General features: G+C 43.5%; 2 protein-coding genes and 1 non-coding gene across 4 annotated transcripts; 1 reads left to right on the forward strand and 2 right to left on the reverse strand.

Moving 5' to 3' along the window:
* Positions 1-3,066: 3,066 nt before the first annotated feature.
* Positions 3,067-3,230, reverse strand: LOC121179958. Its single transcript, XR_005893902.1, has one exon. It is a non-coding gene; the product is annotated as a U1 spliceosomal RNA (small nuclear RNA).
* Positions 3,231-13,892: 10,662 nt separating this feature from the next.
* rspo4 (R-spondin 4) lies at positions 13,893-39,014 on the forward strand. 2 transcript variants are annotated; one of them, XM_041034460.1, is made up of 6 exons: positions 13,893-14,247; positions 20,791-20,979; positions 21,871-22,008; positions 23,870-24,064; positions 26,734-26,823; positions 37,615-37,746. In XM_041034460.1, the coding sequence occupies exons 1-5, from the start codon at positions 14,163-14,165 to the stop codon at positions 26,814-26,816; spliced, it is 690 nt and encodes a 229-aa protein (XP_040890394.1). In that variant the 5' UTR covers positions 13,893-14,162; the 3' UTR covers positions 26,817-26,823; positions 37,615-37,746. The 2 variants fall into 2 exon arrangements, with proteins under 2 accessions (XP_040890394.1, XP_040890393.1); XM_041034459.1 differs by lacking the exon at positions 26,734-26,823 and having other exon boundaries at positions 37,615-39,014.
* Positions 39,015-39,960: 946 nt separating this feature from the next.
* Positions 39,961-121,034, reverse strand: chd6 (chromodomain helicase DNA binding protein 6). The gene is made up of 45 exons (XM_041033022.1): positions 120,935-121,034; positions 105,433-105,482; positions 87,143-87,779; positions 85,456-85,588; positions 80,281-80,434; positions 79,546-79,695; positions 77,137-77,202; positions 76,939-77,000; positions 74,741-74,858; positions 73,826-73,912; positions 73,549-73,686; positions 71,716-71,837; positions 70,199-70,442; positions 69,232-69,408; positions 68,984-69,127; positions 68,582-68,680; positions 67,710-67,866; positions 67,085-67,295; positions 66,773-66,968; positions 65,756-65,920; positions 65,397-65,576; positions 65,030-65,140; positions 63,969-64,171; positions 63,404-63,484; positions 63,047-63,165; positions 62,531-62,690; positions 61,773-61,862; positions 61,323-61,426; positions 61,018-61,147; positions 58,539-58,617; positions 57,613-57,670; positions 56,659-57,031; positions 56,292-56,500; positions 55,534-55,631; positions 54,048-54,881; positions 53,427-53,681; positions 52,480-52,807; positions 50,760-52,280; positions 50,464-50,615; positions 50,013-50,276; positions 48,455-49,096; positions 48,015-48,254; positions 47,744-47,884; positions 47,389-47,493; positions 39,961-47,127 (listed from the first exon to the last, which is right to left on the reverse strand). Exons 2-45 carry the CDS (start codon positions 105,460-105,462, stop codon positions 45,871-45,873), a joined length of 10,824 nt encoding a protein of 3,607 aa, XP_040888956.1. The 5' UTR covers positions 105,463-105,482; positions 120,935-121,034; the 3' UTR covers positions 39,961-45,870.
* Between the last annotated feature and the right edge of the window lie 862 nt (positions 121,035-121,896).

Raw genomic sequence — 121,896 nt, forward strand, 5'->3', positions numbered from 1 at the left:
AGCTTCAAAACCATCTGTTCTACATAATGACATGAATAATGAAATTGTTGAAAAGTGATGTAAAGTGGTACTGTACCTGTGATTTGGAATAAACAGACTGGTGGTACGGTCGTCATCATCATCATCATCATCATCATCAGAGTTTTAGCTGAAATGGAGACAAAGATCTTTCACTTTTATCTTCTTCACATAACATGATGAAACTAACTCTTCTAATTTGGAGTCTGAATCACGATTAAAAACCTCTGGATGAGGATCTTTCTCTGAACTGAACCAGATTATTTCTTGAACTAATGTGACACCAGGTTGCAAATTAAGATGGAATAGTTTGAAAGTCGTACTCAGTGTTATGAAATAAAGGGGAAATTGATGTCAGTGTACAAAAATCAGCAGATTACAGCTGAGGTTGGGTTCAAACCATTGTTCCACTCGATGGTGTGGAGCTCCTCTGGCATTACCACTTTGTCACAAAAATACTAAAATAAAAATATTAAAATACTAAAAGGCAAACTGAAAAACCCTGCACTGACAAATCTCAGTGAACTCATTCACCAACTGAAAAAATATTAGAATCGTCTTTGTAGGTGAAAATTACAATGTTAAACAACAGAAGACCCAAGAAAAACCTGCCACAGAGACGTGATGAGCCCAAAACATGAACATTATACCAATGAGAACAAAAGGACAAAGAGAAAGAGAGAGAGAGAAGAGGGAAGAAAAGGAATCAGCTGCACATAATAAGTGGATAAAGTAGAAGAAGAGAGTGATGAAGGGAGACAGACAGAAAAACAGCCTGAGAAACAGAAAATAAGAGACAGGCATCAAGAAAAGGAGAAAGAGACAGAGAGCGATAAGATCAGAGCCAGATGGCAGAGACAGTAAAATCAAGGACTGAGAGATGGAGAGAGACGGAGAGAGACAAAGAGAGACGGAGATGGAGAGAGAAAGCAGTGACACATGGGATAGAATGTATGTTTTTAAGCTGTGTGTGTTTAAGGAAGGTGTAATTGAATCAAATAGATTTACACTGCAACATATGCTGCACCTGCAGAGTGTGTGTGTGCGTACGTGCGTGCGTGTGTGTTTGTGTGTGCTCAGCAGGAATGTTACTGGCCAGCATTGCTTACAAATAAAATGTCAACTTTTTATGCTTAGAAATCAAAGCGTGTTTATATGAACATTACATGATTTCATTAGTTTCCAAGCGGCAGTTCTGCAGCACCTTGTGTCCAACCAGGTTGCTGTTACAACCACCATCTCACTGAAGAGCCTCCGTGGGGTGTTATGGCATTCATACAACACCTGGGTACCACCTGATAGGTTCTTTTCAAAGCAGTATACACACCAAAGAGTATTTAAAAAGAAAGTTGGGGAACAAACTTCATGGTCGCACTACAGAAGCTGAAACTGAGAACTGTCAGCGAGAGTTTGAACACAACTGCAAACCAAATGCTCACGATATATTATGTCACATTACGTCGTCAAACCTACTGTTGTGATGTCTTTCCAACCCTGTGGGTTGGTTTTCTAGGAAATGTAATTGTCGACTGGGTTATGTTCAGAGGCAAAGTGTTTTTTTTTTACAACATTCATTCACAGCAGCAGAGTCACCCGGACGTGGCTGGGGTGAACAGCAAAGTTCACGACTTTGCAAAGCAGCTGTAATTTTTTCCCTGTCCCTCAGCTGATATATGTTAAGTGTCTCATCAACAAGTAATTAACATGATGAGCATGACGTCTGCAGTTAAATGAAAAGTTATGTTAAAGAGGTAAAATACTGAGTCTGCACACTAACACGGCTGTTTCAGCATCAGGATACCATGTTAAATACCAGAAGGTTTCATATAATATCTGCACTGTACTACACATAGGAATTACAATACACAGTCTTCACAGTCTAATTACAGTATCTCTTATGTGGACCTTTGAAAACTCCCCTGCGTTTGATACTCGTCGTTCAGGGCGGCATCATTGTTGTGGCCTTAGTCACTACAGAAAACGCCTTCATGGTTGTTTAGATTATACTACGTGCTACAGTGCAAAACTAATTAGCTCAATCATTTCTCTTTAAAATAACTCATAAATTTCTTGGGCACCTGCTGCCGTATTAACACCTGATGGCTGAACGTCTGCAGCAGCTGCAAGTGTTGCTCTTGTGCAGCCGTAAGCAAAGGAACAGCTACACGTCGCTGCACTCCCGCTGCTGAAATGATTGCATCAAGCTTGTTTGTTTTTTCCAGCCTCAGAACAACATGCAGTTCCTTTCTTCATCTCTTGCTCTTGTCATGAAACCTGTGTGGAGAATGTTGCGTGATGCCCCTTTATTGCCCACTGAGATGATTGAGTCAAGCTTGTTTTGTCGACACAAGAGGAATCTGGGCTGGGAGACTCCATGGGAGCTCCGCTTCCCATCCAGCACAATCTGAGTCACCCCACCAAGAAACTGATTTGTTCCATACATTTCTAACCAGTAAATAGCATGTTTTTATTGGTCCATTTGGATAATGAAAGGATGGCTGGTACGTCGGTTTGTAGTTTGGTAGGCTGCTCCTAAACGTGGCATTCAGCGGATGCCGTTATCCAAAGCGCCCTTCAGTGCCATGACAGCATGAATTTTATGGAAAATTCCATTTTTTTTTTTGAAGCTGTTCTCCAGTTTTGGTTATCATTACTATCATGATATCATTTTACTTTTACTGCTTTATCACGTTAACTGCTGCGGGCTGGTGATGTGGCAGTGCTGAACCCAACAGGGCTCCACGGGAGCACCAGTGATCAGACAATCAGACAGGTTGTAAACAAACTTCCAGGCCAACCATAATGTCTAAACCACTTACTTAGAGGCAACACGTGTAAGTCTGCGCGTTTACAGCACACACATGTAAGTCTGTATGTTTACAACACACACGCCTGGTAATGACTTCCAAACCAATTTAATCTACGTTAAATGTGTAGGAAACCAATAAGAAGGGGGCAGATTAGCTGCACATAACTAGGACATTTCAAAGCCGCACTCTTAACTTGCTGCACCATGGCTGCCACAAAAAAAAAACAAAAAAAAAAAATCAGGGGAGAGCGCAAACGCAGTCCCCCACTGCCAGAAATTATGCAATGGAGATTCCCACATTTGGGGAATTCGCAGAGGTCAGCACAGCCGGAGTGTAATGGCCGAGCCTCACCCTGGGTGAACCACCTTCTTGATCGTGGTATCTCCCCTGCCAGGTGAGGCCTGCATTCAACACAGAGCTGGAGATGGGAGCGCCTTCACAGTTTGAACCCGCTCCCCCTCATGTGTGGTCTTTGCGTAGCAAAAAATTAATGTTCATTAAAGGCAGATTAAAGTAAAAATTGCTTATAGTATTAGCTTTTTTTAAACTTGCAATAAATCTGAGGCTTTGGTGTCACGTCCCCTATCACGCTTCCCTTAGAGATCAGGATATTGTCATGAGCCATGTAACGTTCATGTCCTGTCGGCGTTACCGTCACCAGTTAGTAAATACTGATCCTGTCAAAATCCAGCTCTTAATTACGACTGGAAAACTCAAATTTCTGTGAAAGCTTCAGGATATTAAACCTTGCACTAAATAAGACCTCAGTGCCTGAGAGTGAAACAAATCTGAGTGACTCACACTTTGGCTTTGCCATCGTCTTCTCATCCTGCCCAGGTTTGACGAGTTATATGTTCATACTTGCCCTTGACCGACCTGTTGTTTTTATACTTTTGAGCTGTCTGCTGGCTTCAACATATCATACCATTTCCTTCTAATATATGGGCTTAACAAGGTGTTCTCGGCACCGAGGTGTTCACTGATTATCACACCATTCTCGGTAAACTCCAGCCAAAACCCCCGTGGGTCAGCTGTTTCTGAGATGCTGAAATTGGTGCATCTGGCCTTAATAAGCCAAACACATTTTCTATTGAATTAAACATTTTGTTCGTTTTTAACTTGGTGGAATGTTTGGTAAATTTCTCTGCATGCGAATATACTGTTTATTTAAGCGCTTCAGTGGGCCCGCTATTTGTGTGTGTGTGATCTCCTTTGCCTCCAAATAAAACGGACATACTTTATATCAGTCCATATTCCTGCTTTGGGGGGGTCCCCGTTCCTTTCATTGCCTGCCATTACTCTGCAGAGCCCATTAGGAAGAACTGAGCACCTGTCAGTTTCAGCTCTTTTGCATTTGTCTTTTATCTGTGGACATCAAGGCGGGAAATAAACAGCCGACTTTTCTCCAGGCTGTATCTGTTTCAAAGGTTCGAGTGATGGACGAGCTTTTCTGAGATGGGGTGTCTTTTCCACTCCAGAGTGTGCATATGTGTGTGTGTGTGTGCATGTGTGTGTGCGTGTGTGTGTGTGTGTGTGTGTTCACATGTGTTTATATTTAAATTTTTATTTCTGTATGTTAACTTTAGCCCGTTTCTTTATGCTTATTATTCTGGGGCCATTACGTCATGTCTTTGTGCTTCAGTATTGGAGCAGTGACATCTCTATTTGAGTGTAAAGCTGTAGGTTTTAAAAACATACAGTAAAAGCCAAGCTTGTCCACAGGACAAAATATATGTGCAGAGGATCATGTCTATATTCTGTATGTTCACAGACTTGATTCGTTAGTTTGGTTCATATAAACATGTTTTAATTCTTTTAACTTTAAACTTTCATTAAACAAAATATTCCAAACGGAACTGATTTGATCTGATGAGCGACTCAGAGCCAGTTTTCAGTACCTGACACTTTGAAATTTGATGCTATGGTCACATTTTGGTTTGCACCAGTGAGGTTCCACACAGGTCTCAGTTTTAATGCATCTTACATTACAAACCAACATGTTTGTCTTGTCCATAATAACAAATTGTTTGTGTTTTTGTTTGTTTTGATGCTTTACTTGTCACTTATCAATCAACAGGGTCATTTACATTAAACCAGAACCGCCATCTTTCCTGAACCAAAGAGATTTTGTTGCCTGAACCACAGACAGGACTCAGGATAGTTGTGCAATATGCACCGTTGCCCATAAAGTTGGAATAATTTTGTTTTCAGGCACATTCCTCTTTTTATTCCTATTTATACACATCAGTAATCGCACTGGAAGAGACTGATCAATAAAGTTTTGAGAAGATATACACTTTATCTATCAAGAATAAATCACATTGTCACAATCATTTCATGAGAACAGGTAAAATATATTTTATTCTAACTTTATGGGCAACAGTGTAGATACACCCACCATCCACCACAACCTCCTCCTGGCGACGCTGACATTAATAAACATAGTTCTTCATTCATTCAAAAAATATGTTGCCTCTCAACGTAATCCAGCCAGTGATTACGTTTCCTAGAAAACGTATTTGGCGCTGCCGTTTATTTGTATAGAAACATAATTTGTGGCAGACAGCTCTGCCTGAACGATTGACCTGGATTTACCTCTGAGTGCCCACAGGTAGGAAACACAGCAGAGCAGCAGCAGCCCTCCGTGTGGAGGCGAAGCTTCTGCGTGCTTCTCGTACCGCAACAGGAAATGACCATAGTGTTCAAACTCTCCTTGAAGCTCCTGATAGGAAGAGCTTGGGGGCGGGGACAATCCAGGACCAGATATCAGACATGTCCAGGCGTTTATCTGATGTTGGCTGTAAAAACAAAAAGGCATATGAAAGTGTGGTTAATTTTAGTTAGTTTATTTAATTTTATTTAGTGCTTTAAATCCAATTACAGGGCTGTTACATGTACATGAAGCACTGAGCATGTCAGATTTGTGTTGTGTACATATGTCTGTGTGTGTGTGTGTGTACCTGTGAGTGCGTACATTTTTTTGTACTTGACCAGATACGTTGGGAAAACAGTCAGGAGTCGAGGTGTCAGAGATATGATGTGCAGATAAACTTGCGATACCATGGCGTGCCACTAAACAGCCTATAACTCAACACACACACACACACACACACACACACACACACACACACACACACCCTGAGCATCTGTTGCACATTTACCTTGTGGTCATGGCCTTGTGGAGCCTCCTTGCTTCTCTTCTCTCTCCTTTGCGGGATGGCTTTTCCAGTCTCTCTCTCTCTCTCTCACTCTTTTCCTCTGTCCTTCTGTTTTCCAAACAACAGCCTTCATTCTCTTTTCTCACTCTCTTCTTCTCTTCATCAGCTGTCTGTTGTTTCCTCTCTCTATTGTTCCCCTGCTTCCTGTCCTTCATACCTTCAAACCACAGGCAAAGCAGATTAGAGAGGCCTTTATGTTCTAGTAGAGTGTCTTCTTACAAATCTATCAAAGCAGGAAACACCACAGAGGCAATTCAGTGGACATGAAGAATGTTTTTGAACTTACTTAAACAAATTCATCTGCAATATGTCATATGTTCATAGTTTCAATCCCTTATATCCAATTAAGGCAAATGTTGTTGCCACAGCATACAGTGATATTTTAGACCGCGATGTGCTTCCAGCTCTGTGTGCATGGTTTGGGTAAGGCCACTTCCTGTTTCAACATGACAATGACACTGTGCACAAACAAAGAGATGTTTTGTCGTGTTTCTAATATTTTGTGTGCCTTATTTATGTTGTGTGTTTGCGTAGACTAAACATTTAGAAGACCTCTCAGTGGAACACAACACAGTTCATGCAAACTACTGCATCCAGAACGGCCATGGAGCTGAGTCAGCACCTCAGGCGTACCAGATTAATGGAAAACTCAGTGTATGCATGTTCCTGAAACAGTAGGTATGTACGTCGTCAAGAGGAAGGTAGCCAACGTATGAATACTGTTCTCTGTACAGCCTGCAAGCTGTAGCTCTACATGTATGGATATGATAAATCCAAAGATGATGACAAACAGATGTAAACGTACCCACCATATAAAATCCAACACTGCAATGTCAGTCAAAATGAACTGTCCTCTATCTCTCATTCTTGTGTTTGTTGTTTAATGTTGTGATGTGACAATGCAGCTTAGCCACACTTAAATGATAAATAAATAGATAAAACACAAAGGAATTTAGATCAGCTTTGTTCAGGGAAGACTCAGAACTGGTTGCAGTGTAAACATGGAGTCATGAACCATGTGGAGCTACAGTACTCTCCGTATTATTATTTACTTTCTTTCTCATAAAGTTTTTTTTTTTTTTATCCTTGCCTTATATTTTCAATATTCTGCACACAAACTGCATCAAAGAGGACCGAAGACAAACCACGACGGTGGACACATTCCAAACCTCCACAGCAGCTCTTTATCTGATCGAAGATTAGAGCCACAAAAACGCACGCTCAGTCGGTTTCACATATATGCTCACTTACACACACACACACACACACACGCACGCCTGCAAGCAAACTCTACGTGACCTTGCCTTTGAATTCCCCTTCTGTGGCTGGTTCCATTCATCTACCCACTGTGAGGGAGCACGATAAATTCAATAACCAGAGACCAGTGTGTGATGGGATCACACCACACCACACGCGACGCCCGTCGACATGTTGATGTCCCGACCCACGAGTGCTCAGTCATGACTATATTAGTCCAGACGGACGGATAGACATGTTAACACCCGCCAAAGTACTCAAAAGATGACACACACATACACACACACAAAGACGCACAAGGTGAAAACAACACCAGCCGTGTCTCGACCGGTAAAATCCTGGAGAACAGTTGCATCCATCATTTTGTTTGATGGTGAGAACTGAAGTCACTTTACTGATCCTCTATTTTGACGAACTATTGAACTATACATTTACTCTGGAAAGTGCACACAGCAAGCACTTTATTAGGAACACCTATACACCTGCCTATTCAAGCAATTGTCCAAACAGCCAATCATAGGGCAGCAGTGCAATAAATCAAATCCTGCAGACGCAGGTCAGAGGCTTCAGATCATGTTCACATCAAACATCAGAATGTGGAATAAGTGTCTGGGAGCTCGCAGCACTCAGTGGTGAGGGAGAGATCACTCTACAAGGATGAGTGTTTGTGTTCCCTGAAGCATAATAAACATTTGTGGGATTGGTTTAAAATTTATCACAAATGATAACGTGCTAATAAACATGATAAATGTGTAAAGCATTGGCTTAGCTGTGTTTTTCGGTTGCACATACAGAGCAGGAACGCACATACGCATACAAACAAACGAAAGAACTGCATGTTTTCTAAATGAAAGGATGGAGGGACCTCGGGCCCCTGCAGCCAACACTGGTGGCTGACTTCTGGTCAAATACCACTACAGTGAGGAAAATGCTTGGTCCTCCAGGGCCCCCCCCCACCGACCAAATCAGCCACCGTCTATGTGTATCTGTGAAGTTAAGTGTGTGCTAACGATGTGTTTAGAGGCGTTCTGTCAGCAGCTGGTTGAGTTTGCGTCTGTAGGCTAAATAAATGTCTGTCAGTCAATAAAGAAACAGCAGTTTGGCAGTTTAATAACCTGCTTCAGTTACTATGATGAAAGAGTTTGTTCGCTCAGTTGCGGCGAACCTGCAGCTTCCAACAGGATGATAGATCTGTGTTAGACCCATGAGAGACTGAGTTAACACAGAGATTAGAAGAAAAACATTTCCTTCAACATGCACAAGTGCAGATCAAACGTTGAGTAATTTGAGTTTAGTGGCTGCAGGTTAGATGAAGTTTCTCTGCTGATCATTCCTGCTCGAAAGAGAAGCTGTGAGGAGCAACAGAATTTCCACTCTGTTATTTTGGAGATGGCTTTTCTTTTCACTGAAAGTTTGAAATGCGTGCAATGAAGCATTTCTGTAGCTCAAATACTGCTTTTCTTTTCGATGAGCGTGCAGGCCCTTTTATGGTCGTTCACCTAATTGTTTTTTGGACTCTAATCCCCTGAACTCCGCATACTTCACTGAGTTGTTTATATGGTTTTTTGAGTTCACTCCTCTATAAAAACATATTTTTTCCATTATCGAACGACATTCCTGTTTTTTAAAATTATGGGGAGATGCACAGCAGTGCCTACCAACAACAGGCATGTAGCAGTGATGTGGAACCAAACCGTACATTGTGAATAAATCATTTTAATGACAAAGAAGGAGTGACATGCAATAAAAAATAATTTCTAATATAGATGTAGCTAGTACGGCTCTCTAACTTTGCTTTATGTGCATGGTACGCCTGTATTTGCTCCCGCAGTCTTTCACCTTAAGCCTTGAGGATCAGCGAAGTCTGTTTTCAAATCATGTTAATGCATAAGCAAGCTAACGGCGCCAAGTCATTTCAAAATCTGGTGTCATTTTGTGTTAACGTGTGTTCTCTTGAGTGTCTGCGTTATACATGGACGTGTTTGTAAACCTCTGCCTGTACAAACAACCAGATATTTGCACAGACCCTCATAAAAATGGACTGATGCTGAAAATTATGTCGGCCCGACCCTCAGAGACAAGCAGATATGGAAAACATAAATTACACTTGCCACAGCTGAAGCTAAATCTGCTGGCCAGCTACGATTATATAAAACCTCCCGACACTGGGAGGAACCGTCCGATGACGTAAACCCTGTAAACCTGAAGCAGCAGCTTCAGAATATCATCAGCTTCTTTTCCAGGTCTTTGTGTTTGTGCATATAAAAGATAACTCTCACTCAATCTTCCTCTGAACGTGCTCAGATCAGCCAGCTCTCAAAGAAAAGCCTGAACTCACCGTCCGCAGTACCAGAAAGACAGAGGCCGCAAGCTCCGGATGCCAATAAGACCTCTACTTACTTAATGTCTCTCTTGTTCTACTTTCCCCACAGGCCACAGTTTACTCTGTCCAACCCCATGAAAAGTCTGTGGCCGCAGAACATTCACATAACTGGAATTACTGCCTCGTGGTTCTTTGCCTCTGCCAACACGTCAAGTTTCACTTTATAACCATGTCTGTCCAGACTCTTATAATATATGAAGCGAAGGATTTAATAAAACGTATTAAATGTATTTTGTCATTTTGTCATGTTTCTTGAGTAATGGACAAAAATGTCTTTTGTGAGATCACAGTGACCTTGACCTTTGACCTCTGACCTCTGAATTCTAACCAGCTCATCCTTGAGTCCGAGTTTGTGCCTCATTTAAAGAAATTCCTTCCAGGCGTTCCTGGTGTGTCACGTCCAGAGGAATCAGATGGACACGGCGTCACAGTGAACTTGACCTTTGACCACCAAAATCTAATCCGTTCAACATAACGCCTTTCAGCCACAGAGGCATAAAAATTAGAACCAGGCTTAAAGTGGAAGCCCGACAGCCAGTGGAGGGATCCCATTACTGTTAAACGTGTGGCGAGGGAAACATTAAAACCGAGCATCTCGATTGAGTCGTCTCTGCCGGGACTGAAGGAAAACAAAAGCCTCTTCTGCAGAATGGGAACTTTTGTTTTTACCATTTCAGCTGACTGTGTTTTCCAAAGGCATCTTGGTTTGACATTTAGTTAGGCTAAAGGATAAACGCATGTGGCATGAAAACATAGAGATGACCAATATTACAGTTAATAAGTCTTCACATCAGCACCATGAAAAACAGTCTGCTGCATTCTTGGCTAGAGCAGATCCCGAACCGCCAAGACACATGAATTATTAGGATATGTTTCCCTCTACTTCTGATTTCAATCAGCTAAAACTAAAAATATGACTTTAGCATTCAAAAGATACAAAACAGCCTCAGCATCAAAAAACACAGCAACAGAATCAGTGACATGAAACCTTGAAATTACAATTTCAGTGCTGGAAGTTGACGTAGTCCTTAAAGGTAAATATTTTACCGTACTGCCACTGGTTGGTCACTGCCATGTTAGGCTTGTAGCTGGTGCTCTCACCCTTATCATCTTACAACCTGCAGCAGGATTTAGTGTCTTGCTCAAAGGCACCTCCGAGGCTGACCCATTAACTGCTGCACAGATCAAACCTGCCACCCTGTCTTTACGGGTTCTCTCTGCTCGTTAGCCCACCATGTCTGCTGGGGAACATGAGGTTGCCATTCAGCAGCAGTGTGCATGCAATATGTCAGGCATGTGGACACACTGCACTGGTAAAGTTTGCAGTTCATCAGAGGATACTTCAGTTTCAGGACCGGAACAGACCCGGGATCACTTCCTGTTACTGACAACCTGAAACACGGCGTTAGCAGCACGTCTTAGTTTATCTTATAACGACTTTTTATCTGAGTCAGTTTTTAGTACAGATAAAATAACTATAGTAGGTCATTTAATTCACGATTACAATGAAGTGGATTTATTATAAATGAACCCGCTCACTGTTCTAATCACACCCTCGATTACTGACATGGAACAAAAATCAAACATGATTGACTGATGACTGATTGATCTTAGTTCTGTGTTTGACTCCATCAGTCACAGGATTCGTTGGCTTTCTCTCTATAACACTGTGAGATTCTGACCTTACTCTGTAAAGTGCCTTGAAATAGTGTATTTGAGGCTAAATAAATAAAGTGAAAATAACTTTGAATAAGTTCCTGGAAAAATACTAAAAGCTTTTGCAAGCATCCTCTGAGTTTATAAAAACATAATGAAGAGATTTGGCGTAACTGTTCTTCCACTGGTGCCACCCAGAGAACCCAAAAGCTTCCTCAAAGCCATTTCACTTTTTAGAGTGTACCAAAAAATGGCAAAGTTTTTCTCGAGTACATAAAACTCCGTCTTTGATCCGGTAATGAAGGGTGCAGTGAGTCAGTCAGTAAATCAGTTTTAGTTTAGAAGAAAATTAGTCTAAATAGAGACATGACATCGAACAATAAAGTTGTCCTAAATAAAGGGGATAAAGAGACAGGACAAACAAAAGAGAGGATAACATGCAACAAAGGTTGTGAGTCAAAGTCAAAGCCACAACATTGTGACCACATGGTGTGCTTTTTTGGCCTGCGGAGCAAATACAATGAAATATTCATAATGTATATATGTTTAAACTGAAAGAGCATTTTATTACGTTATGTTTTGTGAAACTTGTCCACATCTGAGAATAAAATGATTCAGTCAGATTTTGTTGTAGTTTTAGTTAAAAAAACAAAAAGACTTTGATCTTATTTTGCCGTTTATGTTTTCGATGCAGTGTTTGAATATAAAAGTGAGGATTTACAGATTTCACTGTTGTAACTGGGTAAGAGATGTTGCTTGTTAATTGAAAACAAATAATAAAATAATTTTCCTATTTCCTACGAAACGTTTACTTTCTTTTCAGAGGACATGAGTTACCCAACTCTGTCTTCCAGAAAATATGTTAAAAATAAATTTTAAAAGGCAAATACATTTTGAAAGAGACATGATGCCAACTGGAGTATTTTTTTTTTTTATCTAAACAAAAAAAGGGCTTATTGTAAATTAATGTTTGTTGTAAAAAAAAAAGTTGTAAAATTTTGTGAAAACATTTCAGCAAAAAATTGTAAAAACATTTTATTTTATTTCCTTTAACATCCACTTTCTGCAATAAGACCAACGATAAAAACTTTTTTTATACTAATACTTTCAGCCTCTCACAGCTCTTGTTTAAGGTCAGGGAAAGATGGTGGTTTTGGTTAAATATTGTAATAATGAAAGTGATTTAAAGGACATGACACGACATGTTTACTTTATGAGCATTTAACCGCAGTGAGGACCTTACCCTGACTCTCAATCAAAGAGCTTCTGTTGACTAAACCTAAACCACACGCTGGAGACAGGATACAAACATCAGGCTCCAGTGTCGAAGTTTTTTCTTTTGTGGTAGAAAAATGTAACTCTGATACGCTACAAAAAATGTTGCCAGGAAGTAATTACGTTTCCCTGCAAAATGCAATTGAGAAAACAAATTAGTTGTATATAAATGTCATTCTGAGGAGGCAGGGTTGGATTCACGATGCTGTCGACTGTTGTGTATCGTACAAGTTTCAGTTCGGTTCAGATATAATTCATAGATGAAATGACTACATGGGCATACATACATAATGCACTGCATTAAACACACATCAAGGTACTTGATCACACTAATTGATCACATTAATTGAGTCATTAGTGTAACTGTTATAACAGGAAGCGTTCTGTAACACTGATTTACTTTTCTCTTTCACAGTAACAGTGAGGTTGGCTCTTCTGCAGGTGTTACTGACTGAGCGCTGGCTCTGAAATAAAACTTCCAAAACCTTCACAACACTCGGGGGAGATAAGGAGAAGCAGGTTTCTTTGACTATCAGGCAGAAGCGTCCCTCGTTGTGTGCATCTTGTGTGAAGCTGGACAAATTCTAAAAAGCTGGACAGATGTTTGTATGTTTGAGAAGAGGTTTGGATGGTTCATCTAATATACTTTATCTTACCAGTTAATGGCCTAACACCAGGTTTATGATCAACCAAAGACATGGATTTGCTTTTGCTCTTCGTCTCAAACGTATAAATCGCAGACTCCTTACGTACCCGACTCGTTACCCAAACAGGCAAAACTAATCAACTGCAAAAACATGGTAGGTTGTAATCAGATTTTAAAATCTCAGCTATGTGGGTCTCCAGCTGTTTTTTTCCTTTCAGGGTGGTCAAATTAAGTTTATTGACTGCCCACGTTTAATAGGATTGCCACAGAAAACAAAGCTGCCTAGTTCAGGAAAAAAAAAGTAAACAAGAATAATAAAAAAGAAGAGGCTGAACAACAATAGATAGAGCTGGGAGGAGGGAGCTTAAGATCAAACTGAAAATATGGAACCACTTAGGCCCAGAGAGCTCACCCTATAAAGGGTTAAAGATGGCTACGGGATAAGTGGAGCTCGTTTATCGCAAATTTGACAGTGGTAGTTAAATGGTGAGTTTTCCCTCCAAGCTGCCAGTCTGAGGAAGCAGGCGAGGCTCTCTGCTCTCCTCACCTCTGCTGTCTCTGACTCTCCTGTGCTCTCCTTCTGTTGTTTATGGCCGCCTGTCTCCTCATCTTAGCCCTAAATCTTCTGCGTGAAACAGGACAAAGGAGAAGTGGATTTTCTCTTCTGTCTCTCCTCTCTTCTCTCACTTTAACACTCATCGTGCTTTGGGCCTCTGAGATTATCTTGTCCACTTCATCTCCATCCACCCCTTCAGCTTTTAAAACCCCTGGCTTTGCCCTTGTCCCTTCTTGTCTCTTTCTGTCCCTCACTGTGGAACTAAATCTTCAACCTGACACCCCTGGAGTCCTTGCAGATGTCCGCAGCCTGGCGCTGAAGCGGGCGCTTGCCAGCAGCCCAGATGCATTTACGACTCTTTGCCATTGTGATGTCCTTGCTATGTGAAGTGATCAGGATGGGATCTGGTGTCATGCAGAAGCAAAGTGGTGAGTACACAGCACAAAGAGTTTTTTGGGGTTGCACCTTTAAAATGATCATTTCTGCTGTTTCTGAGACGATTTTCCACGATTTATATGAGAGCAAAACAAAAAGTGACTGGATTCTGTGCACGAAACAAACAGAAAGCAGGGAGGCTTCTCTGTCAGGGTGAAATATCAATACCACGGTGACACGGCGTCACATTTAGAAAATGTTTAGGTGAAACTAGAACTGCCAAATTTCCAGATTCTGTCGTGTACCACAGACAGACAGCAGCTGTTTTTAAAATTAAACAGAAGTTGATGTTCTTGCTACTGATTCAACAGTTATTTTCATTTCATTTGATAATAAAAGTGAAAAAACTGGTTTCTCACGACAGGTTATCTCTTCACTTTATGCCACATTATTAGAGGATTTAAAAATTGAAAATATTAGGGGGAAAAAAACAGTATCAGTGTTCGTGTATTCGATTTAATCCAGAATAATTGACTTGCTTTAAGAAGAAACATATTCGTTTATGACATCCAGCAGCTGCTTTCCACACTGAGGATGTAATAATGTACGTTTCATGACAGCTTTTCCTTCCATTGCTCTAAATCCAGAAAGCAAACATTTTCACATTACTCTGCAGAACATGTTGAGTGCGGATCATCAACAAATCTTTGTCACATTTTGTTTCCCCCGCTGTGTTTTTCTCTGTTCGTGCGTCTCACGGAATCAGTGAATGAACCGTCATGTCGCTCCTTGTTAAGCTCTGCACCAGCAGACACTCTACAGCGGTGGGAAATCCTCCTCAGAGCCAGATTTGTGGCTAAGAAATCTTTATAAAATCCTTCTGAAAACCCTGAAGTCCTGGCCACAGGCACACAGGTATGTGGTGACCCTCACACCCACCGCTGTCTGGCATTTCCTCAGGAATTTGGGACTAATAGAGAGGAATCTGGTCTCATTTACACCCTCATTTCGGCTTCCAGTCTCTCCCTCTCTGCCCCTGCGTGCCTACCAGAGGTGAGGTGTTAGACAATGATTAGAAGGGCTGCATGAAGCCATCAGGTGCCACTGACTCTCACTCAACATAATGGCTTGTGACAGCAAGATTGTGCTGTTTCAAATAAAGCAGGTTCAAGTCAGACTGAGAAAGACTGAGGAAGAATAAATGTGACGCGTCTTTAAAAAGTGGTGCCAGCAAACTAAGCGTATCCATCATAAAGACCAGACATCTACTGTAAAAAATTCAAATTACAGCAATCGTACAAAATGACAGCTAAGTCTACACCTGTGTGTAAATCCTAGAATAAACCCTTCTATATTCAACATGTCTTGTATGTCACACCACACTATAAACAACTGACTGAAATCCTTCCCATGAATGAAACAGAGGCAACGCAGCCAACTGAGACAAGTTTCAAAGAACTGAACAAACATTAAAAGAATATATGAGCCACACAAACTCTGAGAGACCTGGACTGAGACATGTGATGCTAATGGATCAGAGCAGCTCGACGTTAGATACCGGTGTTTAGGTCTGAAAGGTCAAACGCTGGTTGTGGGCGCGACAGGTTGACCCGCTGTCAGAATTCATCGCTTCACACCAGAGAGATTTATGTTGTTTTATTCCCCCCACCACTCGTTTCTTCCCTCTCCTTCGTTTACCCTTTACTCCTGCCACACACACCCCCCTCCCCCCTTCCCGAACTCTCCACCCTTTCACTCTCTGCCGCATCTGGACTTGGTTCATTTAGCTGCTGAAACACACACTCAACTAAAAAGGTTCCTGTTTCGGAGCAGGAAGGTTGAACCAGAAGTCAGGAGGTCGAAGTCATTGTTACGTCCATTAGTACTTTCTGTGTGATTTAACCATTTTTTCTGAAGTCATATTCTGTCAACTGATTCTCAATAATCACTGGTTATGTTTGGTGTTTAATGCTGTGACATCCTGCATTCAAGGCACCAACAGCGAATCCTTGTCTGTTCAGCTCTGACGTGTGCATTTGCACCACCTGTTTCACTGCGTGGTTTTTCCTTCGGCACTTTCACACACACTGACTCTTCAGTACATTATCAGTGTGCTGAAGAGCGAAATGTGCCGTTAAAGGAATCTGCACTTCGAACCATCAACAGTGTCGTTCTGACCAGTGGGTGAATTTTATTCACAGTCAAACCAAATCGTTTCAGCACGAAGCTTTCATCAGAGCATGCGTGACAACAGTGAGACACCATCATGTAATCACATGTCAACGAAAACCAGTGCACCTGCACACCTGCAAGAAGATCTGGACTAACTGCTGACGGACTGGGAAACGACACAGAGCAGCTGTCATTAGACAGTGCAGAGAGGAGTGTCTGAATAAAACTGACGCTCACAGAGACGCTCACAGAGACGCTCACAGAGACGCTCAGAGAGACGCTCACAGAGACGCTCACAGAGACGCTCAGAGAGACGCTCAGAGAGACACTCACAGAGACGCTCACAGAGACGCTCACAGAGACGCTCACAGAGACGCTCACAGAGACGCTCAGAGAGACGCTCAGAGAGACACTCACAGAGACGCTCACAGAGACGCTCACAGAGACGCTCATAGAGACAATCACAGAGACGTATGTGGGGAAAAAACGGGGTATGACAATCAGCATAGGTCCTCTGACAGAGCAGAACCAGGTCCTCTGAAGTCTTCACCATTAGACCTGCAAATCTGGACTGTTAAGGTTTGGTGTCACAGACTCAACCAGAGAGAGTATGAAGACGCAGCATAAGCTGCTCTAACATTCACTCTCTGCCAGTTTCAGAAATCACGTGCTGAAAAACAGGCTGATTAGCAGCATATCTGAAACCCAGCTGCTCTCAATTGTCTGGACGTCCACACGTGTGTCATCAGGGACCGCACAGCTTGTGTTATTGTAACACGTCGCCTCACCTGGCACGTTTTCCTTCTTAATGTACACGTTATGGTGCGATGTGGGTATCTTGGCTCCTGCTATAGAAGCAGTGGCTGCTGCGAGTTACTGGAAAAACACCCTAAAACAGAATTTACGGAGAGAAATCCCTCCTGAACTCATCTTCACCTTCACCTTTCTGATCCTTTTGGGTGATCCTGGAATTCACCCAACTTCAGCCTTTTACATAACTTCTTATATTTCCTTCAGTCTCCTAACTTGGTGACATGTTCATCAAACATCTGAAAATATTGTGTAATAAGACCTTATTGCTTCTGTTCCATCTTTGTTAAATGATATTCTCACCTTTCTTATGTAAATTCAGTTTTAGGGTAGAAGTCTCTTTTACTCACTGGCATGTTTCCCTGAAACCCCAACAGAGCTTGTTACACCTGGTGCTTATTAAAAACCCAGTGCAATCCCATGCAAGGTCGGAGGTCACCGTTTTACGCTACCTAAACCTGCCGCTCCTCTAAAAGTCCCCTTAAGCCTGCAGATCGATAGCACATGTGCAGAGAACTGTTTTTCAGACTGTGGGTCGAGGCCTCAAAGTGAGGTCCCAGAGCTCAGTGAAATGGGTCCCGGGGTTATTCTGCTCTGTTCTTCTCTGCACTCGCCTCCTCTTTGCCTTCCCGTCTCTATTCTTGATTGGTAGTAACTTTGCTGAGCTGCGATCACTTGAAAACAAATCCTGACCATATGCAAGTTCAGAGGTCAAGGGTCGTGGTTAAGCAATGCAAAGAGCAGCCTAATGGGATAATCCTTTAAAATACGAGTCCTTTAGTGTGACAGAACTCTGCATCTTCTGGATTTCTGGAACCATTGTTTGGTTTCGTCTCCATCTTTGATGCTTTGTGCTGCAACGCATCATTGCACAGATAGGATCATTGTTCCAGCAGTGAAGCAGATTAGACCGTGATGGCCTCCATGTGTTTGCTGTCAGTAACATTTCTGAAAAGGTTCTGAAGGTATGTCCCAAAACACGTTTCAGCTCCTTCATAGTTTACATTTCTAGACTTAATATGTCATAATTGGCCGACAAGGACTGTCCAAGTTCAAAGGCTCCTTCAAATGCAGCGAGAGCTGCAGCTTGCTTTGGTCAGAATTCGTCCTTTGTAGCTCTCCCTTTCCCATAATCCTCTGCACATACATCGAGTATGACGTATTTGTATGATTCAACTCTAAGTCTAGAGACATGGCTGTTGTTGTGCCACTTGGCATCTGACAAGCTCATCTACAGCTTAGAGTCCACTGAAGGTGGATGTTTAAAAGCAGCTAAAACATGTAGACTGCTGCTAATTTTTTCTCAAGGAGGTATAAAATCTGCACAGCATATTCTCTATGTGGAGGAAGATATTTTTTACTATTAAACAAACCTCTGCCACACTTTGCCAAACCCTGAAGCAAGACATTTACCTCAGGAAAGGATCGGGAGTGCCCGTCATCAGGTTCGGTCTCTGGGTGACCTTGCTTGGTTGCGGGCACAGCTTCATGGGCCACGTCATCCTGAGGATCCGTCTTTAAAATGAGTCTGTGGCTTCAGATTCCACTCTGGTGTTTCTGTAATGCAGTAACGCAACTGTGTCATTCAATCGCACACTCCGGTAAAAATCATCCACTCATTCCTCATCCAGTCACATCATTCAAACCACACAGTGGAATGTTACAGTAGTGAGTCCAGTGAATTACAGCCTGATTGTCTACTTCAGCTTATTTCCTATGTTTGCCAGAATGACTCTGGAAAACTTCATGTGCAGTTGGGGAGTGGGAGCAGTACGTAGATGAATTCCTTGGGAAAGAGCTCTGAGAACAAGCGTTTGCTCTTTATTGAAAGCTGATGCTTGTTTTTTTTCATTTGATAAATTATAAATTCACGCCCAGGAGCTCTCTGAAAAACGTCTCTGTGCCAGCGAGCTGCTAACCTGGACTCACGGGGGTTAAGTGTTTGGTTAAAGCTTTTTCAGCACTGGTTGTTGTCAAAGTGCAGCGTATTTTTCCATCAGGTTTCCCCTCGATGACATGATGCTTCCTGCACAGTCTGCAGGGTCGTTGGCACGGCAGCTTACAGCGGCAGCAGACCGTTTCTCTGTATTTACCTCTGTATTTACTTACACTCTGCAGTGCAGGTGAATTTGTGAGGAGAAAAAAATGCAGATGTGTCTCAGTCCTCTTTACGACAGGACACTCCTGTAGGATTCGTTAGCTCCTACGTCAGTTAACACAAAATCAAACACAATCCATGATCTTCTCTTTAGTATCTGATGCATCTGGCCAATCTCAAAACTTTCCTCTGATGTTGGACTTAAACACAGAGGCAGAGAGACCACGGTCCAGTGACTAACCACGCACCATCACACACACACATACCTTTTTTAATGGATCATCATCCTCTGCCTCTGATAAATGGCAGCTGTTCTAAATGCTGTTAGTATCAAAAGTTATTTTTCATTTCACAGATGGAGTCAGGTTGCGTGAACTGTGACCTTTAATGACCTCTGTTGGTGACCTGATTAAATGCAGCCCATTTTTCAAGCATAAACCTCTGTTACACACACACACACACACACACACACACTTACTTACCTACAGACACAATCCACGAGGACGCCAGCAGTCAGCCACAGGTGCTTTGAGAGGCTCAGACTCTACGATTGTTCAGACTCACGCACGGTCTCGGCCTGTCCTTCACCTCCTCAGCAGATTCAGTCCATCTTTCCACCCTTCTTTGCTTCATTCCATCCGTCTTTCCATCCCACCTTGCCCGTCTTTCCGTATCCCTCCTTATCCCCGTTGGATTGGAAGCATTCCTCCTTGGTCTGTCGAGTCTTGTGTGTATCAGGGAGCAGACATCTCCGCTCGCTGTTATAATATAATAAGACTTACTTTGGCTTAGACGTGAGCCCGACTGTGATGCTACCGAGACATGTGAAATCTATCATCAGATCGCTGCGTTAACCTGGTCAGCACTGAACACACTTTGTGTGCCACAAGGAAAAAAAGCGTGTGTATGTGTCATAAATGAATGAAGAAACACAAACAGGCTACATGCTGACACGTAAGGTAAAGAAGCTGAAAACAGTGACTCCACCGTCCAATATCTGTCCAATATCCGTCCAAACACTGAGCCAATAAGCTTTAACATCACAAAATCAAGATAATACTTCCACATCAACACCTTCTGAATGAAGTGAAACTTATACATTTCAAAATGATCTCTATATATAATCATAAATTACGTCATTAAAAAAAACTCTGCTTCTTATGCTTCTGTACATTAGGGGGCTGAATAATTCACTTCAGGTCATTTAAGATCTGATTTGGATTTTACTGTCTTGAATGTCCACAGAGAAACAAGCTGTCCGATCTGTTCAAGTTTTAAAAGTTAAAGGTGAGCTACACTCTGGGTTCATGTGAGCGTCTTCCTGCCTGCAGCATCTGCAGATCTATATTTCAGGGAGCTCAGCGTTGCATTTTTCATGGAGACCATGAGGATTTGTGATGTCTCCTGTCCTTCCACGTCCTCCTCTCCCCCCTGCCCTCACTCTGTCTCTCTTTAGCTCCTCTCTCTACCTGCTCCCTCTCTTGTCCTAATCTGTGGTCTTTTTTTTGTGCTGCAGCTCACAGAGAGACATCAGAGGACTGTCGGAGCTGTCTGGAGTGTTCCCGCGACAACGGCTGTGTGCGTTGCCCCGAGCGACTCTTCCTGTTCCTGCAGAGGGAGGGAATGTCTCACCATGGAACGTGTCTCCACGCCTGCCCCTCTGGACACTACGGACAGAGAGGAAAGGACATCAACCGCTGCATGAGTATGTTTTTACACAACTTTACGTTTCACAACAAGACGTTTACTTGACTAAAGAGACGCCAGTGAGCCCTGAGAAAGAGCTCACTCAGGTTTCTTCTTTCCCGACTGCAGCTGCAAACTAACCCAGCACTTCTGGCACCCTTCTACCTAAGTAAGATGAGCTTAAACACAAGTAAACATAGTAAGAGCAAAGACAGGAACCGTCCTGATTGGTCAAACCCCCTAACCACAAATGCATTGCAGGCTTTTGAGATCACATGAAATCAGGATTTGAACTTCCTGGAAAAGCCTCTGAGCTCGAAATGCAAACAACACAGGGTCAGTTTTTGAGCCAGACAGGCATCGTTGATTCAGGCACATCAACATGCTGTGATGACTTCAAGTCTTGACGCTCCACTAAATAAAGTAGCATGAGAAGGAAAGAGCACACTTCAGGCAGAGCACACTGGTCAGCCACTAAATACTGCTAAGTTATTAGTCATTTACTTCCAAAACAAACTGTATCACAGTTTGATCGATGACATTTTCTGATCTACCACCTCTATCACCACTTCAGCCACTGAATCTGTCACTGCTCGTATCAAATCGTACTGCCTCTCTCCTGGAAACTGACATCCTATTGGTTTAAACTCATAAATGATCTGTCACTCTTAAGTCCCACCACCCCATCCTGTTTCAAAGGAAATGCATCACACTAAGTACAGATGCCATTTCACATGGCCTCTCTTTTCTGACCTGTGCTTTTCTGCAGCATCTCACCTTCACGACCAAAGTGACTCGGTGAACGAGAGACTTTAGTTCTGTCCTGACTTCACCCAAACAGGTTTCAGACAAGAGCAGAAGTTGTGTGTTTGCTTGTTGACTCGATGTCTGACGGCCTCCCTCCTCCCAGAGTGCCGCTCTTCGGACTGCGAGCAGTGTTTCAGCCGGGACTTCTGCACCAAGTGTAAGCCTGGCCTCCACCTGTACAAAGGCAAGTGCATGACCAGCTGCCCAGAGGGAACGTTCGCCCACCAAACAGACTGCCTAGGTAGGTGAGACTCAATGGATCCTACTAACAGCCACTGTTTGTTGAACACAGCCAACAAGAATCCCAGTTTTGTGAAAAGCTGATTATGCTCATACATACGGTGGCACGGCAGCAGCTTATTCAGGTGTCTGATCACTTCCTGTCACGTGTGCAGATGTATCCTATGTAAACATGTTGATTACAAGTGATGTAACGATGGATTTAATGCTGAAGTGGAACTTGTGTTCCCTCACTGCAGAGGAGTAAATGCAGGAAGCTGAAAAGCAAAGGGAGGTTGGTCCTCACACGATGAGGTTCATGTGGAGACCAGTGATAATTAGGAACCTCGATCCTGGATCAGGTATTGAGATGAAGAACCAGGTTCTTTGTGATCCTTTTAAACCGCACTGTCCATGTATACAATTCACTGCTTAGCACCCGTATAACCTGTTGTGGCCTGCATCCTGTTATAACTGCTGTTTTAAGTTAGTGTTTGTTATGGAGCAGGTGAACTAGAAGCGTATTGACCCCAGCCAGCTATAAAACGTAGGTCCACTCTGCAGTGGATGCATGAGTGAAGCTGATCTGAGAGATTTAATCAACAGCAGACCTGTTCCTGCAAACGCTGCTCCTTTTATCTGCCTCGCTGGCGCTCTGTCCACTCCTCTGCAGTATTTCACTGCTTGTGGTTTGCGGTTTTTATCTTACATCAAGCTGATTTTAGTGAAATAATGGGACTATTGATAGATTGCACCTGTTTGGGAAACTACGCTTTGTTTCAGGAAAGACTCTGAAACATGAGAACAAATCTTGAAGTAATTCAGTAATTCAAATAACGCTTTCACATGGATAAAATCATTGGTCTCAAAGAAGTGGCATTATTAAAGTTTAAAATGTTTTTATCACATTAAACACTGCTGATGGCTTAATGAAACATCCAGGCTCTAAATTTGTTTGGTACGTTTTGTCTTGACCATATTAAAACTTTTCCTCCGAGGGCCCGTCCCTGTCTTCGTCTGGCTCTGTGAACGCTCGTCTACTCCGTTCCCTTCTCTTCCCTCATTTTTTAGGTAAAACTTTTCCGATACGGAGCCAAACTTTGAACACAACACATGATTCACATTAGAAGCCTTCAGAGAAGTTTCAGTATTTATCTTTAAATCTCGTTGTGTATCATCCCTCCTTTCTAACTAAGTGAGATATATTGTTGAGCTCAGTCATCAGTCAGTGCTGCCCAGATTCCCCCTCTGCCGTCCACCTGCACCATCTGCAGCTACTGCTGTTTCTTGGCGTCGTGACCACATCTGGTTTTCATGGTGATGTTGAGGTTACATGTCGGACTGTTGGTGCACACCTCGAGCAACCTGAGAAAAGAGCCACTGGAATCTGACAATGATAATGAGGAAAACACAGAAATATCATCCGATCTCAATCGAGGTTGCTGGTTTTTTCCACCGTGGACAAACCTGCGGTGACTGATTCTGTGGGTGACATCGTTCATCAGAAACCAGTCACTACGAGCGTAATGTCCCTCAGCTGGCGTTCATCTGAAATCCCAGCAGTGTGGTTGCCGGGGGCTCAGAGGAAAACATTTATTTCACTATATTACTACCCGGGTTATGGTGATTTAATGTTTTATCTTCATTATCTCAGTTTCTACGTCTATTTGTCTAATCTGTGTTGCAGAAAGGCAAATTGAGCCATGTCATTATTTCCAACTAAAAGAACAGTTCTTCTGGCACTCTGAAGCCAAGAAGAGAAAGATATTTATCAGAAGTATTTATTTAGTCAGACGTTCTGAAAAATTGCCATAAGTTTTCGTTTGTGTCTGATGGTGAAAAATCTTTAATCAGCTCGTATGGTCTCTTTCTAATCCTCTTAGAAGACTGTGTCTCGTCTCAACTGGGCGAGTGGAGCGAGTGGAGCGTGTGTCTCCGCGATGGCGCCACCTGTGGCTTCAGGTGGGGCAAGCAGACCAGGACCCGGGGGGGCAGAACGCCTGAGGAGAAGGCAGCATCGGTTTGCCCGTCCCACAGTGAGACGCAGAGGTGCAGAATGAAGAAAAAGTGTCCCACAGGTGAGGAGATTACAGGTGCAAACAGTAGGTGCAAAAACAGGCTTAAAAAACAAACTGCTGTCATTTATAAATTTAAATTCAACCGTAAACAAACTTGAGCAGAAACTGCTTCTAATAAGCACAACTTATTATTTAGTTCCAATATTGTGTTCGCCTGCCAACATCTGTGGATTCCCTGCATTGTTTGGTCTTGTGTTACGTGCTGTGTTGACACACTTGTGCAGTTTATAATGCCAAGTCGCACAGATTGGACCCCCGTAAAAAACTCCAACATGTGCTACCTCTAATTAGCACTCGTAGGTGGGTGGTAAAAGTTTTCCCTCCTCTGTGGAACATTAGCGTGGTGGGGTGGTGGGGAAGCTTCCTTACCTCTGCTCGTTTTTGTCCTTATCGGTGAAGACGCTCAGTATGGAAAACATCCCGCTGCAGTGTCTCTGCTGTCTCTGTCGTTTGTCAAATAAAAAAAAAACAGGGTATTAATAAATAGGTATTCAAATAAAACAAGCCAGTCAGCAGCTGCAGCAGTGCAGAAGCTGTTGGTGAGTCTGATCATGGCAGCTGGAGGGCAGAGCTCCGTGTTCAGAATCAGAATCAGAAGCCTTTATTGTCACTGTACAAGAATACAATTAAATTATAGCAGCCTAGAAGTGGTGTTACTCCAAATCGAAATAAATAAAAAAAATATCTACAAACAGTCTAAATAAAAGTAGAAATAAAAATAAAAGTAGAATAATACTTATAAAAATAGAATAGAATAGAATACAAAGGTGCTGCAGTAGAAAAAATAGTGCAAGAAAGAAAGTTCAGTACTAGGTCAAAACTCACTGCACGAAACTTTAATGGAAAGTCACTAAAATCACTGGATGATGCAATGTGCTGATTAGCATATCCATGACACCATCAGGCTGAAACTGCACTCTGCCTGGTCGGAGCTGGTTTCAGCCTCTCTCTGTGGAGGGGTGCTCGGCCAGCTGACCAGTGGCGTATGGTGTGACCAGTTATATTTAAGGGATGCAGCTCTGGACTGTGGCCGATCAAGGCAAAAAAAAAAGCTGGTATCTACCTGATCCATGATTTAATGCCCCACCTGGCGACCATAGCAAGTGTCCCAAATCAAATCAAATCAAATTAAATCAATATGCTTAGACAAAAGGTTGAGCCTTCACCTGTGACCTCTACATCCACTACTACCATCAGCGAGGTGTGCACCACCTCCCTGCTGCTGTTGATAATCCCTGTGGTGACCGAAGAGCTTGTTCAGCTTTGAAACCTTCGGAGTGAGACCAGAGAGGACGAGTGGACTTCATGTTGCACAGGACTCAGACCTGACCCTTCAGACAAAATGACTGATGGTCGTAACTCACTGCGCAGAGGTGAGAATCATTCAAAATGTTTGCGTTTATAATAAAATGCAAAGGGAAGGAGACGTTTGAAAAGCAGCTTTACCAACAAGAGCTGCTGCGAGTCGATGAGAGGACGCCGTTCGCACTGTTTTCTCATTCTTTTAACATCAAACCAAGCGTTTATTGATCTTGCTCTTTAAGTGCATTATGGGAATCTCACTGAGTTTAATCCTGAGCAAACATCCTCAAAGGTGCATCGACACACTCTTACTGAGGCTTTTCGTCCTGAGCACCGAAAAAACACTTACAGCTGGAAACGAAAGCGAAAGGGTTCGTGTTTCTTTGTGTTGGCCGCTCCGAGGTGAGATAACATCTTAAAACATCACACCTTCAGAGCTTCATCCGAACGTTTGTGCACTCACGTCGCTTCCATCCAAGGATATCCAGCCTCTCGGATTTGGTGAAACCCGCAGAGATAGGAATAATCGTGTCCAGGGCGTAATGCTCATCATGTGTTGTGTGTTTCTGATAGTCCAGAGGAACCTGAAAATAGACTCCGACTGCCAAAAAATAGATTTTGAAAGCTCTGTGTTGTGGAAATCCTGTCAGTACTGGTTAAAATTGTATTGAAGAGAGCAAAAACACTGATTATTTAGTCCCTTATTCTTAGGCCCTCATCAGCAATAGAACTATTGTACTGGAGACAGTGTCTGGCTCTTGTTTTTAACTCTGCATTAAATTAATGATGAACTTCATACGGATATTCCAAAACATTAAAAACCGAACTTGGCAGCGAGTTGTGCTTTCCCTCTAAAACCCAGTTGTTGTTCTGACCTTTTTATTGTTCCATATTTTCTTCCTCTTTAAACAAACATCACAAGAAGCTGTGAAACATTTTAATAGTACAGAGGAATGTACAGAGATGTGTTGTTTTTAACTTTTTCCAAATTGGTGAGAAAGCCAACAGTAACTTCTCTTTAAAGTTCTGCAAATATTGTCTTGTTTTTACTGTGTGTGTGTGTGTGTGTGTGTGTGTGTGTGTGTGTGTGTGTGTGCATGCCTGTGTGTTTTCCACTCCTTCCACAATGGAAGGCATGTCATTTGAAGTAATTATCATTATCATTGTCAGATCGTATGTCCGGTGGCATTAGCAGAGGAAGAAATCTGATCCAGCAGAGTCTGGCGCTGGGATCAGGCCTGTGGACCTAATAGCACACATCTGGGATAAAAGGGTGCTGTGGCATCTCCTTGACATTCCTCTGTTGTTCCAGATTAGACGGCTCTAGTCTTTTAATTCCCGCTCTCTTGTTGTCTTATTGTTTTCAGATGATGAGGAAGGACATGGGTCTCATCTCCCATCCACCCTCTCTCCTCTGTTTCACCAATGGCAGCAAACTGTCATGGGCTAACCGAAAGGTTTGTTGCTTGTTTTCCTGGCAATTTAGCAGCATCTGACAGCTGAGATGTCATCCTGTCAGGGAGGAGTTTTATCCATGTTTTCTTATCAGTAACTTTTCATGAGGCGGCCCAGCTGTTAGCGAATCCTAATCACAGGTTCAAGTCCCAGTCAAGTGTTCAAAGGTGGAGCTCTGGTAGCTGCAGGTGGTGCAGGCTGGGGTTTTGGTTAGGGAAGCCTGCTTTGAGCTAAATGCTAGCACATCTTTGATTAGAGTTGTAGCGTGCTAATTTTTGTCAGTTAGCACTAAATACAAAGTGCAGCTGAAGCTGATGGGACTTTCACTGGCTTTGCAGGTATTTGGTCATAAACCAAAGTATTGGATAAACTGTAATTTTGACCTGGTGCTGGATGAAAAGTCAGAGGATCAGCAAACAGATCACAGCTGATCCTGAGACAGACTTCAGATTAACATCTTCAGTGACACACAGAGACATGCCCTAAATGAGATTTCAGAGATTGTTTTACTTTATGTTTTTCTGAGTTGCGGTTGCGTCTGCACTTCAGGAAGGACAGGTTGTCACACACGTAATACTCGTCATAACTCATACTCATAATAATGCTTCTGCATGTCCTGAGTCAGAAACATGAACTCTGAATAGCTATGCAATTGTGTTATTAATGTAACTTCTCAACACACAACGCCTGTACACAACTCAATGCTCTGAATTATGAATACATGGACCCTTCGTACATAGGTTCTTTTCGTAAAGGTCACGAATGAACATCCACGCACGGAAAACTTTTACCTCACTTCAGTGTACATCTGATTTTACTTGTAGTTGTTGCCAAATATTGGGAAATGATTCAAAAATCCAAATGGATTGGATGGAATTGGATACTTGGTGTGGCACTGTCAACTTGTAAGTTAATAATAAAAATTGATTTTGACCGTAAAACCATCAATAATCCAGACCAGAACTGGTCTTAGAAACATGTCCCTGACTGGGAGAACCGCAGAGACCCTGCTCATTAAATATAAGTGTAAAGCGTTAAATAGAATAAATCCACATCCTTGAGTTCTTTGTAGTTTCTCAGACCCTGCCAGAGCATTTTTGTCCCTGTTTTCTTTGATTTGTCACAGTCCTACTGTTTAAGCAAAGGAACAAAATATTTTACAGCATTTTAACTCACTGAATCACTGAGACCAGGCGTCAGCTGGACGTTATTTTGTCTGAGGACGTCTCCCATTGGAGCTGGCCAGAATGACAGTGCTGTTCATTTCACTGGAGGAGTGCTGACGACATATCAAACATGATGTATTACAGTCGGGATGCTGCAGACAAGCCTGTGAGCACAGGAGGGTAACTAAACAGGGGCATGTTAGTCCTCTCCCATCAGGGTCAAAAGGTCATAACTGGACTCTGTTTGGACGCTGTGGCTGTTCCAGTTCACCAGGATTCAACCACAACTTTTAAACTCAAAAACAGTCCTTTTTGTGCTGCACTGTCTGTAGTTGTGTATTCAGCTCATAAACAAAGAAAGCAAAGCAGAGGATAAGAGCCCAAAGTCGTTTTATCCGTTGGGGTTTAGTGCACCCCAAATCACTTTGCTGTAAATTTAGCCAACACAACTGGAAAAAAAACATAACAAGCTGTGTAATTATATATATTCTGTCCACATGTTGATAACTCAGGCAGCCTCCTCTTACGTTTGGTCTGCATATATATCTGAAAAATGACTTTTGTGGCAGCAGACACATGTTTGGTGTTAGTGTGAAAGCTTATTAAGTTGTATTTATGGTGGTGATAATCTCCCATTGTCGAACTGATTTACTCTGCTTCATTTTAAAAGGAACGGAGCGCCAGTGGAGCTCTTACTTAGGACATAATGCATTTCCCCTGCTATAAAATTGAGCGAGGCTGCATAGCTAGTGTTTTATGATGCAGCGCAACACAAATGTAAACTGGAGGGAAACCGTGGTATCTACGGTCGAAGTGCAGCAGCATGCAACTGTCTTCCATCCATATAACAAGAGGCTAAAGCAAGTGTGAGTGAAGTCCCCTGACACAGGCCCATCCTTCTGTATTATTCCATACGTGCTGCAGCGTATTGTTCTTTAAATTCTGGAAAGTAGAAATCAATGAGCATAAGTCCTAATACAAAACTGAGGTTTGTTGTGGTGAAAAAGAAAACAAAGCTTAATTCACACAAGTCCTTTCTCTTGGGAAAAGAATACTGCTGCAGCTGTACTTGAGTGCTTAATGTGCTAAACGAAATAAAATTCAAGCACAGGCTTTGTACAGTCCCACCGCAAACCCATGGTTCTGCACGCTACACAGAGCTAGCCAAAAACACGGCAAACAAGTTCAGAGATACAAAACGAGGCTGAAGAGAACTCACAGAACAGAGACTAACTGGAAATGGCCGGGGGTGTAAACCGACCTGAGAAAAAAAACCTATGAGCCCGTATTTATAAAATATTAATTCAATCAGTTTTATCTGTGAGGACAAAAACTGCGATTTAAGAAAACTACTGCCAGTTTCAGATGTTAGAACCTGACAAACACGTCGTCCAGACTGTGGAACCAAAGTGTTGATCAATAACAATCATTGGCAAGGATCTGATGGCTCCCAGCAACGGCAGGGGAACCCCACGTTCCCACAGTACCCTCTGTAAGACACCCCGAGGGACTTCACCCACAGCCACAGCGTAAAATGTATAATTCTCCCACCACAGAAGCTACAGGCCCTCTGGCTTCCATTACAGCGGGCGTCCACCATCAGGTCCTTAGCCCTCTGGCTGAGCGGCACTTTGGTTGATGCCCTGTTGATCGTGGCTTTAAACATGGTGAACTGAGACAGCAGCACCACAGAGCGAGTCTCAAAAATCCCCAGAGACCAAAACAAACGCGCAAGTTGTTTTAAAAGTTATTGAAAACTTTATGATTTCTAAACGTTGGATTCTCTACAGGAAAGTTGTGCGTGCATTTTGTGTAACTTGTTTTCGAGAGCGTCTCCCTCAGCTAGAAACACAAGCGAACCCTTTTCCCAGTCTGATGTTAACAAGTGACACTTTCTGGAGCGGCTCCATTGCTGATGAATGGAGACCACGTGTGACTTTATCGGCAGTATTTTTTTGGAGGGGGGGGACGGGACACAGTGAAATAATCCAGATGCTTTTTTATGGGGATATGAGCTCATTCTTCGGTCTGGCACTTTCAGCACAACAACAGAATTCAGCTAATTTAGGTGTAAAGACACAAACAAAGCAGGGCCTGGGGCGTCCCTGCGGCTGTCCACGGAATCTGTCTTGAACCACGGCGACCATGATGTTGAGCTCCGAACTGACTAGGGACCCACATCGTCCCCTTTTTTCTTGTGCCCCATATTTCCCATCAGCCCCTGCTGTCAAAGGCACGATGTGTCCCCCACCGACTCCAGCCGGTAACAGCGTTACTGTCCTCAGAAGCAGCTGAGGACAGAATATCCTCGTCAGGCTGAGTGACCTCAGAGTTCAGTGGACAAACAGTTTTCGGGCGGGCTCCGTGTGGAGTGCAGAGAAGAAAAAAAGTTTTCATTTACTGATTTGTTTATTTTATTTCCCGTAGTGATACAGGAAAGAGTCCGTCAGGGTGGATTGGATTGTCATGTTTGTTAAGCTGAAAGATGCGACGCATTCTTTGAACCTCAAGAATGTTGAAGAGATGTTTGGAAAAAATCTCTGTCAGTAAGGATTGGCCTAAGTGATGTGCTTATGGACCACAGTGGACAGAGACAAATGTGTTTCTCTCCCTGCTGAACAGACTGGAGTGGTTGGAAGTTTCGGGCGATTCCAACAGAAAAACATGGAATTATACTCTCAATCGGGCTGAACTCATACAGCAAACAACTAAAAACTCTGTACTGTGAGAGACACGTCTGGACCTGTAACGGTGTCTGTGGGCTGGTGGTGATGGGGCCAATCTGGCTCAGATTTTCAGGTCCGGTCCACTGCTGTGAACACACAGTACATTCATCAGATGAAGTGGGTCCTTCTCACAGCAGGGGAGCAGTCGATATCTCAATTATTCCTCGCTGAATTCAAACCAAGTCGACAAAAACAGCCCAAAGCTCTCTAACACTTCTCTGCGCTACTTTAAAACTTGAGCTCGCCGACACAGAATTTCAGAAACAAATGATAAGACGGATGAAGATGATTAATTCCTGTTACTGTCAGAACAGATCAGATCATGGTGAACCATCTTCCCATGACTTTGTCATGTAATGGTACCATTTCAGCATCAGTGCACATTTGAAAAAGCTTTGTATGTTAGAAACACGTGTCAGAAACCTCACTTCATACCAGCGTCTCGTGTTTTAATCCAAACACACGTACAAATACATTCTGTAGACTTTGGGAGCTGCACATCAATTTTACAACTCAATGTTTCTTCCATATTCATTGAGAGCAAACCAAAAAAAATCCCATTTTAATAAAGGGGACTGGATTCTTACAAAGAACAATCTTATATTTACCAACCAGACAAATCCTGCCTGACAGGAAGGCAGTTATTTTAGATTACACCCTTTCAGACGCCGCTACTTTAATACGCCGTCTGTACAGCGCAGAACCCAGTGGCCTTCTCATGTAGCAACACATGGATCTGGGTAGACCGTACAGTGTAACACAACACAGACAGCGAGCTAAAGTACATTTTCCCAAGTATCATATGCATTAAGTTATCGCAGAGCAATCCCAGTGCAGACGCAGCCTCAGGGCAACTAAACTCGGGACAACAGGTACTCATTAGAGAACAAGGAGATCTCTGCAGTCTGTCTTCCTCTTTTTTTCCCACTTTCACTCCTTGAATGTCCTGAATGTGTTTTAGTCAGGCCTAAGTGAAGGCTTGTAATGAGATTTTTTTTTCTTCCTTTCAGAGGCTCTGCCCTCAAAGTTGTGGGCAGAGATGAGAAAAGTATGTTTCGAGGTGGATTCCAGGCATTTTCATGAGGTTTTGTGTTAGTGTGACTGATTCAATTTGGCTCAATTCAGTTTATTTCAATGTACTTTTTTATTTTATTTTAGTTTTTATCAGACCATCAAGAACTCAGAGGTTCAGTGTGCTCCACAGTTTTTAAGAAGTGCATGTATGAAAGATGCCCCATTGTTCTGCTTCCATGCTCATCTTTGGAAAACTATTCTGCACAACTCCTCCTCAGCTGTGCGTCTGAGAGCTGAAGCTGCCCATTAATCCCCGAGTTTACATTAACATGTATTTGCCCTGCTTATTAAATGAGGACAGGTACTCTGCCTGTGCGATATATTTCCTCATGTCAGCATCAGCATCCGTGTGTGTGTGTGTGAATGAGAGAAGCTGTTTGTGTGATCTGTTAGCTACTGTCGTCCTGCTGTGTCGTGCACTGGCCCGTGCTCATGTGAGGGTGCACGTCTGTGTGTGACCCCACGGTTGTTTTCGCTGTTTCCAGGGGTTTTGTGTGTTGGCCCACATGGTTCCATGCCGCTTTTAACTTAATGCTGATTTATCATCCGTTGTACTGTGCTTTCTTTTTTTTTTTTTTTTTCCGCCCAATGCAACATGTGGTTCTGAGTGAAGCTCCGTTGTGTATGGAGTCAGTGCAGGCTTAACAGGATAACAACCGGCATTTTCGAGAAATACCGTGGCTCTTTGTCCGTGTCTAGTAAATTTTAGTCCTCTGAGACAACAGATCTCGATTTAAAGGGTCATACAGACTCACGAAAAACATTCTCTCACTTATTCCTACAATGGAAGTGACTTTTTTCTGATCCACCACCTTGATGGTTAAGATTTTGTAAGGTTTAGAAAACTACAACAACCTGGTCAAGGTCAGGGGAGCTCTGCAGTCACGGTTTAGAGAATCACAGCCTCAGCGAAAGTCACACATTTTGTTTGACCCGGCCATGTTCTCAGCTTTGTCACTGAAAGAGGACAGACCAGAGGGACGCTGGATTTTTAAAGCTAATCCTATATTATAATCAATATTTGAGGATTAAATAAAGTTAGAAAATAACATATTCATCAATGTTCACTTACTTAGTTATTCTTACTTACTTAGGGTTTCTTCCTGGTCCTGATTGTGTTATGAGCCATTCTGTGCCGTTCCATCACTGTAGTGGGCTTCAGTCTCAAACTTGACAACCTGCATAGAAAGTAGTTCAAACCATCACTATAGTTTTGTGTCAGCTGCACAGAAGTTTATGTAAATGAAACAAAACTGCAGTGTCTGAATAACATCTGAACAGAGTCATCAGTAACGTACTTTTAGTGTGTTTTATATTATTTGGGATTTTTTCTTCAGTCTAAAGCGTCTTTGAGTATCTTGAAAAACACTTTCCAAGTAAAATGTAGGACTGTTGTTATTCCTGTTATGATGATTGTTAATTGAAGACAGGTGGACATTTACTGAACTGCCCCATAAACACCAAATGTCTCTAGCAGTGACCCATGACGTCCTGTGGAGCCATTCTGTTCTCATTTTATCTTCGCTGTCACGTAGAACGTTCTTCTTCTCATTAGGAAATTCCGTTCACTACAGGAACAACCAAACCTGCCCACAAACCGAAGCTTGCCGCAGAGCGCTGAAGCTCAGCCGCTCAGTGGAAGCGCTTGAAACATGCTGATGTCCTGGCACCGTGTCCTCACATCAGCACCACTGTGCTGTCTGTCTTCAATGTTTGACACAAAAGTCAACCTTCAGGACAAATACTCCACAAACGGAGCGTGTCCACTGAGGGTGTCTGTGATGTGGTCATACATTTAGTGTTAGAGCATAAATAGAATTCAATAGAATCACCACAAGGACACCATTTATATGTGTGTGTGTGTGTGTGTGTACATGCATGATGAGGGACTATACATTTGTGTGTGTGTGTGTGTGTGTAGTTTGCCTGTGGTTAGCTTGTTATGTGATGAGCAGGGCAGTTTTTCAGCACAGCGCTTGATTCATTTAAGATGGCCGAGGGACGGTTCGCTCTCATGACACAGCAGCTACTGTGTGTGTGTGTGTGTGTGTGTGAGTTCAGAGCTGAGCTTTGCTGCATGTAGGTGAGTGTGGGTGAGAATCACACACCTGATTCTTCCGTGACTCAGGTGTTTCTGACGCACACATCAGAAGGTGGGAGGTGATGAAGGATCTCTGTGCTTCACTTCATTCAGGAACTGGAAGAAAAAAAAAACAGCCTTATTTCAGCTCAATAACACAAAGCTTTTTTTATAGCTGTTTATATTTGTGAGTCTATGCTGAACCTGTAGAGGACCATGTGAGGACTGATGCTGTCTCCGTTTGTCGTATCGGTGCTGGTAGAACTAGCCCGTAGGTTTTAGACTGCTAAAACCTGCAGGAGCTACTGGGATCAAGGTGGCAGGAAATTAGCCAGAAGATGAGACTGAGCTGCAGTTGTGTCACTGCTCAGTCAGAAAGGCGTCGCGTTTTGATGTTTTCTGCGTGTGTAAACGTCAGATTTCGTACGTTAGCGACCGTCACGTGCAGCTTCTTTGACCTCGGTCTGCCACAGTTAGCTGTGACACCTGTCTGCCATGTCGCTGTGACACCTGTCAGTGTTTGTACCTGTGATTTCACTCTTCACACATGGATGCGTGACTATGACCGTGCATCTATCTACATGTGTGTTAAGAAGAACATGTGAACAGCACATGCTCGTGTGTAAGTACAGACACAGGGGACGTGCAGAGGCATTTCAGGACAGCCTGTCTTAATTCCCAATCATCAGCTCAGCGTCCAGAATCAAAGTCATTGTGACAGCATTACTAACAAAGGACAGATTCTAATAATGAAGAGATGGCGGAGGAGAGGAGAGACGGAAAAGGAGAAGAAGAATGGATTGATTTAGAGAAGAAGATAAGAGGAGACAGGAGGGGATTTAAGAGCCCGATTTCTGAGGACAGACTCTCACTGCTAATGAAGGGCAGATGACAGTGGGGCATTATGGTGTGGCACTCCACTTTCCTATAACTGGGGGGGATGTAAGCTCAGAATTGAACCTCCTCTTCTTCGCTTTGGCCTCTGACGCGAGAGGTAAACAACAAAGCATCATTCAAAGCGACGTGTGAGAAGCAATTTTCAGCCGACCTCCGGCGACGGATTAGGTTTTCGCTGCTCCGTCAGCGGCAGCGATGTCATGAGAGCGTCTGGCCTGAAATCAGAACGTCAGTTTGAGACTTTTGCGTTGGTTTGTGGTTGGAAAGCGGGAAACTCCACCACCAGACCCCAAAATGCAAGTGATGTGCATTCGAACAAGGCAGTTGGAACACCACCGCTCGACTGTGGAGATCCACAAATGCAGCCCGTAGTTCAGACTGATGGATGTGAGCTAATGCTCATGACATAGTAAATGCACCATCTGCGTTTTCTTTATTGCCGTACTGATTTGTGCGCAGCGTCTCTCCGCATGTTTTGGATGGAATGAGATGGAAAGACGGAGAGAACAAAACCGTAATTCTTTCAGAACCATTTGTGTTTTACCCCGCGTTACTTTTATAGTTGCGTTTGGTCTTTTTTCAAACCAGCAGGGTTTGATGGGAAACATGTAGGAAAATCCAGAGGAGCTGAGAATGAAGTCACAGGAAGAGAAGTTCTCAAGTTTAAAAAAAAAAAGAAAAGAGAACTTGGGACAATGCAGGTTTCATGAAAATAGTAAGATTAAGAGTAATGAGAGGACAACAGCACGATTAGTAAAAGGACTAACAGCAATACAAACAACAACAATAAAAGAAGTAATGATGTTCAGACTAACAGTAGGAATAATAATAGTAATTAATGAGAGTGGTAACGGGGGCAGTAGATCCACAGCAGCAGATCCAGACTCTTCAGCTCCGAGGGCAGATGAACCTGCAGAGAACGACAGCAGAAGAGAGGAGAGGAGAGGAGAGAAAGAACAGAACTGCGGGAAAGAGGAGAAGCTGAGTTAGAATGTGTGGTTTTGCAGACTCATGGTTTAATGGAACATCTCCTCCTGTTTGTTCATGTGGAAACTTGGAGTAGAGGCGTCCTTCATCTGACGACATCAGACGTTTTTTTTTCCAAATAACGTCTGACAGCTGTTCACCCTGGATGCTGGTGATCAGCCGAGGAGGCTGCTGCTCTCGGTGACGGTGCATCGCAGCATTCAAATCCTCGGTCGGCAGATTCGCCTCGTGTTGGTCCTCCGGCTTGTCAGTTGTGTCCGGTTTAAAATCAACATCAAAAGGATCACTGAGGATCACTGATATCGAAGATAAATAATTCCTTCTTACAGTTTCATTCTTCTTGAGCTTTGGCTAAAACAAATGAACTTGTATGAAATACACAGGATTTGTGATCACATACCGTTTTTGTGATGCTGATCAGGGCTGTACTCAGCTCTGGGTTCTAATTAGAAGAGTTAAAGGTTTTCAGTTTGCTTCGTCTCTTCTTTGTCTCTCGTCTTTCTGCCTGCATTCGCTTGGACTCTCTGATGTCCAACCAGCCTCTAAATCAGCCTCGGTGCTGTATTTTACACAAAACGATTCCACTTTTAAACTGAAGCCAGAGGAACTGAAGCTCTCTTCTCCCATCGCCGATCATTGAAACCACATTTTCTACCCAGGCTAAACCCAGCTTTAATAGCAAGAGACAGCTATGTGAGATATATGGATAAGTCTTAACATGATATGTCATGAGATATTGTGAAATTTGAGTTCAGACCCACTACGATTTTGATCCAAGGTCCTCCGGCTTTTTAAAATGACATAAAATCAGATGTATCTGTGTGTCAGATCTGTCACATCACATCAGATCCGTGTGTGAGCAGAGCAGAGCTTTTTATGTCTCCATGAACTTGTGGCCAAAATTCCCTTCTCAAAGCAGCAATTCATCAGTGAAAATACTTCACTGACACTTGTAGGATCTGGACTCCGGCACATCAGCTCACACAGCACTTCACAGTAATTATCCTGGATCAGAATCTGAGGTTCCCAAACACCTGAGCAGCATTTACCGAGCGTGAAAAAGTATCGCGCCCCCATTAGCTTTTCTGGAGCTTCGCACATTCTTCACAGTCTTTTGATGAACTGTGATGGAGAGAGTCAGAGAAATGGACCCTGGGTCTGCCAGGTTTGTCCTTCTTTTTTTTTTTGATGTGCAGTGTAGGCAAACATGTTGTCATGTGACCTGAGCGTAAGGTGCAGACCAGCTGTCTGAATGTTCCTCAGGTCTGCTGCTGTACAGTGTTAGTCTGGAAACCTCTGGGTCCTGAAGCACGCACATTTGTGTTAAACCAACTCAGGACAGTTTATGTGGGATTTTAGGGCGTGAGGTGACTCTGATCTCAGACTCGCGTCACTAAATGGATCCTCTGGTTAAAAAAATACGTTTTCTGATGTTTGATAACTGTTCTCTCAACAGCTTTCCAGTGACAACATTTTAATTAGCCGCTCAGAAGCTGTTGAAACACTTATTTAATGTTTCAGCGTCAGTGTATCTGGTCGTGCAGATCACAGATCAGAGCTCACTGCTGCTGAAGATTCACTCAAAACAAAAGGAAAAACAGAGACTCGTTTCTGTTTCCGTGGTATTTTATATGTCTGCAGTGTCTCACAATTATTAATGAAAGAGACACAAAAAAAAAAAAAATAAATCCACTGATGCTGGGCCAAAGTATTGTGCACTTGAGGTGAGGTTGTGTGTAGATGATAATACAAAGTATGCAGTTACACAACTGTAACCGAACACAGATGAACAAAATAACCTGCCGCTTGGAACAAACGTATCTTTACTGTTTCCTCGTTGCTTCTCGTCTTTTTCTCTGTCAGAAAGAAGACAGAATAAAAAAGCAGGACTTGGAAGGAGGAGAGAGGGAAAGCGGCCTCGGCTGCTGCTCGCCAGCGACAACGCTGGCATCTCGCCGAACGGATCAACAGACGCCACCACAGAGCACGGAGGCCCCTGAGGACGAGACGGACGCGCCCTGAGACAAACGGCTCACCACAGCACCTGACACATGTTGGAATATGAGTCAGCTGATTTCAGCTTTATGATCAAATCACTGTTTGTTTACTGGAAACGAAGATTTTATGACTGAGAAATTCTTACATGGTAATGAATGTGACCTATGAGTCAAAGTCCACCTAAGAACTGCTGCAGCTCGGTGGCTGCCAGTAAACAACTGTCCCCTCGTGGACGAGTCCAGCATTTATTTATCTGGACTCATTTCTGCACTGTCAGCACAGAGAGGACAATTTTAATAAATCTGCAAATTGTCTCCTTTGACTGAGAATTCCAAACTTCAGAAAAGACCCAGAGAAAAAAAAGAAAAGTTAAATTTGTGGATTCACATTTTAGAGCGAGATCACAAACAGGTTGCCAACAGATTCTCCAGTGAAGTGAAACCATTTCAGAAACTCTCTGATCTGATCTGAGATTCTCACAACAACAGCAGCCTTTATCTGAATCTCTATCGATCAGTGATCAGTTACCTGCTGTTTCCTGTGAAGCCTCCGTAGAAAAGTGAACTCTGAAAAAAAGAAAAGGGAAAAGAAAATGATCACCGTGTTATCAGTGACTCCAAATACAGAGGAGACAAAGCCACTGATTTATAAAAAAAAAGTCATCTCATTAGGTTTGGGCCAGTTTTCCGAGCTGCACAGACAGAAATGTTGCCTGTTGTGTTTCAGAAAAAAAAAAAAGGAGGAAATCCCACACAGTCCAACATGTTACCACAGAGCTCAGCTTCACCTTGCCTTTAAATCAAATGTACAAACTTAGTGGATATGAAAGTGCTGTGTGTGAGTTATTCAGTTGTATTCAGTACATTGCCCGCCTTAGCACCTGCTTGTCTTATCTGATGTTGCACAACTAAAGCTAAAGAGCAGCATGACTGAAGATGTGGGTGTTCCTCCTGGTTCTCTCCTGGTTCTCTCCTGTTCACCGACCAGCTTCTGTCACGTGTATATTTATCAGTATTGCTACGACGAAATGGGATTTTATTCCACCACGTGAATGTATGTTTCAGTAGATGTATATATTGATGCTGCTGCCGCGGTATACACTTTGTTTACATATTTTTACTGAACGCTAAGCTATAACTGTTTGCAGACTCGTGGAGTTCAGTGCCGAAGTGTCAGCTCTGGCCTCCTTTAAAAACGCCTGAATTCCTGTCTTTGTGGTTTTGACTGCAGAGAAGTCCTTCAGCAGCACAACAGTAAAATATTTCCTCTTCTGACTTATCTGTGTCCATCTCTGCTGCTGAGTGCTCACTGTTTTTGTTCCGCGCTTCCCAAGAGATCGTCTGTTAAGTCGACACGCTTTTGTTTTCATTTTTCTCGCAGCGCTTCAGATCAGTTCCTTAAGGATTCATTTGGAAATGTGTTGGTGAAAAGACGTGTGGTGGAACAAGGCTAGAGCTGGATGAAAACAGGTTTTAGGCATGTAGGTTAAATTTAACCTGTAACAAGCAGAAGAGCCTGAAATGTGGAAGGATTACATGAACAAACAGGACGTGAGGAGATAAATCTGTTCTGGTAAATATTTCCCTCATTGTGTTTCAGTGGTGGAATGTAACTAAGCACATTTAGTCAGTCCTGCAGATACAGTGAGTACCTGGACTTTATACATCTACTCCACTACATTTATTCTGACAGCTATTCTGGTTCTGTTATTATAATAGAAATTACCCAGCAGTGTGTAAGAAGTTAAAATGACTCCAACCTGCTGCCACATTAAAGTGATTCTCACACACATGCATCACTGCATTACTGATTATAATCCAGTCATATGATCTAAATATATTATTCTGAAATGAGTCGTTCTGCAAAACGAGAACTTTTACTTTTGATAAAATACATTTTGATGCTAACACTTTTATACTTAAAAGCTCAGATAACTTCTTCCATCACAGCAGCAACGCACTGAACTGTTTCCAGAATTCAACCTACACAGCTCTCCATCACTTCTGTTCCTCTACCTGCTCGGTTCTTTTCAGCTTTACAGGACGGCTGCAGACTCTCAGACACATGGAGCATGCTGTGGGTCCAGCAGGGTCACCGCAGTCGACAAACCTGAAACGTCGACACAAAATTAATAAATTAAAGCAACAATTTCAGAATTTATTTGAAAAAAAAAATCTCCAGAGTTCATTAATTACTCACCGAGGACCAAAGAAAGTTGAAAGTCATCTTTTATTGCACAATAAAAGATCACACATACCATGTTTTGACTCATGAGATTGGTCCACATGGGAATACAGAGAGCTATAGTTACAAATAAGAAAACAAAAGAAAGGAAGATAAAAACCCCACCACAAAACGTACTTAGTAATGAGCAGGTTTCTGACGTCAGGATCAGTCACTTTGTCCTTTCTCCACTTGTTTGAACACACTTGGTTCAGTCACATATCATCCAGCCTCCCTGTCGTAGTTAGACTGATGTGGGTGGTTTCACAGACATGAATTCAGACGAGGTGATGAACTTATTTATCCGCACTGATAAACCTGCTGCCTTCACTTTCGTTCACTGCTGACTGATCGATTATGGCAGATTTTTGTGATTGATTGTACTCGGTTTTGTTTTGAAGTTGCGAGGCTGTGCTGTTTCTCTCTAACACACGATCTGGTCTCGTTTTGAAAAACGGGAACAGTAAGATAGAAGCAAACTCAAAAACGTGGGATTATTGTGACGTAGTTTGGTTTAATGTCTCAGAGATGAGTCTATGAATTGAGTTTATTTCCTCCGCACGCCGACACGCCGCCATTCTGCAGAAACAGAAGGTAACATGTTTATGAGCTTTCTGTAAACGGGAATTACAAGAGTGCTAAAGCTGCAGCAAAGTCTTAAAACAGCCAATATCAGATTATGGCACAGAGCAGGGAGACAGACCGTAGGAGCTGTAATTCTTATTATATATCTGCCTCTTATGCCAAGATAATATTTCAGTGTCTGTGAAACCAGCCTGTAAAGAATCCAGACAGAGAGTCGTGTACTGACTCAGGGATTTTCTCATTTTTATATGATTCTCTTTTAAAAGGCAAAATGCGTTTTGATATTTAGATTTTTTTTATGGAACATTAGATTTGAAGCACATTTAGATTTGTGTCACATCTGTTAATCCTGTTTGACTGTGTGTTCAGAGCCGGAGCTTTGGAGTGTGTTTGGAGGTTGTCTGCGTTCTGAGGCTGTGTGTGTTAATGTCACGTAACCTGGCTGCATCCTGCTTTTCTTTCCTCCTGTTTGATTTCATGATATTTATCCTGCCACAAAGCGAAACTGGCTCCCTTCTACGGGGAGGTCAAAGGTCAGATACGGATCAGCTGACAGGGGTTCAGTGTCTCACTTAAGAATGAGGAAGCTTAAACGTTGGACCCCTGAATAAATGAAGGCCGGTCGTCATGGTGACAGAGACAAACCCAGGTTTCTCAGACTCAGTCAAACAGCAGAACGAACCAGGTCCAGTGGGAGGGTGGTCAACGTTTCACTGCCATTATCATGTCAGAGACAAAACTTTTTAAAACTCACAAAAAGGAAAAAACATAACAGAATGGGTCATCGGATTCAGGGTCAATCAGCTGATTCTGGAACTGGATCCGTGTGACTAATGTTGTGATTTAAAAAAAAAAATACTGAGAAAGCAAAAGCAAAGAAAGATGTTTTCCCCTCAAAAAAACATTAGCAGGAGCTGTAAGTGTGTAAATCTACGCCTGGGTCTGAGTTCAGGTGAGCAGCTGCTGAAGCAGAGCAGATTAACTGCTGTGTCTGCTCCTTTTCAGTCGCCTTCTCCTTAAATGCAGAAATGTACGGTTTCTAATTTGGGGAACCGGTTAGCTGCGCCCTGGGCTGTGGGAAAGGACACCGCAGGTTGTTTCAGCCTAATGATCCCAAACAGTTCCCTTCAGTCTGATTATTATTGTATGGCACAAACGCTGTAGCTCTGTTCCCTGAATTGCTGTACGCTGAATGCAGAGGAGATGTTCTACGGCCTCTCGGCCACGTCATCAGGTCTAAAAAGCAGATTAGCAGGTGACGAGGGCTACAAAGAAAAAAGCTGACAGTTTAACTTCCATGTGAACCAAAACACTTTTGTCTTTCTGGAGACGTTCAAGAGCAACACAACCAGCCATTAATCAGTCATGACACAACGATGTAAAGACAAAAACTGCACAATAAATACGTTATTTATGATGAGATAAACGTTAACAACATTTCTGAGGTGACCGTTCTGAGGAACATTTAACCAAAAGGACTTCAACGAAAAGAGAGAACACTGTTAAAGAAGGCATGGTGAGACATGAACAGACAGTACAGAGCCATCGCCGTCACCCACCTCCAGCTGCTGTCATATACCGCACCTACGGGTTTGTTTCAAGTTTGTACACAAGAACACACCAGTAACAGGAAATGATGCGCGAACGTGGGCTGCAGAATTAAAAGTTTGTTTTTCTTTTTCGGATAATTGAGCTGTGGTACATAACATCTGGCTTCCTCTTCTGATTTACTGATGCTTCTTTTGTTTTTGTTTTTCCCTCAGGAATCTCCACAAACACACAAGAACAATCAAATGCTCGATTTGGAAACATAACACGTGATAAATACCAAACACAATGGTATGGGATTAAAGAACCGTCCTTAAAGGGAAATTCCGGTGATTCTCAACCTGTATCCCATAACAGCTTACTCCTCACCTCCACTGCAGAGATTTCAGAGAGTGAACATTGGTAAGAATGACACTGATTAGGGCGAAGAGCATGAACCTCCGTCAGCTTTCCAAACTTGTCTTTGAGTCCAACTGAAAGCAACTGCAGGATTCAGTCCCCTGGATTTCCCTGTAACTGCTGCGGTAAACTGAGGAGCAGCTTTAATCTCAGGGTATCGCACAGATTCAGTCAGTGAAATCTGAGACATGTATGTTTGTCCTTCAGAAACTTGCAGACATTAACCATCTTCATTCTGCATGAGCCTGAATCTGTGCGTTTGCTTTTGGTCGGACTCAAAGACGTGTTTGGGTCCAGAGCCGGAGGAGCCTCGCGCCCTCTGCTCTCCTTAGAGCAAGTGAAGCCACAAAAAGAGAAACCACGTTAAATCATTTTAGAGGCACTGGTAAGAAAACAGTCACTTTTTGTTAACTCTCCTTTTGTGCTTTGAGGGATGACTGATTGACTTCTGGGAATTAACGCAGCGATTTGGACAGTGGTACCTTTGCATTACTGTTGGCTTTTGAAGTTAATGCACATCACCAAGGCCGTGTACGCGTACAAGAAAAGGACAAACCGAACACAAACACGATAACATGTCCCTATATGGAGATGTAACAGAACTTCTATACAAAAAATACTAGCTAAATAAGGCATTTTTTTTTTTTAACTTTGAATAATACATAATGAAACTAAGAGAGAAAGAATGTCATATTTGGTGAAAGTTTGGCAAAGCAAAAGAAAAGTATAATAAATTATATGGAGCCACAAACTTGTGACAAGGCAACAACTATGTTTTTTTTTTTTCCCAACAAGAAATGTGACCTGTAAGAACGAGACAGAAACAGAAACACAGCTCCACAACAAAAACGTGTGCGCATGCATGCACACAGACACACACACACACACTCTCTCTCTCTCTCTCTCTCCCGTCGTCACACACACCCTCACACATGTGAAGGAAAGAAAAGACAGTACAGAAACAGGTTAACATTCACAAAAAGACACTGTGCAAAAATAATGTTTTCATGTATGAAAACAAAAGAAGTGAAGTCCAACATTATAAGCAGAAACATCTGACATATACCCCCAAAGTACAGACCCTGTTGTGAAAAGACTGAATAAAACCGGAGACTTGCATCCATTTAATGTACAGTACAGTCTGTCTGACACAGGAAACACTGGGACTAACCTCAATGCAAAATCCCCTCGCATATGTCAAGTATTTTTTTTTTCCCACTGGAGAAACAAACAAAAGATGAAAGAAATAAATGGTGCACTTAAAAAAAAAAAAAAAAAAAAAATTAAACAGCAATATACAGCGATAGATTTACATATTTAGAAACTCTTAGTATGAACTGCTATTAAAACTAATCTGAGGAAAAGAAACGAGACAGAGCAACGACGAGGCACTCAGCCCGAGTGATTCACACCGCTTTGTTTCCCTCCTCTTCCTGTGTCATCTGTTCTTCATTCCTAAAGAACAGACTATTCCCTTTCCCTGGACAGATGGTCGACAACGCACAGATAATATTTCTCTGAAGGCCGAATCCGGTATGGTACGGTATGGCCAGAACAGAAATGACGTGATGCTACAGGTCATGATTGCAACCGTTCTGCAGCAGCCTTTTCTCACCACTGATGAGCCACTGATAAACTGATTGGCTGTGAGTTAATGTCATTTGGGAACCTGATTAAAGAAACCCCAGGGCAAAATTAAAAATTAAAAAAAAATCTCTTCTCCTCTTTTTTTTTTTCCCCTCCTACCATCCCTCCAACCCAGCATCTGCGGGACAGGATACAATCAAATCTGCCTCCTACCGCCCCCTGGTGGCTTGACTGAGCTCTTAACTTTGAAATTCTTGTCGTTCAGTTCTTCTGATTAGACCCGAACTCTTAAGGGACATTCTCTCAAAGTGACTTTGTGTTTGAGAAAAAAAAAATCTTAAAAAATCTTTGCATGATCTATAAAGTAATAAAAGAAACTGAAGTTAATCTCTTTTATCAACAAAAGCAAATAAAAAAGGTGGAGTTCCTCTTGTTCTGAATAACTCCACTGTTCCTATTCTTGGAATTCAGATTCTTCTAGTCTGAAAACTAAAGGACTTTTTTTTTTTCTCTGAACTTCTTCTTAAAAAGAAGTCATAGCAGCAAAGGCATAGTGATGCACCGATAACAGTAAAACGAAAATATGAATGACAGTATCTAAAACATGGGGGAGTGCCAGACAACGATATCTTAAAATTAAGATACAACATTCATGCCTAACATCACTTTTATTGTGACTGTTTGCGACAGTCACAGTTTTCTTGATTTTAACGGGTAAAAAACTATCAAACATTTTTTTTTTCCTGATTTGTCTTAAATCTAAATGTACTTTTTCCAAAGGGCTAAACTACGTAGTTGGGCTGCCGTCTGTTTCCTTGGAAGAGTAGCTTGCCTGTTTTCCCTCAGTATCAACTGGGAAAAGGTGTTTTAGTGTCACATGCCTGGGAATGCTGGTTCAGACTCTACAGTCTTAACACTTCCAGGCTTCTCTAACCCTGTAGGTTTTTGAACATTGCACAGAGATAATCAAAAATGATCCTCAAAAGAAGTCAAAGGAACATGACAGTACTCAGGTGAACGGGCTCATTTTTCGACCTTGAACGTAAAGATACGCGAGCGCTCTTCTGCTCGGAGCTTCTCTGAATTCGCAAAATGTGGAGAGAAATTCAGAACGACTTTAGAAAACCACCCCTGGCTGTGCCCCTGCGCTCCAGTCGCCCCTGTGACGGGGCAAACACACCAAACCAAAGCTGCATGATCCAAAACCATCTGCATCATCACTTTGAGCTCATAACCACGTCAGCGTTACTGCCAAAGCTGCTTCTTGGTTAGCACATCTTGCCTGCAGTGTGTGTGTGTGTGTGAGTGTGTGTGAGTGTGTGTGTGTGTGTGTGTGTGTGAGTGTGTGTGTGTGTGTGTGTGTGTGTGTGTGTGTGTGAGTGTGTGTGTGTGTGAGTGTGTGTGAGTGTGTGTGTGTGTGAGTGTGTGTGTGTGTGAGTGTGTGTTCCTGTTGAGAAGTGTCCCTCCCGACTCAGTCTCGATGCAGAATGAAGGGGAAGAATACACAGAAGATCATTTTCTTACACTAGGTTTTTTGTATACAAGGAGGGAGTGGAGAGGGTTGGTGGGGTCCTGGTATATAAACATGACCGAGTTGAATATAATCATCATCGTTATTATTAGTCATCGTCATAATAAAAGTCTTTACATGGACATTGACTGACAGACACGGCACAAACTTTACACTGTTGCTCAGTCGAGAAAAAGAGCAACGAAGGAGACAGGAGGAGAGAGCAGGAAGTGGTTCGTCTCTCTGTCCCCTGCAGTTTGTCTCCTCCTCTATGCTTCCTCTCCTTCCACCTGTCTCTGCTCCTCAGTTTCCTGCTTCTCCTCCTCCACTGCCTCTCCTCCTGTCTCCTCCAATCTCTCCTCGCTCTCCTCTGTTGCTGCTCCCTCAGGATGGTTATGGGAGTCTGGTTCCTGGGGCTCTGAAGGCCCGTCCTCTCCGTCTCCCTGCCCAGTCTGGGGCTCTTCGGTCGGAGGTGGCCCTGCGTCTGGAGACGAGGTAGAGGGAACGGAGGAGGAGGAGGCCGGGTGGGAGGTAACACTAGCCTTAACTGTACTTTCTCTCTCCTCTAACTCTCCCGTTACCACCTTCTCCCTCTCCTCCTCTCTCTCCCCTTCCTCCCTCCCTCTCTTCCTCCTCTTCTTTGGGCTTCCCGGGGAACCGTCTACTGCACCAGGAGGCATGGCGGGCAGCGCCATGATGCCTCCGTGCGGCAAGAACATGTGCGGGTACAGCAGGCCGTGGGACATGCCCGGGATCAGGAAGGGGTTGAAGGTAAGATGGCTGCCGGTGCTGGCTCCAAGATGTGCAGAGCCAAGATGGGCCCTGCCGGTGGAGGTAATGATGGCTGCAGCCTCCACCCCTCCTGGCCTTTTGTTGGCTTCCGCTGCGCCTTTCTCCTCCCGGCTCCTCTCCTTCTCACCACCGGTGGCTGAAGAGGCAGCGATCTCTCTCTCAGCAGGCGTCGTGGACGAGGGGCTGGCAGCCTCAGACGTGGAGGGTGCAGTTGTTGTGGTGACCTTCGGAGCAGACGAAGAAGAAGAAGAGGACGAGGAGGAGGAGGTGGCGGCGGGGTGAGGAGGAGGGGGCGGTGGCGTGTGCGCCATCATTGCACCAACACTGAACAAAGCGTGTTGTGGGATTGCAGCCCCATGGGGGTGCGGGATGCCGTGCAGCATCATGGGCAACATACTCAACCCGTTCTTGGCGTCTTCCGCCGACGTCCCGGCTCCTCCCGCCTGGACAGCTGCAGGGAAACCGTGCGGGAATCCAGCCGCCATGATCCCAGAGATGGGAATTCCAGGAATACCACCACGGAGATTCTGCATGGCCACCATGGAGTCCATGCTGCCGATCAAACCGCCGTTCATGAAGAGGGGAGGGCCGAGGCCAGATGAGGAGGAGTCGGAGACGGACAGCAGGGGCTTAGGCATCTCACTGCGAGGTCGACGCCCACGGCGCCGTGAGCCCGGGTCTCTGTTGACCGGTTCTGTCAGGATCCGAGAGAACTTCCCCTCAGGGAGGAAACCCTGCAGGTTAAAGCAGTTACACATTACATATTATATTCAACTATGTAAAATGATTTTCACAAAATGCAAGAAAATATAAAAATAAGAGGAAGAAGAAAGTCGGAGAGGAGAGGTAGAAGCACCAGTACAGTTTGAAAAAGGAAATGATTTGTAAAAAGTGAAACTAAAATCATCTCTTCGTGTTCACAAGCCTGCACGTTCATGCCTGGAACACGACGCCATGTGAGGCTGACTAACATGGTTCAAGAGTTTTATACTCACAGAGTGTTTGACCACATCAGCCCAGTCCGGAGCGACGTAGTACTCTGAGTTGGCGTCCAGCCACCTGGACAGCTCCTTTATGGCTGGAGCCATGGCGCCACCAAGCTGCCAGGTAAGAAAAGCAGTACAACAATTTAATGACAAAGATATTCATCAATATTCAGGACGTTCTTCCACCTCTTATCAACTTTATGACTGTATGCCTGTATTTCTACCACAGCGCCACCAAGCTGCAACAAAGAGAAAATGTGTCACTAATGTGACTTCGTCCAGTGACTGAACTTTATTAATATAGAACTTTAATTTTGAAAATGCAGATTCACAGAGGTGAACATGCTGCGTGTGTGTTTTCTACCCTGCGTCCGGTGCCCCGGTGCACAACAGGAACCCTCTCTTCCCCCGTCAGAGAGTTGATATCCAGCTTAGTCGGGTCTTTGCAGCGATGCCTCCTCTGCTTGGGGCGCTCCACGAAACCATGCAACAGACCTGCTCCCGACTGCAGAGCGGGAGCGGAGGAAGAGGAGGGTGGACAGAAGAAAGAAAGAAAGAGTCAACAGGCCACGTCTTTTGAATTAAAACATGAATGTGTGACCCCGTAGCCGCTACAAGCAGCAACAACGTCTTACATGAGCGAATGCGGGCAGATCCATGCTGTAGCCCGGATTCTGTCTCAGCCACTCGATCAGGCCTTTGCTGGCTGCCTCTCTGTCGATGGCCACGATCTCTGGCTGAGGAGGTGTCTGAGTGGGGGTGGGAGTAGAAGAGGAGGACGGCGTGGGAGGACCCGCGGGTCGCTCTGAAGGAGAGGGGGACGGCGAGGAGGTGGAGGAGGAGACGGAGGAGTGGCTGATCACCTCCGCCCGGCCCTGCAGGTAGACAGACACACACATACAGATGCAGGTGTTTTAACACTGTGACATTCTGAGCAGGGAAAAAGGATTTTCCTCTCGAATCCAATCTTTTTTCCCCCAAAATGCCCCGAGTGCAGTTTCTCTCTTTCACACTGAAGCACATACAACATCTGTAACTGCCCTCACACTGAAAAGGCCCTCCTCCCTCCACCCACCTGTGTCTCAGGGAGGTGCAGTCCTCGGCTCTTGGTGAACTCAGAGTACAGAGCTTCCACGTTTCTCCTCCTCCCTCTCCTCCTCCTCAGTGAGTCATCTCCCCTCAGGCTCCCGTTAACTATTTGCCCTGTTACAGGATGGATGAGCCCGGCCTGCAGTATCCCGGCCATGTCGATTCCCACAGGGCCTGGTAAGGGTGCCGTGATGGGGGGTGGCGGCGGCAGCTTATGGCTGCTGCCAGGACCAGCACCGTGGTGGCTGATTCCTGGTGCAACCACAGCCTCACCCGTCCCAATGCCACTAGTGGTGCTTATTTCTGCAGATGACTTGGTTAAATCAATGGCTGCTTCTTGCCAACCATTGATCAACATGGCTCCTGTACGGTGAGAGGGCGGGGCCACCACCGGCACCTTCTCACCACCAGAGCTCGTGGTGGCAGCAGCGTGGCATGATGATGCTGATTTCCCAGCTAAAACCTTGGCAGCGGCTGCAGCGGCAGCGGCTTCATAGTCGAATGACCTCCGACCTCCTGCTCGTTTGAGCTCGGGGAGGAACGGAGGAGCCACGAGCCTCTCCTGTAAGAGAGGCAAGGAGGTGAGGCGCCAAGCTCCGCGCCCGCATGCGCCGCCCCGCGGCATGTACTGTCAGGGTGGACAAGGTGGGTGAGGGGTAGACAAGAATGGGAGAGAGATGATGGATTTGTTAAACATACATATGGACTGAGACACAACACAGTGAGCGGCTGTCAACCAGACCTGGGTAAAACTGTGAACCCAACACCTCAACACATATTTTAAAAACGGGTTTATCGTGTCGCGGATTTGATGCGTCTCCTTTGGAAGCTGCTTCAGGCACCTGATGAGTTACAGAAAGCTTTGTTTCCCTGTGAGAGTGTGAGAGTATCAACAGCTGATTTACGGTGTGTAACGTTTTTGAAATGATGACTGAACCGATAATTAGCCAGACTACAAACTGGCTGTATGAGAACAAATGCAGTTTTCTGCACTGTTCTGTAAATTTCTCTCCATAAAATGGATAAATAGATATTTCTTAATATGTACTAATCGAAGAAATCTTTAACAGTATGACTACAGGCCCCAAGTCTGATATCAACATGTATAATATCAACAGTACACATTACAGAGACAGGAAACTTTACAAAAAAGCAACAAAGCAATGATGTGAACTAGAGGTGCCCAGTGCTACATGAAGGACCTGATTTACATGTGGGAAAAAAATTATATTTACATTTATATTTCTATTATATGTACATTTGTTGTAATGTAAAACCTACTTCAACCCTCACTGAAAAAATGATAATACTCTGTGAGTGCACACAAGGGGACAAGTCAAAGTGAGGAGACACTCTGCTGAGTCCTTGTCAGTCTATCAGATATCAGCGAGCCTAAATCTGCAAGTACCTGCACCACCAGCGTTATTAGCAGTTTAAACTGGACACCACTTTCATGAACCATGGCATGAGACAGTGGAGATAAATGTAGACAGATGACAGATACACTGATATGCACAATAACAACAACACAGGTACGTTCTCACCTTAGGTAGTCTTGTTAGAGGTGGGGGGATGGGGAACCCCAGTCCAGGGTTTGCCTGCTGGACTCTGGCCTGGCCTGGGACGGAGCTCGGGGCTGTGGTGGGGAGGAATCCCGCTCGGTGGTGGTGATGCTGGGCTAAGCTGTTGGCCAGGCAGGAGTTGGCGGTCAGGGAGCCGGGCGAGTCGTGCTGCTCGCTTGGCCAAGGCCACTTCCCTTTCAGGATGGCGTGGCAGATGCTGTCCAGACGGTTGATGATCACCCGGTCCTACAGGGGGGCAATTCAACAGCAAAGAACCGAGCCAATGACACGAAGAAGATAACGTGAATGGGTGAATGAGTCTGATTCAATGAGAAGAAGTACCAAACATCTGCAGCTCTGCAATGGACGTCATGCAAAACGAGCTCTACAAAGACCTCAGCAGGTATTTTAGGCATGAAAGACGAACCAGTACCTTTGGCCACTCAGAAAACGAGTAAAGTGCTTTCTCCTGTAAGAGCTGAGCGATGGTCGGCTCCCTGGTGTCGTGGAGACTGTCGGGAATCTCACCCATGGAAATAGGAGTAGCAAACCTGGGGCTGCCCGCATAACCTTCCACCACAGGCACTATGAAGAGGACCACAGGTCTGAGATCAGCAATCTGCCTTATTTCTAACATGAATACATGCTTACAGTCCCAGAAGGCGTCAGCACTATGCTGCTGTGATTTGAAACCCATTCTGAACTGAAATGACCGGGTCTGAGTCTTACCTGGTGTACTTGGTCTCTCCTCCTTCACTTGGCCTTTCACCACCACCAGGCTCTCTGAGGCATCCACCAGCCCGTCCGCCTGCTCCAGCTTTGGGGTCAGGACTGTGCTGTCGGCCTCCAACAGCTCCTGCTTCGCCTCAGCTTTGATCTCGGGTAAAGCTGTAAACTCGAGGCCCTCTGGCTTGGCCTCAGGTTTGATCTCAGAGCTGTCTGGGTAGGTTGTAAACTCCAGGTCCTCTGGCTTGGCTTCAGGCTTGATCGCGGACGCATCAGGAAAAGCTGTTAACCTTAAACCTTCCGGCTTTGTCTCACTCTTAAGCTTGGCTCCATCTGGATAGCAAGCAAAGCTGAGAGCTACTGGTTTGGCTTCAGGTTTGATTTCAGTGCCGTCTGAGAAGGATGCAAACTGGAGAACTTCGGGTTTACTGTCGAAGCTCTCAGGCTTCATGGACAGGCTTAGGTCTTCAGGTTTGGCCTCCAGTGCTTCTTGTTTCACAGGATAGTCTAACTGCTCAGCTTTGGTCACCAGGTCTTCTGACTTAACGGCATAAGCAAGAAACTTCGAAGGTTTGACCTCAGAGCTGTCAGGGTAGACGGGTAGCGCTTCCTCGACAATCTCTGATTTTGTCTCCTCTACCTTGACCGGTAGCTCCAACTGAGCTGCTTTCTTCTCACCAACACTGTTCGGTAAAAGAGAAGATTTAAGATCCAGTGGTTTTGTGTCGGTGCTGTTTGCAGGTAGAGCGGGGGCAACTTTGATTTCATTTCGTTCAAGCAGATTGTCTTTGCCCTCCTGATCAAGGGAGAGAGTCAGGGCTCTGCTCTTACAGTCTTCGACTGTCCTGTCATAGTTTTCCTGATCCGTGGAGACTTCAGGTTTGACTCCAGCTCCTCCGCCGCTCTTTACGGCGGCCTCATCAGGCTTTGATGCTACCGTAAGGGATGAGAGGGAAGTGGAGGGGCAGGAGGGTTGTACACACTCTGAGTAAATGCTGTCCAGCTCTATCTCGCTGGCTTTGGTGTCGAGCTGTTTCACCGCCTTTTCTGCCGTTTCACAACAGGGTTGAACTAGTGGAACATCCATCAGAGAAACATGATCCACCTGCCCTTCTGAGATCTCATCCACCTGATCAGAAAGATCTGTACGCTCCATCGAACCCTCCTCTCTGGAATTTTCCGCAATTTCTCTCGCTTGCAGAAACTCTCCAGATGTGTTCCCCATCAGGTTTCCAGACTCCATAGAGTTTTCAGCTGTCTCTTCCTCAACTGTCTGATACAGAATCAACCCATCCACCTCCTCCCCAGGTTCCTCAATGGACTCAGGACACTGCTCGAGCTTTCCAAGATAAGGATGCACACCTTGGGATAAGTCCCTTTGTTCTGCTTGCTCAAAGCTCGCCTGAAGGTCTTGAGACAGTTGGTTTGAGACCTCCATCCTCTTGTCCCGTTCCTCCAGACCCGACTCTGGCTCTAACCCATCGATCTGGTCCATGCATGGATTCAAGACTCCCAAATTTTGGCCTGTGCCTGTGAGAGGGAAACATTGAGGTGTGAAATAGAGCTTTGTAATATTAGTTAAATGAAGAAGAACAAAGAGTGTGAGCAAATACTAGAAACATAAGATATACAACAGAGACAATAATATAAAACCAAGAATTTAATTTCACAGGACTCAGGGATTCATGTGATAACCCCCCCCCACACACACACACACACACACACACCCCTTGCTCTGCATCACCTGGCTCTCTTTCCAGACTTTGATCTGCTTGTTTTTCCACGTTCTGCTCCATGGCCTCCCCCGACAAGTCTTCCGCATCTTCTTCCTCTTTGTCATCAAACTCAAACCCGGCACCTCCTTCCCGGTCCTCTGCCTCGTCCACAGGATTGCTCAGGCTCTCAGTGACATCAGAGTGGCCCAGCCTATCCTGCGGCTCATGGGCAGTGATGTCAGACAGAGAGAGGGGAGGAGGGGGGACGTAGGGCGGAGGGGGGCTCGCTGACAGGTCCGTCTGATCCGCACTGGGCTCCTCGCTCACGCCAATGTCCTGGATGTTTAAAACAACAGTGTCAAAATCTGATTTACACAAGCCTGAGATGTGCACTCGTCACAGAGCTGAGCAATAATTCATTATCACTGTAAAGTGATTTTCAGTGCAATCACATTATGGTGATATAATCATTTCAATAATTCAAATTTCAAGTAAATTGTGACTAAAAACAAAGGAAATAAGAACATGAAGACATATGTCTAACGTAAACCAGAGGAACATGACTCTCTGCAGTAAACACCAGTGTAATTGCTTTGCAGTCCCTGTTGTATAATAATTCTGACAGCCATAAGAGAACAGCAGTTCTCAAAATTTCAATTTACGTCAAATTCAAATGTTTTAATACTTCTCTATGAGTAATAATACTCTGGATAAAGTCAGTAAGAGCTGAAAGAACAGCGGAGGAAACCTCTACTCAATTTCATAGTCCTTTTAGCATGTTTGTCTATGGCCTGCCCCACTGAAAACTATACTATTACTATACTAATGCTTTCAGATTAGCATTACCTTAGGGTTGTGATTATACAGGCAATTTTTTAAATGCTTTTGAAATCATTATCATTTCGTCTGTAAGCTGCTAATGTCTCCCTGAAGGCACAGGAAGCTACAAACCAACCTTAAAGAGCATGTAACTCGAGGACAGCGGCTCCACAGAATCTCCTGCAGAGGGGTGGGAGGGAGAGGATGAGGGTGGGAGGCCCAAGCACTCCTCCAGAGTTCCGCCTTCCTCCCCTCCTCTGTCTCCCCCTTGTGCCTCCTCATCCTCCTCCTCCAGAAAGCCAGTCTCCAGAGTGGAGGGACCCAGGATTGGATCAGATTCATTGAACATGTGGTGAGCAGGACTGGAGTGGTCTGTACCGTCCCAGGGAGCCTGCAGGGATGGAGGTGATGGATGAATGAAAGATGATCATGCACACAAACATGTGGATGGATGTGATGAAAAAAAAAATATATGGAAAGAATAAAAAACAGTGAACTGTTTGAAATTGTGTCTAAACAATCTGTCACCTGTCAGAAAATTAAACTGACAACAATTTTGATCGTTGATCCTGTTTAGGTGAAATGTCAAAACTACCTTAAAAAAGAAAAAAAAAAGAAAATGATGGATCCAGCTTCTCAAATTTGAGAATTTGGTGCTTTTAGCAAAAGAAAAATAGCAATTTGACAAAAACAGGCACTGTGCAGTCACAAATACATCAGTTATCAGGTCATTGTAAATGTAAAGCATGATGCATACCTGTAACTGGTCCAGCTCCACTGATGGCGCCATCAGCCCAGTCTCCTCTGACGAGCCCTGCTCACCAACAAGCACGTCACTCCTTAGTTTTGAATCCAGGTCCGTTCCTCCGACACCATACGAGTTGAGCATGCTTTGACCTCCTGCAGCCGAGTTGAAGGGGAAACCATTGAGGGCGTCTTTCGATGCCTTCCCTCCGTGTAAAGCCTCTGCAGACATGGCGTCATGCTGCAGGGAACTCAGCTCCAGGGTTTCATCCAAAGGAGGACAGTCCAGGAAATCTCCCCGTGACCCAGGCACTATTCCCAGGCTCGGTGAGGCCGAATCGTGGGCATCCAGTGGTGGGGGGTGGAGGTGAGGGTGAGAGGAAGAGGAGGAGGAGGAGGAAGGAGAAGGAGCCGATGGAGGCACAGTGTGATGCTGGTGGTGATGATGGTGGTGTTGAGAGGACTGGTGGGGATACTCGGGAGGCTGAGGGGAGTGGTGACCCAGCCCCGAGTCGTACAGGCAGCAGTGAGGATGAGGCAGCTGCGGATGCGACGAGGAGGAAGATGAGGATGTGATGCCAGGATGAGCCGCCAAGCCGGGATGGTGAGGGTGGTGATGACTCTGAGGATGAACATGAGGGGGCTGCACCCTGACGTAGTTCCTCTGAGCCTCCACAAAGGACAGCTGGGGGTCGTTGAGGATGTAGAAGTCGGTCCGACTCAAGCCGTGGCGTGCTGCCCCAATGAGGAGGTCGCGGTCGTGTTTTCCTGTCTCCCACCAGACCGGGAGGTAGAGGGAGGGGCGGCACAGCTGGAGGCGGGCCGAGAGTAACGGATGACGGAGGACCTGAGGGAAGGATGAAATTCAGAGAAGGTATCAGGAGAGAAAAAAAAACAAATTTTGATCCCAAATAGATGCACAATTTTTTAACAAATGTGTTTTTTACTTTATTTCCATATTTCAAAGACCTAAAACAGAGATGTTGAAATATCCTGTCTGTGTCTTTGAAGAGATTCTATGCAGATATTTTACTATGAATTCACAAAGTTAGTTCATGATACATGAGTCTAACAGAAGATGTCCAAAAAAATGTGCTGAAAACCAAAAGCAGCTGATTTTTCCATGAATGTACAGGCAACAATCGCCTGGATCGTCACTGACACTGTACAAGATGTTTAAATTTTGATTGTGAGTCAGGATTGTGCCTTTTTTAAATGACTTAAAGATTGATTTATGGATGTTTATCTCCTCTCGACTTTGGACTTTGATTTATGACAGCGGCACAGAACGCCTTGATCAAATGCTACAGAAAATACGTCGAGACAAACGAATAAGGTTCATCTGCGCCTCCATCAGTGCGGTAAAACGAACTCATATCGTGCTCCACACAAAGAACCGCGGTGTCGCAGATAAACTTTTGAAGTCAGTTTTCAGATTCTAAGTTGCAACAGTGAAAAGCAGTATTAATGATGAAGCTTTGTTTCTTCAAAGAGCCCACCTGCTCTCTGATCTTGCGGAGCAGCTCGATGCGGTATAAAGTCCGGGCTGCTCTCTCCTCCGTCAGAGGCTCTACCTGCACAGCGGGATCCACCAGCCCTGGAAGAGACGAGAGGGAAGGAGGGAGAGGAAGAAAAGATTGAGAAGTGGAGAGGGAGAAAAAGACGGTAAGAGAGAAGGTCAACATTAGCATGGAGCCGGTGAGAGGCATGAAGGCAGTTTTAAAGATGCAGAGATGAAAGCAGGCGGATGAGAGAGAGGATAAATAAGTTCAAGTGTGTTTGTGTGTGTGTAAGTAACCACAGGCCTGTCTTTGATGGGTTTGTAATCCATCACACACATGTACAGCAGCTTAAAGTGTGTGTGTGTGTGTGTGTGTGTGTGTGTGCGTGTGTGTGTGTGCGTGTGCGTGTGTTGCACATCCTCCTGTCAACCTTTCATCAAAACATGTTTTGTTCAATTGATGATCCTGATGTTTTCACAATTGAGCAAATACATGACTGTTACTTAATCCCCAATGACACTAACTTCTAAATCAGCTGGACTCTACAGGTTCTGACAGTCCAACTTGCCTTCATATAGTAAAACCAGCCGACTGTGGCAATAAAACAAAGCAGGAAACCATAAACCTGCTGTTCTGGGCAAGATTTAAACCATTTTATCAAGATCAATTCAATCAGCAAGCAAGCCTGCTACACCATGACCTGGTTCTCAGGTTCAGACAGAACACGTCCATTTATGTTTGTCCATAAACGATACCTTCTTCCTTCCTCGGAGGCAGCTTGCAGGCCGTCCTGCACATGTTGACGAAGGAGTTGAAGTATCTCTCCAAACTCTCGTCCGTCTTCCTCTCCAGTCGGGCCAGCGCTCGGAACTGGGACCAGTCGAAGGTTTTCGTCTCTGGGTCGTACACCACCCCAAACGACGACACGGTGCGGTAAAAGTCTGCTTGCTCTCGACGAGTCCACCTGAAACGTGACAGAGGAGACACAGGCAGAAATAATGTATAATATGGAAAAGCACTCTGTCCATGTTCAATATTAGAATAAAACTATCATCTTTAGACTTTATATCTGCTGATACTGATTATATGTCTATTTATGCTTTGAATTTCCAGCATCATTACCTTCTCTGCCACTCCAGAAACAGGGGGTCAGGCTCTGCTGCGACCACAGGACACCTCCTCAGCTCCTCGCCCAGCTGCCAGGCCAGCGGCCCGCCGGCGTGATGACTGTGAGAGGCTCCGGCTCCTCCCATCCCCATGCCGACGAGGCCGTCGTGGAGCAGGAAGTCGTGCCTGAGCAGCGGCTCGCGGCGTATCGTGAACCGCTGGTAGGCGGTGATGAGGCGTCGTAAACGCGCCGTCAAAGCTGGTCCGGTGGGCCAGAGCGGTCGGGCCTGGACCACATGTAGAGCCGCCACACCCGTCCCTGTTCCTGCTGTCGTCGTGGTGACCAAAGTCCCATCCTGTGCGCACAAGTCACCTGACATCTGGGAGTCTGTGAGGACAGAGACAACGCTGTCATAATTACTGCACAGCTTTCCCTAAACATCCGGCCTTAGAGTACCTGCATGTTGTGAATTTAAAAAAGAATTAGGAAGGAAGAATATAATGATTTTTTTTTTTTTTTTATAATATTATCTATTAAGTTCCTCCATTTACACCAGATCAGTGGGGAACAGGGTGTTTGTGGTGTGCATGTTTTACCGTCTCTCTCCGGAGTGCCATTCAACAATCAGATGTTCATTAAACGTACCCACTGAGACTGTGAGCACCATTAAAACGATCAAAACTCATTTCACACATTCGATCAGCCCTGTGCTCTGCAGAGCAGGGGTGAAATGAAGACTTCAGCAGGGGAAATGGCTTTAGATAGGAAACGTCGTGGGAAAGCACCTCTCGGACCCAACAGAGAAATTATATCATGTCGGACTCGTTACAGAAAAACGACAATGACCAGCTGAAATGAGACTTTAAATTGCCTTTGTGACCTGCGAACGTCATGACATTACACAGACGTCCACCACAGGGAAAAGATGACATGTACTGTATGTAACTGTGCAGTACGGTGTGTCTCACCTGGACCTGTACTGTCCGGCTTGTCTGAGGTATCGGTGCTGGAGCAGGTTTCCTCTCCCTGTGAATCAAACACACACACAAAATTATCCAAAAAGAAAACATCTAATTTAACACAACAGTGACATCAACGCACAACAATGGATGTTTTTATCCACAACTCTGCCACACAACTGCCAGAAACCAGACATGAAAATGTTAAAACCAATATCACAATATTAGTCTGAATATTTTTAAATATAATAATAAACTGTAAATTTAGACTAAATCACATTATTAGTAAATATTTTTTAACGCAACGAGCTGTCTAACAGGCCAAACTCGTTCTGCAATTCGTGCAAAATGTGTTACTGATTTTGATTTTATGTTATTGAGATATGATTCCAATGAAAGATAAAATACTGGAAAAAAAACGTATATTCAAATTTTATATGGAATGGACTAAAAGTGAGACCCCACCCTTCTTCGTCTTTTATAATCACAGGTTAAAGGGGTAAAGTACATAAATCAGTGTAAAAGCTGCAGGACAGATGTAGACAAAAAACCCTTTCTTAAGCATTTATGAAATCCAGCAAGTGGAGAAACTGATCCTGAATCAGTTACACTGCACTTTGTTAGATTTTTAACTTGGAATTTCTTAAAAACACAATCTAACATTATCTGTGTGTTATGTACTAAAATGCATCATTAACTCCACAGAATTCTCCGTACGGTACCTTGGGGCCTCACACTTCTGTAGACCATCAACATGAAGCATCCAAAACTTCTTTTTTTTTTTTCCCAGGGGCAATTTTAACAATCACCACACAAAATTAGACTTTTTTTTTATCTTAAGTGACTATAGTGAAGTAAATGAAGATGATGAGCGAATATAAGACTGAGATCTTTTTAAACAATGACGTCGTGTCTCAGGAGAACTTCCTCTTCACCTTCATGCTCTCGTCTCTGTCCTCGCCTCCATCAGCTTTGCTCTCAGTGTCGTCCTTCGCCTCCTCGGTTTTGCACACACTGACAACAGAAACGACAGAGAAGAGGAAGAAGCTTTAATAACAGCCACGGGTTCCTACTGAGCTCCCCAGGTGAACGACCGAGGGCAAAACGTTAAGATACAGAGAAGAGTTTCCCTGATGTCTGACTCATGATAAAACATGTCGAAGCCGATCGCACGACGAGAAAAAGCTGCTAACGACACAGACACAACAAAGAGCCCGTCAGAGTACGAGCTGTCAGAACATCATCAGATGGAAAGAAAACAGATTAAATTTGGGACAGGAGAGCAGACTGTGCTACGGTTACTGAGGATTAAAAGCAGCATGGAGATCAAATTTCCTGAGGCACCACATAAGAAGAGAAAAGAAGAATGTTTTTAACCAATAACAAAGCAAATGAACATGACAGCACAACCCCGAGTTTGGCTGATGGCAAAGAATGAATGAAAGGAAGAAAAGAAAAACACACACACACAAAAAGCCTCTAACAACAAAATACAATAACATCTGAACAGAAGAAGAGACTGAAAATATCACATACAGAGTTTACAACACAGAGACACATGAAAACTAAATTACATCTAACACCCAGCTGTGGGAAACACATTAAAACAAACAACAACATGCTGAAGGGCTGTGTCACAGTTACAGGTTGGAGACAGACTGAGTTCGGCCTTTGCCGGACTTTTTGTTCATCTGTCGCACAAAGCAGGAACCCTGCTCTTCAGACGGGTTTCAGAACCCAGGGAACGACCTGGTGATACTGCAGGACCGTGACAAATGGAAGAGAGAATGGAAGAGATCTCCACAGCTGAATGTGTTTTTACAGTTCATCACTCAACAAACAAAACTGTCAGTCAACAATGGAGAGAAAATCTACTGTATTGTGCATATTTCTGTAGTTCTGTTGAGATATTAATTCATTTTAATTTATTCTCTTTGACTGCTGACTTTTAGATTTCTGAAAAGAATTTGCAAAATATCCGTCCAAACAATAAATATCAGCAAATGTGAAATGAAAGTCTGTACAACTCCTGCACAAAGCTCCAAAACTGTCAAGCTTCATCAGTGTGGTAGAAAAGATCTCTGCAGTATTTTCATTTACAAAGCAAAAATACCGCAGAGATCTTCTCTATCATTTTGGACTCGCTGATGCTTCCAGCGCCTTAGCAGAGAACCGGTCGGGTCATCCTGCAATAAGCTTCATAAATATCAAATCTGTTCTCCACACCTTCTGTGCTGTAATGTGCTGTCAGTTCCACTGGGGGCAGAACATTCCTGAAGCAGCGATGAGAAAAAGTGCCGCTCTCTCTGTGTGAACATTGTGTGCAGGTTTTGTACGAAGCCCTCCGCGAGCACAGATTCTTCCTGGTGATTTGTCCCTTCTTGGTATTTATTTATTTTTCACGTCCTGTTCCAAAGCTGTGTAGAAAGCCTGCGGAGTTAACATTCTGAGGCTGGGAGATCTCCCCGCCACGCAGTCGCTGTGCTCAGCTGGGAACAGCTTCAGGTTGAACAGGTAACAAAGCGAATGACAGCTTCGATTACCCTCAGGAAGAGGATCAAAGCTTCCTGTTTGAAAGTAGGTGCGTCTCATCTTCATAGCTCTGTCATCAGCCAGCGGAGCTGCTCCCAGAAAATAAATTTCCCACACTGCGTTTACTCTCACCTCTTTTTCTCTGCCTGACTCTTTCGCTGTCACTTATTCCCTCTGGCTTTTTTCAGCATAGCTTCTTTTTGCAAGACTGGCAAGTGCAGTGAAAGCACCAGAAAAATGACCTGTGACGACGGTTTTCACAGCTGTCCTGAGAAAAAAAAAAAGTCTGCACCTCTTAGAGTTCAGTGGCAGGGCTGAGACTAAAATTGAGCACTGCATGATAATACACCTGTAACTGCGTGTGTCGGTGTAATAGCCATCGTTAAAAGCTGATCTGGGTGTTGTTCACATAATAAGCACTTTGATATCACCCTTTGCATTTCTATTTCTATCCGTTTTTAATCTTGCTCTGCAGACTCAGGATGTAAAGCAGGTGTGTGGGCGGGGAGGTGGCAGTGTCGACAAAAACAAACACGGCATCACAGAAGACTGGATGTGTTTTTCGCACCGGCGTTGGCGCCTGCTGTGAACACTACTACAGAGAGTGGAACAAGTGATGACTGGTAGAAGGAGGAGGAGGCGGCGGTGGTGGTACAGGGAAGCCAATCCGTGGACGTCCATGTGAGTCTCCTCTGTACCTGCCCTGCATGTGTGCGAGAGCCAAGGTGACAAGGCTGCCATCTGGGCAACAGCGGGTGACTGCCCCCGGGCCCTGAAACCTCCAGGTTCACTGTGTGTCCGTGTCTAGTCTGCGCTATTTATTTATTTGTTCTCTAACACGCACCACCCCTCAAAAGAAAAATGCATATGCATGTACTCCACCTGTCAGCCATGTCGGAGGCCCCCTCTCCTCCACCCTGTTCAGCAGACAGCGCTGTGACGTCGGGCATCCCCACCCTCTCCAGGAAACACAGTTCTGGATCGGCACGCATGGCGTTGTACCGCTCATATCCTGTCCAACGACACACATCGACGGAAAGACGCACGATTAAAACACTGACAAAGAAAATACTTAGAATATTGAACCTCTCCATGTTTTTAATAAAGCCCAAAGACAATTTTCAAAAAACTACAACAGGTGGTTGTTTAAAAAAACGGTCAAACTGTGAAGTGACACCTGTCCTCACCGTGTTTGTGGACTCCTATGAGGAGAGACTTGTCAGCTTCTGCATCCCACCACGTCGTAGGAATCTCTATGTAGTCGATGTCTGGTAGTGACACCTCAAGTTTACTGTCAAAACAAACAGACACACACGCAAACAGTCAGTCAGTCACTGTCGTCGGTGTCAGTTCAGGCTGCTCCACTGAAAACGCAGCCAGTCAGTCAGAAATCTCATCGCCATGTTTTCTGTTTACTGCGAATGTAAACAAGCAGGAAGACAAAAGTATTTCACAAATTAATCAATCATGAAATCATTACATTTTCTTTTTTTTGGTCAGATTTTGAATCAAAATAGAGAAGAGACATTTGCTGACATTAAAGTTGGAACAGTTTTATCCACAAATCAACAGACCACCTGATTCATCTGGTAAAATCTACTTTAACAGGTAGAATATGAAGAACATGCTCCACATACCTGGCAGGTATCCCCTCTAGAGCCTGACTGGCAGCCTCACCCAGGACCTCCACCTTCAGGTAGTACAACATCCTCACCCTCAGCAGCACCCTGTGGAGACAAAGGTTGAGTTGTACTCCTGACCCACACACTGCAGTTCAGCTGGTTCAGACTGGCTGACTGAATCCTCTCAGTGTGCGACCGCAAACCGTTTTTCTTTAATGCTTCATATCGTCTAACCTCTCGCTTTGTAAAGTAACCACTCCAGTAAACGAGAGTCCTTCTGTCAACAGGCTTCTGTCTGAGAACTAAATTAATTAACAGCCACTGCTCTCACCTGGCCACACAAACAGATACAAAGGAGTAAACACTTCACACTGTAACTAAACAGCTCCAAGCTTCAGAGGGAAATTAAAGTACCCGAGTGACTCTGCGTTTAGGAACCATGCAGGCTGCGCTCCTGTACTCGTGCTACTGCGTTGTCGAAGGCTTTCATAATAGTGTCGCTGTGCTGAAGCACCTCTGGCTTACAGGCAGGTGCACACTGCTCCAAATCACTAATGAGCTCTGCAGCTCATAAATTACACAACTACACAAGCTGAGCTGAAGCACATAAAGATACTACCTTGTTGTTGTTCTCAGAAAAAGGTAAAACTATTCTCAAACCGTTTCATCTACAAAACCGACAGTTTGGTTAAGGACGACGTGAAGGTTACAGAACAGCAGACGCCTGTTCAGTTCTGTTCACTGAATTCTGTAGTAACCGGTAGTGAACTGACTTGTTGCAGTGTTGTTTGAGGTGTTTCTTGTAGCTCTCGTCCTGCAGAACCACCTCAGGGTTACAGTGGACCAGCCAGTCGGCGTTCTTCACCTCAGGAACATTTAACTGATTCTTCAGCTTCTTCCCCTTCCGACCCCGAGGAACCGGAGCTGATAAACCTGGGACAAAGAGGAACGGAGACGGAACCGGAAAAAATGAAACTAGCCCATTGTGGCCATTTGTATAAACAGTAGCACATGGTGATATTTTAATGAAAATAAGCAGTAAGGTGTTAGACAGAGTGGGAGGTTCAGAGGTAAAATTACTATCAAAGTGAAAGGAGGGGGAACTCCAACCAAACTGCACCAAGAAAGGAGAATCGAAAAACACCACGTCTCTGGTTCTGCTGCATCGATTCTGATCCTGTTCTCCAAACTGTCTACTGTGAGTTATGGGAGTGCCACACTAAATCTTTGTGTATTAGTATTAGCTCTGGGGCTAACGTTGCTGTGTAACTGAATAGTGAAATGCTAACCAGAGTGATTGAGCAGTGCCTGGTCCTGGCCTTCCTTGGTGGGTGAGATCAGATCCCAGATGAAGCTCTTGATCTTGTCGTCACCTTTGTAGTGTCTCAGGCAGTAAACCAGCAGAGCCCTGCAGAACAAAAAACATCAGATTTTTAATTTTCACGTTTTTTTTTTCCCCACTTCTCGTAAACAACAGCGGTTATATGTTTGCAGGTATAGTGTCAGGCACTGCAGCGCTGACCCTGGTTCCCTGTTCTCCCAATGATCTGGGACTGTTCTTTTTACTGTCACACTCACTGTTAATGATTCAGCATATTTCAGACTTTCTGTGGGGAAAAACATAGACAAAGACTTGATGTCCTTACCTACAGATCACCTCCATGTCTCTCTCTGCCAGGTGCCATTTAAACCGACCGTGGTTTAGGATGTCCTTCCACCGACCCCAGCTGGGAAGACGGACGGGGGAGTGAAAATAGGAAGAGGAAATACAACAGGTCACAGAGAGGGACTGAGACCAATAAATAATAATATATCAGCTGAAACAAACAAGTGATCACCAGTGGACTTTCTTTCCTTCACCTCAATCCACAGTGAAAAACACGCTCTGTCGCATTTTTATATTTGACATATTTATGTTCACACTTGAGCTTTAAAGAGACCGACTTTGTAAACAAAAGATTCTGAGCTCTCAAGCAGCTTTTTATTGGACTGAGTATTAAGATGCCACCCCAAGTGTTGCGAGGACGTCTTTGTATACCTAAAACATTCAGGTTCTGAGTCATTGTGTTGCCGTGGAAATACTCTGCAGGACACTTGGAAAAGGACCAGTTTTCTTCTGCTGCTTCTGTAAATTCCACCCCAGCTGCTCGGTGAACTAAGGTGTGAACATGTAGGCAGATGTGAATTATTCTAACATGTCTCAGGTCGTACCCAAAGATAAGCAGATTCTTTTCGACCCGAAAGCACTCGGCGCGGAGGTACCGCCGAGTGCGCTCGCCCAGGCGACGAGTGCGACACGGCCGGTCCTCTGAATCGCTGTCCAGCTCTGAGAACTCCATCAGCTCGTCATCCTCAAAGGAGTTGTAGTGTCGGGTCTGCTTCCTCACCCGAGGCGTGTCGATCACCAAGGACTCCTGCGTGACAGAGAAAAAATGGAATCATATGAGAAAAGGCGGACTTTGTAGAGACTTTGTAGGAGAGATCTGTCGAGGTTTTCATCCTCTGGTTGTATTCATAGAAAAGGGACACCTGAGGGGAAAAAAGGAAGAGAGACAAAAACACATACACAGCACTTCTGTTCACTGGGGGTCTCAATTATTAGGGTTTCAAGGCACGAATCATGGTACGCGCACACACACACACACACACACACACACACAAACACAGTGTGTACGAAGACAGTGGCAGTGCTTGGTGCACAGTCTGCTTCATTCATTAAGGCGGGCCATCTGTTGGGGAGGAGAGAAGAGGAGAGGAAGAGGAAGAGGGAAAAGGAAAAGGAAGAGGACGATTCCTTTATCCTCCTTTCTTACTCTCATTTCCATCCTGCCCTCATTTACTCTTTCCCCAGTTCTCAAGCTCGGCTTAACGTCCCCTCCCTCCATCTTTGTGTTCACTAACTTGGATCGGATCCATTTTTCTTTCCAAGCCTTATGTTGCTCCCCATCTCGTTTCCTTCATCCATTCCTCCACTACTCCTCCTGTACTCTACCTTCTTCTTACCTTTGCTGAATGGAAGTTCATCTCCTGTACAGTGGCTGATGTTTCACCTCTCTTCATTTTATCCTTTTTCACCTTTCCCTTCAGAATCTCTCTCACTTTCTTCACTTCTGTTCATTTCTTGCATACCTTCATTTTGATCCTTTCTTTATTTCCCATTATTTTTGAGCCATCTTCTCCTTTTCTGTCCCTTTTCTTTGAAATCTCTCCATTTCTTTAAGTTCCTTTCTCCTCTCCTGCTTTCATTCTTAAATCTGTTCCTCTCTCTGTACCTTCTCAGATTTGGAGTCGATCTCCACTTCCGCGATCTTGGCCCATTTCTGCCAGAAGTTGGGGTCGTCTAGAGAAATGTCCGTTCTATTACCAGATGAGATGAAGCTGGCCTGAGGAGACACAGGACACAGTGGAAAAAGACGTTGGCGTTGAACCAAATGTTTGGACTGAAGCTGCTGAGTGCCGAAGCTGTTTTGCATAAATATTTAGGGTTTGTACAATTGATCTTGATGCCAAAATCTTCCAAGTATTCAGTGATTCCTCTGAAACAGCATTTAGACTTTTGGATAAAATCACTTGAAACCAACATCTATCAGTCCAAGTTAATGCCTTTCTTCAGTTTAGGAATTTTCCAATGATTTCTACCTTTGCAAACGTGGATCCTTTCCCCTCAGACTGGATGGTGATGGTCTGAGTTCGTCTCTGAAGGATCTGGTCGATGTCTTCCTCGCAGAACTTAGAGCCCTCGTCTTCTTCGTCCATCAGGGCTCCATATGCTCCTTTTTTCAACAAATCCTCCACCTCGAGCTTAGAGAGCTGCTGCACCTGCAGAAACACGTAGACACACGGTTTAGGATTCATGCTCTTTGTATTTCTGACCCACATCCAGCTTCAAACCCGCTGCAGCCAAAGAAAACCGAGTCAGCTGTCTGTTGAACACATGTCCGCAGACAGAGATCCTAATGAATACATCCTTTTCTGCGTAATAAAACGTCCTCTCTCACCCCATTGAGGCTTCCTTTACGGTTGATGTCTTGGAGGACGGCTTTGTCCAACCCGAGCTTCAGACTGGCTTTATCAAACATCTCCCTCTCGTACGAGTTCCTGGTGATCAGCCTGTAGACTTTCACCGCTTTGCTCTGGCCAATCCGGTGGCAGCGTGCCTGGGCCTGGGGACAGAGGATGGGACAGGATGGGACAAAGACAAGAAAATCAACACTGGTGTAAAGCATAATATTTTACAGCGACTGTGCTTACAGTTGGATTTCCAAATGCCTTTGCAGCATGAGATGACATCACCATAGTGCAACTTTAAAAATGGACTCTAACTTTAAAGTTAAATTTCACTGTTGTGCATTTTTAAAGGTCAAAACTGTCAGTAAGTGTGATGAGGATCAACACATTTAACAAATTAATCAAAATCACCACTGGAGGTGATTTGAGATGAGGTTTTATTTATAAATCATGAGCTGTCCACATGGAAAATTATCTAAATTTTTAATGTGTCCTTGAAAATCTTCAGCAAAAAATAGTAATGACAGTTTCTTTGTCAGGACTGGAAAGTAGTGCATGATGAACTTGTCCTGCAGTTTAACCAGAGTGACCAATTTAGACTCATCAGGCTGCACATTTAACAGCAAGCAGAGCTGAAAGCAATTCACTTTCCACACACTCAGGAAATATTCTGTTTGTTTGGTACCTGACAAGATAAGCAAACATGCATGAGAACTGTGGGGGAGACTCATAGCCACAGTCAGGTAACGCTGTGCACTCGCTTCATTATTCAGTTCAGACCTGACAGAAGCAGGCATTTTATTCCATCGACTGCAGTCCCAAAGGCACGACAAACGCCACTACATATTAAAGAGCTAAGACAGCGAATTAGCATAGTAAAAAAAAACAAAAAACAAAGAGTGTGGTTTGGGTAAACGATCTCTGTTTTTGCATGTTCTGACACCACGGATTCATTTGTTTAACAAACGACACGCTCGTCTCGTGTGCGTGCAAAGCTCCCCGCCCACCTGCAGGTCGTTCTGGGGGTTCCAGTCCGAGTCGAAGATGATGCAGGTGTCGGCGGCCGTCAGGTTGATTCCCAGCCCTCCGGCTCTGGTGCACAGCAGGAAAACAAAGCGGTCCGAGTCCGGCTTGCAGAAGCGGTCGATGGCCGCCTGCCGCAGGTTCCCTCGCACGCGGCCGTCGATGCGTTCATACGTGTATCTGGAGAAAACACACATGTATAAATGTCACGGGCATTGTTCCCATCTATCTTTGTTCATCTCTCTGCCTCTGCTTTTCTGTTTTTACTTCCCTTCCTCCCATCCCTCCCTCCTCACCGTCTCTGGATGAGGTAGTCCTCCAGGATGTCCAGACAGCGGACCATCTGGGAGAAGACCAGGACTTTGTGTCCCCCGGCCAGCAGTTTGGGCAGCAGCTTGTCAATCAGCACCAGTTTACCAGCTGCCTGAATCATGGCCTGCAGCTGGAAGTCCACCGCGTCCGGACTGTGGCTCTTCTTGAAGCTTTCCAGAATCTTCTCCTCTGCTCCTGTAAAAGGTAAGGAGAAGGGAAGAAGACTAAGAGACGGAGAGGACCATAATCCATTGCAATTCTGAGAGAAATACATTTTTGAGTTCCTCTGTGAAAGAAAATATTTGTTGAACTCAACCTGACGACTAATTAACTATTAACTAACGAACTCTATCCTGCCATCAGTGTTTGACTGTCTGTTGGCTGAGCACACGTTACTGTTGTAAAGAGCTGTGTGATTATGGATTGATAGTAAATGTCTCATTACATTAGTAACAGCTGGATAAGAACAAGGTCATTGATTGTGTGTGTGTGTGTGTGTTAAAGTGTGTGAGAGTATAAATTATAGGGGGCACTCGATTAGTTCCTCTTTTTTTTTTTTTTTTTACTGGATGTCTGACACATCTGTGACGTGTGTGCGCGTCTCCTCACCTGTGATAAGGTAGGGGTGGTTGCAGCACTTGCGGAGCTCCATCATGGTGTTAATGAGGTTGGGCATATTGTGTTGGTTTGCTCCTTTGGACAGGAAGGAGAAGTTCTTCTCCAAGATGGCTCGGTAGTATTTCTTTTGAATGTTGGTCAGCTCCACCTGCGGAAACACGACGGCGAGGAGCGTCTCAGTATTCAGGCTTCTGTTGTTATGTTTTCTCCGCCTACTTCCTCACAACTGAGCCGGAACATGGACTGAGCTGTGATTTTCATTATCAAGGCAAAATCTTAGACAATAATAAAACCAGTCAACCATTCATCTCTCGTATCCCCCACTTATCCTGTTCAGTAACCGCGACTGTCCATCACCGAGCTGACACACACACACACACACACACAGACAGTTTCTGTGTTTCTAATTCACCTAAGCAGCATGTGTTTGGACTCCAGGAGGAAACAAACACGGACACGTGAAGAACATGTAAATACCACACAGACAGACTGAAGCTGAATGTAGTGGATCTGAACCCTCAGACAATAAAATACCAAAACTCTTTTTTTTCCCAGTTTAACTGATTTACAATTTAATTTTAACTTCATTTAGAATTCTGAGTGATTACAGACTAATAAATTCTCATTTTGATCAAAACAACTCTCATCTCTCCTGGACTCGTTATTGTTGCCACATTAATGAAGCTTCTGTTGTGATGTTTCAGCTGAACGTTTTAATTCAGCCGGAACAGGAGGAAGTGGGATCCAAGTTCTTCTCATTAATGGAAAAAGCTTGTGTGTGTGTGATTTAAACATATAAACAGTACAAATATGAGAATGCTGTAGAATCACTTGGTTTATGGGACTGTTCTGTAAAACTCTACCTCTATGATGGTCTCTTCTTTAGGTGCCAGGTTTTTTTCTACATCATCTTTCAGTCTCCGTAACATCATGGGCTTCAAAATGGCCTGAAGCTTCTTCACCTGTTGGAGAGAAAAGGGGGGAGGGGTGAATGTGACATGAATGCAAATGGCAAATTCTTTTTCCCTCTTCTTTATGTCTGCACTGAGAATGTGTTTCAAAATCTACACAAACACAAATGTATTTTTGTTCTGAGAAAAAGAAAAATTAAAGAAAAAAAACGCAAAAGCACAGACGCAAAGTTTCTTAGAAAAAAAAGGGCGAAGGGAAACAATAACGACGACTCGGATGAGTAGAGTTGGTGGAGATCCCTCTTAAGTTTACGAGTTGGTCTGTCTGTAAATGTAGGATCTACATGAACACACCTGTTCATCTGTTTTCAGGTCTCCAAACTCTTCCAGGAAGCTGCTCTCTGAGGGAAACTGCAGCGGCTCCAAGAAGTTCAACAGACTGAACAACTCTTCCACAGAGTTCTGCAGAGGGGTTCCTGTTAGCAGAACCTTGTGTTCCTGTTAGAAACATCGAAAAAAACATGAAACATCCAAATGTAAAACGCAAATTCCATCTGGATTTCCATCCACGAGCATTGTTTCAGTGTGACACTCAGACTGACCAGGTTCATGAGTTTGAGGCCCTCCAGCAGTTTGCAGTTCCTGTTCTTCAGGCGATGAGCTTCGTCGATCACCACACAGCGCCAGTGCAGCTTCTTCAGCTCCGGACAGTCGGCCATGATCATCTCAAAGGTGGTGATCAGCCCGTGAAACTTCAGCACACCTGGGATAGTGTTGCCCTGTGGGCGTGAGGCAGGGGGGAGAATGACACATTTAAATTAAAGCACGGTGCGTCACGCCTCTGTTCAGCATTACGTGTCGTCGCCCTTCACTTTTCCAGTAAAACTTCTGAAGAGCTGAGTTTATCACAGAAGACCAAAATGAATATTCACTCTCCTTGGTTATCTGCACAGAGCCAAATTCAGAAAGTATGAAGTTGTAGCGTATTAGCTGCATATGGTGTTGTAATGATAACAGTGTTCTGTATTCTGGATACGCAGCAATAAGAAACCTTTTCAACACTGAATATTTATACCACAGACAGTGAAAGAAAAGGAAACGGCCGTTCTATATAACTACAGTGTTGAAATATTCCACTGTGGAACTATTAAATAAACATACTATTAATAAAAACGTATTCATTTCCAGGAGTAACCCTCCTGACTCTTTGTCTGACCTTGAAGGAATTAAAGATTAACCATTTCTTGTCATTTAAAAGATACTGTAGATTTTTTTTAAATATCTTTTAAGACTGTTTTTCTAAGGAACTGGAAAAGCGTTTTAAATCTGTTTAAAACCAGCAGAGGCCCTGTGACTCACAGCGAGGCGTGACTTTCATGAAGCCAGCAACAGCTCAACGTCAGCACTTCTTTATCCGTGTCAGGACTCGCCCGGATAGAAATAAACCACCAGGCAGCCATCTACACCTTCTCCCTTTGGTTCTATTTATTAAAAACATCTCACTCGTTCACTGGGTGATGGATGAGAGGCCATGACTATGCACAGACCAATGAAAAACTCAAACACCACCTGTGGGTCTCTGTGAAACATCTCGTACTGCAGGATCATCTGCCGGCTGATCTGGGAGCCGTGATACACGATGACGTTCATGTGCGTCCATGTGCGGAACTCCCTCTCCCAGTTGGTGATGGTGGACAGGGGGGCGATGATGAGGAAGGGGCCGCGGATCCCCATGTTGAAGATCTCATACAGGAAGGTGATGGACTGGATGGTCTTTCCCAAACCCATCTCATCTGCCAGGATGCAGTTTTTTCTAGGTAGGCGAACAAAGACGTTGTGAGTGAGCAAGCGAGGACAGAGGACAGAGGACAGAGGGAGCCTTATGTTCTGCCAAGATCCTAAAATACTAATTAGTACAATAATTAAGCAAATGAATGCATTACTGTTTGTGTAAACATACTTGTCTCGGCATAACATATTGGTTTATATTTACATGAACTCTGTCTCGAGGCGTAAATGAGTTGTGCAAGTTTCAAGAAAAACAATTGTTCTTTATTAAAATGCTAATTTATGGTGAAATCCAGTCATTTCTACGATGTGTTCATGGGTTTGTGTCAACTCTCAGATGCAGATACAATCACAGGTGAGGGGAATAAAGATTCACGTGTGAATCAGATGGCGAGCCTGTTGGGGATGAGAATGATGCTGTGTTTTCCTCTCTCATTCTAACGTAGTGATGGAACAGAAAAGATGACACAGCACAGTCAGGACAGGTTCAATCACACGTCCATGTGTATGAACAGGTTTTCAACATTTTTTATCCTTTCAACACTTTTAAAATGTTTTCATTGTAAGTGATAAGTGACAAAATCCACATCAGTCCGTGTATAAATAATATTTTATTGCAATCTGAGTTTGACAAATCGAGCAGTTCATCTGCCGTGGCTCAGCCAGCACACACTATCTGTGGCAGCACAAAGACACATTTCCTGTAAAAAAAAAGTCCATCTGACTAACTCAGATTACTGAAGCCTCAGATGAACTTTAAAATGTCTTTACTGTATCTTTACACAGACTGTGGATTTCTTCCCTCCCTGCATCAGAGGAAAATAAAATGGAAGGGTGATGTGGGAGGGGATGGATCAACCAAGTTTTGAGAATTGATTCTGAATCAGACTGTTACCTCAAGCTAAAAGAGGTAAACACAGTCCTGTACATTGATATTGGAAAAATTGTTTTGGTTTTTTGTATTTTTCCAATTTAAGGCGAAAGAACAATCTTTCTAGTGAGAGGGATTTCTACACAAATCTCTCTCAGTGACGGGAATTCGTTTCAGATCAGACGCAGGGCTGAGTTTATTCTGTGTTACACAGGATTATGGTCAGGATTCACAGAATGAACGTGACTTTATGGAATCAAGTCATCACAGGTCCTCACAGCTGTAGAGAGTGTGTGAGTGTCTGAACACCGGAGAAATGTCGAGTGCTGAGTGAGCCGCCTCCATTTGTCCACCTTCTGATACTGATTCAGTCCCAGTGTGACCATGAGCACCGTGCCACTGTGTGTGTGTGTGTATGTGTATTCACCTGTTGTACCAGTTGAACAGTAACCAGTTCATTCCCTCTAACTGGTATTCTCTGAGCTGGTTTCCATTGCGGTAATCTCTGGAGTTCTCCAGCTTCTGCCATTTTTCCGGAGGAGGACGTTCCTGTGATTTGAGAACACACACACACACACACACACACACACACACACACACACACACAAATATATATTTTTTGTTTTTATTCCGCAGACTCATGATTTCGTGACTTACCATTTCAATTTCAGCAGCAATTTCAGTAATTACCAAGCAACATGTAGCAGGCTATCATCCATCAGATCAAAGCTGAACTATTTAAAGATTACGATTATTAACAGCCCCTTATTAGACGTGATGTGAAAACGTTTCTTTATCTCAGTTGAATCATTCGTTCAGATTTTACCCGACAAAAGAACTAGGAGAATATCAGACATTAAAACTATTTGGTTCCCCTGACAGATCGGAGAGGAGGTAAATGAGCTGTTCCAGTTTTTAAAGGTGACAGAGATTTTGGAGGTTGAATGGACAACTAACAGAATAAGCAGAGTAACAGGATATAATAAGTGATGAGACCAGTTTTTGAAGAGTAAGAATAATTTGCTTCGGTCTCAACCCTCAGCTGAAAGACTCCAGAAAATTGCAGCTATTTAAGCAGCAATTTTGTGTTTGACACCCAGCAAAGTAAATGTACTGATGACCTGCGACATCTCCGGTCTGCTCACATCAAATGTCCTCTCCTGCAGTTTCTTGTCTGGGCTTCAAAGTGACACCCACACTAAACAAAGTGAAGCACAGATGTGGAGAGGACTGTGGGTCAAAGAGCAGCAGATGTTTTACATGGATTTGTTTGTGACGGTTTTCAAAACCTCAGTGTCACTTCTTAAAGCAAACACAAAACCTGACGGTGCAAACCTTCAGATTGAAAAGAGAAAAAAAAGAAAAATCCCAGGGCTGATTGTGTTTGTGCTCGTTAACACTGGAACAGAAAACAAGGCCAAGACGGTGAATTTGAGGGAGAGTGTTTGTGGAGACGTGGGCAGCAAAGGTCGTCTGTTCTGCAGGAAGAGTCGGAGATGAAACATAAAGCCATTATGGTGCTGTGCTGTGCACTTTCTTATCTTCTCTGATTTGCCCACCATCCTAAACACAATGTGTAAATGTTTTCTCCCACTTATCTAATTCAGCCTTGCTGAACACATCTGAATCGCCACCCACATCGCAGACATCTGTTTCCTGGGCCAGAAAAACAACCAAACCGTTCGGAGTTTTGAAGATGGCACTGAGAAGAAGGACGTCGGCTTCCTGAACCCGAGCCAGAAAAACCGCTCCAAAAAAGTGCGGATAAGACACACACACAGGCCACTTAGAGAAATGAGAAGCCATAAACTGGCATATTTCTTCGATCTGTGTGACAAATGCTAAATTAAATGCTCCAAGCAAACACCACCGCAGCTTCTGAACGTCAGTCACAACCAGAAAACGGTCAGGGTTAGGGCGACATGAACCCAACGTCAGCACTTCTAATGAACAACGAGGTGAAACAAAACGCTAACCAAACACCAGGCCTTTACTTTTCTCCCCTCTACCAACAATGTTACATCACTTTACACATCAATGTGTTTTTCTTATTTCTCTTTACACAGTAAACTCATACGTGCCACTAAATTTCTACACGTTTTTGCTGAGATCAGAAAAGAGCCTGAACCTGTGCCGTGTTCACTTCCTCATTAGTCGCAGCATCGAACTACATATTTCTTTTCTTTTCAAAGTATTGCATCAAACGCGACAGTAGTTCTTCTCTTCATTTTTACTCAACTTCTATTATTTTTCTACTCACGGTGTGTCTGAGGTCTGCCGGCAGCTTCTGGATCTCCTCAAACTCTTTGATCTTCTCCGGGTCCAGGTCCTCCTGCAGCTCCCACGTCGCCTCCTCATACGAGAGACTGCACCACTTAACGAGGTAATGGGTCACCTCCTACAACAACACACAGAAAAACAGCGTGTTGGTGTGTGTCGCAGGACAGAGTGTGTACCACCACACCGAGGACCTTCAGTAACAACCACTTTCATAGCAGACAAACAGTGCTGAGAGACTGTGTTTATGTATTCCCTACCTCTCCGGTCTCAGTATCTGTGGTAACAGCCACCTCCAGCACTCTGTCCACCTCTACGTAGTCTGGGTTAAATAAGTCTTCATCAGGCTGAAAACAGGAGACAGAAAGAGAAGGGGAGGAAAAAAAGAGAGACGACAAGAGACTATTGATTCTTCATTGTTCATCAGGTCAGGGATCATTGAGATAAAGCAACATTCTGTGCAAAGTATGTGAAACAAGCTAAGAGCTGAAAACAACAAAAAACAACCCTAAAAAAAAAACATTTACCAGAGGTGTTTAATGTCATTCTCTGTCTTCCTTAATATTAGAACTCATTATGTATTTTTTGTTTATTTATATTTTAACTCTACCGCTGATATTTCTTTCTACTCCATATGTACGGCACCAGCTGTTCTGCCTGTCCATCCTGAACGACAGGACACCTCCTCTGAGAAAAGCTGTGATTTAACCTACATAAATGAACTCTGCTGATTGTCATCAGAGGGAGAACAATGCCACTTTTCAACCGTCCCTTCGTCCCTAACGTCTGTTCTGAGAAGCTTTGACTGAGGTTGAAAAATGAAGTGAGACACGGTGTGCTTCCACGGAGTCTGAGTTATTCAGCAAAGGCCAAATTATGCTTCTATGTCAAGGAGCTGCCAGGTTACAGCTTGTTGGAGTTAACCTATTGACCCTCACAGCACTTTCAACACAATGCAGCAACGCTGGATGAATGGGCTGTGAATTATCAGCCGCTGTCGCCCATTCATCACACACCTGAAGTAAGCACATGTACATTTTCATAAGCGCTTAGTGATGGGAATAATGGCTTCAGTGATGGCTCTGAGAGATAATAAAATATGATTCTGCCAAGAACGACTCAAAAGGAAGAAGATTAGGCCTGAGGAGCAGATACAGGATGATGGCGACCGTTACCTCGGCGAACAGGTGTTTCATCTGGGCCTGTTTGGTCCTGAAGCGTTTGATCTTCTGGTGGATTCTGGGATCTTTCTCTAGCTCCTCCAGCGTGGCCCATTTGCAGTGTAGGTAGGAACTAAAATCACACGTAACAAAAAAAAAAATCAACACAGGTTTTATTTCATTAAACTTAAAACCTCCGTTGCTCTCTCTTTGCCAAACTAAGCAGACTGATAAGATCCAAACAAGCTTTTTTGTCAGCGTAGAAGAAACATACTGAGGCCATCATTTAGCCGTGGTATTACATTTAATATTTTTAAAAGTGCTCTAAAAATTAAAAAAAAAAAAAAATCATGAATAAAAACGCTGCAGAGATATGATGCAAAAGCTAAAACAAATGAACGTGATCCCTCTGACAGCTCATACAAGAGGCCAGCAACAGGTCTGAGGCGGGAGCTGTGACGTACGAGCTTCCCTCCTCTGCCTCCTAAGGACTGTTCAGGCGGGGGTTTTTATCTTCGTGTGCCATCCAACACTGAATCTTACAGAATGGGGAAAAATGAGGACGTCTCAGCGGGTGATGTATGTTCCCTAATCATTAGTCAACGGGAAAGAAAGCAGAACAAATGTTGTTACTATGGCTACAGTTTGACATGCGTGATTTAATCCATAAACCACAATCTATAAACGGGCAACGTATAAATGTCACCGCACCATGCAGTCACTAAACTGCCAATGCAAATACTTCTGCATGTGATAATGCATTTTGTATAATAATGATTTTTACACTACAAATATTTGACTTTTCTGTAACTGTAATTTGTGAATACATTATTCTAAATAAAGTCACGGAATTCACATCCGTTCAGTTTGAATTAAAAGGCAAATCTCCCATGTTTTATTCATCACCCCTGAGGATAAATTACGATCATAATATCGACTGTGTATCTGTGTGGAACCTTTCTTAAAGATACAAAGTGCAGGAACAATCAGGAGGATCTCCAGAGAACCTCGGACTGGCTCGAAGAGCTGAGCCTCGGTAAGATGATGAAAAACTCTCTGCTCTCCCTCATGAGAGGCTGCTGAGAAACACTTCACTGACTCTGGAGAACAGACCACTGCTGCAAAACAGTCCATGTGTGCAAAGTCAACTTCCCTGGGAGAAATCATGTCATAAAAACTATTCACTAAACAACACGAGACACTGCTGATAAGTTTTCACCCGTCAACAGGGTGACTCTCAGCTCCTCCGAGGCTGCACATGGACACCTAGGACTTGCTGTAGATTAACCAGGGATGATTTTTCAAGACGTTTCTCTGATCGTTAAAGCATCTGTAATCAGGTGCAGCCTGAAGAAGCAGCTCCTCAGAGTGAGCTCCAAAACCCAACCAGTGCTACGCCAGTTAGAGGCGGGTGGGAACTGTTTCCTCTCCATTTGCTTCTGGCACCCAGAACGGCACACGCTGCTTATTCCGACTTAAAACAACAGCCGCATCCGGCAAGTGCATCATCAGAAGCATCAGGAACTACAGATAAAATACAGACTAATAAAAACATATTTCGCGGCTGAATCCAAGCGATAAAGCCTGATTATCAGCTGACAGCGATTCAACATCATATCTGCTGTCTCGTGCCAAACGCACTCGGTTTAAGCACATGTCCCCGTCCCTGCCAGTAGGCAGCGAGCGGCACACCAGCACAGCCAAACGAAGCACAGCTCCAGTGATCGCTTCATCCTGGAGTATCAAGTTTCCATCAACAGAACCACAGAGCAAACAGCTGAACTGAAGCTGCTGGTGGCGCTGCAGGAAAAGCCAGGGGGTTTCACTGAAGGAAACTTCAGCCTCTGGGTAAATAAACACCTGGATTGCATTACACTGAGAGGTGGTTCTAATATTCTGTCCCCCCCTCGTACATAGTACGTCAGTAGGGTGGATAAAACTTCCCTGGCATGGTTCACCTGGTCTAAGCAGGTGGGCAGTGGGAATGCAGACATAACAAAAGAAATGACACCACAGCTGCAGTGAGCCGGTGGTTTCCCGGTAACCAGTGTCCTCCTCATCTGAGCCTCTTCATCCACTGTGTCCCCACAACACCAAACAGGCAAAGAAAAATTCTTGCTGTTCGCCGGGAAAATACCGCTCTGCCGAAACACCGTATGAAACCAGAGCCAGTGTATTTAAATGTACGACTGAGCGCTGATGAAGAGACTCACAAATTTCTGTACTTGACGTAAAACTCCTCTGTCTCCTCCACTTGGTCCTCTGACGATGAAGTCTGAGGAGACGGAGAGACAGATTAAGGAGAAATAAATATATAAAGAGGAGCAAAAGCAACATAATATATTTATAATCTATAAAAAAAATTCCATTCATGAAAGAGATTTTGTGTGTGTGTGTTCTTTCTTTGTCACCTCTTTCTTCACTGTTCTGACAGATAGAATTTTCTCAATGATGTTGGCCTCGTCTTCAGGTGGCTCCTGAGAGAGAGAGAGAGAGAGAGAGAGAGAGAGAGAGAGAGAGAGAGAGAGAGAGAGAGAGAGAGAGAGAGAGAGAGAGAGAGATTAGCAGCCCACACAGATGAAGGTCAGTTCCCAGAGTTTTCGCTCGTACAGCAGCAGTGCAACAAAGACTTACAGGAGCAGCTCACAGAATTTAAACTACACATCAATAATTATCAGATAATATATCGCACTGAGAGCTGCTGGCAACAGTTTGTCCACCCTGTTTATATCAATCAGTGCAAACTAAATATTAGAAGCTCTCAGTATAACAGGATACACATCCATACACAGCATTACACACACAGGTTGCTATAAGAGACACTAAGAATTAGAAATTCATATTAATTGCATAATAATTCACAACACTAAAAATAATAGATCTTCTAGGACTCCTTAACAATGCTGAGGATAATGTTACGAGACAAATCAACCTATTAGGAGGGGAGACTTGGGGCCGGGACACCTCTCACTGGACATTAGGGACCTGTGCATCAGCTTAAAGTCTGAACAGGGTCCCCTGTCATACTGACAGAGTCATAAGGCCATGAAAGAGACGTTTATATTGGAAGTCAGTCTTATTATTCACAGTTTGGTTCATTACTTTGTTACCGTGTTACTGGTTAATGATTATGTTTGTGCTACTGTTCCTTGCAGCAGCAGTGGTGCAGGATATTATTTAGGCTTACGGGGTCTCAAAATATATCAAGTCGATTAAAGTAACTTCTTATGATGTAAATGAGTGCACATTGGAAAGGAAAGATATTGACAATAGATTTGTGCTGGTCCGGTGATATCCGCAGGGTGTTTCAGTTACTTCTCTCCTCCAGGAACCGAATGAAAATTCTATAAACAAATCTTTGAATTATTAATCTCAGAGGCTCAGGGTATCCTAATTTGTGAGGGAGACTTTAATGTTCACTTCACCCAACTCGCTGAATGAATACGCTGAAACTTTGCTTCAGAAGGAGAGAAGAAAACTACAAAAAATCTAAAATTACCGATGGAAGGGCTGGGACTCTCAGACGTGAATTCTGTCTATTCTCGGCTTGACTATTATTTTTATGTTTCAATGAGATTTATAAAAGGTGGCCAACTGCAATACTGGAACCTTGGACTTGTCAGATCACCAGATCCCCAGTCTCTATTGATTTAATATTAGGTTCTACACAGAAGAGCACTATCCAGAGGCTGAACGCAGGGATTCTAAACCGACGAGGCAGTGGAGTGTCCCCACTGCTGCTTTCTGACATGTGTATGTTTCTGATAACCTATTGTTCTAATTTAAACAAGCACAGAAAAGAAAAATTTCATCGGTTACAAACAGAGTTAAACAGAATTAAAAACACCAAAAGACAGTGAGTCCTGGGATAAAATGGAGTCGACTCAAAACATGTACAAACAAAAAAAAAAAAAAATACCAACCTGATGTTTCTGAAACGAACACGAAACGGGAGGAAAATCGGCTGAACTGCTCACTCACAAATTAAAGAATCAGGAAAAACTATTTATAAAGCAAAGGACCCTACAACAAATTCCACACACTGACACAAGATTTACAACAATCACGTGAATTCTTTTAGAAAGGTTTAGATACACAGCTCAAAACTGATGAAACAGGTGGTTTTTTTTTTTTCCCCACAACCTGCACCAGCCTTCAAAGACTCCTCTCACTGAGTTTCACACCCTGGAAGCGTCTGAACAGTTTAATGACTGTGGCTTTGTCGATCGCCATGTAGCCTCTGGAATTATGTTTTCTGACAGCAGTATTTCTGAGGCCAAACAACCAGCCCTTATTCATACAGTAACATCATCATTACTTGGTTAATTCAGGTCGTGTGAACACTGAAAATTCTTTGTTTTTTTTATATATATTTGAGGAACTGATTCAAATTCATCGATAGGATGCCAATAATGGTGCCCGGGATACAGTTTGTGTTTGTATTATTTCACTACCTTTCTTCAGTAACCGTGGACATTTTATTAAAACATTGCGGTTATATGAAACTGGTTCATTTGCATTTATCTCTGAAGGTATTCTGAATGACGTACTTCAGGTTCAGCGCTGCCAGTCATTTTGACCTGTACTGTATTTGGAACACTGAGTGTAGCTGCTACAAAAGCAATTACGAGGAAATGGCTTCGGCCAGACACCCCATCTACAGATGACTGGCATGATATCACTTAGAAAATCTTTGTAATGGAAAGAATCACCTTCTTCTTCATGAGACAAGAGAAGAAACTTACATAATACAAGGAAAAAAGAAGAGATAAAAAAAGACACAAACCGACAACAAAGTGGGAGTCTGTGTGCGTCCTTACCTCGGCCTGCCATGCCAGCGCGGTGGCGTTAAGCGCCGAGATGCGACCGGCTCCAAGAACCGCAATCGTCTCTCCATCGTCATCCACCACCTTAAAGTCCAAATCCTCGTTGTATTTCCTCCTCTTGACCTGTCGTCCTGAACGCCGCTTCTAAAGGTTAGACGGAAGACACATTCGTGGAGACAAAGTATTGAGGAGTTAGGAGTGATGGAGAAGGGATAAAAGGAATCAGGAAGACAATCCAAGATATTGGGGTGAAACAGGGGGAAGTGTGAGAGGAAGAAGAGGGGGGAGAGGAGGTGAGATGAAAAGAGGAAAAGCAGAAATAATAAGATGAAAGATCAGAAAGTGTCTGCTGTTGTTTATCAGGAGTCATAACGCTCATGGTCACCTTCACTTAGTAACGTATGAATGATTATTAGAAGGTACAACAGTTTTCAAATGAAATGTTTTATTTAAAAGACTGTTGTTCCCTGACGCATGTCACAGCATGTTAGGAATCATCTTTCCAACAGTGCTTTAATCCTTTGGCAATGATCCTGTTTGTTTACAACAGTTAAAACTAAAGTCTCTGACAAATGTTCTCTCAATTTTCAAGAGTTTAAGTATCACATAAATCATCTTTAACCACATGTCTGAATATAAAGTTACACTTGATTAATTAGGCAGCTCTACCCCAGTCAGTCTAATTAACCCGCTGTGTCCCAGGTCTGTCCAGTCTTTCTGTCCCCTCACCGCATTATCCAGGGGGTCCTGGCTGTCCTCTCCACCCATGTTGAGGGCTGACATTGAGGTAGTGTCGTCGCTCTCCACCGCCTCCTGGACAGCCAGCTCCTGGTTTCTCCTCTTCCCCTTCTTCTTCTTCTCCACTGGCGCTGCACCAGGGTCTCTGAGAGAGGAGGAATTCTGATGAGTAATTAGCAGCACCAGTAGCCTGCAGCAGCGTCTGCTCACAAAGTCAGAGGCCGGAAAGTCCACTGATCCCCGAGGAGTTCGGGAGGACTGTTTAAGATAGTTAGATCTGCCATAAATATTTAATCGTCCCTTTTTATTAGTCTCTCCTGGTGCCATTATTTCGTGATCATCAAGACAAAAGACCACCGCTGGCCACTGAGACTGAAGGACACCTATAGACCAGGCTGCCAGAGTGGCAGGGAAAACAAGAGAACGAGAGCTAAATGAAAAAGCAGGATGTTTCCTGACACACAATCAGTCTATAAAGGTGGCGACCAAATGATGAATTTGTACATTTGTGGCATCGCAGTCTCATTTTTAATAGTAAAAAATTATACTAAGTTATTTTCCCTCAGACAATGAAATGGACTTTAATGCATGTTTAACTTCTATAATGTGACAGGAGGGATTTAGGGATTTGAATGTACCCTAAAGAAAACAACAAGGATTTAAATATCTCAATTCAATTCAATTCAATTCTCCACCTCTTGGATCAAGAGGTGGAGGAGGAGGGAGAAATTTTTAAATCTTAACTGTGCGTTTCTGAAAATTAAAAACAAGGATTTTCCACTTGATATCCGAACACCCACCTCCAGTCTAGAATATCATCCGCTAATGCAGCAGCTAATTATCCAAAATGCAGCTTTGTGTGATGGGAGGGTTAGCTGGTCACCCCAAAGCACATTTAATAAATCACCAAAAAAAAAAAAAAAAAAAGATTTATGCACATGCAGCCCGAGGGCAAGATTAGTCTGAAATATTTTAACATTTGACAGAGGGAGGAAGGAGAAGGACCTGGTATAGATTAAAACGATGCTGATCCTGATACGTAGTTTTTTAAATATACGCATACAAACAGAAAACAGATTCATTTTGGAAAGAATTTCTTTTATACTCAAACCTGTGTGTAAAATCTGAATGAGCTTCTGCATGTGCATGTGTGTGTGAGTGGATCCCAGCTGATCTGTCTATCGCACAGGAACACATCACATGTTCCAGCTTCTTTTTTTTGTTTTCAAATCGATTTATAATTCTTTCATACAAGTGACATATGAGTCACTTTGCTCAACATGCATCTGAGACACATTTGACCCCATTCATGAGTCTGAGCTGTCACAGATAAATCTCACAGAGAGAGAGAGAGACACTGTGTCTGCTGCCGTACTTCCACTCACTTACATCACATATAATAAGTGCTAATGCACATTAGTTAGCTCAAATACCCCCCGTGGAATGAATCTGTATGAATATAAACACTGACTGATGTTTTTAATAAATGAGATGATGGGGAAAATATGAAAAACATTAACCACCAATGTTTTATCAACTGAAATTATTTGTCCAAAGCTTCTTCACACAGAAAAGCTGCAGTGCACAGCAGCTTCATGGATTTTCTCTGTTTCCTGCTTCATATGGTTACAAGTAAAAACACATCAAATATAGAGTAAGACAAATTAACCATATTATTATATATTTAACGTTATGTTCACATACGATTCGCTGGAGCACAAATCACTAATTTTTCAGCACAATTTATTTATTTCTGTTTTTCTCCATTAGCCTGCCAGGCTCTGCACCTTCACATCTTTATCCATCTACAGCTGCGACATAAACGACGTGTGGCAGGTGTAGAAAAGTAAGGAAATCATTTAACCTCAGCTGATTGACTAGTTCCTTCCACCGCTGACTTTCCAATACAACCATCAGACTCCTGTTTGCTGTGAATTTAGGACAACACTGGTAGCTGTGGATCAAAATGAGATTCATCTCCTGGTCCCCGTTAACGATGTTCTCTCTCTCTCAAGCGCTAAAACTCTGCCAAAGTGAGCAGTGAGAAAAGACAAAGCGGCAGATTCAGACGGAATTAAAACTGCACCACTTGAGGATTTTCTAATCTTCTTGTGACTGGTGTTCGCAGAACAAAACATGACCTGATACCAGAGCACGACCTGGGAATGACCCCGGGTTAGTGAAGTTCATCAGGCCTCCTCCTCCTCCTCCTCCTCCTCACATCCATGGATCTTTCTTCTCCTTCATGTTTTCCCTCTTTCCTCCTCCCCTCCTGTCCTACCTGTTCTCTTTTCTTTCATACCATTACCTCTGTTGCTTTCCATCTTTTTTCTCATCCTCACTTCACCCATCTTTCTCTTCCTTCTCTTTCAGAGCAGCGATCGTCATCTTTTCTCTCGACTGCCTTTGTCCCTTTTTATTCTTGACAGTGTTTTTCCTCCCTTTTACACTCATCTTAGTTTTTCTGTCTCTCGTCTGTCTGCTGTTTCCTTTCTTAATTTCACATCAGTGACGCATCTCTTCTCTCTCTCTCTCTTCCTCCATTCATTCACATTTTATTTTCAATGTCTCTCCCTTTCTTGTCTTCCCACTCTTTGAATCATAAAATTCAACTTACAGCTCTCTACCTCTTTTTCTCTCCTTCCATCTTTTCTCACATCAGTCTCCTTTGTGTCTTCCACATTACAGCATCATAACCCTGTCTCGACTCTCCACAAAGTCAATCAGAAATATAGTTCTGATCTGCACTTGTTTCTCCGTCCCTTTGTGATTCAGACCACAGATTCAGACTCTCAGCCACAACACACGACACAGGTGTCCAGGTATCCTGTCCCAGTCAAAACTTACTGGCGCCTCTGAATTTCAAGTACATAGATCAGAATATCTTCAAAAATAAATGCAAATGAACCAATTCCGCACAAGCAGAATATTTTAATAAAATGTCCAAGGTTACTGAAAAAAACAGAGAAGAAAAAAAACAAAAACCCAGACACAATTATTGGCACCCTATCTGTGAATTTAAATGAGTTACTCAAAACAAAATAAAAAACAAATAAGACTCACCTGCGCCTAATTTTCATGTTCATATGATGAATTAACCAATGAATGATAAGTTATACAGGTGAGGTCTGGTGGGCTAAAGCCAAGGACGACACCACTACTGGAAGAACGGCACAAAAAGGTAAGACTAGTGTTTTCAAATACTTTCACAGATAAGCCACCGTCTTTCTGGGATAAAGTCCTACTCTATTTGAGAATAAATTGCATCAGTTTGTTTATAGGCAACAAATACCCATAAGGAAAAGATACCCCAGCTACAGTTAAGCGTGCTGTGGGGCTGATCTGCTGCCTCTGGTTTTGGAGGCACTGAATCTATCAAAGGAATGAAATCAGGAGATTTCCAAGGTGTTTTAGAGCGAAATGTGTTACCCTGCGTCAGAAAAGCAGGTTTGAGGTGAAGCTCTTGGGTCTTTCATCAGGACAACAACCCAAAGTGCACATCCAGTGGCACAAAAGAGTGGCTGAAAAGGAAAAGATGGACAGTTTTAAACTGGCCAGCAAGGAGTCCTGACCTGAATCCCATTAAAACCTATAGAGGTGAAATCTGCCGTTGCCAAAAAGAGCTCCTGCAAGCACAGCAATGGAAGAGAGGCAGAAACTACCAGCAGACAGGTGCAAGAAGCTTCAAGGAGGAAGACGAGTAACGTTTAGGAGGCCAGCACTGCTGTCAAAGGTTCTGCAACCAAATATTAGAGAAGGATGCCAATAAGTGTGTCCAGGTGTCTGAGTCTACTCTTAATAAGCTCTTTAAGTACAGAAAATAACGAGTATTTTTAGTTAAGAGCACACAAAAACCCAGAGACACACACAAAATCCAAGCTGTTGCAATTATATTTTGTGCGTGCAGCATTAAATGTTCCCTGACCACAGTGTGCTTAATACCTGCCAAACTAAGCTGTAAGAAAAAACACCCCATACAAGAGATAAATGATATTATTTACCTGTTAATGGATCAAAAGAACAATACTTCATTTGTTAAATAGCCTCGCTCTTATAGCTCTTACTGTGGCTACATTTGTGAAGAAAAAAAACAACAAAAATAGTGTTATTGCAGGCAGGTCACTGCGTCTTTAGCTCCTAAACCTGAAGAGCACCCAGGTGTTTTCAAGTGGGCTGACAAAGGGATTAAAGAAGATAACTGACAGAAAAATGAGGGAAAGGTGAACAGTCTGGGGGAAGACAGAGCAGAGACACAAAACAAGAAAGGTAAGGGGAAGACAGACGGGGACTAAAAAGTCCTGCCGTCAAAAGACGGACCCTCGCTGTGTTTCTCTCTTATTTAAACACTGGATCCCACGATCCGTGATCTGTGACTGGTTGGTCAAATAAAAAAAGCTGAGACAGAGCATGAGCAAGACTTGGGATGGTTAGGGTTTGATATGCAGTAGGAAATGGTCTCAGGTTCGATAAATGTTTGGTGTGTTTAGAGACAGAATATCAGAAGAGGAATTTGGACCCAAACACAGAGGGACTAGGTGAAGTTTGATAAGAAAAGCGTGTCGTAAATACAAGTGCACCTACATCAGACTCATATCTCAGCTCGTCTTTAAGCGAGAGATCAAAGTAACAGAGGAAATACATACAGGAGAGCTGTGTATGATGTGTAGGAAGCAAAAGAAAAGCCTTTTTCCATTTCATTCATATCTGTGTGTCCATCCATCACATGCGACATCTCAGATCCAATTTCAGCTAAATCTGGTGAGCCCGTTCATTCGAGGGCATTTCCAAAATCACAAAATCCAAGCTTCATTCTAGCAGCTCATTTTGTTAAGGTGCAAACCATACTCGGTATCCCTGCTGTCCCGGGTCTACTTAAAACTCCCCGTCCCATCTTTTCTGACTCCCCAGTAAAGCAAAAAAAGCCAAAATATACCTTCAAAGTGAGATATTTGTTACGGAGTTGCCCGCAGAAAAACAGCATAATTTGTTGGGGATGGCAGGTTTACTGCAGCCTAGCTCACCTTACTCCATCAGTGCCCACCTCTGGGGCTTTTCAGCCACAGCCTCTTTCACTTTCTTTCCACTAAATTCTTTCTCTTTCTGGCCTCTGCTCATTATAAATTCATTTCTCCTCCCATGATTTACGAACCAGCCAGAATGTCTTACCTGGGTTTGCGGCCCCTCTGTTTTGGCGCTGAGGGGACTGGGGTCTTGCTGTTGGCCTGGCCATGGTTCCTGGCCTGGCCGCCTTGGACCTGCCCCTGGACCTTAGAGTGGAGTCCTGAGGCAGATGGAGGTGCTGTTGGAGGAGAGAGGAATGGAAAACATGAAGAAGAACATGGACATGAGGGAGTTCCTGTTTAAGTCTTGGTGACACCTTCAGCACAACTTTAGCCGTTCTTGACCTGGATCTGATTTTCCCATAATTTTTCCATTCTGCTGACTGACGCCGGGTACAGAAGTAAAACCTCCCTGCACACACTGGGGTTCAACTCCCAGGAGAGGCAGCTTCAGAGGCAGCAGCAGGTGACAACATGTGTCCTGGAGACAGATCATGTCAATCTTAACTCTCCCAAAGCCAAGAGTGGAGTTTGTCCATAACACACAAATAGAAAAAGAGTTATTTGTCTTGCTGGTTGTGCAACTGTCCAATAAAGCACCGTACGGCCATGGGACTGTCCAAATATATTTATGTAAATATTCTAGAGCAGAATTACGAAGCCTTTCACACTGGATTATGCACTGCTTCATATTGTTGAGCAGGTCACAGCCACAAAGCTAAAGGCGCACAACAAAAAGCAACAGATGCAGTGTGATGGAAAAAACATGCTTTCATTGCCTTTAAGGTGGATCTCTGAGATGTCCTTCGGTTACTGGAATGTACTGAGGAGTCGTATGCACATAAGTGTCTCTGTTGCGAAGCATTTAAAAAGAATTTGCTCAAAAAAAGAGCAGCAAGCCCCAAAACAAAGGCTATAAAATCTCAGTTAGTATGGAAACATGCCCATTTTCCCATTTGTATTAATGGACATATATCCTCTGACCTTTTCAGGCTTTTAACCTCTTAATTATCACTTAATACACGTTTTAAAGACATTCGGCATCCTCCATCCTTCAGGACGAGGAGTGGCTTCTTCAGACGTGCATTTATGCAATTTTTGATTCTTGCAGGAAATCTGTTTTTCAGCTTCGAAAGAATGCAAATGCGCCCACCCACACACACACACACACACTCACACACACACACACATACACACACACACACACACACACGCACACACACACACACACACACACACACAAGCACGCTTACTCAACCTTAATTAAATCCAACAATCCCATCATAATAAGATTCATTTATCCCGACATGTCTGATCATGATTTAGGGACATTTAAGAATAGAACAGTCGTCGTCTGCGCTTTCCAATTAGTGCTCAAATGTTCCAGCTTCAACGCTTGTTGTGAGTCTACACTGCTGACTCTTTTCCTTGGCTTGTTGGCTCAACACAGGAGGAAACACAAATACACTACACACACACACACACACACACACACACACACACACACACACACACACAAACACATTTCTGAAGCGCTACGGAAAGTCTCACTGAATGAGTGCGCCAGAGATTCAGAACTTGCAGAGGTTCGATTGATTCCTAATTTTTCAACACTGTATTGAAATAAAGACGACCACCAGCTTTACCTGAACATTGTAACAGCCTCTCACATGACCACTGTGCACCTTCCACTCAACACGAACACACAAACTCCAACACAAACCCACTTAAAAACCAACACCCCTCACAAAGACAGCCCACAGACACACACCCCAGACGCTGTCTCTGCCTACCTTGATTCGTGGGTACAGGAGGTAGGACTTTGACCTTCGGTTTCCTTCCTCTTTTGCCAGGCACCTTAACGGGCACCTGAGCCGGTCCGGGGGCTACTGCAGCGCCTGGCACTTTCCCCGATCCCACATTCTTTAGGTCTGCCCTGCTCTCTTTCCTGCCCTCCCTCCCCTTGGTCTTGCGCTCCTTCCGCTCTTTGCCTTCCTTGGGCTCCTTGCTCTTCCTCAGCGTGACCACTGTTGCCACCTTCTCATCCTTTCGTTTCTTTGGTTTGCTGCATTCCCTTTCCTCCCCCTCCCCTCCTCCTCTCTCCCATTCTCTCTTGTCCTTTTTCTTTCGTTTCTTCTTTACCCTGCCTCCACCTCCTCCATCATCCTCCTCGCTCAGGGACGAAGGAGGTCGGGGGGCTCCTCTGGAGCGCTCAGTGGCGTGGGCCCCGGCGGCCGTGCAGTGATTGGACGTCGCCGTGCTGCCCACGGGGGTTAGGAGGCGGAGCTGGTCCTTGGGGCCCACGACCAGGTGTCCCCGTGGGATTGTAGGAACTGTAGTTTGTGCGTTGCTGTTTTGGTCCGAGGCAGAGGAGGAGGCTGCTGCAGCGGAGGCCGAAGGTGGCGTGTGCTTCAGGAGACCAGTGAACATCTGAAACAGAAAAATGCGTCAGAAACGAAGCTCATCAGCATAATTCTGCTCTCATTCGCTAATTAGTCGCCACTTCTGCTTTCTGCTGTCGAGGAAGTGTTTCACATGAAAAGCCTTGAGTTGTGATGAACGCTTAATGCTGATTAAAGAAAAAGAGCAAAGAAAAAATGAATGAATTAACGAGTGAATGAAAACAGCATCAGAGAGCAGCAGAGGACGACCTGTCCCTGTTGTTGTTCTAATGGAATTAATGCTGTGGAAATGTATATTACACTGAATTTACCTGTGAGTCATTACACCTGTAATTCCGCCTCCACTCAATGTACTCGGCCTTGATTAGAGACCTGCTATTGTTTGCTCTTATCCTCCATTATTTCAGTTCCTGCTTTTATTTGAGAATTCACAGTATGATTGCTATTATTATCATTCTTATCCAGTACTTTCACATTTTAAACTCATCAAATGACCATGTGTAATATGAAATGAGTGCTCATAGAGGCAAACACTGAATTATCCCCAGACTCTGTGGTTCTCCTCAGCTCTGTGAAGCTTTTAGAAACTGAAGAGCCTATTTGTTTTTTTTTGTTGTTGTTTTTTTTTCATCATTCTAACCAAGAGTTGGTAGAGACCCAAAGCGGAGCTAAAACAGAGTGAGTGCTGGGACTGTTGGACATTCGCTGGGTGGAGACAAATGTTGCTCTGCGTCTGCTGGACGTGTAAAGTGGCAGCTGTCTTGTCAACGTGTCCCCCATGTTAACTTAATAAGATGATGACATGCAGGTTTAAACAACATTCCAGAAATCACATGCTTAGTGATTTATAGAATGAATGGTTGTGGGGGAATTCCTTATTAATATTATCAGGGAGTGTGAGGCATTCATTACATGTACTGATATAAAACCAGTGGAAAAACAAAGGAAAGATAAAGGAAAAATTAGAGAAAGGGTAGAAACTGGGATAGAAGGATAAAGAAGAGAGAAGGTGGAGAGAAAAAGGGAGAGGAGGAACGACATACGGAGAGAAAGATCAACAAAGAATGGATAAAAAGAAGGTGAGAAAGAGGATGAGAGAGAGACATGTTATTGAGTTGTGAGTTCTTGACTTTTTTGTTACCTAACTGAGGATGTAATGAATCACGGACTGCAAAGAGTGAAAAAAAAAATCACATTCTGGGTACGTGCTGTTTGATGTGTGAATCACACTGTGACTAAAAACTTAATATGCAGAATATTCTTCCATCAACCCCGGGATGGTTACAGCTTTTTTATTCATGTCCCAAACAATAAGCTGCATATTAATAGTAATAAATCATCTGCTATATTTCACCAAACACAACCAAAAAAAAAAAAAAAAAGGTTCATAGAGGGCAGGCTGGCAGGTCGGAGCACAGGTTGAATGAGCCTTATGCTGTGATTAAGTTTGTGCTGGTTCTGGCTGATGATGCAACATCTCTACTCACAGCGCAGCCAGCATGAGGAGCGGCGTTACCACGTGACTACGCTCAAAGTGTTTTACGTGAATCCAGACGCCTCCAGCAGAGAGAGACGCCGATCAGCCACAACATTAAAACCCGTTATCGGTGTGTGCTAAAGTCCCCAGGAGAGTTTAAAATGGTTATTAGTGACCCTGCTCCGTAAGCAGTTGTTCTTTCATGTATTAGAAAAAAAAAACCTGAAACATGAAACTCATCACTTCCTGTGTACCAAAGAATTTTCCCAGTAAAAGCCTCATGCTCAGATTTGTCAGTGTTGTTGTTGTTAAAGACTTCAGACAGTACTGAGCATGATGAAGGCCGACTGCATATGAACACTGAATCTGTGTCTTATCACAACAGCATTAACCGTAACATGACTGCAACACGTCTGAGCATCACTCTTCTGGGCAGTCCGTGACCTCCTGACCTGTTTCCACCATCCTCATCCTGAAACTGTTCAACGACACTATGAAACCTCCACAACCCTAAACTCCTCCAAAGTGCTTCAGCAGCTTCTTCCACGCTGGCTAACACAGCTGTAATGCTTGCTCTACTGCTGCTTACACCAGGTTGTCAGCTCAAAGACATTAGGTAGGAGGCAGAGCTTAAGTGCTAGATATTATGTGAGAGATATTATAATAAGTCTGTGGTGTCTGCATAAATACTTGCAACCATACATATTCATGACTAGTAGGTGGACCTCAAGGTCAGATTAGCATGTGGGCAAATAGTACTATCCATTTAAATCAGAAATGCAGAGATGCTTCAATATCCATTGGTGACTTTATATCAGGTAGACCAAGATTACAATTCCACGAGGTTAAACACAGCTTGTATTGAATTTAAAGTTTCTGAATCACTGTATCTGCTGCTGGACTGGAGTCGACATGAGAAACCGTACCAGCGCTACAGCCTAAAATTCAGCACGGAGCCAGTTTTCATCACCTCGTCTGTATTTTTACAGCCGCTTAAATTTCTGCCTCAGCAGCAGCTTTTTGAATGTGCAAGGTTCTACAGTCAGACCCAACATCCCCTGCAGAGATCTGACTTACCCCGATGGCTGTGATGCTTCACTAAGGTTCAGAGTCTAAGAGGTCTTTAGCAAAATACAAAATATATATATATGAACACAACAGTAAACAAGTTATAAGTTTATATATGGTGTTCCACCACCACTACCACCTGAAAACTCCAACTTCTTATAACAGAAACTACAAACAAAAACTGACAACTTTATGTTTAAGATTTATAAACTAAAGATCTATTTAATAATTTATTAACAAATGCAGTTATCAAATTAAAGTAAATACACTGACTCCCCTGTAAAATAAAGCTTAGATTTCAAGTTCTCCAGCATTACACAGCAACAGCTGCGATAAATATGAGTTTCATTATTAAACCTACAGAGGTGATGGATTAGTAACAATTACAGGATGAAACAGACAAAACCAAATTTGTGCAGTCACATGACTGCACCCTGACAAGCTCCACTTGGCTCAGCTGTCTAACATTAGCTAATATGTGCTGGTGCTTGGCTCGGGGATGGAGAGCTGCTCAGAATCCTCATGTAAAAATGCACCAGGATGATGAACACGACATGCTGCTGCTGCTGCTGCTGCTGCCGCTGAGGACACAAGTCTCTCTGGTTTGGTTTTAATGCTGCATCATTTCATTTTGATTCGTTTGTGACATGCTGTTATTGTGTTTTACACTTTTCATGATGTTGTTGTCATTTAGAGTCTGTGACCTGAACTGAACTGTGGTTTTGTTCGGGCATCGTGATTTTCTGTGGGCAGAAGTTCTGCAGCAAGATGTCTGTCCACATCCCTGAGCATTGTTTATGTTTACTTTTCCATTTATGTATTTATTCATTTACAGCGCAGAGCCGCCACATGTTCTCTTCAGTGAATTTTGTAAAGGCAGTAAGTTGTTTCTGTGTGTTGTAATTATTTCAGCTCCCTGTTTGGGCACTGTTGAATGGATTACACTGAAGAATTAACTGAAGGCTGCAGCGCTGACCGGGAGGACGACATTAAACTGCATTACAGAACCGAACTCCAAGGTGAGAGCGTTCTGTCGAGTACGGATGCAAGTGTGTGTATAATGAATCCCGCTTCATAATGAATAATAATGTGCTACCTGATTGATCCCTGCAGGGAAACTGTCTTCACTTTGCCAAACCCCATGAAGGTCAGAGCAAAGGGTCAGCTATTTTCCATCACGTGGGAACCGGTGGGGAGATAACGTCTTCCTCAGAAACACCTCAGCAAAGCCATCGCTTTCCCTGACCAAAGTTTGAAATGGAATCATAATGTCGAAACAACCCCACCATCTAATCTAAAACAGCCTCAGGCTCCTGAGAAAAATCTACTGTTCCGGCCTTGTTTTCAACTCCATTACCCAGAAAGTACAGTACGAACGCTGCTGTAAACTGACACCTCAGCTGGAAGAGCTATGAAAACCTGTAGCTGCCTTTACCCCCAATAACTTTAATGTTATCTACACCGCAACCAGGACGAAAATTAAATCAAGGACCCGGACCTCTACCATGAGAAAGAAAGAAACTGCAACCATTCTAAAAGGAAAAAAAAAAAGTATTGATAGAGTAACCGTCAAACGATCAATGTTCTAAAACCAATCAATACTGAATGACCGCTGAGGAAGAACTGAGGGAATGTGCCTTTATCCCCCATCTGAAGGTTGTATCAAGGGCGGGGGGGTGGGGTCAATGAGCTGGGATACCGCAGGTACTGTGTGTGTGTGTGTGTGTGTGTGTGTGTGTGTGTGTGTGTGTGTGTGTGTGTGTGTGTGTGTGTGTGTAAAAGTGAACCTGACACCACAGTGCGTCTGATTTGAACTGACTGAAGCCGCAGATGGACACTTGTCTCCAAACAGAGCGCTCCCTCTGCTGCAAACTGAACACAAGAAACGCTAAATCCACTTTACACTGAAGAGCGCGTTACTGTTTGTGTTGGTGCTGTCAGGCTTACAGTAATCACTGTCTCATATTTGTAGGGTGGTGTTTTTGTTTATCTGTTGAATATTACGGGATACATCCGCACTGTGCAGTAGTAAACACCCTGTAACTGTTGGCTGCAGATGCAGAGTTCTGATTTATAAATGGACAGACAGAGGAGCGAGACACACTGAAGCAGGTCACACTGAGGTTCATGATGCTAAACACTGAAGAATTACTCACACCTCGTTGCAGCTGCACTTATTAATATACCTCCGCGCATTGTGTATAAAACTCTTCATCATAGGCAACCAGAGCCGAAGAACCAAATACACGTTACACACGCACGTCGACCAAGGTGATTAGAAAAACAACTTATACCAATTTGAGATTATGAATCTGAGAATTTAAAATGAGTGCAATTTGCTCGTTGACTTGCAACTTCTACCTCATAACGCTTACGAAGATTTTTACAGTTTCCACACACATCTACGCATATGTGTGATAACGTGTGATGTATGAGAGCTGATCTCAGAACAGTGGAAGCTGAGTCTCTGTTAACGCGACACGGCCACAAAAATGACAGCAGATGCAGCGGCTGGTAGTCAACCTAGCTTCCAGAAACGATAACATACTGCGGCCACAAGAGGGCAGTAAATTACAAGATGAATGCAAACAGGTAAAATCGGATCGTTTACAGGACAGAATGCTGTTCTGCGATGTAAGGAGACTTTGGCATCGTTCTCACTGACGTCTGTTTTTAGCTTTAACCGACCAAGCTCTGCTTGCCTTGGTTGTCCTGGCGGCACGACACTGTTCAACATCCTGCTGCGTCTCCCTTGATTTTTTTTTTTTTTTTTTTTTTTTTTTTACTGGTGATAGTTTGCATCAATAAACCAGGCTTCCCCAGATGAAACACTAAATTTAGTAAGTTGGGACATTTGGTGTTAAAGTTCAGAGTTAGACTCATAAGAGGATTCAATCTGAAAAAGCCGTTCAAAGCAGCTGTAGTTAAAAATTTCCATACAGCTGAATATCATTTAGCTGCACTGGGCTGCTGGAATATGACAAAACATCCCGGTTTATTCTGTAGATAAAGGGTCCTGTTCAATGTTTGCTCAACTCGTCTGTTCTCCAGAGAACAAAGCACCAAAATAACATGTTTGTATTGACTATGAACAACAACTATATACAACATGCAAATCTCTGCAAACAGGTAACTGACTAAACACTGTTTGGTCCAAACATTATATACTCACTGACATATTAATGTGCATGAAGACACACTCATGCACGTCACAACTTATTAACCGTGACACGTCTGTGGAAAACTCTCAGTAAGGAATTAATGTGACTTCTTTTCCCTAAGATTCAGAGCTCACAGTAAACCAGTTACCTTAAAGCATGTTTAGTTTTGCTGCACGTTCAGCATTCAGTCACACTTACAGCAAAACATTCTCTCACCTCAGCATAAAAGTTCAGAACAAATTCAAAACTCGTCTGGTCCCATGTGGAAGTACAAGAAAAACACGCATTCTGAAGTCACGAGTGACTGTTTAAGAGTCTTTGTCCTATTGTCCTAAACGTGAATTCAGAAAACAGACGTCACTACAGCATATGAAGAGAAGAAAGAGAGAATGAAATGAGCTTTAACAGAAAATGTAAAATTAATTTACGAAGCTCTGTGAGCCACTAAAAGAACAACAAAAACAGAAGGTGATTCACAAAAACAAGCCAGTGAGATTAACACACTTATAAAATACTAACATCATTATTAACATTACTTGACCAAATAATTGTTAATGTTACTGATTTCCTCTGTACCACTTGAAAATCTGTACAAAGAATGTGTTAAAGATGCGACAAATAAATTACACTTTTCTACAAAAAAGGCTGAACTCCATCTAATAAACACCAGGCACATCGTAATAAACACGTTCACCTCTGGTGTCTCTGAAAAGGAAGTCAAAAAGGAATCAAGATCCTTGGTTTGGATGAACAAGTGAACAACACAGTGTGCTGCAGCTTGAATATAAACTTCATACATAGAGAAACAAACCAAAAAGACAATCAATGAATCACAGCCAGCAGGCTGGCTCAAATACATAAACAGGTATCGACCACCAGCTGTCAAGGTGTTTAATATACACACAGCCCTGCGTACAGTATGCTCTACCGTCTGTTGTATGCGTTGCTGTCTCTCTGCGCTGCTGTTTGTGTGCTCGGTCCATCTGTACGTAATGTGAGAGACTGTATGTCCTCCGTATGTTCCCGTACCAATGTCACCGCCACAAACTGTAGCACATTTGTGCTCTTGGCAAAGGAAGTGATTGTGTTTCTGAAAACGAGCCAACTCCGGCTCATTACTGTGATTATGCGGACTTTTGAATCGGAAAGGTTCAGCTCCAGACACGGCGGCCTATGGCAACACCACGGGCTTTTCAAAGCTGTCGATTCCGCCTAACACACCTCCGTGCACACACGTGTTCGCTGGAGGCCGTCAGAGGAATGACGGCACGGTTCCTATGACAGCAGAGCAGAGGGAGTGATAAAGGGTCTCAAACTGGCTGCGGCCCGTTCTGATGCTCTTGACTGTATTTAGAAACCAGAGAACAGGACGCACACTCACTGTGGAGGGACCGGCGTGCCAGGTCAGGCCAATGTGGAACGGCTGGGTGGTGTCTGTGGCATGTTTGTCTCCACATGCAAATCCTCATGCGGTGAGTGTATGCGCATGTCGTGCTGATGTGCGGGTGGCACATGCGAGACGCGCAGCAGGTGCATGTGTTGTTTTTGCGACTGCAGTTTTTTATGCAGTAAGAACGAGTACGACTGCTTTGTGTCGTGAGGCCAATGCAGATGCGCTGACAGACTCAGCTCCTCACACAGGTATGAGGAATCATCTCAATGAATCACACACACACACACACACACACACACAGATAGGCAGGCATGGCAAGCTCAACGGCCTGTTGGTTAGGGGGGTGGGGGTGGGGGGTATCAGGGCTGTTACCATGGAAACTGGCTCTCCGTGCCAAAGCTGCGGGGAGCAGGGAGGCGGACATAAACACACGGTCACCATGGTAACCCTTTCATTGCCAGTGGCTCCCAACTGTCTGCCTGCCTGCCTGTCTGTCTGTCTGTCTGTCTGATGGATGGATTGATTCGCTCTTTGTATCCGATGTTAGACAGCGTGTCAAAAGCTTTACCTGCTTCTGTCTACATGTCAGTCCACCTGTCTGTCCATCTGTGTGCGTCTAACTATGATGAGGAGACAGAACAAGTCACTGTATCTCAGGGTGCAATAACACCATTAGGTGATCTGAAATCGTAAAAATAACATCAAAGTCTTTAGCTCATCGAAACAAGGTCAAGCCACAGACAAGAAATCAAACTACAGGGAATATAAGTTCAGTCGCTTGATTTTCAGGTTTGTTTTGACTCACTGTTAACACAAAGACAAAATGTCAAAGGTTGCTGGATCAGCAGGTTCTTAAAACGAACCTCCACAAAGCAAAAACACAGTAAAGTCAACGTTTCCACTCCGATTTAGAGAAACGAAAAACTGTAGGTGTGATCACGGCGTTAAACAAAGGGTCAGGAGCCAGAGAAACAACAGCAGGCTTCTGCTGAGTCCCTGTGTGACATGAGCCGCAAAGTAATGAGTCTGAATCCCAGAGTGGGAGAGAAAAGCTGAGGAGACCCCCTGCTGAGGTCAGCGACCGGGTCAGAGGTCAAGGAGGAAAAGTTGGGGTCAAAGGCGCCATTTTATTTCTCTAGTCTTTAAAAAGGTAAACACATCTAGATATGGCCCTGACTTGTTAATGTTCCAAATTTTTTAAAACATATTCCAATATTCTTATAGTTTGTAAGTAGCATTTTAAAAATAATAGAGAGACAACATTTACTGAGTGCAGCAAAGCATACAAATCAAAAGCAGGTCTGAGCTTTCACAGGGTGGTTGGTGACCTCGGGGTCTGAGCAGCACTCAGTCCCACAGGGGAAGAAAATGATATGTTTGATTTTTTTGAGCTGTGTCTGTGAATACACTGCTCCGACAACTGCTGGCTCTTTGTCTGCACACACAGGTAAGATTTTTTTTTTTTACTTTCAATAATCAAAGCATTTCATAAACTGTATTTGCATAAATTAATAACCATCGCTGTTACCAGCGTTTGTTTACACTGCGTCTCTGTGACCCTGCTGTCAGTCAAACACAGCTTTACCAAAACTTTTTTCTTTTTAATGACTAAAATAATTAACAATAAATTAGAGAATTACTGTGAAATGGTTTCTGACTAAAAAAAAACTGTGATTTCAGAGAAACTTTTCGCGACACATTTCTCCTCCTGTTGCTTTTAATCCGGCAGATGAATGTCTTGCAATTTAATGATCAATAAAATGTCTGATAAAGTGATTTATTGGAGGTCAAAGGTCAGGGTCAGCTGCAGACCATCCCTGAAGCTGACAGGGATTCAATGTGTTGCTCAGGGACTCGGATACGTCCTGTCACAGAGGGCGTGACGCCAGGTTTTCTGGTTACATTTCACACAGAGTTTGCAAAATACATAGTGCACTACTGAACTAAAAAAAAAAATAAAAAAAAGCTAAACAGGAAAATAACATCTTGAAAATATTTAACAGAAAAAAGATAAGCTGCTTGAGCTAAAACACAGAGATCTGCTTTCAACTAATTGAGCACTTGAAGATGTTGGCCAGAACAGAACAGATTTTCCTCTAAATAAAATCTCCAAAAGAAGTTTAGATTAGCATCTGTGATGGACTGCAAGCTTTTCCTCTGAAAGACTTTCTTTTGATGACGACTTTAAATAGACTTTAATCTGGCAGTGGACACGTGAGCGCTGGAGATCAGAAGCTCTGAAAACATCAGCCTGGATCCTGCTGGGCCAGAGAGGACCTAACCAGGGCTTACTAAGCACAGTTTTCCCTACAGGGCAGAGCAGCATGAGAGAAGGCTCATTACTTATTCAGGTTTGCACCAGAGCAGTGCATTTGCATTCTGACCCTGCTGAGTTTTATTCGAGGTACTGACTTACACCTGGGGTGCAAGGTGTAAAAGAATGCGACTAGCTAAAACAGACTACTCTGTGTGGGTAGGAAACCAGCAATACACTGGATTAGAGGTCCAGGACTGAAACCCCATTGGAGGGCAAATCGGGACGGGACGAGCCAGGGATCATATTTTAGCCCAGTTTCAACAAGGCCCAAAAAAGCCAAAAGGAAAAAAAAGCCCAGCTATGGCTCATCTGACCTGATTTCCTTGAGAGGTTAAGCAGGGCTAACCAGGAGTTATTCATTATGTAGAGTAACATAATTCGTTCAAGATCATTATTATGTTTTTTTTTTACCATCAGCTGTGTTTTCAATTTAAACACAAAATAAAAAAAATGAAGTGAAACCATTCAGAAGTCGGTGCGTGCAGTGTGTGAAAGGATGAAGGACATGGGTGTAACTAGGCCACTCGCAGCAGAATGAGTAACACAACAGAATCGCTGCTCGCCAAGTAGGTCACATGATGCCACAAACTTCACCTGACACAAAAAGCAAGCCGAAGCAAAGAACAGCATCCTGCTCCCCTCCCTCTGAACTCACTGCATCCAATAAACTGTTCTCGCTGCAGATCAGCGGAGTCAAGTGCATGCCATGTACTGTCTCATTAGTAAATCTCTCACAGTGAGAGATTCTTTCCATTTTTAATATTTAGTCATTAAATTTGCATCTGTATTTTCCTCCTTGCAGCCGTAATGACCCAAATTCCCAACAGATAGATGTACATTCATCTCATGGCCATTATACAAAGGTCATCACCCCACCGCCCAATTTCAAACGACTGCTTTCTCTTATGCATTTGTTCCGAGGGTCAACACACCACCAAGGCTCCTTTATTACACACAAATACTGCAGTTGCTGATCACAGTTAGAGAATTTTGTGTTTTCATGTTGTGTATTAGTGTTATTTCACCATGCAGCGTGTGATTAATGTACTTCACAGGAGGTGGCAGTGGAACTTGTGGTGCCAACAAACTGGGCAAGCTGGTGAGGGAGGCCAGCTCTGTGGTGGGGATGGACAGTACGGAGGATGAGAGGCAAGCCGAAAGCTGTCACAGACAACCCGTGTCATCCTCTCTATGGCGAGCCAAGCCGAGCGGCTCAGGAGCGGCTCAGCCACAGACTCATGCAGCCGCAGGCCTCAAAGCGCTCTTTTCCTGCCACGAGCCGTCAGACTCCACGACACCACAGCACGCGGCACCTCCTACCTACACTAACCACACACAACACAGGAACACTGCACATGTACAGGGGCTCCAACTATCTATACAAACACATTACATTCATTACACGTGTATACACACACACACACACATATCTATTTTACTGTATCTATTATTCTTATTTCATCTTTTGCTTGTGTCTGATGTACAGGTATTTATTGACATTCTTTTCTTTAATGTTGGCTACATTCCCCTGTGCTGCTGAGTAAGATTTAATATCCCCTGTCTTATTAAACAGATCAGGCACTGGCCATGGCGTGATCAATTTACACGACATGCAGCTTCTTTGGCAATAAATCCAGTGTTTCCACGATCACTTACGTTCACTCTGTTGTCAGAAATCCCTAGTGTCGTGTTATCTTACATAAAAATGATTCCAGTAAGTTTCAAGCAACAAGGTATACAGATTAGGAATTTGGTGAAAGGAGAGCCCTGGTGCAGGCGCTCTGTGGTGGCAGATACCCCCGAGCTGAGTGATCAGAATCAGGAGGAAAGAAGCTGGGAAAGGATTCAATGCCTGGTTTTGACTCTGTACTACAGAAGACTAAACATGTTCCTAAACAAACATAAGGTGAAATCCCTCTTTTATTGTCACACTTGATCTTGACCATTGACAATAACTTGTGTATAATAATAACTGGAATATAACAGATAACCATCAAAAGATTAAGTTCACAGAAACTGATCTCGACCTGCTACAAAGCTCAGGTCCCAGATCCTCATATGAGAGACAGCGAAACGCCGGCAGACTCTCATTTCAACAGTGTGTTAAAACTGTGCATAGAGTGATAATAACAGTTCTTCTGACTTAATATTGTGATTGAAGAGAATTTACCCCAAGTTTTCTTGAAATTGAAATGATAACCTTTGTTTATATGTCAATCAGACTTTTCACCTCAGTTGATGCTCTAACAATGATGTAAAAGGGTTTTTAATACGTGAGCCTGTATAAAGAAATGGAGCTCACCTCGCTCCATGTTCACTTCCTTTGCCTCCTCGTACAGACACAGGTACAGGTAACCTGCGAGCTAAAATTAGCTGCTAAGCTAACTCAGGCTCAGTAATGACCCGAGCCGCTGCCATCCATCTCCACAACAATGGAGCGACTGCAGCCCACACACACACACACACACACACACACACACACACACACACACACATATACACAACATACAACATAGTAGCATCACGTCATGCTTGAATGTGCCTCCATGACCAACTACACAGGCATGAGCACACACACACACACACACACTCCCACACAGACACTGCATGGTTCAATGTGCTTACACGACTGACTACAGACACACACATGACTTACAACAGTCCCTCTGAAACACACACACACACACACACACACACACACACAAACACAAGCTTCACAGCTCAATGTGCTTACATGGATGACTACATGCATTAAAAAACCCATGCACACTCTGTCTCTCCTTCGTGCGCGCACACACACACAGACACACACACACACACACCCACACACACACACACACACGCCCACAGTCTCTCAGACACACACACACACAGCCTCCAGTGACGTGCTGCAGTGTAGCAGCCTCTGCCAGCCCAGCAAAGCCGACCGAACACAGCTGAGGGAGGCTGCCTGCAATCACACTGCCTATGAATCAATAATACTGCCTCACAAACAGGCAACACACAGACACACACACACACACACATACACAGCGTCTGTCTCTCCGTCACGAATATAGACCACGAGCACCGCAGTCTCATCAATGCTGCCGCTTCCTCTCACCGCCACAACAAGCAGCAAGCAGAGCTGGAGAATGTGGCTAACACTTGTGCTAGGCTAACACCCTCCTCACCGCTGTCTGCTGTGGAGGGGTCAACACGTGCACAGCACCCCCGGGTTTCACACAGGTCCAACACTGCTTGGCTTCAGTAGAACAGAGGTTTGGGTTTTTTTTTTAGAAGCACAGGGCGGGCAGGATAATAGGTTAAGTTAATTTAAGTTACACAATAACAGCTGGACTGTCGGCCATGTTGAGCATCCAGTGTCATTTCAACACAGCAGTAGCACTGAACTGCAAACAGGCTGCTGATATTGATTCAGATAAATAAACGCCAGGTTTTGGCCAATGAAGAGTTCCAATATAACACCAGTGTTCTTTATTTTTTTGACCCTGTTCATACACATCACTGTAAGTAAGGGGCATCTATACACCGACACTGTTTTAGGCTTGTAGGCAAAAAAAGAAAACAATTTCCAAAACCAACACAGACTGAGACAGAATATTTAATGGGGGGTCAGTCGCATTTGGGCTATTCCCAGTCTATTTAATAAGCTTACTGGCACTGATAATGACTCAGTGTATCAGACTGGGGCATCAGTAATTGTGAAAATCCTGTTTAGTAGGGACATGAACAGAATACACACCGAGACCCAAGGAGTGTGTGAGCATTGCAGTAACTGGTGATGATTCTCACAACACAGCATCAGTCGGGCTGAATCCATAATGTGCCTGCACAGGGATAATCTACGTTAGGTTATCGCTGCCAATCATCTACATGACCTGTCAATCAATTCTCACTTAATCATGTATACTCTGAATGATTTGAAGAGTATGGTGGATGTCGCCCCCCATTTCCTGTATTGTATTAGGAGGAGTTCATATATACATATGTGCATATGAGTATTGTTTTGAAACCGACTTTAAAAAATGTGAATCTATTTTTTAACGTACAAATAAATAAATCAGCTCATTCTGTCCATTTAGAATATTAAACAGACAGAAACTGCAGCTCTTCCCATCTGAGGCGGTCGACCCAGGAAACGTTTGGCACTTTTGTTTGATAAATGACTCAGATATTTAGCAGTTATCAAAACTGAGGTCTTGGGGGTGTTCTGGTGGTTTGAGGCACTGACCGTGTAATTGCATCGTCCCCGTTTCAAAACTGGCTGTGGACCTTTGCTGCTTTTTTTCTCCTCTCATTTCTTGTTTGTCTCTACTGTAATAAATAAATGAATGAATGAAACATGTCCAGGATATTTATTCTTTTTTTTTTGTCCCCCCAGTCGACAATCAATTTCAACACTAATCTGAAGACTCACTTTTACTGCATTACTTTATATTTTGTTGTTTTTAGGAACCCTGTTATTTCACAGCCTTGATTTTAGGTGGAGTTGCTCTTCTGTTCTTGAATTTCTATAAATTCCTTTTAGTCAGTTTATTATGACCTTGTATGTGTAATAATATGTGATATATGTAACCTTGTTATAGAAAGTTACCATAAAGAAGCTCCTATTTTCCCTCATTTACTATCATACTGATAAATTCTGACATAAATCTCATCGACTGCTTCAAGGAAGGCTACTAACGAGGTGAGGAGGATGGTTAGGGAAGAGTTTTGCTAATATTTAATCATAAGTCAGTCTTCATGATATTTAATGCATCAATCTGCTTTTAATGTATTTTCCAAAGCAAGGGGAGCCTGTGATGATGGAGGGATTAGAAGAAAATTTACATGATTTTCATGATATAAGCTTTCCAACTGCGATTCATACAGATCGGACTGAAATGAGCTTGATGCTTGTCTAATTAAAAAAAATGCTTTTACACATACATGTATTGTTTCTGAGAGAAAACAAGCAATATAATGCAAAAAAAGATAAGTATAAAAAAGGGAGATTCCACCAAAAAGCTTGAGAAAAGGAACTCCAGCTCAGAGGAAAACTACGCTCCTGTTATTCCCTGTTCAAAAAAAAAAAAAAAAAAAAACATATGGAAGGAAAAGGAAGGAAAAGGGAGGAGGAGGAGGAGGAACAGGAGGAGGAGGAGGAGCAGAGCGCTGCAGACGGACGTTTCAGCTGTTTGTGTGAGTAAGGAATGATGATCAAAGTGAGTAAATCAAGGCCTCAGACAGAGAAGAATTTCAAGTCTTTTCGCTGCTTCACCTTGAAGTGCAGAAACCCCAGTTTCACACAGCACTGCTGATTCATGGCTTGTGGTGGGAAAAAAGATGGTTTTCAGTGTACGGAGCGTTTCCCTTTATATGCATTCATCACATGTGAGGGCACTGCAGCGTGATTCACTGCCAGCGCGCACACACAGATCTGAAACCATTTTGATAATTAATTAAATGTTTAATCATTTATCAAGGAAAAATGCCAAAAGTGTGCAGCTTCAAAATGTATGTGAAAAAAAAGAGAAATAAAAAATATATATTTACAGATAAAATATATTTATACACAAAACTAATATATAATAATTTCAAGCACCAAACTGAGTGAGATCTTTGAGCTCTCAATTCCCAGGAGAAAAAAAAACTGGCTTTCATGTTGCAAAAGAATCTTTGCCTTTTATTCAGAAAGCCGAGCTGAAACATCCTCTGCCTCCTCACGCAGGCAATTTCCCAAACCCAGCACGTTTCTGTCAGCCATGTCAATCAAAGCCCAAACACTGTGTCACAAACACTGACAGGAGCAAGAGTCAAGCAAACTTATCAACCGGTCACACGGGCTTTACACAGATGTGACAAACACAGTCAGCTCAGCGGAGACACACCGACAGAGAAGCAGAGAAGCTTTTATTTGTCAGGAGAGCGGTTACCAATGAACACTTCACTACTAAAAACATAAATCAGACACTGCAACTGTCTCCCCACCTGTTGGATCACTAACCTCAGGATTACAGAAAACAGAGCAACCTGCCACCAGACAAATGTTTTTGCCTTCGCCAGGAGAGTATGTTATCAACCCTCACCATCTTCTCTAAACATTTCCAAACAGGCATCAGTTCCACTGCACGTCCGTCTGCCATGACGACGCTATCGCTCTGTTGTTTCACGATGTGGCAGGATGATAAACAGATAACCTGCCCACTTGAAAAGAAGATAAGATACCAGACACGCCTTCACTGCATCAGTGAAAACCTCGTCACCTCCCCCCTGTAAACCAGCCGGTACTGCACACTCCTAAAACACAGGCCAGGTTATTTATGGATGAAGCCACAGTGTCTTTCATACTGATGCTGCTTCGTTATAACTTCATCTGAAACGTCAGATTTTAATGTGACTCACTTTACTTGACGTGCTACTGATTGAGGAGTTCGTCCTTTTCAAGCTGTTTTACAAATGAACATATAAAGTCCACGCACAGCATTACAGCATCTAAACCAAAGAGTAAATGAGAAAACTTGTGCACATCCAAACTCGGTGGAGTGGATGACATTAAGGCCGATTTAGCAAGAAGACTGTGATTTAACACGTGTCCAGTGCTGCTAGCAGCTCGACGAGGAGCAGCTCTGAGCTGACATCAGCTGCTAATATATTATTCATTATGTCATTTGGCAGGTATTTGGTCATAAATCAAAGTATTGAACAAAGTGAGACCTAGTGGTGGCGCTGGATGACAACTCAGGGGATCATCAAAGGAAATCACTACGAGAAGAGTTGGCCTGATGTCGGCTTGTTTCAACTTTACCTAACCTCAACTTAACCTGAGACGAACTCATGTTTGTTTAAAGGTTTTAGGCTGTTCTAAGATGCTTGAGTTCTCCATAGTAATCACAGCGTTTATCCCTGTGTCTCTGCACTGTGACAATAGACGAATTCATGAAGAAGAAAACCGCTCTAAATCAGGAAGCTTGACTTGGACTCCGAAAGTGCGAACGCATGAAATCCTTGAGAAATCTCAATAACTGTCACAAGTGCAAAGTCCGTCAAGTCACGCACCAGAGCAGTGAAGGAAAAATCATGTGCTCCGTTTGTACAAAATGTGCCGTTTGTTAAGAGAGAATAAGTTAGAAAAACATATCCTTCGGGAGATTCTCTGTGGGTTTTATTCTCGTCTGCTACAGAAACATATGAGGAAGGTTTGTGAAGCCGCTGGTGTCCGTGTTTATCTCTTGTGAGTTGTCGACGAGCAAACACACAACCTGTTAGAAGATTCTTTAAAATACCAGAAACTGTCGCAGAATTTAGAGAAACTTGGTGAGAAAAACCAAATAACGATGATCATGTTCTGCTGTTGTGACAGTGCTGATACCCTGTCGCTGAAGTACGACGGCCTCGTGCTCAGCTGGGAGACTGCTGTGTCACCTTGCACTGACAAAATCTCTGACTCATCACTCTGCTCGGCTTGACTCATAAATATTACAAACAGCGAGCCATCATCCAAAGGCAACGAGGAACAGCGAAACACCGAGAACAGAACAACACCTCCAGCACCATGAGCATGAAGACTGGAGGACACCTGGAAATGTGACAAAAAGTGCACATCTGTCCATAGCAGATGTGCACTTTTTGTTCTATTGTGGGAATTTCTGAGTGCAATCAAATCAAAGAAAACAAAAAACAGTCAAATAAAAAGGGTGAGAAGTAAACAGTGCATTTAGGGAGTGATTTCAGACGCTTCTGGACTTTTTACATGACTAAAAACACGAATGTCTCCCGCGCCACAGGAAGGATGTACAGATTAACTTTTTCTCCATTCTTCTGCCCCATAAAATCATCTCCACCATAACCGCCCCCCCCTGCTATCCATCCCAGCTGCCTGGGAGTGCAGCCTCTCCCTCCACTGGAAATAATACCCCCGGTCTGTGCAATGTGGGACTTGCCTCTTTGCTGTGGGAGCCCTGTTAGGGTTAGTTCAGTACTTCGTCTCCAGCAGAGGTCACAGCATTTGTGTCACACATTTCAGGAGCCTCCATTCAGTAACAGTAACGTAGAACACACTTACCCCAGGACGAGAGGTTAATCTGTGTTACAGTATCAAAGGGCTCTTGAATATGTCTGTAACGCGCACGGTGAAAACACTCGACACTGAAGCCTAAAAATCACGTTTTTATTTAGGATCAAAGCTGCTTCTGGTATGGAGATTTTTATAAATGACCTACTTTTTATGTGCCTGTGTGTGTGTGTGTGTGTGTGCAAATGTGTGTGTGAGACAATACAAACCTGCTGCTTGTCCTTTTTGTGTATTTTCATCTTCTATCCCTTCACTGCATCTGTTAACAGAAAAGGACATAATTCATATTACTTCCAGAAATGAACAACAAAAACAAACAAAACGGAGACGTTATCGTGCCGTTCAGCGACGCGGCCATACAGCTGTGAGGAAAGTTTTCTGAAGCTGAGATACAAAAGGGAACGAAGGTGATTCAGCCAGTGAAAATACAGCAGACTGACTTCATACTGCACACAAGCCATTTCCAACGATGACAAATACCCACGAGCACCGTAGGAAGCACTGACGTGATGCATCCATTTTCCTGAAAGCCATATGCAGTATACATCTCACCGTTTATTCGAACCAGCAAACCTTTCTCATCCATATTAGGAGAAGGTCTGAGGGACCAAATGTTTTCTACCAACAACCTTCTCCACATTCCACTTACACACATTCATTCCTGGAAGCATCCAAAGACACTGCCTTGCTAAAGGACACGTGAACTGCAGCAGAGACACTGAGGCACCCCCCCCCCCCCCCGGGCTTAAACCGGTGCTACGGGTGAAGCAGGGTGTCTGCAGGTTTGAACAAGTGAAATTTTAGACTTTTTTAGACCTTTTTTAGACCATCGTGGGTGAAATTTAAGACCTTCACGGAGTATTAAAAAAAAAAAAAAAAAAAGAACAAGCCCAGATTGCAGTCAATTGACATTTATTGTAAATGAAACGAATATATATACAGCCATAATTTTCATCATTTACATCAGATTATGGAGGATGAGGGCCAATTTCAAAATCCCATATTGAACTGAGGGCCACTAACGAGGCAAAAGCAGAAAGAAAAGATTCCAAAAAGATTACAAAGAAGATTAATTACATATTTCGGAGCGCTGCACTTTTGATTGCAATTTGGTCCTCAAGAGCCTTAATCTGGGCAAGTTTGTCTTTAGCAGCCCTCCTAAGAGCATTTGATTTAAATTTACACTTTTCCATATTTGTGTGATTTCTCCAATCCCGCCTTTCTCGCACTCTACACAGCCCGCGAAGAACAATGCTTGATCATCCTGTGACGACAGTACATTTCCGTTTCACGTAGTCTGTAATTTGTAGTTTTTATCGTGCGTTCCGCCAACATCAACATGTACTCAGGACTACACAGACCATAACCGCCACCATTAGAGAAAAAAAAGAACGGCGTGGTAATGTATGTAAAATAATACTTTTTTAAAACATTAATCCTGTATCGATATTTCGCATTGAAACGTTTGGTCTTAAATTACTCAAACTCAATTTTAGACTTTGAGTGCAAAATAGCCTGTATTTTAGACTTTTTTAGGCCTAAAATTTAAAATGTCTAATTTTAGACTTTTTAAGACTTTTTAAGACCCCGCGGACACCCTGTGAAGATTACGACTGTAACGTACAGATCTGCTACGTGCTGACAAAAACAGTCGGAAGAAGACATTCAGCTTCTTCAGGGATCTAAGGTGTGTTCAAACTGACAGCAGGTTAAACACGTTTCAAGTTTCAAGACAGAGCAAAATTGCATTCCCTCAGTGCTACGGTGCACTCGAGACAAAAGACGAGTACAAAGCCGAGTGCGATTTAAGCAAAAAAACGAAGCATTAATCCACTCAGTTGCACGACTGCACTAAAAGAGCATCCAGAGATGAGATGAGGTGAAGAGAAGAGGAAGAACTGAAAAACATACACAGGCACGTGCCCCACACACAGCTGAGTCGAATTCATTGAATATATAACGGGACATTCAGTTACACAGCCCCCGTAGAAAATGATGAGAACACACTATGGATGGATGGAAACCCATTTGACATGGAAACTACATTCTAAAATGGATTTACCTTGGTGCTGACAGTGGTCAATCTCACTTTTTATGAATAGTAGTAGTATTAGGGGTGCCAAGCTAACTACTAATCCATAGACAGAACATGGAATGCTAACTATTTTAATAAGGCTCTACCAAATAGTGATAGGTATTTTAAATTGTGTTTTGATGCTATGAACACAGAACAACTGATCGATTAATGGAGAAAATAACTAAAAACCTTGTTGGGGATCACATGACAAGTGTTTGTAAGTGGTATAAATGTGTGAAGGAGAAATTCTTCACTGAGGTTTCGGTGGAAATGTTGCTGCTGGGGTTGGTTTCAAGCTGCAATGACACAGCACCGAAACGCTGAAACAGAATAACCTCCACAGAACATTTTCACACAGCTCCACACTGCTTCTGTGGCACAGGAGCAGTATTTCCTCCGGGGCTGGTTTCACGCAGGGAGGTGGAGGCGGCTTCAGAAAGTATTCAGACACCGTTTGCACACTTTGTTGTGTTGCAGGTTTCATTTTAAATGGTTCAAAGTGCCATTTTAGCCCATCACTCTGCACTCAATAACCCGTAACGACAGATGAAAACAGGTTTCTAGAAATCTCTCATTGACAAAACTGTTCAGACACTTTCCTATGGTCAGATACATCCTGTATGCTTGTGTGTTGAATTTAACTGGCGTCCATCTCTGGACTGAAAACATAAGTTCTCTTATGCGAGTTTTGCCTTTATGGCTCAAATTCCACATGCAATAAGAAAAAACTACGATGAGGAAGGACAAGAGGAAAAGGTCCATACTTGGATTCAGACCCAGGATACCCACGGCCGCCCACAGAGATCTGCGCTGCAGGACCTGCAGGTTTCCCGTGAGTACAATGTCCTTCTGATGTATGACATACAAAACAAGCTACCAGAAAGCTTTAATGTCCAGTGTTTCCAATACAGCATGAATGCAAATTCAATTCCAGCACACTGTCAGTGTTACCACCTCATCTCAACTCCACCTAAAGAAATGGCTGAGACTCTGAATACCTGTCTGTCAGTCCACCCCATCATCAGCATCCCATCATCCTTCCAACATGCATTTCCATTCGTGTACAAGTTTCTCTACAGCAGAAAAACTCTTCAGTCTGTCTGATCTGCCCTTTGCAATTCCAGAAACTACAAAAGACACTTTTTCATTATCAGTGGAAAAATTAGGGCAGCAAACCGAATAAGTGCTCACTGAAGTTTGCTGCGTTGCACATTGAGTATGTTGGTGTAAAGTGACATAATTCAAATCACTACTGAGTAAGTCGCAGAAAAAATACGTGGGAAATAACACATACGTCGGTGGTAGTTCCATTTTAGTTAGAGCTACATTTAGCTATAACATGAATTAAGTGACGTTAAATATGAGAAGGTGTCACTTCCTGTGTAGTTTGTGCAGTTAATTACTTTCTGAGAAAATGTGTCAGTGTTTTAAACCACCTCATTTTGGGTTTTTCATTTTTCAGAGAAACTCAAAAGTGACCTCGTCCTTATGTTTGACATGTTTCCCACCAGGTCCCGCGGGTTAATCACACCAAGTTAGGCCATCAGATGAAGTGTAGTGAATATTATTACCATCTGCACTTTACTATACTGAAGGAAGTCACCTATGTGTGACAGTGAGGCAGGAAAGCAACAATCCGGTCAACGACTGGCAAGCTGCCATTTTTAGACCAGTAATTTAGACTCACACAGCTACACTCACACACCTGTCTCCTCCGGTATGCACCACCTGAACGCCTCAGAGACAGGCAGGACACGACAGCTCAATGCTCCAGCCACACACTTTCACACACACACACACACACACACACACACACATTAGGAAACAGCAAATACGTAACCAGGTTTGGTTAAGGAAGTAACCCATGTAAAGACTGTCTATTAAAAGCACCAACCAAGCTTAAACACACACGAGTAAATGAAAGAAAGTAAAAGTGTGCCTGTGTTAGGTGCCTCGGGGGGTTCAGAAATCAGATTCTAACCTCTACTGGGTTTATTTACTTGTATCTGAAGGTGGCAGGTGTCTCATCCTCACCTTATTCATTCATATTTTAGCTGCAGTGTGATTTTAACGTCAGTGGTGAATGGGCCTGCTGCCGTTAATAAAAAGCCACACGATTAATAGACTTTTCATCCAGCACAAAACTACAAAACCACCTTAGTGTCTCTGCAATGCTGACACCACTGAGCCTTGCTATATAGCATCTGAATAGATGGTGGGACTCTCAAAAACAGGTCAGACAGAGGGACAACAACTGGTTCCACAAAGCGACCCGACCACTGAAGCTTAGCGCTGAGCGGCCCCTCACCCCTCTGCCTTAAAGACAAATACCACTAACGTCACGTTAGGTCTGAACATTACGAAGCCTCAGTTCCGACTGCTGAAGACTGAACACGCTGTCCTAAAGATCAGTGTGATTACTGTCACATAAACAAAGGAAACAAGGAAATGTAACGTAGCCTCACATCTGAGATTAATCTCAGTTTATCAGAACAGTCACTGATTAATTTTCCATCACATTGTTTATTCAGCTCTTGTCACAGGATTCCTCTTATCCAAATATACAAAAGCGCAAAATTACATCAAATCAACAACATAATTTTCTGGAGTAAGTGTAACATACAATTATATTTTCAAAACCATAGTTTAGGAAAATCAGTGCAACAGCTGAATTAAACTATTTCGCTTAATAAAGCTACTAATAAGGCTATCCCATATGTTATCAATGTATTTTCATCGTCTCTAGCCATAAATAATAATATTTTTGTACAGTATTTTGCTTAGAGAAGGAGCAAGCATCAGTGCCTCTTCCATGTGACACAGATCTCATGTTTTCTAAGCTGCGAGCAGCAGAAATCTGCATTGAGTCACATGTTTTCCCCGTTCCTATCTGGACCACAAGGATACGAGGTACAAAATCAGTTCCCCAGGCATGTGACCCACATGCAACTTACATTTGGACGCTGAACAAAGAAGAATGATATGTATAGATACACAGAGATGTGACATCTTCTCTCAGCGGTAGTTAGCACTAGTTTCTGGGAAAAGATGTTTGTCCATTGTGTTTTTTGTTTTTTTTGTCATATCCAAACATATCAGGGTAAAGCCTGGTTTCACTGGGTGCTGCCACAGCTACTTCTAACCAATACTCTACAACATAAACAGGAACACAGAGCACTTTCAGCTGCTGACACTCCGCTCTGACAGTGCAGGTACAGTACAGGTGCCACTGAAACAACAAAACACCTTTTACAATTCTCTCTACACTGTTCATTTCACAGTGTGTGTAGTCACAGACTCACGGGGGGTGGGCGGATTCATTCCATACATTTCTCTGTGGGGAAGACGAGAGTGAGTGTTGCCTGTTACTTCATCTACATCTTGCAGATATCTGTTGTGCAACTCTTTCTAGATGCACTCACTGGTTCATCATAAAATCTAAAACACAAAGTCAAATCTCAAAGCTGCTGTGGAGAACACACATTCAACAAAACCCAAGAGTAACAAGCAAAACAGAAGATGTAGTGAGAGATGGACCGAGCACTTTACTTTGTACCATCAGCTAAGTCAGACAGATGCTCATTTTCCAGCTGTTTTAACCATCTCTGCAGAACATATACCCTGGCAGGGTCTTCCATCTTTCCAAATCTGAGGCTGGCTGCCAAATTATTTATTCTCCAGCCACCTAAGTCAAGTTTGAAAAACAGAAACCCCGCGTACAACCCAGCAGCACACAAAACGCTGCTCAAGCAAGAGCGACGCAGACAGCAGTTACCAGACAGCAGACGGGTGCACGGTTTTATACGCTATTAATTCAAACTCTACATTTTATTTGGTGGGGGGGGGGGGGGGTGTGGGGGGGTTGCTTGGGTTAACAAATAAAATTTTAATCTAGAGAAGTAGTTCATTAAGGGATGTTTTTGCTACTTGTCTGTTTTACACAGGTTAAACAGTCAGGTGAAAAACTGCAGCAGGTGTTGTTCAGCCCCCAAAACAGCTTCACTGCTTCTTTGTTATAGATTCTCCAAGTTTCTGAAACTCCATCAGAGGGGTGAACACCACTCAACCAAAAGATATTCCCTCATTCGGTGTTTCGATGACGGTGGAGGAAAACGCTGTCTTTGTTCCAAAATCTCCCACAGGTGTTCAGTAGGGCGGAGATGGAGAAACAGTGAAGACCATTAGCGATGAGTTGACAAAGCCTTGTTGAAGCACTGAGGCTTTGGAGCCAGCGGTGTTCAAAGTGTTCCCTTGGGACACGCAGAAATACCCAGATACACACACACACACACACACACACACACACACTGTCTCCACAAGCTCCTCCCTAACTTGGCCGTGAACATTTCAAATCGAAATATTTCCAGACAGTCTGCAACACAGACCATGCTGCTGTCAATTACCATCGTCTCCATCAGTCATTCATTCTTATAACTTTCTCATCCCCTTCAATACATCTCACCTGGAAAGCCGAGGCAGGTTCAGTGCAGGTGATGTCTACGGCAGGTCAGCAGCCTCACCGAGCTTCACGGAAAGAACAGGTGCTCCTCACATTACGTACACTCCGTACAACACGTTCAGTGGAGCACTGCTTAACACATGGATGATAAAATGGCATCTGTATTACGCTCCCCTGCAGCAGCAGGCGCAGTCGGGCTCTCCCACCACCTGTCTCGCTGTACCATTAAGAATAACTGCAGCAGCCATCTTTAAAAGCGACACACGTAATCCTTACGTCAAACACTATATTCTGTCAGTGAAGTGGTTTAACTGCAAGTGAAGAAGACGATATGTCTTTTCACTCTCAGTCCTCAGCGTCCAAATCTTGATTCAAGTCTGCAAAAGTCTACAAAAACAAAACTCTGGTATATCCTGACAGGAGTTCAACTCGGAGCTGATTCATGAAAGCTCAAACATTTCCAGGTCTAAACATCTGAAGCTGGATCAGTTTTACTGAAGAAAAGTTCTCTGATGCACAGGGAGTGAGTTTATAGTTCTAACAGCAGCATCAGCATTTAAAAAAAAAAAAGTTACTGTTGGTATTAATGGAGATAAAAACAAAGAGCTCTACTGTCACAACATCAGCCCTCATCCACAGGCAGTCAGACGATCACCCACGCCGCTGGACTGACAGCTGATTTCTGGGAAATGCAGCGTAGAACCACCACAGCACTAAACGCACATGTGCTGACAGAAACAAGCCAGTTGTGCTGTGGGGTATGTGGGACACTCCACACCCTGAGGTCCACCGACACCAGCACCGGAGCGTGAGCACGCTCTGGGCTCTGCCCTGAGAGGACGGGCCTGTGTGAGACGTCACGTGGGAGGACACGTCATGTGGAGGACACGGAGTGAAAGGGAACACGGAGTTTCAGTGGACCAGTATGAAAACAGGACAATACGGCTTCATGCCCTCATCACTTCATCTCCTGTTGCCATAGAGACACTAAATGACGTTGTGCAATCAAGCAATCTGGTTGTGTTTATGCACCGTCTGAATAAAATATTTTAAAAATATAAAAAGGTGAGCGGTATACTGACTTTTAAACACAGACTGAGATGTTATCAGAGGGTATTTAGGATAAGACCAGAAACAGCCTGATGTTGCATTAGATAACCTTTTCTTCCATAAAGCCAGGCCATGTGTGCATCTCTCCTCTCTCCATGCTACCCCGCCCCCGCTCTCCCTATGGGTCTGCACGCAAACCCGGCCCCACTCTCTCACACGACCCAGCGGCGGTCCACACTGCCGAAGGTAACTGTAATTGTACTCTGTTTTAATCAGTCTGTTATCGTTGTGGAAAAAGACTGAAGGACCGTTGTCAGAGACGGAAGCGTTCCTCATACACAGGCTCTAGTCGGGCAGCCCACCCAGGCAAAATCACTCAGTTTCAACCGGAGGAAATCTTCCATTATAACGCCTCATTTCACTCTTCAAATGAACTCATGTCTGGCAACACACCTGTCTGAGCTGCCTGTGCTGCGGTAACCGAATGTGGACTGTGTTGCCACCTAGCTTGGGTCTACCAGCAGCCTGCATGTGAGACGTCTACGGCTACAGAAAATAACTTGGGTTACACCCTCCCTCTCTAACCTGCACGAGTGTCTGCACATTGGTCTAACAGGGAAGGAAACCCTGTCTGTGCATTTTAATTTGACCATCGCCTGTTTTAACGAGAGTGTTTGTGACATCTCACACGTGGCTTTGGCCCTGAACTGAACATTTGCAAATACAGTGTGTGGAACTGCAGTTGATTCAGTCTGTCTGGAGCATTGTTGTCTCCTCCGCGTGTGGCTCAAGTCATTTTCAGGTGTAAAAGATTCTCATCGTTTCTGTAAATGGAACGGGCAGCACATGTGGCTTGATAAGATGGAGAAAACACAATAATCTATATTATATTGTATACTGTCTCACAATAAAATGACATGGGATGCCAGATTGGACATATTGTATAAAACATAACTCGTTTTTTTCCAAATAAACTAAACATGAGAATTTTTAGGGAATTATAAAATCACAGGGGTGAAAAATGGGGCGAGCCAGAAAGCACACCTGTTTGCTTCAGCAGGGCTGTGCCACTGACAAATAACTTTTTAAATATTAAAACAGCACAGAGAAGCATCTCATTTCAAACAGACCACCTCTGGCCAAAGATGCACACAGAAGGCACTGATCCTGCCTTTGAGTCACGCGACATTCATTATCAGAAAATCAGGAGGCAATAATGACAATATTAAGTTAAAACAATATTTATGACAGCTTTGTCGTTATTATTTTATTGATTATTGTGCAAAATAATCAAAATATATGGTGATATTAAGATATTGTGGTGTGACTTGTAAATTTTAACCTTTTTGGAAATATGTAGCACTGAAGAAAGTAAAAAAAAAAAAAGATAAAAATTGTTTTAAAATGTGAATCTGTGAATTGCTCATGACTCAGTGTGAGAAACGTGCCACACGTTGTTTACCTGGGGTAAAAAAAAAAAATCCAAACACTGAATTACTGCTCTACCATTTCCAGCTACAGCAGAGGCTTTAAAAAAAATGCTTCATTACCTTCAATTCTGATCCTTTTCAGTTGCAGAACATAAAAATCTGGTTAAGGATTAAACACATGGAACTGTGAAGCCTCACTCAGCTGCACGTCACCGCCTCTTAACCTCATCTTTACGGTCACTTCATGTTAAAGGCCAGAAATCGCGTATAGTTAAAATGCCATAATAATGACCAAGAGATGGTGTCATGATAGATTCAAACCCCACCACACACACACCTAACCTCCACTTCCCACTGCACACTTTGCATCACATGTACCTAATGGCATTTTTTTCCCACCTTCTGATAAGGTAAGGTAAGATACACCTAGATTTATGCCACAGCCTCAGTCGGCGCACACATCTCGGCCTCACAACACCTGATGGAGCAGAACAAACCTCCTCACTTACACCACAAGTAGCCCACAGTGAGAGCCTCGGTGCCCTGACAGCAGATTTACTACAATACTCCTGTGGCCTTAAAGTAATTACGTTTGACAGAGACGTGTAAGAAAAGGGAAACAGCGAGGTAAAGACTGGACTTCCTGTTCTCCATGAACCCCCCCCTCCAAAAAAAAAAAAAAAAAGAAAGCAGTTAAATTTCACTGAGAAAGACCGTGTCCGGAAGCATATTCCAAGTTTTGTGCCAAATTGTTATATCTCTACACACCTGTCGCCCATGAATATTGATGCAAGAGCTTAGTGTTTTCAGAAACGAAACAACCGTCTGCTGCTCACTCATTTTGCAGCGTTGTGCAGCAGGACTCACACACACACACAAACACATAAACAGACACACACAGGCGCGCACACAAACACCAGAGTGCACACAGGCAAGGCCAGATCTGAAACTAATTTCTCACAGAGGCCAGAAGGACAGATAAATCTCAGCCGTCACACACACACACACACACAAGAAAAAAATGTCTCACCTTTTCACTGATTTTGATCAGATATGGTTGTGTTACTGTTTTGGACATTTCTGTTTAATGAATTACAGCAATTAGTCATTGAATTTTGCGCTTACTAATGCAATACATAACAGTGACACTATTAAGTTAATTGCTTTTCAAATTAGCTTGAAAATAATATTCTATTAATGATTGTTTAATACATTTTCCATTTAATGATACATACTGATATATGAAAATGTCTCCTTTGAGTTTACGATTGTTGGTCAATGTGCAGACATCAGAGATTACTCAACAATGAAAATAACCTGAAGTTTCAGATCTACTTCAGATAAAACATTTTTTTTTTGTTATTTTTACACTGCAAATATTCTTTTTCAGCTTTTTTCAGCTGATTTATTTTCTGGAAATAAAAAAAAAAAAAAACCTCAAGGATTTATTTTATAACCTGAAAAAGTGGGTGCTACAGCGGACTTTACTGAACGGCCACAGACAGAAATCCTTCCTGGCTGTCTCAGCGGAGAGAGCTGTTCGCTTTTCAATGACCTTATTCCCTTCACTCAACCACTTGCCCTTGCACAAAAGAGCAGAACTGTTGCTGCGTCTGAGAAGCATCGGGGGGATGGCTCACTTGAGGGACGAGGAGGAGAAGCCGGCTGTGCTAAATCAAACCCAATTCAACCCCGTTTTCCCCAAACATGTGTGTTAGCATGCACAAAGAGGGGAGCGCATCTTTAAAATGGAACACAGCTCCTCCTCGCTCCGTCCCCGCTTCAGCTGTACGATGCTCCCACGAGGGAACAAACAAAGGAGCAGACAGTGTTGTCAGAGGCAGCCGGGCCTGGGCTACAACACAGGGACACTCAGCTTTCTCATATTAATCAGATAAATCACTAATCGCCTCCAAATCTCAGCCTCTGCAGCGTCTCCTTATGACACAGTTTTCATCTGCTCCTCGTGCCAAGCATCCAGCTGACCTAGTCCACTGCTACAGCACTGTGACATTGACATATTTACACTATTGTGTGCTATATTTAAGGTTACTACTAAATCTTTAAGTCTTTTTCCACTCAATGAGACACATCGCCATGATGAAACCTCTGCCTGGGCTTCTACATTTCTGGAGAAAGACTTGCAGCTTTCAGTGAAGACATTTGTACAGCTAATGTGTATATTTTAAAATGTCTGTATACTGTACTATCAAGCTAGCACAAATAGGCCATTGTCTATAATTAGCACCTTGCTGGTACTTCTAACCTCCCTCCACCCTAATGCACCCTTTAAGGGGTCAAATAATAAATATGTTTATTTGCAATTAGTGTGTTTGTTTGTTTGTTGTGGCCTTTTTCCTTGAAAATTATTTAAACATGAATTATGTGACTGTCAATAATCCGTCAATCACCCAATTTATTAATAAACAAATCACTTCAGTTCTATTTCCATATAGATTTTTGTGGTCAGCTGTGAAAAATATAAAAAGCTATCATCACATAAGCCAGTGATGTGTTTGTGTCTGTACACTTACTAACACACGGACTCCTCCCAGTTCAGACATCATGATGAAGCTTATCCTCTCAGTCGAGTTCCAGCCTGCACTTATATTCAACAACTTTTATAACACAGAAATATACACAAGCTTTACCGAGGATAGTTTCACTCTACAGCGCCACCTGCAGTAACTGTACTACGCTCTGAAACGTTAATGTGAGTCCTCCATTCCAACTGAGACGCCGATCAACACTGAGACACTAAACTCAGTCTGTTTAAAACACATTTCTTCTGTCTCCACAAACAGAAATGACAAATAAAACAACAGAAGCCATCTTCGTTCCAGCAGTGAGCGTGCACTCCATGAAAAAGTCTCCTCCTCTATCACCCATTGTTTGTTTGTCTGGGTTTTTTTTTTTTTTTTTTTTTTTTTTTTTGGTGGGTAGAAAAAAAACATCACAGCCTGGTTGAGTGCAACATGCTGTGTGAACTTTGTGTCTTTTGACAGTATTTCTTGGTATTAAAGTTTTTCTCACAGTCTCCTGTCGCTGCCAACACTTGCAGCTGAACACTGAACCTGCGACCGTCTAATGACAGGATGGTGCCAACACAGGAAAGCCTGAGGACGCGAGGTTTATGGAAAAAAAATTATTTTTTTGTGATATTTTTGTTTTGTGTACAGTAAATTGGGATTTTTTTTCATAATTTGTATAACTTAACCACATCCATGCACCCATTCGTTATATCTGTAAAAACCCGTTAAACACGCCTTTGAAATCCACCATTTAAATACAGCTGAACATTTGTAGCCTTGTTTGGAAAGAATGCATCACTCAAGCAGCGATTTTAGACAAACCAGGGCAACTGTTCAATTTTCTGGTTGATTTAGCAAAACACCTGTTCAATACTAAACCATCAGTAGAGGCTTGACTTACATTAGTACAGATCTGGAAAGGCAACCTGAGAAACCTATGTGTTCGACCCTCGAGTTGAGACCTACTAAATACAAACCCGTGTCTGCTGCGAGGAAAAGCACAGAGTCTGACGCTTTGCTTTCAAAAAAATTAATCGCCACGCTGCCTTGTGAAGTGACGACAAAGTACCTACATTTGCTCCACATACTACAAACTAATTTAAAGCACAATTTGAGTATGCAGCGCGGTCACCTTGGAAAAGCCACTGAAGTATTCTCACAGCCTTCACAACACAAAATAAAAAAACCCTTGATTTTTGAGTGTGTTGTGAATACACACCTTTCTGTCACAATGCAACACACTAAAGAAAATGAAGATAACCTTAAAGCAACTGCTGTCTCTCATAAGTTTAACTGGCAGTAGCTTTCTAAAGCTGGAGACTGACTGATTTCATATGTGATGGGATTAAGGCACAGTTACAGCATCTTATTTTTTTCTTACACATCATAAAAAAAAAAAAAAAAAAGTCTGCTTTAAAAATGATTGACTGGTCCTTCACTGTGCAGGCAGAGCCTGCTTAAGAAACCTGTCACCCAAAGGTAATTATTATTAAGTTGTATTAAATTAGACAAAAAAAGGCTGCTGCTGTTATGATTAGTCAGAACATAGTCAAGCAAACTCTGCTAGTTTTCTAAAACTGAAAGCAGTAAAATGGTAAATAAGCAGAAAATGGCATGCAGTGTATAGTGTACCACTAAAGGGTGGGTGGGGCTTTATTACATTGCATCCTTTGCAATATGTGTATTGCTGTCACATATATTGCAATGCAAATGCTGCCAAAAAAATTATTGCTCAACCCGATATATAAATATATCTCATAACTTCTGCCACCACTTTGTTACTGAAGCAGGTAGTTTTCACTGCAGTACCAGAAAGACGTACCTGTGCTGGTGGTGCACAGGTACGTATGTGGTGGTGACACGGTTTATTATTAAACACAACACTGATTCCAAATAGTGCCATCCCTTAAGAAGATGAGCACAGGCCATTTCAATTCAAATGGAGAAAACATGTAACATCTGTTATCACAGAATACGTTCAAACACCTTTGTTCATGCATTTCTTCCTCCAACAGGTGGATTCCTGAAAGTTTCACCTCTAAGAAGCTGAGTATCACACAGCTGCCTCGTGTTTTTTTTTTCATTTAATGATATTTACTATATATACTCCGTTCTGTCAACTTACAAAAAGGAACACTCTGCACCCTTTAATGATCACAAACCGTTTTTAGAAATGCACAGAAATTGACCTTTGCACCTTATCTGTTTAAAACTTGGTATTAATTGTCAAATATAAACAAAAATGAACAAATATTTCTACTAAAAACACACTGTAAAGGAACAGGGTAAAGATGTGCTGTTAAAAATAAATAAATAAAAGGGTCACATGTTCTCTGCCAACACTAGCTGGTATCCAACTCTGAGCTGTCCCTATGATCTCAATGTTTTCTATACAAACAGCAGCTGAAAACATCTGCCAACGTGCAATTCTCTTACATCAGTATGAGCACAGTGCTGCAGATGATTCTTTCACTTACTTTTTAATTAATGTAATCAAGTAGAACAAACTTAGTGCACTACACCACACACAAATGTCTTAACTCCTGCTTCAGCAGTCAGCTGTCTCAACAACTGAGAAGGAGGCGCATGTTGTTTTTTTTCTCCCCCCCTCGCCCATGCAACTTCTTCAGATGACAGAGTCAAAGTGCAGCAGCAGTTCTGCAAGCAGGCAGTAAAAAAGTGCAACACAATAGGTGAACAAGTAGGCAGACAGACATTCAGATTAGAGTCTTCAAACAGCCTCGGCTGCGTGTCTTTTGGCTGTGGGAGTAAAGACACACCAAACATGGAAACACAACACAGCACAGCAAGACCAAAGCAAAGCAAGGTGCTTCATCCTCTGAGGTGTTCCGCCACGGAGCCACCGTGTCGTCTGGTGCTAAAACACTACAGCGGTGTCACCCTGAAACAGCCCATGCAGCCCTGAAAATTGAACCGGCAACCTTTCAGCTCATCACACGCCAAAAGCACTTCTACCAGGTTAGACTTATGACGAGAAATTAAATTCCCAACTGCAGATTTTGTACAGAACACAGAGGATTTGATGAAGGATCCGTGAACAGGGTTTCTGCATGGTTGACTAAGTTAAACGTAAGACTTTTCAGGACACTTTTAACACCACACAGAACGGATGGACAGATGAATCTATTAAAAAAAATAACTAATCTATCTAAGATCCACATATGACTTTTACAGAAGGTGAGAGATCTGGAACAATAGCACCAGAAATGTTTTGGACATTTTCTGCTGAAAGTCAGATACAAAAAACATTTTATATGCAATGTTACTGCCAATGGAAAGGAAAACAAAAAATATTTAAGACTTATCCAAATGAGATTTAAAATTGTTGAAGACCTTCTAAGGTGTAATTAGTGTAGTTTAAGCCTTTTCAAGGCATGCAGATGCCCTGTGTGCAGGACAATTTCCAGCCCAGCACCATCCTAGAGCCATGATGTCTCTATGATCTGTCTTGACACAAAAGTCTGAATATAACGGGGAAACCTATTCACCTTTAATGGCATTAATTCATTTTGCATTATCACATTTGATGCAATTATCATTGAGTCACACCACTGTGATATGGGTTAGCTTTTGGCACCTTTTGTCTGTGGCCCAGGGGTGTTGCACCTGGCCAGGTGAAAGTCTGTGGATGGACGGACAACACTATCACTTCATGACTCACTGTGCCCCCGCACACACACACAGACACACACACACACACCTGGCTGCCACAGCTACAAATGTTTCAAGGGGCTAACAGGCTAGCAACCTAGCTTACACCTCTTTGAGGTTTTGGCTAGCAGACGCAGGGGCTAACACACAGCTAGCTTCAATGTTGTCAGCCATTGGATTGCCACAAGTTGGGGGAGCTAGCTAGGAGAGGGGGGAAATAAAAGAAGTTCCCGGCGAGCAAAACGGCGACTTGGGATGAAAAACACAAAACACACGCTGCACACACCGACAGAGAAAAGGAGACACTGTGTCCTATTTCACGTTAGCACCCGTAGCTACAGAGCTAGCTTTCTCCGCTAGCTCTGTAATGTCACTGCATCGCTGTTGTAAATACATTATAACAGCCCTCTCCTTACACGTGTGGACAGCGTCTAAAACTCCTTCTCGGGGACATCTCCCCACCGAAAAAACCCTCCCCGGCGGACTGCTCACCTGCTCCGGACACCGGACACACGCTCTCACCGGCGAGACATCCCCCCGGTTAGCCCGAAAAACACTGGCGCTTTTTATTTCCAAGGACACAAAATCGCCATGACAGTTTAGAAAAATGCATAAAAAATTAGCAGGCAGGGGAGGGAGGGGAGAGAGGAGAGAGATGGGGAGGTGAGGGGAGGGGAGGGAGGAGAGAGGGAGGAGGAGGAGGAGGAGGGAGGAAAAGAGGAGGAGGAGGAGGAGTGGAACTCCGTGCAATATCTATTTAATCCACATAAAGCTGCCAGCTCCGAGGAGTTCATTCAGTCTGGATGCCGGAGTCCTGCACTGTTTTGCCACCACTGTCCAGTCTAGACACCGCACACACACTTGGAGCCCGACACATCCACAAAGACAAGCCGCGTCCAGAAGTTAAAGGGCGCTTCTTACCTAAAATGGCCACTGCAGCAGCCAAAAACACAAACAGCTTTTTATTTGGTGGAAGTTTAGCGGCAGCGGCAGCGGCGGTGTGGCTGCTGCAGCCAGCCTAACCTTACCCCTTGGATCCAGTCGCAGCTCAGCATTTCAGATTTTTCCATTGGCTGCAGCCTAGCGCAGCTGGCTCCATGCATATTTCCATTGGCCCTGCAGCTGTCAAGCAAGCAAAAAACCAGCGAGTCTCTCCCGGGTTAGTCTGAGAGCTATCGCGGCAGCCCCAGGCAACACCATTGTGCATTGTGTGCATGTTTTTCTCCCTTCCTGGTGATTCGCATTGATGTGAGCCTCACGCACATTGCCTGTTGTTTATTCTAGGTGGTGGTGTTGTTCTGTTGTTGTCCTTACCGCAGACTTGCAGGGAAATCCTTCTCGTACCGGGGGAAGCTTCCCACCGCACCGCCCGGCTGGCTCCTGCTGCTGTCATTGAAGGAAGGGGAAAAAAACAAGAGGGGAGCGTTCAGTTTTCAACCCCCCCGATGCAACAA

Source organism: Toxotes jaculatrix, chromosome 3, assembly GCF_017976425.1.
Source record: "Toxotes jaculatrix isolate fToxJac2 chromosome 3, fToxJac2.pri, whole genome shotgun sequence".
NCBI classification, from domain to species: Eukaryota; Metazoa; Chordata; class Actinopteri; family Toxotidae; genus Toxotes; species Toxotes jaculatrix.

Bases quoted from the DNA above. Each gene is read 5' to 3' on its own strand.
- rspo4 (XM_041034459.1), top strand. From the start codon at position 14,163: ATGCATTTACGACTCTTTGCCATTGTGATGTCCTTGCTATGTGAAGTG. The intron at 22,009-23,869 runs GTAGGTGAGACT...TAATCCTCTTAG, and splicing joins CCACCAAACAGACTGCCTAG to AAGACTGTGTCTCGTCTCAA. The intron at 24,065-37,614 runs GTGAGGAGATTA...TTTCTCTGTCAG, and splicing joins GAAGAAAAAGTGTCCCACAG to AAAGAAGACAGAATAAAAAA.
- chd6 (XM_041033022.1), bottom strand. From the start codon at position 105,462: ATGAAAATACACAAAAAGGACAAGCAGCAG. The intron at 77,203-79,545 runs GTAAGGACGCAC...TCTCTCTCTCAG, and splicing joins CGCTGGCATGGCAGGCCGAG to GAGCCACCTGAAGACGAGGC. The intron at 64,172-65,029 runs GTACAGAGAGAG...TCTGTCACGCAG, and splicing joins TCGACTCCAAATCTGAGAAG to GAGTCCTTGGTGATCGACAC.